Here is a 144,179-nt window from a genome sequence, read left to right as displayed (position 1 = left end):
AGCAAATGCCATTTTTGCTTCAGCAGCTCCTTGGTACTTTAATTGTGAAGTATCACATTCAGAAGGTCAGAACAGGCATGAAAACACGTTTGTAGAAACCATGTCTTTTCAGAGTGGGTACGCTCCCGAAGAAATAAGCATATGCATGGAGGCTTTCAGTTTCCCATTAAAATAAAACCAGACGTCAGATACCAGTCCCACTCGCTGGCATCAGCAACAGAGATGGACCTGAAATTCCAACTAATCAGTAGAAGGTCAATGAAAATAAACAAGTGGAATCTAGGTGAAGTTGAAGCCAAGCTACATGTAAATAAGTAGTATTGTCAATTGTTCTACTAAAGTGAGGGTCATGCTTTTTCACGTCTGTGGTATTTTTAGTCTTTGTCCACAAAACCTACAAACCATAAACTCATTTTAACGTCTGGAGCCAGAGACATTGCTCAGTGACTACTGAGAAACCAAGAAATAGGTATGCCCAAGAAGCCCATACTGAGGAACAGATTAAAAAAAAGGCAGCAAATGTAAAAAGGAGACCAAAAGGAGACCAACCAGGTCAATGCCAAATATGGAAACATATTCTGTCCTGAGTTGTTAAATTAACCTTAGCAGAAGACTGGACTAGGTGACCTGAGGTAATTTCCAACCTGAATTATGCTATGATAAGCAGTCATTACTCATTATAGTCAATGGGTTTGCATTGAGTTGAAGCTATCCAATGTATAGTTATGCAGAGAGCTAGAAATCCCTTAGCTGGAAGCTCCCTGATTAGACAAATTGGTAAAGAGTTAGGTGAGGAAAAAATTCTTCCCATGATGTGGTCTGGCAGGCAATATGGATGTTGGACAGAGTATCTGAAGACAAGAGCAAAACGTTATGCTATAAGGTAGCAAGAACTATCAACAAGTATGAGTTCATATCCTCAGCTGGCAGAAATGGGAGTTAATCCCTTGCCATGAGCTGGGTGCGCAGAAATTGGTGGCAAAACTTCAAGTTTGGACTTGAATTCCTGTGTGCAGCCTTAAGGCAGAAGCCGTTTTGATGCAGCCACCCTTCTAATTCTGGGCAGAACCTGTATATCTCAGTAAGAGAGTTCATGTGCAATTAACTTTTGTATCTTCCTCAATTACCTGGCAAGACATTATTGCTTCTTTCAAATGGACTTCTGCTTTCTTTTTTATTTTGTTACTTGCCACAGTACGACGAGAAGATGTTTCTCATGATTTGTTTGTATGCAATGTCATTTCTAGACTGGACATTAAGTCTATTAGAAACATAGAACAAGAGGACTCTCATTTTATTTTATATGCAGCTTGAAATTTGCTACTGTAGGTGAAACCAGAGCTGATACAACCATTGACACTGAGTAGTACAAAATACAGTAGCTCCTCTTCATCAGCTTAATTTATACCAAAACTGTGTTGTATTATTTGAGGGCTTAAATACTGCTTGAACTTTATAGTGTTTTTGTATTTAGGATCAATTTCATCCATTTAGCCTTGAGTAATTCTGCCTGTTTCCTGCACTTGTTGTAATTCCAACATTTAATTAACAAAGATGCACGTCAAGCTATCGTAAGAATACTCTGCTGAACATGAACACAGAAGATTATCTGATTTATGGTCTTAAGTATACAACTTTCCAAGCACCAATGTCTTAAATGAAAACACAATGGCCTTTAGAATTTGTACTTCCATTAACATGTCTTTGTTGCTAGTTCTAAGTGAAAACTTTTTGATAGAGAACTTACAGTATGTCAGAGGCCTGCCACTAGAGCTATGCATTTGCATTGTGCATCAGGTCCCAGTTCTTCCTGCAAAGGGTAGAAATATAAGCAGGGTCTGACTCTTTGTTTAACTGTAATTCATGTGGCCATTAGTATCCATGATCACAAGTAAATATGTAAAGCAAGCAGATCCAAATTTACAGCAGCAAAGACAGGCACAAACAAATATATCTTCCTCTAGTGATTAAGGGAAGTGTCAAGTTTGGAGTCTAGTACTGTTTATTGCTAACAGACTTTGGACTGGATAAACTAAAGGATTTAAACACTAAAAGCAACCAAACCGCACCCATACATCTAACTGCAAAAATGCAAATCCTCAAAATTCCCAGCCAGCTGCAGCCTATCCATCTACTTACATACCATCCTGAGGTAAATATTCTTCAACCTCTAAAATTCCCTAGATAGCTAAATAAACTTCGAAGTATACAGAGAAAAAAGTATATCTAAGTTCCAAAGGACTAAATATCTATGCCATGTGTAGGCCCTGTCTTTATTTACACACTAGGCATCCTGCTGGCACAAATAGCCGTAACAGGAAAGGTGCCTTTATCACCTTCGTTCTGTGTGGACATCAAGGTTTATGCAGCTGTGCACAAATGCTGCTAGTGTTTAAGAACTCCTCTAGCAACTCTTCCCTATTCCCTTTGAAGGTGAAGGCAAAGACACAAGGCTGCATGCAATTATGCCTGCATGGTTGAAAGAGACATTTTATTTGTTGCTTTGAGGCTTTAATGCGACCGAAGTGGGCGATGTCTCTTTGCTTCCAGCAGAGGGTAACAGAACAGGAATAGCTTACATGCATCTTATCCATTTGTGACTAACAAATAAGGTTCATATCTAAGAAGGATCAAGCATTTTTGTGTTCATTGTATACAGTGATGCTTTTGAGTATGCTCTTTATAAAGTTCTGCTACTGAGTTACAAAGGCAATGTTGGGGAAATACACAGGAGTTGTGCAAATCATGAGTTCATACAATTCTAAGACCTTACCCTGCTTTTTTTTCAAAAAAAAAGCTTTTTATAGTCCTGCCTCTTGTGACATGTTGTAAGAAGATAGTAAGGTTTTCAGAGCAAGAAAACAACTTATTGCTGTGATATAAGTGGCGCTATGGGGAGTCTAATAATAACAAATAAAATAATATTGCCTGTGTTACTTCACTTCTCTCTACCTGCTTCTGTAAAATGGCATAATACTATTCATAATATAAAGTACATAAGATTTAGTTCTCAACTAGTGTTTATCAAGAGAAAACAAGTTATACTGTATGATAAGAACCGTTGACATATGAAGGATTAATAGGTTGATGCAGTATTCCTAAGGACAGACAATGGTGTAGCACAGCCAACCGAGGAGGAGAGGACAGGCTACAGTATCAAAAATTCAACATGGGACATTGGAAAATTCCAATGTCAGGTCTCAGCTTATCTTCACAGACTTCCCAGATTGCACAGGAAACTGGGTCCTACACGGCATACTGTCCTGAACCCTGACCAGAACCCCAACCAGAAAGTAACAGAGACTGCTGAGATGAAAACCAATGTGGGACATTGATCAAAATTTTATTGAACCTCAGAATGCTTTAACTGGGTTAAAAGAATTGGTAAATTTCTCTGACCTGGGTTACCTGCCTCGACAGAAAGTAAACCAAGGTACTAGAGATGACCATAGGTTGTGCTATAACCAGGTTATGTTTGTTACATTTACACACAGAAGGAAAGAGTGCAATAGCAGTATCTGCTGCCTGCCTGGCACGTTATTGTGTGGCATAAATGTGATGTAATCATCATCAGCAGTTGGTAATGATGTTGGGATAGCAGTCAGGGTCTGCACTGGAGGTTTGCTATTTGCAAATGCAGTGCACACACACATATGAAGCATGACAGTCTAACAGAGCTTATTGTAAATTAAGACATCACATCTTAAGGACCTCATAAGGGATTCTTTTACTTTGATTTGTGGGTCTTCTTACAAGGTCACCTGATGTTTCATTACAGGCCATTCTCTACAAATTTCTAATTCATTAAATACTGGCCTGGTTTTCAGGCCAGTATTGATTTCAATGGAAATTGTTGCTTAGCGCCATGGGTAATCTGGGTTTATATTTTAAGAGCATCAACATCCACATAGTTTTTATGACCTTCCCTTACTTTCTTAGTTTGCTTTACAAAGGCACTTTGAACTCAGGAAGTCATAAGTAGAATAAGCTTGAGATTTATACTTTTGTACAATGCTTTTTCCTGCCAGACAGTGCTCATTAGGCCTCAGTCAGAATTGTTTTGTTGTCCTTCCAATAAATGTTTAGTAAACATGAAGCCCAGTAGCAGCGCAGAGATTATATGATGGAAATCTGGGATGAAATTAAATTCCAGAGATTTTTTTTTTTTTAGAACTTAAATTGATGAGAGTCTACCACCCATTTACTAAAAATGCTCAGTTAAATAGTGCTATAGTATTCATCCCATATGATAGAAAATACTTTGTTCAGTAGCAACTATAATACAGATTACCACCCATAATACTAAAAAAAAAAATGTAATCATGGTAGACAAAATATAGCACTGCACATTTTTTCTACCTCTTGGCAAAATATGATGGGTTATGTTAGACATGGTGACATAATAATAATAATATGAATAAGTATTTTTTGTAGAATATCACAAATGCAAATACAGCATCAAGATGCAACCTCTGGCAGTAGAAAGATAGGTTTTGTCAACCAAAAACTATGATGACATCCAGAATATGAAACTTGCACTTTAACTCTTAAAAATAGTGCAAAGTTCTGTCCTTAAAGTCCCAGGTAAAAACTTCTGTCCTTTGAATATAATAATTTTAGCTCATAAATTACTGTGTTCCTTATCCAGAATATAGGAATACAAAGCCTCCCTGTCGGCAGCTAGTGGGCAAATACTACTTTATCATTCACAAATATTTGTCTTGATTCCATTTTATTACAGGGTGACTGCATGTAGGATGCACTTATCCCATGCTACGCTTGTAGTAAGGTAATGAGCATTGATTCATCTACTTGATAGACTGACTTATTGACTAAAAGTAATTACAGGTATCAAGTATTTATTTCATTTCAAGACAGATGGTAGAAAAGTTCCTGGTGTCCTAAAGACAAATGTAACCACTTTCTGAAACAAACTGCATTCACAGCAGAGAGACAGCTGAAAAATACTGGAAAGTTCTGGTCTCCTCAGCATGTATGTCAAACTCACAGGAGTTAATACAGTCAAGCAGAGAGTTTTGTTTAAAGTAATGGCAAAGGCACAGACTGCTTCAAGAGCGTAATGTGCATATATCCCCTGGGCCTGTGTTTTGGGAAGGCTCACAGGATTCAAAGACAACAGAAGCTGGCTGGCACCTTGGTTAAGATTTTTAAAGCTGATGAAAGCATCTAACGACACCAGTTCCATTTAAAATTCGGTGTGTACCTAACTCCATCCATCAGAAATACAGCTACACTGTCACAAATTGTAGTGTCCTTTCATAATAACTCACATTTCCACAAGCCACCACAGAAGTCTTGCATGGCATATGACACAATACACACAGGCATGCACAAGCTCACACCAAGCAAGCTAATCTTCACTAGCAGACCAAATAGTCTGCTATTAAACCTATGAACTGCTAATATACTTCCTCTCCCTCAGAAATAGTCTATGAAACATGGCTCTTAATAGGATGAATATATTCCCCATGCATTGCAAGGGAAAGCTTCATGGCAGTGTAGTTGCATTCTGTGTCTGGGTGAGTTGCTGACAGACAGCTGGGCAGAGAAGTCCTAAATAAGGAATATCTTACTATTTGTGGAAAGGAAGCAGAGAATTATTTGGCTGAAACAAGAGGAAGTGTTCTACCCGTACTCAGAGCAACAAGCAATGTATCTGCAAACAAAACCCTTATCCAACACATGCTCAATTCTTTGCACTGCAAAATAAATACATCACATTCCAGATTTGCAAAGGTTAAACTTAAAGTGAGGACAATATGAGGCTTTATGCTTCAAAACATTTTCACTTATCAGTTTTCCACAAACCACAATCAGTTAGAACAACAATACACAAAGCATTCCACTATTAAAATATACATACAAATGAATCTTAAGCCCATCTGGTTTCTCAGGATCTGGGCCGTGGAACAAGTGTACACTATACATTTTAAAAACCATTCATGAAGTAAATCCACTTTTTTTATTTTGACAATTTCCAAGCAACTACTTACAAGGAGAAAAAACAGTCCCTCATTCTGCAAACAGGTTGAATGCAGTAAAAAATTTGTTTACTTGAAATTATGTCAGGAATAGAAGTAGCTTGGTTTTAGACCTCCTGCTATGCAGTACTTCCTAGGTTAACACATTAGCTTCACTAGAAAGAACATAAAGAAACAGTACAGTAATGATAAACACTAGAAAGCACACATGAATGCACTATTGTGACTGGACTGTAAGTAAATGGTATGATTTGGTGCAGGACCGAACAGCTAATAGCTTCTCTTAAGTATATTAAGAAGGAATGTGCCTTTATGTCAACCAGCTTAACTCTATCACTTTTTGCAAGTAGAATTCACATGAAAGAGGTAGTAGCAGACATCTGTGTGTACAGAAAGAGTATTTGAGCATAAGGAACAGATTTAAGACATTAACCTTAATCCTCTTGTATCTAGGGGATTACGTAAAATCTTTATTAGTTTTTTTTTAGATCTGGAAACAAATCAATTGATGCTGTTGCTATGATTCAGCCATCAGCTGGACTGGCTGCATTCATTTTTGTCTCCGTAGTCTGCTATTATAATTAGGGAATGAAAATAACCACTGTGATGCTTATTTTAAGCATGCTTATCAGTGGCAATCTCCTATTTTATACTAAGAGCGAATGATGTTTAATATTCCCTTTTATAACTAAATACAAATTAATAAGAGGTAGGGGGCCAATAAGTAGTACCAGCTTCCAGGAACATCCATTCTTGATCGATTTTTTTTTTTTTTTTTTATAAATAGCATTTATAATATCTATTCAGGAAAACACTGTCAAGTGTTTTAATAGAGGTTTACAAATCACTGCCCTGTTAGGAAAGAATATCTGTGTTGCATCCTCTGTTAACGTGCATTAATTGTGAATAACTACCAGCAGCATCTCCCACAATGAGTTCCAGGCCTCCCTGTGCCATCATAGTACACAGAAATTAAGTGTAGGCAGCCACAGAGAACTCGATTTCCAGCTGCAGGAGCACACTGACTAGGACACCACTGGGTGTTTTCCTACATGTCACAAGCACGTGCATGGGATATGCACACTCATTCAGGGCTGCAGACACACAGCCGTACAGCACCTGCTCTTTGCGACGTGAGACAGCAATGATGTGCCGATAATTAACTCCTGGTAACAGAATACACTAACAAATTAAATAGGTTTACACCATGCTTTTCTCTTTTCAGAGCCATGAAGACACAGGCAGATAATTTTGCTTGTCTACCCATGCTGCAAATACAGCTCTCTGCTACTGCAGAAGCTGTGCAGGGAAGAAGGGTCTCACTTACACTGCCTATACATCAGGAACTCAGCAGTCATATGAGAGTGTAGGGGAAGGGTATTGCCTTTTTCGAGCTGCTGATGCACATCTAATGGAGCAGGCCTTTGGGGAAGCACAGGTTAAGCAGCACCTGCTCTGCAGATAGCAGCAGGGACTGGGAAGGTGAACGGCTCATTGGTGGTGACAAGACCGAGGGGATTCTGGACATGGCCACAGCAGGATTTCAGGTGGATGAGGGAAGTGGCACAATGCAAAAGTCTAAGGTTAGGGAGAGTTCCGAGGATCCTGTTTTGGAGTATAGGTGCCTAAGCTCCATCTAAATCTAATAGTAAGTTCAGCTCCAAGGTGACATACCAAAGTCATGCAGGGAGTTTATAACTGAGCAGGTCTTGAATCCAGTCCTACACCAGCACACTAATCAATAAGCCACTTCCATCTTAACTGTACCTGAATCTCTGAAAACTGCAGCCCCAGCATCTTCAATCCAGAATAGGCTCTGGGAGTAAGAGCACTGAAAAGGAGATGGGGCTGTACAAGGTGACCTGAATAAGGATGGGCAGTCACACAATTAGAACAATTCCCCTTCTTGGGGAGTCACTTGGTTTTATAATTAACTTAGTTTGAATGAGTTCACTTCTTGCAGGCTCTGTAGTACTAATGAGCCATCCAGCCCCTGAGGAACACGTACCTGTGCAGAACTTGCTGGATATACTTTCATGCAATTTTAATTCTTATTAGGTTAACCATTAGACCTCCTCAACTGCACCTAAAGGAAGCATACCTGGTTTTGTATATTCTGCCTATCCGCATATGAAAAGCATGGGTACCGAGAGGTACAGTTGGCTGAAGACAGAGGCCTGATTTTTTTAATTACTTAACATCAGGTAACAGCTATTCCTGCTTTCAGTGAGAGACAGTGTAAGTCAGTGTGCAATTATACAATATGGTGGATCCAGGCATTATGCTGGTCTCTTCCGAGCTTTCTCCTCATCCACTTGTTCATCATCCCACGTGCTGTGACAGTACATCCCAGCAGAGATAGGAACTGGACAGCTGAACTGACATGCATTTAAAAATAACACTCAAAAAAATAAACATTCAAAAAAAAAATTAAAAAAAAAAGAAAACTTATTTTTAACCCTGTCTTATCATTGCTGCAGTTAATGCTGTGGTCCTATAAATAGTTATATGACCACAAGTAAGGAGACAGTGACTTTGCAGCATGGGAAAAAGCAGAGGGGGGAAATATTGGGGAATGGGATTCCTTAAGCCAGCTTCACCAACAAAGTCAACATTGTGCCTAACTAAACCCTCGGTCTCTGGACTTGTTCTTTACCCATACCGGGGGGGACTGTGGTCAGAACCTTCACAGAATCACAGAGCAGCTGAGGCTCGAAGGGGCCTTTTGAGGTCATCTTGTCCAGCCCCTGAGCTCAAGCAGGATCACCATAAGCAAGCTACTCAGGACCATGTCCAGATGGGTTTTGAATATCTCCATGGGTGAAGATTCCACAGCCTCTCTGGGCAACCTTGTTCCCATGCTTCCATGTCACACAAGCAAAGGTGTCACTGCTTCATCTCATTGTCTTAAGCTACAATCTTCATCACATGAAGACCAGTACGTCTGCACCAATTACAGTGGGATATCAACTGAAGTCTGTCTCCTACTTTGTTTTCTTTCACAAGTTTCTCAGCAGTATTTGAAATTGCAAATTCAGCCCTAGTTCAGCTGCAGGTTCATATTGTCCATCTGTGATCATGTTAAGACTCCATCTTGACCTGTGAGCTCAGTTTGATCGCAGAAGGTAGTGTCTTTGAACTTATTGAAATTTAGGCCTAACTTGCATCATTCTATGTTTTCTTACAACAGCAGCTTTTGTTTGGTGGTGGTATCTCATTGAGCAATGCTGAATGTATAACCACAATGACATTAACTTCAAAACCCAAGATAGGACAAACAGATTTATTTTTCTTCACTAAAATATGAACAAAAGCTCAATGACAAACAGTTTCACTGGGAATCTGTTTGAACAACTGTCCTTTTAAGACTTATTACTTGTTGCTTTATTTCATATCCTTGCAACTAGCTTCATGATTAAAATGTGGTGGTATTTTCCACTTTGCCATTTATATTTGCCTAAGCCTTTTTTCATGTTGGGTACAATATGAAGTTCACAGTTCTCATTTGCCAGGGTATTCTGGTGTAAGGACATGGCAGCCAACAGCAGGGGTGAAGGCCGTGTCTGGTACTTTCACAACAGAAGGATGGTGCTTGTCTTCTGTTACTTTAAGATCATCACTGCAGCTGCTTGAGCAGGGCCACAAGCCGAACCTTTAGGGAATGGACTGGATGCATCAGACCAGCAAAACATCAGCTTATCTTTTCCTCTGCTGGGGTCTTATTTTTTAAAAGCAAATTTTTTTCTAAGCTGCCCTGATTAGATAGTAGCAATAACATTAAGCTAAATTAGTTCCTTGGGAGATGTCCCAATTAAATGGCTATCCTAATTAAGCACATCCTGATTAAGCAGAAGATCCTATAATTATAATAATAGCATGTAATAAAAACTGGCCCATACTTTTGTTTAGACAGAAAGCATTTTGCAAGCCTTATTTACAGGAACCACTTTATCCAGAATTGAAACACAACCAGCTCTTGGGTGAAATGCCACATCTGTTTAACAATATTCAGTAGACCTAAACAGTCTTTCAGAGCAGGAAATGAAAAATTCTGCACCACACTGATAATGCAGACAATGTTATGATAAGGCAAAAGGTACTTAGCATGCAATTTGGATGAAATATTTTGACTACTCTTAGTATAATTGCTGCAGTATTTACAATTGCTGCAAATGATCACAAGTGCACCCAAAAGTGCATTTTATAGAAGCTTCTAACATAAAGGTTTAAGTTCCATACTACATGAAGGAAAAACACCACATGTTGAAGTCTTGCCTTACAAGTTCTGAAAAAATATCTCATTCCTATATTGACACCATGGACTTTTCTCAGCTTACAATACTGAGGGCAGTGTAGCACAAGAAGCCAGGTACAGTCTAGTATAAGTACTAATGAGAATAAACTAGCAAGTCCATTTTCTCCAATAAGCTGAAAGCTGAGATCCTGAGCTTCTGTAGTTATTGCAAATGTATGGCGTGTTTTTTTTGAGTGCTACTGTGCTGGGGGAATTTCTGCTGTGTGTTTTGGATGCTGTTCATGTTCCAGCCTGCATAATTGTATTCAGCTGGCTCAGTCCCTCTCTGGATCAGAGTGGAATATGACAGCCTCATTTTTTGGTTTGTCCTACACAACATTGTAGAGAAGATGTTAAGTAACTCTCAGTAAGTAATAAGAGTTGGATAAACAAATCTGAACAAACATATTTAGTTATTAGAATTACTTTTTTTTTTTTTTTTTTTTTTTGCTTCTTAGTGAACATGAAGCTCAAATGCTTGGAAGTGTCAGCTGATAAAAAAAACAGTGAATATATATGTAAGCAGCCATGAGCTGTTAAATTATCATTTAACAGAAATATTGGTAAAGTCCACCACAAATTATTATTCCAGGCAGTATGTATAACAACAACTCTCTACATCTCTTCTAATTGTCCTGCTATTGTCATGTCTGAGCACTTGAGTGCTATAGAGATATTGCAATATCTGTTTATTCAACATCAGTTCAATATTGGGTGGATGTGGAGTCTCAGCTATGTACCATAAACCTGAAGAGCAGAGTATGATCCGTGCATAGACTCAGAAATATTTATAATTCAGGTGCAAAAGGTGCATTGTGGTGCTGCTCTCTACAACACCAAGGCAGACGCCTGAGTCCATATTCTGAGGTACCATTATAAGATACTATAGTGTCTTTTGAAGAAATCAATGGTTGCTGGTGCTGCTGGATGATGCCATAACACTGCTCTTCCAGCATTACAGTGAGCTCATAACATGAGACAGCTATGAGAAGTGCAAATGTAATCTGAGGATGCGTAGAGCAGCACAGTTGCAGTACCTGACAAAAGTGTCATTGTGCAAGGACCACATGCAGAATATAGTTACCCACATTGAGGAAAGATCTACAGAAACCAGGACAAACTGCAAATTAAGATTACTAGGATCAGAGAAACAGCCAATCTATGTACCAAAAATGACTAAGAGCTTTGCTATTCAGGCTGCAATTGCCATTTGTACCTGCATCAGGCAGCTTACATCAGAGAGAAAGAAAAGGCAGTTCAGGTAAAGGGGCAGTGTTAACAAGAAGGCAAGCTAATGTAGGAGTTGAAACTGAAAAGCTTTCATTGAGGTATCTCCTAACCATTATCACCTTCAAGAATAAAGCCTGGTTAGCCAGTAAGAGTTAACCTGGTGCCGTAGCATATGATAGCTGTGGACCAGCTCTTACAGTCCTGTGTCCTGCTGCCAAGTAGTTGTGATATCAGACTGACCACTGCAATCTCAATGCCAGCCTTGCTTGAAGTCTCCTTCCTTTATGCCAGCTTGCCAAGTCACTAACCTCTCTGTGCCTTGATATGCCTTTCTGTGATGCACAATGAAAAAAAATTAACAATTTTGCAGACTGTGGGCAAGCTTCCCCAAAATGGCATTAGCTTAGGATACCCTCCTTTTTAAGGAACTAGCATAAACCTTTTAGCAGTTGACAGCAGCACAACAATCACTCCTTGTTCCCTTCAGATAAGGGCAGGAAATTTTTCTTTTTGGACAGAAACATACCTTGAAGCTTCCAGATCACCAGCTAAATATTTCTATAAGTAACAAGCACCTCAGAATAGGACATTTTAAAAAAAAAAAAAAAAGTAAAGAACTTTTAGTTGGATCTCCAACAATAATTACTCTATGTGGAAATGCACTAAGCTTCAGTAGTAAAGGCTATGCAAGTTTCCTGCCTCTTTTCAGGCTCACCTTCCCCAAAAACTCACCTGAGTACCCCATGTCCAGCCACTTAAACAGCACAAATGAAGGGCAAGTCTTCTGGGGCCCTCCCTAGCAATTAACCCTCAATTAATTATCTTAGATTGGAATTACATGAAGTTTGATTTTCTCACCCCTCCATGCCCTGCTGTCTCAGGTGGTGATCTTATACCCAGGTGTTCCCAATAAAACAACAGTCAATGTGCTTTCTGATTTTATGACTTTTTTTCAGCATTAAAGATAGTAAAAGTGCATTATACTTAAAAAGCTACTTTCTGTAAAGCATGGCACAATTTTTTGCAAGCATTAATAAAGCCTCACAACAATCTTGAAAGCAGGGCAAAGGTTATGATAGATGAAGTGGCAGCTACCCCAATAGAGGAGGCTGGAAGAGTGTTTTGTTTTAAAAAGCTTATTTCCAGGCAGTCAGGACTTGCCCAGCCTTTGGGAATTAACATCTGGTTGAATTAAAACCAGATTTTCAGCTGTTGTAAAACAGCAGAGCACCATCATGGTCAGTGAAACTGGCTTCACGTGTGCAAATGGAAATGGCTTCTGCAACTCTACGAGTCGTTATCACTGGGGAAGCTGGGCCAAAGCTCAGTCCCCATCCAGGCCTAGGCAATTTTGAACCATCCTGAAGTACACTTAGTTAGCAGGTTATTTCATTCTCTGTTTCACTGAAGCATCCTGAACTGCGAGCTCAGGCATGAACAAACAGGCTATTTTTTCTACATATACATCATCAAGTGCATCTGTGTTTCAAATCATTTTTGTTCTATCAAAATAGTGATCCTTCTCCACCAACTGTAAGTTGACATCTGCTCAGATTTCCATTCCTAAGTGATTCCATGACTGCTGAGAATTTTGTCCTTACACCAGGATTTTGTTTTCAAAGGAACCTCATAATTTGGAAGTAATCTTAATAGTGATGTCCACTATTCATGTGAACCTGCTGTTTTTTTCTCCAAACAAGATTTTGTCTCACAGTCTAAAGATCAAAAAGTTTGTTTGCTCCTAACAGTACCACTCCTGTAGGATGGACAAAGGCTAATGTTTCCATTATTATATTACAAAAGACATGGTGCAGGCCCTGTTTTCTTCAACAAGCTTTCTGTTGAATTGTAAAAGAGCTTCAAAATTTGAGGTGAATTTTCCTGCCTTCCTTACACACCTTTGGAAAATGGGGCCCCATTCCTCCATGTGCTGTGACAAAACTATTATTACAGCGGTTGTCTTGGGAAGAGGCATGAAAGACTAGAAGGAGTTTTTCTTCTGAGTTGAAACCTCAGCCAGCATGAACTGGGCTTTCTATTTGTTTTCCAGTGACCTGGGTTCAGGTTTTGGGAGGCCTGGTGCTAAGCACGCTACAGGTGCAAAGCTAGGTTTGCGCTCATGGTTCTGCTCTTCTACTCATGCAGACTAAGTGACTGGGTGCTGCTTTTGTTTAACTGTCTTCAACCCATGTTGTCTCTGTCTCTGCCAGGAGGAGTGACAGATATATAGAGTTTAGATATACAGAGTTTATGAACTAGTCACAGTATGTATGTTACCAGTATTACCAATCTCACAAATGAGGCTCTAAGACACCCTTAATTAATGTATCAGTTTTAAAAAAATCGTCTGCTGTATCCAGACAACACCAACATCTTCTGATCACAATGCCTGGACTGTGTCAGAGCAGAAGTAGAAGCAGACTTCGTATTGCATAACCGTCCAGCCTCTGCCCTAAATGATAAAACACGGGAACAACGAACAAGAGAAGCTGAGCTTTCAGAGTATGGTAAAGACTGCAGAGTGGGAAACCACTCTTAGGACTGTGTCCTGATATTCACATGCAAATCATTCAATCAAGGCCTTTAGAAGTAAAAATCTTGTGTTGCATATATTTATAGGGCAGACATATAACACAAAGTAAAAGCAGGACCCAGGTAGTGATCGGCCAGAGCTTGCACTGGCAGATCCTTCTGGGGGGTCCCTTCACATTGCTGTGGTTCAGCATCTACTTCTGTCTATTTAATACGACAAGCACTTTATACGCATACATTTATTTATTATTAGAGGTGTTGAGCCTCCACATCTTTTATTAAAGTCAATGGGAAAAGAAAGTTTTGTGCAGTTCTCTGCTCCAGCTGTAAGTCATGACCTTGCAAAGATGTTAACTGGACCCCACCAACCCAAGAGAACTTCAACAAAATCTGTGGTGCTCAGTCCTAGCATTGAATCTGTCCAGACAAATCAGCTACGAGGATTGGAGCCCAGATAAACTGGGATGTTAATAAATCCTTTTAAAGTGAGCTGTTTCTGGGGTAAGGTTTCAATTTCCTTTGCACGCAACATCAAGGTCTCATTGATAGCCACATGCTAAAATTAACAAAAAACATGAGTGTGTTTTTTCAACTGGCTTATTCTAGAGGAAAATGGGAAATATTTTAAGCGCTATGTTGCAAGTTCAGTCTGAAAGTCTTGACCCCTGGGATTATTTAGCCTCAAGCCTGGATGTAATAACTTCACCCTGCACTCAAGACAGAAATATTGTTGTGCTTGGTAGGATATCTGTCTCAGCACAAACTTCAGAATATAATATCTCCACTGATCATCAGGTGAGGGAAGTGTCATAACAAGTGTTAGAACAATGATTAGTGGGACAACCTCCCTCATTAAACCGACTCACAAACAAGTATTTTTAAAAAAAATTTTGGCTTCTCTTTAAAAGTCTGCTGGCTTTTGCAAAGTAGGACCTGTGGTGGTGGTAAACTCTCAGTTCCTTGGCTGGCAACTCACAAAACCTGCAGGCTATATGCAGACATACAGCTATTTAACTGGTGTGTGGGAGGGAGGTCTTCCAGGTTATTTGTTACATTGCCACCTCATCAGGTAGCTTCACATGTCAGGTCCTTACAGGTCACCTTTGCACAGGAGGAAAAAGGTAAGCATAACTATATTTATACATTACACACAAGTCCTTGAAAAGGGCTGGTTAGAAACACAGATGATTTGAGAGTTATGCAAGTCAGTCCAAACATCAAAACTCGGTTCCCAGGGAGCAACAAGCCTCAAGAGCTGGTTCCAAGTAGACAGAAAGGCACACAGTGCCACAGCTCTATCCAACGGGGTGACAGGTTCCTTTAGAGCTCAAACTCCATTGCCTGATTCAAGGAGCATCAAAAACCAAAGCTGTACCACATGGTGAATCCTGCCCTGTATGTTTTATAGAAATTACTTACCTTCCAGCAGACTTAGTGTCTACTAAAACCTCCAGTTCTAGGAAATGAGGATTTCAATTTACCCAGAATACAGAAAGCACCGGGACAGTGACAGCACAAACTTCCACTTTCCTGACATTGCTGCTGCTCTCACTCTGGGAATGGGACACAGACCTACCTTTTCTTGGTCCCTTTGACACTCATGTCACCATAGGACTGATTCTGATGAAAGTTGTTAGAGACTGCAAATATTTACCTGGATCCACAATAAAAGAGGGAGACGCAGTTGGCAGAGTACCAGCCTTGGACTCGGGAAGATGTGATTTTGTTCCTCGCAGCATCACAGGTTTCCTGTGTGACAACAGGCACAGCCAAGCCCTGCTGTAGGGAGTAGTAACAGTCCTCATATTCACTCAGTTCTATACTCTAAAATAGAGGTGAAATGTAACAGGACTTTACACACACAAGGAAGTATTCAGATACCACAATAAAGGTGTTGTGTAAATACCTCCAAGTAACAGCAAGAGATGTTTGTTCTGCATGATTGTCATCATGACATCCAAAAGTCACTGCACCAGATTTATTTATCAGCAAGACACAATCATAAATACATGATGCCTTTCCAGCACTGTGACATTCCCTTCCTGCAGATGGCTGGAAATGTTCTTAGATACAATATTTGCAATTAGCTTGCTGATGAAATTAGTGCTCTGAAATGGTTAGTTTTATAGATGACCACGTTGCTCCCTCTGTGGCTATTACTGCTTTAACCTCTTTGAGACCTAGACTGAGTGCACTTTCTCAGGACTGCAATATTGAGAGCGCAGGTCAGAAAGAAACATAGCCCAGCACAAGTGGAGAGAAGAGGTGGAGTCCCCAGATGGGTGATTTGCCTGGGACTCTGACAAACCGCATCCTAATCCCTGCTCCACTGCTGATCCTGAACCAGTCATTCACCTCTGTTTCTGCCTCAGCAAAATGAGGACAGTGATACTTACTGCCTTTCAGCCCTCTTGCCCCTGGCAGAGGACATGCCACGGGAGAGCTCAGAGTCATCAGCGTTCCCAGTGGCCAGTTCTGGCACCTCCTTTTTTGCATGAGTAATCATCATTCCTGACGTGTGCTGCCCTGCCCCTCTCATTTACCCAGCAGTAGGGTTTGGGGCATGTGTTCAAAACATTCAGGAAAAATCCCTCCAACTACTGCCCCTGGATTTTCGCAGGAGAACTGTCCTGGTGCACACACTGTTGAAGACACCTGCCTCTTGCCTGCAGACTGGCAGCACATCAGTGATGGAAAGGATCCATCAGGAATACAGGAACTTCATGGGTCACATCAAGGATCTTGGGAGGTCCCAAACATCCACGGCACACTTGCTTCAATCCATTTTGCCGCTGTTCACTGCTTTGTGACATTGGGATGTGCGAGAGCAGACTCTCTTCCATAGGAAGCAACCAGGAAACTCAGAATTTAATGAAGCTTGGATTCCTACTCTTTTTGCACCTAAGACCATCAATGTCTCAGGCTGCTTTTCACCTTTCACTGACAACAAAGTAATTTGCTCATAACAAACAGCTTCTGATCCGAAAGAGGACTGGCATGAATTATAGCGGAGGCATGAATCAAGGAGGACTGGCATGAAACGCTCATGCTCATTTTTGAGCACTGCATTATGCCCTGATTAATTGGCAGTGGCTTATGGCTCTATCAATCAGACATGCTCCCTGGAAGAATGACACATTTCCAAGAAATCCTCAACAGACCCAAGCATGTATTATTGATGAGCTAGGAGAAAATCATCTGGGTCTTGTTACAAAGCTAAGGTTTAAATTAGTTTTGCTGGAAGGTCTGCCAGTCTTTTTGATTATGGCTTCCCTCTGAAATAAAGTAAATTTCCCCTGAGGCAAAGGATTTAGTTATGGCACCAGCCTGCAGCTCGGGAGACCTATGCTCTCTCCTTGATTCTGCTTCAGACACCATGGGTGATCCTAGACAAGACATGTTGAAAAGGTTTCCTATGCCTGCTGAGCTGGAGTCCCGTTTTTAAAAGCACCTATATTGGTGCAATGTCAAAACCCAAGGAAGGCAATCCAGTGGGCTGACTGGCACGGCCCTCCCCTCCCCTCCATCCACCCCACTGATTCCCCTGTAGTGGTACCAGTAGTCTGATGGTCCGACCAGGGCAGGGGTCTGAGCTGGCAGGAAAAGCAGGAGGCAGGTTTGTTATTACTGAGCTGAAGTAAGGGCTCCCTGCCCACCAAAGGGGATTTCTCCCTTGCCTTGGCTGTGATCTCAGGCTAAGCTGATGCAATTCCCGTCCTAGGCAAAGAAGTGCTAAGCTAGTTGTTTGCTGTTAGGGCTGGCATGTGGTCAGACAAAGCCTGGGAGCAGCAACAGGCAAGAGTACGTGGTTGGGAGCAGGGAACGGGGAGTGGAACAGCTTGCTTTCACCATCAGTGAGCCGTTCAGTTGGTTCACGCAGCCCCTTGAAACAAATTTGCAGCCTCAGGCTACAAATATTGAGTTAAGTTCTCTGCTGATTTGTCCCCAGAACTGGCTCATCACTGAATCAGGTAGGTGCCAGAGTAAAGGAAGTACATCAGGTCTGCTAGGGCAGCAGGTAGCTAGCACAGCAGCTAACCTGTATCATTAAACCACATCCTAAATCACCTGTTTTCCCCTTGGCTAGATCTACCACCTGTCCCATACATTGTGTGATATTTCTAAGTAAACTCAGCCTCGGAGCAGGAGCTTCCCCTTAACGTGCACTTGTGCAATGCCTAGCATCGTGGGGATCTGATCTTAACTGCATGCCTGAAGATCATAACTACTCTTTAAGTAGTCTCACAAAAAATGAAAAGCATTCAACAGCTGCCAACAATCCTGGCTATCCAGTAGCACTCCCTCTTCACTGCAGTATTTGCAGACCTACTTTGGAGAACTTTTCCATCTTCTCCTGTTTCCTGCAGGGGTATTATCTGTGCTTGCGAGGATTCAATTAATGCCATTGATGTGGAATGTTGTTCCATTCATCACCAGCCACTGCATCTAATGAATAGGATAATCTAATTCTCCCCAAATAAATATGACACCAAATTAAAAGAGTTCATAAGCAGCCTCCAAAATGGAGTCAGTTTGTTTCAATTTATTGCCTTTTAAATTGCACTGGATCCCTCAAGTACCAACCTAGCTATAAACAAGTCAGTGACCGAGTTTGAAATTTATTATCACTAATGTTTGCCTTTATTTATACTAGAATTGAGTATTCGTATTAGCTGGAAGAACAGCAAAAGGAAGGTCATCCAAATGCCACAGTTTTTAACCACAATTTTCCTAAACTAGTGAGAGAGCTTTAAGGCACAATGTATTCTAGACAATTATTTTTGCTGTGTTTACTGTCACTGAAACATTTAACAAAGTGGTTATGACCTATCATTAGAACCATGTGAAAAGTTCACCAGGAAACCAGAAAAAAGTAGTAATGCCTACTGGGTACTTGGCTAGTTTAAGAAGAGAATTCTCTCCCTATCTTCCACCAAAAAACAAGCAAACAGTTCTTCCAGCTTTTTGCCTGGTATCATTTTGTTTGGGAATCAGCTGTTAGACAAATGATTATGTATGTGAAGGCAGATGATCTAGTCAAGCTCTTCTTTGAATTTAGCCTGGTTTTCAGTATCCTAGGTTGTCTGACCAGCCTTCCAGAATACTTGGCAGTAAAAGAGACAATTAGTGTGGCTGTGGATTTCTTACAGGATGATCTACATGAAAGAGAAAGGAACTATGGACTTAGTGCGGTGCTTACAAAGCATATCATATTGGATCACCTTCTTAACTGTGGACAATATCTGGTGCTTCAGAAGAAATGGATCTTGTGCTTAACTGCTTGAAACTCGTATTTATTTAAGAGCTTCTATTGTGGAATCTGAACACTTTCCTGAAATTAATCAATTTATCCTCATTACAGACAGTCCTGGGAAGTAAAGAGCTATCTCTACATGGCTTTGACAGTTAGCACATTACTCATGGTAACACAGCTTTGGCTTAGAAATCCAGAGCTATCATGTCTGCAGAGCAGAAAACTGCCTTGTGCAGGGATTTTCTTTCAGTCCCAGAAGTATGACAAGCAGTGAGGGATAAGTGGATTTATCATAGAATCGTAGAATCACAGAATAGTTTGGGTTGGAAGCGACCTTTAAAGGTAATCTAGTCCAATTCCCCCTTCAATGAGCAGGGACATCTTCAACTAGATCAGGTTGCTCAGAACCCCATCCAACCTGACCTTAAATGTTGCCAGGGATGGGGCATCTACCACCTCTCTGGGCAACCCCTTTCCAGTGTAAAAAATTTCTTCCTTATATCTAGTCTAAATCTGCCCTCTTTTAGTTTAAAACCATTACCCCTTGTCCTATCGCAACAGGCCCCATCTTTCTTATAAGCCCGCTTTAAGTATTGAAAGGCCGCGATAAGGTGTCCCAGAAGGCTTCTTTTTATATAATGATTTTCAAAGACTGCAGGACATTTTTCATTTCAGCCCTAGACTCAGCCTTTAATACTCCATGTGTATGGCATGGACTCTGAAACCTTTTTCTGCCTTGCCTGCAAGGAGAGAGCTAAGGCTGAGATGGTGACTGCATGGGGATAACCATGAGATATAATGAAGAAATTTTTTACTATGAGGGCAGTGAAACACTGGAACAGGATGCCCAGAGAGGTGGTAGATGTCCCATCCTTGGAAACATTCAAGGAAAGGCTAGATGGGGCTCTGAGCAACCTGATCTAGTTGTTGATGTCCCTGCCAGTTGCAAGGGGGATGGACTAGATGACCTTTAAAGGTCCCTTTCATCCCAAAGCATTCTATGATTCTATGATTCTATGATACTGTGGTATTTAAGCAGTAATTTCTTGAATTAATACAAATGATTGATATGATCTTAGGCAAAGCAGTAGCTCTGTTTATTTAGCAAGGCATCTGTTTTTGAGTCTAGGATACAAGAGTATTGAATGAATATTCTAGTATTTTAGGTTAGGGAAAAAGAATTCTAAATAGCTAATAAACTTCTGAACAATAAGCTGTGTTTGGAATTGTTCAGCACATAGTGTGAATAAGTTTCTTCACGTTCCTGTTGCTACTTTTCTGCTGTAAATTAGATAGTTGACCATGACTTAGCATTTCTAACAAAAATATTTCATATTCATGTGTCATAGCTGCTTCCTAGCAAAATAACGAAGTAAGGTTAAGGCGAAACCCTGGAAACTGGGGAAAGGGAAGGCTAAGTGACTAACACCAGAAGGTAGCAAAGCTGTTGGGTGATTCTGATGTGCTTCATAAGCTTTGAACAGGAAGTTCTGGCAAGGCTAGAAGTTGACATCAGCTGTACTCTTCCTATTTCTTCTTGTCTAGACCTTTTGGGATCTGTTTAAACTCAGAATTTATCCCCCACAACACTGATCTTTTCTGTTGGAGAAGATTGCTAGTGACATTTAAAGCAATGACTCTTCCCTCCCTTTTGAAGAACACCAGCCTTTACAATGGCTAAAATAACAACGGATCTTTCAACTCAGTGGCTAAACCAAGGAACTGAAGGGGAAACTGTGGTTCTTCTTTGGCTTAAAATAAAATAGAAATTTAGGAGATGATACTTCAGAAAGTAAAAAAGAAAATTGTGAGGAAAACTGAAATTCTCAACTTTCTCCCCTCCAAAATGTCATGTTTCAGCTTCAGATTAATGAAACCTTTTAATAACTGTTTTTCAGCTTGAAACAGTTTTTAAAATAAAGTTGCCATTTTAAAATCAATACATGGAAATGTTGACTTCCATTTTTTCCCCTTATTTTTCTGCCTGACATTCATTATAAGCTCAGTTAAATTTCATTTATGTCGACCAAATACCATTTTTCAGTGAATATACTACTGTCAATAACATTTTGCCCAGTGCTGACTGTGATTCTATGCTTCCCTAGAACATTGTTACACATGACTCAGTTCCTGCTTGGACTGTAACTCAATTTCAGAGCTCACCATCATCTATAACTCCAAAGAGCAATTTCAGCTGAAATCCTAAATTGAATTACAGATTTGTATTGCATTGCTCACTATTTATTAATAATATTGTGCCTACAACATATCCTGTTCTTCATTACCACAGAGAGAGCAGTACTGGTTCCTCTGTGTGATCCAGAGCTATTTATTTCTCCAAATGTTAGATCCCTGCATGTAGAGAGTCTGCAGACATCTGCATTTCTTTTGTAATAAGCACTTTTATCTAGCCAGTAATGCAGAAAAGGTTTCTCAGGACTATAAAACCACTTGGATGTATCAATATGATTTATATGTCATAGAAAAATATCACCATATGCATTCTTTTAGTTTCAAAGATATACTAAAAGTATTATGGGATAAAGTCTCTGGGAGCTTTGAACTCCCATACCAATGACACCCTTAAGTGTCGGGCATACACCTTTCGGTCAGAAATGCCAGTCCTAACCCTCCAACAGACACAAGCAGTCCAAGGCATGATGCTGACTCACCACGGTTAGTTGAGATTGGGAACAGGAAGGGATATTAGGAAAACAGAAGCACAGCTTGAAGAAATCATACTTTCCTCCAAACAGACAGCAGCCCAGGTCCCCAGGGCTGGCTGTTTCTATCATCTTCTGGGAAGACAGTTAGATACAAAACGTAAAGTACAAGTTTTTTCCTGCAGCCTAACATAAGGTTTTCCGTAAACAACAAATTCTCTACTGATAATTTATTGGAACCTCAGGGATGAGTCCTTTGGGTTCAAATGGATGACACCAGAAGACTGAATGACAACTACTTACAAGGCCAGTATTGTTTGCAGCAATGGGAGTGATGGAGAATTGGAGTGACCTTCTTGTTTACATGTGGTCTGAGGAGAAGAGGTCACTGCACTGCGTCAAACAAAACATCTCTGTGCTGCTGCGGTATCCCAGGCATGGGGATGTGCTGCACTTATCGACCCCAACCACTAAAGAATTGAAGAGTCTTTGGAGTCAGCTTGAGCATTCGGGTTCAGGGCAGAAGTTGAAGGAAAGCCTGTTATGTCTTTGGCACAGTCCCATCTTAGCATCTCACAGTTTGGTACTATCTTCCCTGCAAGAGAGATACCATCCAATAGATCCTGAGGAAGGTCTACGATTTCGTCATCAGATGGCTGCCTTGCAAGCAAAACAGGCTCCTTCAAGAAAGCCAGGCAATAAGCCACAACACTTGGAGACTCCATTATCCCATCTGGATGCCTGTGGCAGGCAGTATTTCCTCACTGAGCACGTTACATTAATAAATCAACACTAATTTACCGTTAATTTATTCATTTAAGAATAAAAAATAATCAGCAGTTTCCATTCAGAAAGGCTCCCATCTGCCCAGCAATGAGGATGCTCTCCCCTCGAGCTTCCCTTCAGCCTACCCCAGAGCAACTAATGGGGCCATCCATGCCAGCACGACCCACCTCCCCTTCCTCCCTGGGCCACACGCTGTCCTGTGTTTTGGCAAACCCACCCTCTGCTCTGAAGAGAAGAAGTGCTGTCTGGGCTGCCCCACAGATGCCCCAGTGCCAGCTCTGGTGCCCCAGGCAGGCTCTTCCCCTGCCCCAGCTCTGCAGCCTACACCTCCCAGCGGTGCCTCCGTGCGCTGCTGGGGAAACCATAGGGAACCAGAAAGATTGAACATCCTTCTCAGATTGTTTCCTCCCCCTCAAAAAACATTCCTAAGCATGGGGAGATGGGAAAGAGATCTCCCACTTTGCTCAACTAAGATATTTGCTGTTCTCTTCCACTTCTCAACAGGAACAATGTTTTTTTTTTAATATCAGTTTGAATGCTTAAATATATTTTATCCAAAAATTACTCCAAACTGTTGTAAAATAGAAATGCATGTGAAGCCAGACCCATCCAATCTTTTCTTCTTCTCCCCAGAAGTCACAGCGGTGATACCCCTTAAGCAGAGCCTTTGCTTTCCTGTGGCTGGCCACTGCCTGGGGATCCTGTGGTCAGCCATCTGGGTTTCAGACCACATCTGCACTGGGATGCTGGGAGAATTAAGCAAAACTATGTAAAGTCAGCTTTCTCCGGAATAGGAGCCTTCAGAGTTTAAACATGATTTATGTGCCTTGGCATCATATCTGGAATAGATTTTTGTTAGTTCTCCCAGGTGTCAGGAGCAGAGCTAGTAGTTGGAGTCAACTATTCCTATGTACACCTAGGTGTGAGTTGAGCAAAGAGCTGAAGTACTTACATCCCACCACTCCCTGGGTTAGCACAGCTCCTGCCATGTGTGCACTGCATCTGAAGACACAGAGCAGCCACCCAGGGAGGGACAGCAAGGTGGCATTAGTGCAGTCCCTGGAGACTCCCCACACACAGGTTTTCCTACAGGACAGGAGGTGGAAAAAAGCTGGCACACAGGCAGCAGAAGGCCTGCACCAGTCATGGACATTTCTTACATTGCCCCTGTTATCTCCTCCTTGCTAAGCGTTTATCTTGATTTTTGTGCAATAAAATCATGTTAATTAAACTGTGAAGGAATAGAAAGACCCTAAGTCAATATATGCATTTGGAAAAGACTGGTTAGAACAGCTTAGGAATTGATTCCACTTTATTAAAGCACCTGTTCACCCAGGGAACATTTTAGCAGCAATCAATATGTAATTAAATCTTTATTGATGTTTCACAATTGTTTTGTTTCCCAGCAATTATGGTGATAGAATCAGCTTCCCTTGGTTGTTCCTCCCTGCCAGCTTTACTACTGATCTCCTGTGAGCCTACTGGCAATTCACCTTACATCTCCCAAGCTGTTATTAATAAATTGGGACCACAATCACACTGAAACAGCTCTAATCCTAACTCACTGTGCTAAGCACAGGCAACAGGGAAAGCCAATCTCTGACCTGAACAACGTGACACTAGTAACGACAGGAGCTCCGAGACGATGTAAGCACAAAAGTTGCAGTGAAATCAACAGACAACTCTGAACTAAAATATCTTTGAAGAGCTGAGCTTTTATTAGGCTTTTCTAGTCACATTTTAAGTCCCTCAAATCTGGGATCATTTCTCACTTGCTGTCTGTCTAAACTCAGGAGACGCAGATGTCGTGGATACAGCTGTATAAATCAGTCATGCTCCTTGCTTAGGCAGTTACAAATTCCCATTTGCCTTTTCCTAAATAATACCAGAAAAAAATGAAGGGAATGGCTCATATTTTCACTAATGCCTCATTGCACAGATCCGGTCAGAGGAGAGCATTTCTGCAGAGCCTCTTAGCCATGCCAGAGCTAAGGGGCTTGCAGGGTGAGAGTCCCTAAACTGGAGTCACGAAGGGGACACCTGTCAGCAAGTGCACCCCTTCATTACAGATTTTAAAACAGCGGGGAGGGAAAGCATGTGTTGTTTAAAGGGGAGTAAATTGCTCCACCCCGTGCCTGTTCTGCATCTCTCCCGCTGGAGCCCTGGCCTGCGACCGAGGCGTCGGGGCACTGCGAGGGGAGGCGAGGGGCGCAGGGTGGCCGGGGCGCTCGCTCGCCCGCCCTCGTCGGCGCACAGGCCTGGGGGGCGGGCGGGGCCCCGGCGGGGCCGGGAGCTCCCGGCCGCGGTCCTGCCGGCCGGGCTGCACGCAGGCTGTCACCCACAAGATGGTGGTGTAAGCACGGTTTTCTCCGCAGCAGGCGTCCCATCCCCGCTCCTGCCCCGCCTCTCGCTGGAGATCAGCGCCCGAACCTGCAAAACCAGGGGAAGGCTGGTCATCGTTGTCAATGAGAACAAGTGGCTCTCCGAAAAACCCAGTGGGTCCTCTGGCCAGCAGAAGGCACGTGTGATTTCTGGTCCTGGAGCTGGCCCACATCCCCCAAAAAGTGAGTGAAGAACTTCCCCTTGATGGTCAGTCTAGAGACATGTCTCCAACTCATTTTAGTCCAGGTGAGAAACTGGGATATCGCCGAAAACACAAACACTTAAAAGGTCAGAGATTGAAACCTCCTCCTCTTCATGTTCACCTGAGGGAAGCAGATACTCTGACCCCAGCTCTGGGTCCTGGACTCCCTAAGATTTTTTTAATTCACCACTCTCCCTGCACCAGTTCCTGGTCATTTCAGCAATGCAAGGGAAGAACCACTCCTCTGCCAGAAACTTCAGAAAAGCTACTCCTCTAAACACAATGGCTTTTAGTAATTACAGATTTAAATGAGTTGCTTTAAGTGTGGAGAATCATTGGTCAAGGCAGACCTGAGCTTCTCAAAGCATTTCATCCTGTTCTCTCTGTATCATTGTCCAAATCTGGGGCCTTACTCAGCAAGCAGTTGGGGCAGTCATGGAGGTGGGGGGAATTTCCAAGGGAGTCCACTGACCTCTGTGAAGTTACTGTGAAACTAGGAGCAGAAACAGGTCTGCTCCCAAGAGCAGGATATCCTATATTCACCAAAACCAAATCATTCGCCCCGGTTTTGATTTCCCCACAGTCTGACATTGATGTCACTCCCTGAACTTGCTGGTCTGCCCCGGCAGACATTCACACAAGCAAGAAGGAAATCAAGCACACAGCTTTCAACTTTCACATGCTTATAGCCAGTTTGGCTCTGCCATTCCCTGCTCCTTGGGGAGCCCCCACTGAAGTTATGCAGATAAGGCTGCTAAACCAGCCCCCCTAGGACTGAATTCTCCATTCTGACCCATGCCCTAAAGACCCATTAATATCTGGGACTCCTTCCAGACCCATCCTCCTAGCATCAAATGGTCGGTGCTGTACCAGCTTGTCCTAGTGAACTTAGCAAGGCTTCAGGACAGCTAAAGCTTGGTAGGGTTGTTCAGACTTGTGAAACACTTACAGAGGGCTCAATGTCTCAAAAAAGCCTTTAATTTCATGTCTCAGTGCCACCTTTCACAGTGCATTAAAAGAGAAGGGAAATCACACAGAACAAAATGGAAACAAAAAAGAAACGTTCCCACTTGTGTTTGAAAAACTGTTAGGGAAGTGAATAGCTTTTAATGTGTAATGAGCAACCACGTCCTTCAGAGAGCTTTGGAAATCTCGACCATTAATTTGGTCATCTTTTTCTCCCCACTTGGAACAACAGAAAGATTTTCTACATGTACATTTTCAGACCCTTGTTCACTGTTAATTTTCCCTCTGTATCCATTTCAGCATCTTCCTCCTAGGTTTTGTCAGTCACTGCCACAGAGATTCAGCAAGGCTGTCTTGTAATCACCACTGGTGTCATCCTGACAGGAGAGAGAAAGAAAAAAAGAAAAAAAAAAGGTGAGTGTGGAAGTTCGTCTGCACGCTCCAAGTGCTGACTTTGTCAGTCTGTGGAATATGCCCACACAGGAAAAGCACTTTGGAAAGAGCAAGCCAGACTTCAGCAGAGTTACTGCCAGCTGACACACCATCAAAAGTGAACAGAGAAATGAGGCTTGTAGCTGCCACCTGAAATAACATGTATTAAGTCCAATTCTTTTCTTTGGAATGCAGGTGAGCAATTGATCACGGCTCCATCCCACAGAGCAGCACAGACAAAGTCTGCACGAACGAGAGCAACCAACCCTGTGGCGTTCAGATTTTATGTCCCTGGGTATTTATGTAGCATTCTCTCGCTTACAGGAAGGGAAAGGGCAGTATAGTTAGCTCTGATACATGACATTTTTTAAAAAAAGCCACAAATATGGTCATTTTGATCTAGGGAAGCACTACAGAGAATAATCACTAGATAAAAAAATTTGCTCCCTTTGAATGTTTTGTGACGACAGGTGTAGAGCCAGTTCCGCTTCTCAGAAGGAATGAATATTCTGTACAGAACCTTGAAGACTGATCATTAATCATCATGACAGACACTGACAGTGTCAATTAGAAGGGCCTTCATTACAGAACCAGACATCCCATGGGGACTGCTAAGGATAGGGCTTCTGTGCCATTTGCACTGGGGGAGAGGAATGTCCCAGAGTCCTTAGGACAAATGGTAAAACCCAGCATTTCAGCCCTAACAGGGGAGGGTCATTCACTCAGAGCTGAGACTCAAGCCTCAAAAGCTGCAATAAGATTTGACAAGGTTCAGTTTCTAAACCTATCTCACCACAGTATAGACCAGGCCTTCATCTGGGAGAAGTCAGTTAAAAAAACAAACAAACAAAAAAAACCCCCCCAAAAACAACAACAAAAAGAAAACAAACCAAAAAAACCCACCACTGTTTTGAGTTATATGGCACTGGCTTGAGGTAGTTAAGGACAGCAGAGAGAGAGGAGAAAATAGCACAGCAGTGTGGGAAAGGTGTAACGGGGAGGATTAAATGAGTCTAGGTTCATCTAGGAGATCATAAAGTGCAAGGATACAGAGTCTGGTCCGTGAAAAACCTGGAGCGGTCTCTCCTCAGGTTTGGCTTTGCCCAAGTCACTTACAGAGCATACAATCTAACTCACCGTTCAGGCATATATGTTTCTGAAGGAGCTGATTGTTAATAGGCCTAATGAAGGAGAGCTATGATCTTCGCAGAAACGACATTTTTACTGAAAACAACCATGGAAGCATCCCACAGTGCTGGACAGGTTAGGAATGTATGTGATGGCTAAGAACCATCATATCAAGATGCTGCTTACCAGAATCATACTGGAGAGAGACTTTCCTGCAATATGCTTGAATTCAGCCTTTATAAGATTTAAGTCAACTTCACTTCGAGAAACGATCACCCTTATAAGAGTCCCATCACGGGTGCCAGCCCCCTGAAATAACAGATATATCAGTCTGTGGTGTTAGTGGGTCTTCAAGGGATAAGCTATTGCAAACTGGTCCAGGACAGGAGAAGTCAGCTTTCAAACATTGCTTGGCACATGTTCTGCAGCATATCTGCTTCTCTTTCTGGAGGGCCACCCCCCACCTCCCTCCCAGGGACTACTGTCCATACCACAAGCCCGCCATGGAAATGTGCTCTAAGTCTTTGCACATGTCAAATGCAAAAGCAAACAGAGTTGGAAGTGTACACTGAATACATATTGTCCTTCTGCAGCACCACCCATACAACACTTGGCTTCAACCAATATTGTTTAATCACTCACAGGAAAATTAAGATCACATTGATAACAAAAATAATCACTCAGCTTTCCACAAAGTTGGGAGAGCTGACATCTTTTACATATCCCTTAAGAGTTACAGGGGCACAATCTGCAGATGCCTTATGTGCCCCCATTTGGAACTCTTTCATTTTATACTGCCATTGAGAGAATTGCTTCCTAAAAAGAAAATATTGTGGTTCAGTCCATTAAGTTACCATTATGGGCAAAACTCCACCATGATCAACCTCCTAGAAAAGGATCTTCCAGAAGTTTTGTCCATGTTCCAGAAGGTGGGACTGGGCTCCTTGCAGACTCCTAAGTCAGAAAAGCCAGACTCCCTTGGTATCTCAAGCTTGAAGGGTACTTTTCTGCCCAAGGTGTTTGAAGGGATTCTGCTACTACTTGCAACAATAGCACTAAACTTGCTGGATTTCACCAAAACCTTGGCTCTTCTAATTTGAGTTGGTGGAAACCAGGTTACAAGTTAAGTCCAGTATGAAAACAAGTATGTTACAATGAAGAGTCTTACCTTTAAAGCATGGTACAGCCTCTCTGCAAAGTAGCAATGGACGTTCCTGGTGCATTTCACTAGGCATACAAAAAGGCTCAGTAAGAAGCAATGGTAATTCCAGTCCAGGGCAGCAGGTAACAGAGACTGAACATGCTTTCCATGAATTCAGTGTACCCCTGGGATCTGAGTTTATCTTAACTAAGAAGTACCCTTTACATCCTACCAGATACCTTTATAAAAGTAGATCCATCCCATAACAGTCAACTGCTGCAGGAGAAAAGGCAGCAGACTCCGACAGAAGAAAGGGAAACGTAGCCACCCTTACCAATAGCCAGCATGGCATCCTCAAGTGAACCATGAGCTTCACTCTTGATAGAGTCTTCTATGCTCTTACCAGCCAGTTTCTGGTATTCTTCAAACACTGTTTGAAACACAGAGAACTTTAGATTTTTTTACCAAGCAACTGCTCAGGCATTTTGTGCCCAATATTTACAGGTATTGCTTGTGTGGCGATATGAAAACACAGATCCTGCTAAAGCAATGACCACATTTGCACCAACTTCAGGAGGCTTTAGTCAAGCCCAGAAATCAGAAATCAGCTACAAAAATGGATGGCAATATTCACAAAAACTCAAACCATCCATGGGTCTTAATTCCTTGCCTTCATTTAAAAATGCAAGTTCAGTCACCTCATATTCATTTGGAAATCTGACCCTTCATCACTGTCTTTAACCACAGAAATGAAGCAGACGACAGAAGGTTAGGCACAACTCTATCATTTGGTCTTGCGTTTGCTGATGTCACTAGCTTCAGGAGCCAAAATCAAATCAAATTAAATCCAGGACTATGCTGCTCATAGCCCTTGGACTTTTAAATTATGACAACAGTTTAGGAAAACTTAGTATTTCAAATACAATTTTAAAAAAAAACAACTTAGAAAATATCAGCAAAACACAGGTGCGGATTCCAAGATATTTGAACTCCCACATTAACAAAAGCTCAGCAACAGAGTTGTTCACCTTATACACTCTGGATACTCCAGGGTTCAGAATTACAGATCTCAGTTTTGATTCGTAGCTTTCAGACCAACAAAGAAGGAAAACTGCTATGTAATGCGATGGACAACTTAATACAGTTTTTTCCGCATTCAAGATCAGATACCTAAACGTTAACGCAGATACTTTGGGAAAAGGCAATACCACAGAATAGACAGATGGATACAACCTCCTCAACTCAGGCCTACTCTTCATATTAAAAAAGAAAAAAAAAAATAGCTGCAACAACTACACTCAAGTTTTAAAGATAAACAGTTACAGGCTGCTGTAGCACAGAGGAAATGACTTGCCTAGTGATACAGTAGGTCCCAAAGATTGGTTTCATCCTGACAACGACTAGTTGAAATTCAGTTCTTAAAGGCAGACATAGCCAAAGACTAGAGACCACTTTTTTTTTTTTGTTTTCTAAGTGATGCTGGGAGATTAAATCTGAAACACAAGGGGGAGCTGGCCTCCAGGGCCTAGAAAACAGCCTCAGAAGATGTCAGCTTGAAAAAACCTCAGGCATACCTAATTTATCACACGTAAATTTATCAGTTTAGGTCCAGCTGATTGACACAGTACTTGATATGCTTAGATTCAGCCAACATAACAAAATCTGTTAGTCAGAGCCTTGGACTACCTCAAAAGTCTTGAGATGACAAGGCCAGGTCTCTGCTGCACAGGGCAGTGAGGAGCCGAGGGCTCCCTTTGCTGCAGCTGGGTTAGTCTTTTCCTTTCCTGCAGCTTCTGATGCCCTCAGAAGAACCTGGGCAGAAATGCAGGGTGCACCCCATGATTCTCCAGCACTGAATAACCAGCTACTTTTTCAGTGATTTTTTTCCCCAGAGGAACCCATATCCAAGAAGTAATGGATCTGTCCACTGCATGCTCCTACCTGGTTAGAAAGGGACACTCTCTCTCACTCCCTCTCTCTCTCTCTCTGTGGTCACTGAGTGACCAAGCATTAGGAGACAGACTCAGGTACTTATTTCTGACCACCCACCTCTCCCATCTATAGCCCTTCCTCTTCTTTTTGGATAGAGTGATTTCTCATTTCAGAGGCTTGGGAGTATGGGCTCTGCTCCATACCTTTCAGCAAGTGTGTGGCACTCCTTGTGCACAAGATGGTGATGAACTGTATCTCATCAGTGCCCCGTATCTTCTCCCCAGCAGCATAGAGAGCCTGTAATTTAACACACAATTGTTAGAGACATGTTCTGTGTGTGCAGCTGGTAAAGGAACAGAGTTTAGCTTAAGGCACTGCTAGGGTAAAGGAGTATGAAGTAACTTAAAACACTGTGTGAACTAGACTCTCCTAGAATGGTTGGTTATGAAACCCCTTGACTGTGTATTTTAGTCAAATTGGAGCAGCCACTATCTCCACCTTTTCCAGCCCTCCTGCAGCAGCTGAAGCAGCCAACAATACTCTTGAGGTTTCTTCCCCATTCTTTGCTGTCCCACTCCACCATACCCATATACTTTCACATATCAAAAACAGCTGAGCCCAAGCCCAGCTCTCATCACTCCTCTTTGGAACAGCAAGGCTCAGCAGTGCAGGCAAAATTGAAGAATCCCAAGTTACTTCCCCTTGAAGGCCACCCCTCCCCAAACTTGTGGCTCCAGCCCTCCGCTGACCAGGACTCAGATGCCCACTGAAACACTCTGAATTTCAAGACTGGTGGGATGCAGTCATATCATTGATCACAGGCATTTGAGAGTACCTCTGCATCCTGGAGAGCCCGTGCTGTGTCCACGTAGAGAGTGGCATTGTCCCTCTCACCCTATGAGAAGAAAAAGAAACGTAACCGTTTTGTCTCATGAAGATTCTTCCATATATAAGGATCACAGCGTACATTCTGGGCAAAGATCAATTATCCTCCTCAGTTATCTATTTCTGCAGAGTACTCAAGCAGTAATGTTTCAGACAGCACAAGTGCCAAGACCTTCACCGAAAGGCAAAGAAGTTATTCTTCTGCTAGGCAGGAAAATTCATAAAATGTGATAGCATAAATGCATCCAAATGCACTCAGCATTGAGGGGACAGGCCCTGGAAGAGCAGTGAATCATAGTTGAGGGGCACTGTTTTCTAAGACCCTTGTAGAGTGCAATGGCTTTACACACATGTAAAACTGAGGTGTCTCCCTGTAGCAGAGCTGGCTGTAAGTTCCCACCTCTCTTACTGCTGCTAAGGGAGGGCGTTTCCCTGCTTCAGTCACGTCGAAGCTGAAACACAGATCCAGTCCAAGTGACATGTTTGTCTCTGCAGTTTATCTGGTGATCATGACTCTATTGCCTCTTCTACTGCATGTCTTCTCCAAAAAGGAAGAGAAAAACGTGAAGATCTTTATACCCTCATTTCTCTTCTCTAGCATTACCTGAAGAAGGCAAACCAGAATCTGTTCAAAGTAGCCGCTTGTTTCCGATTTTATATCTTCTTCCAGATCAGAACCATATTCTACCCAAGGGAAAGAGAAGGACAAGGGAAGGATTTGTTATTTGGGTGATATAGTCAGGATATTACCAGTCACCCAAGGACACACAATAGCCTGACACTAGTCAAGAAGGTCACTAGGGGGAAAAAAAAAAAACCCAAACAAAAACAGGGCTGAGATCAGCTCACACCCTCAGCGATACCCAGCTCAGCATTCGCATCTGAGTCACTAGCTCCACTGATGTCCAAGGGATAAACACAGAGCTAATGTTAGACATATAGTTTAAGGGACCAAAAAGATACCAAATATTTACAAATACGTATTTGATAAATTCCCATCTAGAGTGTATTTAAGGGGAAGGAAAATGCAAAGTGCATAGCTATAATTTTGTTTGCATTCTGAAAATAGCCTATGTGGCCAAGCTGAATCAAATTTGTGATTTGCTGACCTTTTTGTCTAGCTAGATGGAGAGTTAGAAACAGATTTTCAGATTCTCTCAACATAGCCGTGTTCCGTTTGCCAGGCTGAAAGCAGAGTTAGGTTGCACCTTCTTGCTTTTAAAAAAATCTCATTTTCCTGCTGACAATGCTAGTTGGCAACACCATTCCTGCTGTGCAATCAGGCAGTCACACATTGCTCTGACCACACAAATCAGAGCCCCAGGCACTTTACCTTCTTTGTACGCCTTGATTATCTCTTTGATCTGCGCTTTTGTCCGGGATGCCAGGATCTCTATGATAACATCTTCATTTGTTCCTACACCCTTTAATAGAAAACATAGTGGAGAAATGAAGGTGGAGAAAGGCATCTAGTCATGGATTGTAATTTATTGCCAGAGAAGTATGGTGAAGTGAGGAGTTGGATGGTAGCAAAGTGTTAGGCTGCATGCTGAGCTGTGAGAAACTGTCAGGATGAAAGCTGGAGACACAAAGCACATTTGGTTTGAACATGGTTTTTTACTGAGGTGCCTAATTTGTAAAGGATGATTTTATATAAACCTGCACTTCTGCAATGCACTTCTGGATCTGGAGCTTTGATGACAGACAGTGTTAGAGGGATGTGGGGAGACTAGTGCTTGCCTAGCCAGTCTATCTTTGTACCATTTTAATAGACCTCTCTGCATCTGAAACTTGAAAAGATACTGTATCAATAGGTAGGATCCCAGCCAACCCCAGCCTGGCCCCCACACCACCACTCCTTTATTTCTTAAAGGTTTTACATCTCAGGTGGGGCATCAGGGCAGTAGCTTTGTGTCATTGAGCTCCATTCATGAGAGGCACTGCAGAAGGCAGCAGAGAGATGTTTAACTGAAAACCGTCATCTGTCAGTGTTCATTCCTTGCCAAAGCTGAGTTTAGTTTTGCTCTCGCCATCCCTAGGCTCTGAGACATGTATGTACAGACACTCTCATACACCCCTAAATACTAAAGCAGTATTTTCCCTCAGATATGCATTAACTGCAAAATTAACTATTTCTCAGAGGCTGACGCTAATAACAAACTTAATCATGTAACAGTCCAGTTACTTCCACTTGCGTTAATAAGAACAGTTACAGGAAATTAACACTGGATCCATGCTGCTACTTAAATATCAGTGTGCAGTTTGCTTACCTTCATGGCATCATGGAGCTCCTTGGCATCATACTTGAATGGGGAGTACATGAGAGCTACAATGAGCCTCTCAAAGTTGCCACTCAGTTCAGACTTCAGGCTTTCAATCAAATCCTGTTAAACACGTACCACACAGTTACATAAAAAGCCTCAGAGACTCTCTTACTGTCTAGTGCTGTATCCATCCCCATGGTCTACAGCAATGAAGCTGAACGACGGTGTTGTGTTGATAGGTTATTAGAAAAGGTCCTGGGACTGAAAAAGGCACCTAGTTCCAAAATAGGATTTGTCTAGGTCCTTCTACATTCCTTGTTGTCCCATTACTCAAGCTTCTCCCAGGTACTAATTAATTCTGCAGCAGAATAGGGACGATAAAAATCTTCCTCCACCCTGCTTTATTCAGTGAGCAGAACCAGGCAGCTGAAGGCCTTCAACTGAGCAAGGGATGTAGCTTCAGACAGAGCCAGTTCCCAAAGCCTGCATATAAACATGCACCCAGGACAGAATCATTGCAGAATCAGGCATGCAGTCTGTCTGAAAATAAACTTCAAACTTTCCTTTCACTATAATGCAGGTTTTTTAGGGTATGACTCACCCTGTTTTAGTGGGATGCAAGCACTTTATTCATTGTCCCATACTTGCCACTCCCACCCCCCTTTGCTTCCCTTTTTTGGCCCTTGCATAACAGTCCCCCTTCCAGCAAGGGTCATTGGAGACTCCTGTTTCTATGCTGACCCAAGAGCCTATATTGCTCTTTCCCAATATGCTTCCTTCTTTCCCCTTCTTTAACTGTGACTCTCAGACAACTAGCTCCAGAGTACGGCTGGTAGAAGAGTTTTCCCAGTAAAAGAATTTATCAAAGACAGAAAGATAGCCACAGAAAAACATGGTTGTCAATAACCTCAGTTTGTTTCCATTTTCAGAATTTCCAAACAAATGTAATTAAATAAGTCTTTAAATTGAACTTTCTTTGGCATTTAAAATGGCCCCAAACCAAACCAACATTTTGCTCAAAATGTCACTTAGAAAGGTATCAATTTTCATTACAGCTTCAAAAGCAATAAGAAGTTAAAGTTTAAGTTAAAATAGATTTCTAAAAACTATTTCTGGTCAAAACGCATTTTACCAAAAAAATTACAATCTTTGGAGGGAAACCAGTTTTTCCAACCAAAAATTAACCTCACACATTCACCTCAGGCCTTATAAATAAATATTAATCTACTTATTTGCAGGAGACCTGCATATTGTTTACACCATGGTTGAAGGATGAACTGTACACCCATTTACTACATCCTGCATGCAGTGAAACAGTGACTGAATATGACTTTGTTTTGGACGAACATTTCCAAACTGTCCTTTGAATGATTTGGCAATCTGTTGACGCTGCATATTGCTCCTCTTGGTTAGGACATCAATTATAGCTTGTTCATCAGTCCCTGTGGAGAACAACAATAAGCCATAAACACAGTACACAGAATAAGTTGAGACTAGTCCAAAATCCCAATTCTAGTATTCAGACAACCTTCTGAAGTTCATTGCCTTCATGATGTCGAAGTTTAAGTATGTATTGGGGAAACTTTAATTTTTAATTTTCCACATTAAAAAAATGGTATATCTGGCTGCAATTTTCTTAAGGAATGACTTTCAACTCAGCAATTAGAAGCAGAACATAGAATTTACACATGTGGTTGGAGTCAACTCACCAAGCCCTTTCATGGCCTTGTACAGAGTCTGAGCATCAGGTGTGGGGTCAAAGTTTAAAGCGCCTGTCACTGACTTGCCCTCTGCTTCACTCTGAAAGAAGAAGAAAAACACGGGACTTTTCACCACTGCTTTTCATCAGCTGAAGAAAAAGTATTTTGGAAAGTAAACTAGTATTATTCATTGCCTACACATGGGGAAGGTACAGAAGAGTGGAGGGATTGGTTCAAAATGTCTCAGCAGAGCTCCAAGAAGAACACAAGTTTCCTGCCTCCAACTGCCTCTACCAGCCTTTGGCTCCTGGCAGAAACACGAAGTGCAAAGCATGACTGATGCTGCTGCAACAGTCATTAGGTGCAGGCAGTCTGGTAGAAAAAGCTGAGGAGGTTAGACTTTCTTATTCACCTGTTAAATACAATACTTCATAGCAGGTATGCTATCGTATTATACTGCTATTAGGAACTGCATTTCTCGGTGGTTTGGTACAGGGTAGTTTTTACCCATACTTTTTTGATTTCATGGAATAGTCATGCTCTCACAGACCATTTTCCTAGGTAGCAGCTTTATTCACCTGTTGCTGCTTCACTTGTGCACAGCTGATTTCAAGAAGGAAGTATCTCTGCCAGACGGATTTGGGCCAAGAGGCTACTTTGAAGGAACAGATCCACCTGGACAAGCACAGGTTTGATGTTCTCACCTGAACCAAGGGCCAACTACACAGGAATCCTCCAGGCAGATGCCCAAGGCACTGCAAGTGCTAGAGTCCCAGGGCAGAAAGACATGCTGAGACTTATTCCAGTCACCACAAGGTAGTGAGGCCATCAACCAGAACCCAGGCTTAAGAGCTTGAATTTAACAAAAGCCTCAGAGTCAGATGAAAAGCACCCTCAAACCAGAGCTTACAGACCAGAAGGAATCACTATGGTTGTCCCATCTGACTTGCATAACATGGACCACAAAGTGCCACCCAGCAGCCTCCTGCTATGCTGCAAATCCCCACTGCTCTTATCTCCTGTGCTAAAGAGGGCTCTACCCCTCTTCTCCTAGAGTCTCATCCAAGTCTTCCCGAGAGAAAAAGCCTTCAAGCAATCCTTGCCAGGTAGAAAAGCTTGTGGAAATTTCCTTCATTAATTAATTCCCTTAATGGAAATCCCATTAATGAGAGGCTGGAAGATTAATGGCTGTGTAGTCAGGAGTGCCTGTCAAGAAATGCAGGTCTAGCCTAGTGCCACAGCTGAAGCATGCCCACACTGTGCTGCGCAGATGCTCAGGTTGGCTCTGGGCAAACCAGCTCAAGTGTCCTTGCTGAGTGCTTTACTGGTGGATATAGATGGCACATGTTTGCATGCTGGCGTCTTTGCCAGCCAAGCTCTGGGAGCAGTGACAAGCAAGCAAGAGGCAATTATGAGTATCAAGAGAGTCAGTATGTTCATCATTCAGGAAGATCTGGAAGAGGGCTTCAGTTTGCAGAAGTTTTCTTTACCGCCAACACAGAGACAGGCTCTTGTGCTACCATACCCTGCTCCCAGCAGAGAGCAGCTTGGAAGTGGACAGCGTCAAAAGGACACTTCTCACTAGATGCAGGTTTGAGTCCCAATGACTACTGAGCAGCAAATTCAAAGCTGTGGTGAAGCTGTCACTGCAGAAAGAGCAATGACAGACTAAAGCATTGTCACCCCCAAAGGTTTGTCATCAGTCCGGAACAGGAGGTATGGATGGGCTGATAGGATCATTGCAAGCACTCCTTTTCTGCTCCCTTGTGAAGTCAGCCAGCACCATCACAACTGCCCTGGAAAGCAGGTTACACTCAATCACCTGATTTTGCTCTGAAAAAGATAGACAATCTTGTCTAGCTGCATACAAGGGCTCGTGTGAAAGAAACACTCTGGACCTGTGCCTGGTGACTCAGAGAAAGAGGGAGTGGAAAGCTGAGCTTTCATTTGGAGGCAGCAGAAACACCTTAAACAATAGTCTTTTTTTTGGTACTAATTCCAGTAAACATTTACAGCCTATCCTGGCTCAGTAGCACACTCGTGACTCACTCATACACCTAATTCTCCGTGTATTTAATTGTTCCAGCACAGGCACAATCACAACAGGTTTCCAGAGTAACCCTGTTCAGTTTGGTCTTGTTTCCCAGATGAATTGATCCTACAATTACCTAACTGAAACTACTCAAGGTATCTGTGTAATGCTCATGTGAAGATGAATAATTGGCCCAAAAGCAACGGAGTCAGTGTACCTTACAGCTGATGATCTGAAAAGTTTTACCTATAAATGAAGGGGAAGAGAATTAAAAGTTTTTCTACCAAAATATTTTCAAACCTAAACAGTAGTTTATTGAAAAGATGGAATTTGGGGATAGGTGGGGTTACTGTTTTTTTTTGTTTGGTTGGGTTTTTTTTTTTTTTTTTTTTTTTTTTTTTTCCAGTGGAACGTTTCTGAAAAAGTTTCACATTTTTTCATTCTGTTTGCTTTTGAACTCTATTTTTTATGAAGAGTTTGGAAAAATCAAAACAATTTTCTGCTATCCTTTCTTTGCCCTCTCATCTTCTCTTCATGCCTCCACCCCCTACAACACCAACAGGTAAAAGAGATCGCTGGAGCTTTCAAGGACTTTTCTCCATCTCCTTTTCTCACTCTAAGTTTTTTAAAAAGATTTCCAGCTTGGGAGGAGGGGTGGGTGGGGTGGAACAGATCAGCAGAAAGAGAAAAATTCAAGTCAGAGCTACTCCAAGCTTTGGAAAAAGTCCATTTTACTGTACTAAACTTCAAAAAGGAAATAGGGAGGCAGAGGGAGATGAACAGAAAGAAAGATTACAATTTTAATCTTTCTGGGGAAAAAAAAAATCATTATATGTTTTGAGATAAGGAATGTTGCCTATCTGAAGGAAAGTAGGAATTAGCTTGGTATTCCCCAACCCCCAAGGTGTTTTGTTTTGGTTTTGTTTGGTTTCTCCAGTTCCCACCCCTCTGTTGCAAAATTATAACTGAGAACCTGAAAAATGGTCATGTCCGTGCAAAGCGGTTTCTCACTTCTTGATGATGTGTTGCACCTGAGGTAATATAATACACTGCAAGACAGCTCTCCTGCGCTTCCTGGGCACCTTTGCTGGCACAGGGCAGCAGAGGCCTCTTTGAGGCCCGCTGCTCAGCTCACCCCTTGCACAGGCTGCTGCAACATGAAGCCTTCTTCACAACAAGGTGGAAGGGGGACACAAATCTTTACAAAGAAGACACAAAAGCAGTCAAGAGAAAGCCTGTGCACTGCTGGCAGTGGTGCTTGGCAGAGGACTGGGTTGGGAAAGATGACTTCTCTACCAGTATTCCTCCATCGTATGGCTCCAGCAGGTCTCCTATAGACCTTGGCTTATAGGTACCTGGAGATAAAGTCCAGGGGTAAACCTGGCCTTCCACATAGGCTAATGGGAGAGCTGCCATCGATGGCAACAGAGCTGTGCACATCACCAGAGCTGCCTCCCGCCTGGCCTGAGCCGTACCCTGGAGGCTGCCTCAGCACACCCCGCGGGTATCCCCCCATCCTGCCACATTCCTCCCAAAGCCACAAGAGTTTAAAAGAGAACGTACACAGCATTTCTGGCTCCTAGCAGACAGACAGAGTGTCCAAGTCCACATTGTCATTGCAATATTAAAAACCCACCAAGGAAAAAGACACTGCGGCTTGACCACATCTCCGTCCACGACCACAGCCTGCCAGCACAACTGGGGACCAAAACAGGGATAGGCCAATGCTCTGAACTCACTGGCACAAGAGAAGGGAGTGGATGAAGAGCCTGCAGCTTTCAGACCTAATGCAGACCTCAGCTGTGTTACTGTGCTGCTCCCCAGTGCTGTCTCCCCATATACAAAGGCACACAAACACCCCCTGCACCACTCTCAACTGAAGGACCAGGGAGAGTCTGCTCTTCTGCATAAAGCCTGTTAACACCTTTCTTAATCAAGTTTTTGGAAGTGCTGAAAGCTACTTTATAGTCAGAAAAATCAGTAAATAGGTCTGGCTGATTTTTAAAGGGAAACATTTCATTCCTACACAGTGCCTGATGCAACTTATAAGTCAAGGTGTCTTACTTCAGTATTTCCTGTACTTACCCAGGCCTTCCACCATGCCATTGCAGTCTCAGTAGTGATACCTGGGTCTGCTGGTGAAGAAAACAAGAAAACCACACATATCACACCTCATGGTTAGGGAAACTGAGATTTAAAGGGGGTGGAGGGAGAAGACAGAGAAAGAAAAGTTCTTTTCAATAAACTTACCGCAAGAAAATTGGAATAACTGTACTCCTCAGGAGGCTTATTCCTTCTGGAAGCTGCAGAATGCAACTGGCCTCTCTGTGCTGGGAACACACAGGTATAAACCATCCTTATCTACAAATTCCATGGGGCAACGCCCTCAGATGTGACTCAACCTGTTTCTTCACGTATAATCTCATCCAGAGAGATCAGGTTGCTTAGTAAACGAGGCTTCCCTTGTGAGGAGCCCTACATTCAACCCCGTTGACTAAAGCTCATTGTAATTTTTCCACTGCTTCTCCCCACACACACCCTTCCCCACTAACATTTCGGCCTCTGGCACTGACACAACATACAAATTACAACGAGGTAATTTCTCAGCATGAAACTCCACTGAGACTCAGTGAGTTCCGCTACGACAGAATAAGCCACTCACTCATTATTACCAACTCAGAATAAGCCACTCACTCATTATTACTAACTCTTTCTATCTCTACCAGTCTGGAACACAGCAAAACAGGACTTTAAAAACTTAGCAAACCCTCCTCTACCTCCCTCCCTTCAAAAAAAGCTTATTTTGAAAAAATAAACAAAAAGCAACGAACAAACACAGCCACACCCTACACCATACATGTCCTACATCTTACAGTAAAGCTCAATAAAGCAGCAGACTGTACAGAGACTTGGGATGTCCCCCCATCTCGTACCTAGACTTGCATGGCATGAGTCAAGAAGCATCCCTAGGCTAACATAGGACCAGCACATTTAAGGCTAACAACTTTCAGTAATGCCCACCCCAGCAAAGTTGTCATAGTGTTTGCACTAGCTGCTGTGACATGTTAAGGCTTAGGAGTGGAGTGTGAAATGTTATATTTTTATTTCCTTTTTGTGTTTGTTTTAAAAAGAGCTGAACAGCTCTTAATGCTTTAATTTGGAGAAATGTTTCTGTGAAATCAGCTGAAATATCTTATGGTTGTAGCAATATTTTCCTGTCTAGACTTTTGTCAGAACTCAACCGTGCCAGCATTTATTTATTTATTGTAAATGGAAAGCTGCCCTGATGGAAATGTTCCCACCAGCTATATCTTAACCCTTGCTATATAGGACCTTTGTCCCCTCTCACATTTACAAACCCACATGGGATGCTGGGTAAACACCCAGCTATGGACCTCTCATTTACTTCCCACACACTGCTATTTCATTTAACCCAGCAGGGTCCCCCGTGGCCTGGGAAGCTGCCCTGGCTGTTCCCAAGAGAACAAGCTGTGCCAGCTGCTCCTGCCTCAAACACATCCATCATATGGCGAGGGCAAGTTGTAAAGGAGGAGGCATTGCCCTTGGCATAACAAGCATGCCGCCAGGGTCTGCACTGGCTTGGTTTCTAGCCATGTTTGAGAGGCAGGTTCATCAACAGCACGCAGCAAGGAGAGCTCATGAGTGGTCCTTCATTCCTCCTCCACCTGGGGGTAAGGTGGATTCGCAAGCAGAGTGAATTTGCTTTTGCTGGATCCAAAGTCTGTGCCTGGCTGGCTACATATGCCTTTTCACTGTGTTGGGATGTAATTGGGTCAGCTTGCCATGGAGGTCAGCTTTCTTGAGGACTCCAAGGACAAAGAGGCCCTTCTAAACAGAAAATCATGGAGTCACAGCAAACAGCTGTAGGTCACAGAGGGGAGCAGAGACCAAACCAGACAGAAAATGGGAAAAAGCCCAAGTTGTCATTCTTGCCAGCATGAACTAAAAAAAGCTGCGAAGGGACACAACAGGGGACTTAAATGCAGAGAAACACTGGCTAGATTTTAAGAAATGAACATGGATGGGCTAGGAAATGTCTGGAGAACCTGAACCCTGCAGCAAGGCTCAGAGCAGTGCTGCACAGTTTTAATACAGACCAGAGCAGTCTGCACTCACAAGCCAGTGGAGCAGGAGGCAGACACTACAGTCCAATATCCCTTTTACTTGTGCAGATGCTGTTAAACTGAGCAGCTTTAGACATGAACAGACTCATCTTCACTACGCTTCTTGTCCCTCCCTTAACACACATGCTGTGCATGTGAGTGAGCTTATCCATGGTTCATGCACTTTACTACTGTGTACCAAAGAGACACACACAGCTTTTACAGTACTAGTAAGTTATTGTCCTGGTTTCAGCTGGGATAGAGTTAATTTTCTTCTTAGTAGCTGGTAGAGTGCTGTGTTTTGGATTTAGGATGAGAATAATGTTGATAAGACACTGATGTTTTGGTTCTTGCTGAGTAGAGTTTACACTAGTCAAGGACTTTTTAGCTTCTTGTGCTCTGCCAGGTGCATAAGAAGCTGGGAGGGAGCATAGCTAGGACAGCTGACCCAGACTGGCCAAAGGGCTATTCCATACCATATGACATCATGCTCAGTATATAGGCTGGGGGAAGAAGAAGGAAGGGGGGGACATTGGGTGTGATGGCGTTTGTCTTCCCAAGTAACCGTTACGCGTGATGGAGCCCTGCTTTCCTGGAGATGGCTGAACACCTGCCTGCCGCTGGGAAGTAGTGAATGAATTCCTTGCTTTGCTTTGCTTGTGCGTGTGGCTTTTGCTTTACCTATTAAACTGTCTTTATCTCAACCCATGAGTTTTCTCACTTTTACTCTTCCGATTCTCTCCCCCATCCCACCGGGGGGGAGTGAGCGAGCGGCTGTGTGGTGCTTAGTTGCTGGCTGGGGTTAAACCACGACAGTTATGTAAGGCACAACCTCACATATAGCTCAGTGATTACCTTCAGGAACATGCAAAACTTCAGAAAAGGGGGAGAAGATGATGCATGGGTTCTCCCAAGCCTCACTGTCTCACCCCCCCACCCCGCCCCAGAGGTCATTTTTGCATCTCAGGTAACACTCCTTTTTGGAAAGTGAACTCCAAATGCACTAACAAGATTGTCAATAGAAACTCTGCCCAACATCATATTAAGGTGGTTAGAATTTGACTCAGCCAGTGATCCTGTTTGCTTGTACTGTGGAGTGCTGTGGTACCCCACAAAATAGTCATCTCTCCGCTATCTGCAAGATGGTTACCTGGGCAGTGGGTCAGTCGTTCTGTGGGTACAGACACCCATAAAGTGTCTCCACAGTGAATCTTTTTCAAGCCTCATCCACAGGCCTCCTCTAGGCTTCCAGAGAGTCCCTGCTCCTGTCACCAGCCAGCAAGAGTGGGCAGAAACCTCAAGCAGAAGAAGGATGTGCACCATAATCAGGTTTAGTTTGTGGGTTTTTAAGCCATTTGGTCCAAATCAACTTTCAGCTAGACAAAATGAAGAAGCTACCAGGGTACTTTGCTTTTCTTGACTCCACCCTTGGGACTTTCCAAGCTTGAATCAGTGACATTGGAGCTGCCCCTGATACATACTCAACCGGTGTAAGGAAAGTTATAAAAGAAATCACAAGCAGGATTTTGCTCAACCTTTTTCAAACCCCAAAAATACTTAAGGCATGAAATAAAGGTGCTGATGGCTTTAGAACAGTGCATTACTGGCATTGTTTCAAGAAGCTTTTACCACCCATTAAGCTCTGACTGCTCTGTTTTAGGTCAAATGAGAGCAGTCTAAAGGATGCTCTAATTTAGACTGAGGGTAACTGAAGTCTTCTAGGTACAGAGGCAGCCCCCTTCTCCCCTTTCCCATCTTAGGTTTGTAAAGCCTGGCCCTGTGCCTGGAAAGTTTCAGGCCAGGAGCAAACTGCTTTGGAACATGAAAGCTTATGGAAACGAGGTTCTCAACTGCTCAGCAGTTTCACTTACTCCGTGGCTTTCACTTCTATTAGAACTTTTTCAAGCCTAACAAGAACAGCAAAGCCCATTGGGAATTTCATGCCAAAGTTTGTATTTGTTTGTTTTTTTCAGCCAGGAACTTGGAAATCAAGCTGAATCATTCTGGAAACAACAGACCAAACACAGATACTTTTATGCAAGGCAATAATCTGATGAATCATATAACATAACTACTTAAATTTGAGGAAATCAGAGCTCACCCCTCAGACCAAACAGGCAAGAGGTAGTCTGTGACAAGGCTAAAAGCTTAATAACTTTCTCTAATCCAGTCTATAAGTAATACCATGTAGAAATGTAGCTCTGATGAGGAGACAGTTCAGCAAACTGCAGAATTTTCTTTTATCCATAAAAGAAATCACCAGTCTCATTTCCAGGTCTGGACATAACCCCCTTACTTATAAGTCTTTTAGCTCTACATCCATTATTAACAACACTTCACCCTACCTTCCAGTGACTTACGCCAGTCTCTTGCCCCAACAGCTGCTGTGTTTGCAGACAGGCTTGCACGCTGTCACTGTGCAAACTGCACTAATTTCATCCTCTAGATTTTAAGCCAGTGTGCAAAAAGTCCAGAGACCAGGCACTACCTTCTACTGCTCCCCCCCCTTTTTTTTTTTCCTTTTCTTCCTGTTTATCACTACTTAAATAGAGACAAGCAGCTGAATGCCCTCACAATTCTTAAGAGTAAATGCCCTTGCACCTACCAATCAGCTCACCACCACCTGAAATCAGATCATTATATGGGAGAGCTGTGTAAATTTGCCAGCAAGCCAATCCAAACAATAAGTTACTGTCTGTTTATGAAAGAGGTGTGAGCTGGGGAAAATGAACAGATGGGGAAGGCAGCAGTTTTGAGTAAGGAGAGCATTTGTAATGCAAAAATATAGTCACTAAACCCTAAAAAAATTGTACTCGCATATCTGGCAGCTCAGTGCTCACCCTGCCCTTTCCTCTTGTGCCTTTGAACCATCTTTCACAGTGAAAATGACCCCAAAATGAGATTATTTCCATTTGAAAATCACTACCGCAGCTTAATTTTCCAAGTTTCCTTTATGACCACAAGCAGCTTTGTGCCAAGTATTATAAGAGAAAATTCATTTCTATATGTTGTTGTCTATATGTTCAATCACAGAAGCAGCAATAAAGTAAAAACTCAGGGCTTGATTTCCCTCAGCACCTTCATAGCTCAGGAGGATGAGCCCTGGGGTCAGTGGGGACAGCCAGTGCTGCAGGGGACCCTGCACAGAGGTTTGCACGCGTTAGTGAAGGGTGTGTTTGCCTTTCCAGAGCACCTTTGCTGCACAGGGCCCCTCTGCTGCTGCTGGGAGACCCAGGGCGAGGCACTACCATCAACACAGCAGAGCACGTCCCCTTGGCTTGCTCTGGCTCTGCTCTGCTTCTGGCTGACTCTGGCTGAGCATTTTTCTGCTCATTCCTTTCTTGCTCTAGTGCTGGTGCCAAGGAATTCCTCCCAGTCGCCCTAACAACCGTTTCCCACACAAAGCAGGCAATTGCTGCTCTTGTTTAACCCCAAAGGCCAAGAAAGAAAGCACCCTCTGATTCAAAAGGGGCAAAAGCAGCTCACTTGGGTCTGATGGGGACATGACAGATGCCAGAAGTTCACATGCCAGCAGTGGGTGGTAGGCAGCATTCGGAAGCCTTTGGATGCTTGCATGTGAAATATTTTGTGCATGTCCCCACCTACCTCTATGGGGGTTGTTTTTTGTGTAGTCCTTGATGGAATAAGTACAGGTGTCTGTACTTAGTTAAAGACAGTCCTGCTGCTTGAAATGACCCTGTGATGGAGACAGACTTATACAGAGCAGCCTAAGGGAGAAGTCGTCCCTGGATGTGTCTGAAGTCCAGCTGTTTGTAGCAAGGCAGCATACCCTTTACTGCTTGCATTGATTGGCATGTTAGACAGCCTTTCTTGGTAAGATACGCTTTTCTCCAGCTTTTACACACTCAGTAGTAGCGATGGAGACATAAATTGCTTTTACTAAGGGTAGAAAAATAGCATGTTTACTACGCTGCTAGCATGGCACAGAATCTAGGTATCCAGCCTTCCTGATCAGCCAAGGTATCTATCAACATCATTATACAGCCAATAGCCACAAATCACATGCTACCTAGCTCAGAGAGGAGATAGAAGCCTTTGGTTAGGGACAGAAGACAATAATAACTCTTCAGAAATCCTACTGTCCTGCTGAGGGCTGGGGTAGGCTGGACACAGCTGGGACAAGGGGCCACCACCTAATGCCATCCTTTGTAGCCCCTACTGACTTGCAGCCCTGACTACTCTGCAGCAGGAATTGAGCCAGCAAGCCCCTGTCACAGGCTCACCCTGATGCTGGTCATGCAGTACTGCCCCAAAAGTAGCAGCTGCATCTGGATGACTCAAGATCCACACCGAGTTTAAGCACTGGAGTGATCTGTGCTGAAGGAGGTTAAGGTTAAAAAACAGGAGAACATGGTGTCACTTCTGATTTCCTGGTAAAATTAGAGGTAATACTAGTGCTTCAGGGAACATCCCGCTTTGGCATTGACTCCTTGTCTGCTTGTATATCTCATTTTGATTGCATTTAGTGTTCTTTTTCACATTCTTCTCTACCGTTAGATTTGCCTTGAGCTTTGAAGTGGCCATATTCCAGCCCAGAGCTGGCTACACTGAAAACAGCATCCTGGAGCAGGCTCCTTGAGATGCTACTAGTTCAGCTAGGCTAGGAATGATGGCTTGTAATTGCTCAATGGCACAATCTGGGAACACTGCATAGTAGTACTGTCTGGCTGCTAGTACCAAGGGCCTAAAACACTTCAGACCATGGCCCTGAGAAATCACTGGTTTAAAGAGCTCACAGACTCTTAGGCCAAGATGTTATCATGACATTGTCGTCAAAAGAAACTTCCTGATAACTAGGAAGGACTTCTCCATCAGGTGCAGATGTTTCTCTGTGTTCCTCTGACACCTGTAAAACCGGTGGAAAGTCTCCCAATGATTTCAGTGAGTGCTGAGCCAGACCCATGGCCTTTTGGTTGACTGGTTCCCTTCCCACTGCTGCAGAATTGCAGTGATGCTACTGAAGTCAGTGTGGCCATGCCAGTTGCACCAGCAACACTGCAGTTGGTATCCAGACCTCTATTTGTGTGCATTCAGATGTCTTGGTGGACATAGCAAAGGCATTTGTGTCTCAAAATCTTGACAAAAGAAAACAGAGGCAGAGACATGTGTCGTGGTTTAACCCCAGCTGGCAACTAAGCACCACACAGCCGCTTGCTCACTCTCCCCTGGTGGGATGGGGGAGAGAATCAGAAGGGTAAAAGTGAGAAAACTTGTGGGTTGAGATAAAGACAGTTTAATAAGTAAAGCAAAAGCCATGCACGCAAGCAAAGCAAACCAAGGAATTCATTCACTACTTCCCATCAGCAGGCAGATGTTCAGCCATCTCCAGGAAAGCAGGGCTCCACCATATGTAATGGTTACTTGGGAAGACAAATGCCATAACTCCGAACGTCTCCCAGTTCCTTCTTCTTCCCCCAGCTTTATATGCTGAGCATGATGTTATATGGTATGGAATATCCCTTTGGTCAGCTGGGGCAGCTGTCCCAGCCGTGTCCCCTCCCAACTTCTTGTGCACCCCCAGCCTGCTCGCTGGCGGGGTGGGGTGAGAAGCAGAAAAGGCCTTGACTCTGTGTAAGCACTGCTCATCAATAACAAAAACATCCCTGTGTTATCAATCAACACTGTTTCCAGCACAAATCCAAAACATAGCCCCATACTAGCTACTCTGAAGAAAATTAACTCTACCCCAGCCAAAACCAGCACAACATGAAATATTGCTTTCCTCTCTTCAGACATGGTGTTCAGTCTCTACTCAAGTACCTATGATCTTCATCACCTAAGCAGACCATTGGGGACACTTTACATGAGCGCTCACTTGTGCTTATGGGCAGAAGCAAGGCTTTGATAGATGGGTCTGCCTGTGACAATTTGTCATTCAAGGTATAGACAGGTTGCTGAGCCAGATCTCACAACAATATGGACACTTACACATCCTCCCCCTGACTGGAATGCCAGCTTCTAGGACCCGTTGAAGAATACACAGCTACTCGGAATGTATGTTGGGGAATTGTTTGGGTTTGTATTTTATTGTGTGCCTACACAACAGCTGTTGCTTTCTAAGAGAAACCAACATATTTTGCAGATTGTTTTTGTAGTAACAAGAACAGAAAACAGGGTAAATAATCTTAGAGAAGATTTTTGCATTAAAGGCACTAAAAATAGCAATAGTGCTGCTAAAACAGCCAGCTCTCCTTAAGCTGAGGGCTGTGGTCTAGCTGTGTTAGTTGAAAAACTTCCAAGTGTTCAAGTTCTTTCTTGGAGACCTCTGCCAGATATGGGTGGGTGATCTAAGACCAGCCCCTCTGTGATACTGAGGTGATTAGAGTCCACTGGGTCAAACCAGAGAGGATGTTTAGGGTCATGGAGAGAGCAAGAAATCAAAACAAGCTCTCCCAAGAACCAGACTCACGATGCCACAGTGTCTCAATTGCAGAATGGCATGAAGTATTCATTCATGCCTCAACAGACTACCTTGTGTCCCAAACCGTGGGTTGTTTTCAGCACCAATTTTTGTCACATAGGTGATAAATGAGGGCTGAACATTTCAGACATGGAATCATTGTCATCAGCTCATAGATCAGCTCAGATAGGTGCAAGAACAGAAGAGGACTGATAGTCAGGGCTTGTTCGCCTGGAGTATTTTACTCAGCGCATGTTTCCGCGTTGACCTGTGTCTCTTTGATACTGACATAGCAACCAGGTCACAGCTCACCAGTGAGTGTGCCTGTATGAAGTACAGTGTAGAAAACACAGCACGGGCTCATGCATGCTGCTGCATTACCAGCTTGGCTCTGCGTGGAGGCTGCAAGAGGCAGGGGCATGGCCAAGGAAGGAGTGGCTCTGAGGAAGGTGAAGGAAAGAGCCTGGAGAGAGACTGATCATGGAAGGAGCTGAGGAGGGACTGGTTGTGGCAGAGGTCTATGAGTGCTGGAAGGAGGAAAGGTGGCAGTCCCAAGGCCTGCCCCAAGCTTCCTTCATCGGGCAGCCTGCAGTGGAAACAGAGAGCACTGAGCAGTGGGATTATCAGGCTACAGCTACCTAGTTGCAGTTCTGCTATTGAATGGCCCAGAAATGCTGAACCCTTCCTGATCCAAGAACTGAACCTCAGTGGAAGCCTTTAGCCATCAGACCATTTTTAAGTGCAGAGATCTAGTTTGGTGCAAAATGCATAACAATAGATGCTGTTGGCTTAGGAGACAGTTATCTCCAATGCTGGCATTATGGAAAGCATCACATTGCTGCAGAAACTGTGTGAAACTTTTGTTAGGTCAGCATGTCCAGTTCTGGTCCTACAAGCTTTTGGGAATCTCAGCAGAGATTTGCGCATTTCTTATATAAGCAGGAAAAGTACTGCATCACATCACAAGCTGATGGTAACTGCAAAACAAATGAAAACGCTTATCCCAGGGGACTTTTACAATTTCCGTTCCAATTTCCATTTCTAGCAAAAGGCAGTTCTCTCTCCTGATGTGAGTGTGTGTCTACATGAAGCAGGACAATCACATAGATACACATCTGCATTAACTCCCTTCTAAGATTACAAGCATGCAACACTATGGACAAAAGCAACCTGATCTACCAGGGTGAGCAGTATTTCCAGCAGCAAGCTGCTCCCTGCTTAGTAACTGTGCAAGCCCAGCTGAGCATGTGGACCTCGTGCTTGTGGTGGCTCAGACGGATGCCGGTCGGTGGTGAAGGTGAGGAGGACCAGAGAGAGAATGGCAGCGACATGGCCCACACATTGTACAGCCAGGGAGTTGCTCCTTGGCAGGACAGATGAACAGAGAGCACCTGGACAGCACATTCACTTTGTGGGTGGTAGAAGAGGCTGTTGCTGGAGCTGGAACTGCCAGTTTAAGCAGGGTTTCCATAGCAAAACCAGCTTGAAGCAGATTTTTTTTGTTTCAAAGCAATGCCAATTTCCCACTCTGCTCTGGAGAAGTCGGAGCGGGCTGCTCCGCTGTGGGAAATAGGCTGTCGAGTCCTGCCCTCCAGCGGCAGTCCGGCCAGGCCTGCCTCCCTGACCACCATGGCCACTGTCCCCCTCCTCAGCCCCGGAGAGCCCTGCACTGGTCTTACCAGAGCCCTGAGTGCTGCCAGCGGGCCGCAGCCCAAATGGCCACTCTGGGGTGGGGCCATGTGCCATAATGTCCCCATGCCTGTGTGTGGTGGCCTCCCCTCTGCAGGTGACAGCCCTGCCAAGGAGCATCTCCTGGCTGGCATTGATTTGGGTCTCACAGCATCCATGCTGGGAAATGCTCTGTCAGCCCTCACAGGACAAACACACATTACCGATTTCCTTGCTGTGTGCACCCGGAGGGTCAGGATTCCCACCAGCAAGGAGGAGGGGGAAATGCTGTGCTGCCAGGCCCATCTATGAGGCAGGAGGAAGTGCTGGGGGGGGACTCACCCCTCTGCAGAGGGGCAGGGGAGGTTGGGGCAGCCATGGACATCACTGGGACTCCAGTCCCTACCTCTTGAAGCAATGCCTGGCCAGGGTGACGGGGTACAGTGAAGCTGTGATTGCTTATGGCCACTTCTCCACGCTGAAGCATGGAAGAGCTCTGCTCAGAGTATGGCCTCGATGGCAGCTTCAATCACCTCCCTCTTTGTTGTGCTGAAAGACAGGCAGTGAAAGAGCATCTTGGGGCTCACAGGCAACCCTACAGTAACAAGCCAACAGGCTCTGCGAGGCTGACATTTGCCCACTGTCTGAGCAGCAGACTTTCAGGGGCAAGTGCTTCTCTACAGCTTGTCCTCTGCATGCAGCTCTCCAATAGCTGCTTAGGAAAGGAGCTGCTGGGGCCAGATCCTGGCAGAGAGACATCATGCACTTTGCTTGGCTGCAAACACACCGACGGGCTATTTTTACACTTATTTCCTGCTGTTGCGTTGAGTCTGCTCCTGAACTACCGAAAATACTGGAATGCCAGACATGAGTCATGCACATAGCCAGCACCAGGAGCCTCTCCCACCTCTTCCTTCTGCCCCAGGGGGAGCTGCAAAGGTACATGGAGAGGAAAGCTGGCAGCTGCTGAGTCTGAGAGGAGCCACCATAGCTACAGCTGCAGAAACTGCCTGGCCAGGAGTGCTGAGCTGTACAGTTCAAACAGCGAGAGCTGGACTCTGTCCTTACAGCAATGGAAACTGAGGCAAAAAATGGAGGGTAGAGAAACAGCCATAGCCTGATTTGCGTGCAGTAGCATCACAGGAGGGAAGGAAAGGCTTAATGCTGGCTGTGCCATCCCACAGAAATGACTCTGCAGAGTTGGTGAACCCAGGGGTGCTCTGTCAACTTCTAGGAGCCCCTCTTGGTACCAGCAGGCTGCAGCTCAGGCCCCCGGGGAGCAGACAACCACTGCCTATGCATTGCTCCGGAAAAGGAGAACAACAGAATTCATGGGGGGATGCAGAAAACTCACCCTCCAGGTACATCTTCGAGGAGACCATGGCAGAGCCACTGTCTGAGGCCACCCAGGGAGTATCCTGCCTGCTCTTCCCGGGGCAGGGTCCGGCTGGCCTGGGTTAGCGACAGACCTGCTCCTTCGCTCCTGCATGTGGCTGGGGGGGAAATGAGCTATTTCCTATTTTGACCTGTGAGTCACTTTAGCGATGCAGAAACCATATTGGCAAAAATAGAAAGAGCTGGGAAACTCCAGAGCCTGCAGAGAACTGCAGTTTCTCCCTGCCCACTTTTTCCCCTAGAGAAAGACAAGTGCTGCAAGGTACCAGCAGTACTTGGCCATACCTGCTAGCTTGGGAAGAGACAGCCCCCACCAGGGTCTCTGTGACTGTTCTGGTGGATGGGCTATCACTCATGGTGTCTCAGACACAGGCTGTGTGCATTCCTGGAGCAGGTGGCTCCTGGTGACCCATGGTAGACCCAAGTCTACCGTCATGACGACGATGGCTTGTAAGGGTTATTAACTACCTTCTGAAGGCACCTGTCTGCTGAGGACATTGCAGCATTTCCTGGCTGGCACCAGGCCCAACAGCATCACCACTGCACTGGCATCCCCTTAGTGCCGAAGATCCCAACACACCTTACACAGGTGGATCAGAAATCCAGAAAAGAATAGAAAAAAACACTAAAGCTGACCAGGACTAACCCCTACATCTAGGCATGTTTGCTTTTAACTAAGCTATTCCTGATGCATGAGGAAAGAGAGGCACAAAGCAGCCACAGTTGTGTTTTTGACAAGGATGAGCTGCCACATATGCTTGCCATATTTTCCCATTGATTTTAGTTGGCCAAATATGCCTTTGATGATGAAGGCGAATCTTGGGACTCCTGTTTTCAGCTCAGAACATCTTCCTACATACATACTTAAAAAATTGGAGACTAGAAAACATTTGAGGGCACTTAGTATTTTACCTTAACAGTGCATGAGGTATGATCAATAAGGAAAGAGTCACTTCATTTAGTAACCTGTGTCAAACACATGGGTGTTTATTGCATGTGGATATGTCTTGACTGCTGTGTTCCCCTATGCCCTCTGGGAAGACTCATGCTCTAAATCCATATCCCTCTGCCATCAGAGGGAAAAGTGTATACCTCCAGTGTGAGGTGTTCTGGGTCATAGGACCTAGGACATTTCTGCACAGCCCCTATTTCTATCATGAAGAAACAGACGGTCTGCACCAAAGAATCATGCCCCAGAGGCTCAGCAGGATGCAGGAGGACACCAGCATGGATGAAGGGCAACTCAGCTGCTACATGGCAGTGACAGGCTGGCACGAGGAGAGCGCACTTCAGTGAACTCTGTGGCAGAGACACAGATGGGGTTATCTAAGGACCTTCAGTGAAGTATTTATCCACGCGCAACAATCCTGCATCTCTGAAAGCTTAAAAGGAAACATTTCTCGATCTATCACAGGTAAAACCTTTCAACAGGATGTTCCCTCTCTTTTAGGGAACTCCTTCATCTCATCATCTCATCTCATCTCATCTCATCTCATCTCATCTCATCTCATCTCATCTCATCTCATCATCTCACAGTTCTCCTGAGTTGCAGTCAGAAGTAGTACCCGGCTAGGAAACTTCCAGTGTACCCTCCCTTGCAGTGAAAAGGGGGGTCCTCAATGCGCAGGGAGGGGGGAACTTTGCTGCAGAAACCGATAAAGCTTGAGATGAGTCCTAACCCAAAGGGCAAAGCACATTCACAGAGTAAAGATCAGACAACTTCCAGCATGGGCAACATGCTCTGCCTGTGGTTTCTTAAGGAATGGGAGGATGGGGGAAAGGGCATTTTTTCAGTTCCTGTCTCAGATTACAGAAGCCAGTAAAATTCTTGCTGCTGACTTCCATGCAGCCAAATAGGGTATGCTGGTGTATGTTCACATGTAAATGCCACTCCTGAGACTGGGAAGTATATTTGATGAAAGATGCTAAATCAGCATTAGAGACTATTTATAGACAAGTCCGTAACCAAAGCCCTGGATCGGCACATTCCCAGTCTCTGGGGAAGTTCAGATCAAATCTGAATTTTGTTGTCTCAGGCATGCATAAACCTAACCAGCCACAGCTGCAGCCAGTGTCGGGTTTTTGTTAATGCAGAACAAAAATGCCCAGAGCCTTGGCTCCGGGACCGCTTTTGTTTATCTGATCTCTTTCGAGAGCCCGAGCCTGCCTTTCACGTAAGAAGCAGATGGAGGAACAAAAAAGAGTGAAGGCCACAAAACCGTTCTGGGTGAGCATTGTCTTGCCAGCTCGGGGAGCAGAATGAGAGCAAGACGGGCTCTTTGTCAGAGCCCCTGACTCCAGGAGGGAGGAGCACAGCTCCAGGCAAAGGATTTCGGCTCCCATTAGCAGCACAACCAGTTGGAGCTGCCAGAGGGAGGGGGGTGCCCAGCTCAGTCACCACGCAGCTCCCACCTGCTTTGCCATGAGTTCACACGGCTACCAGACCCCCAAAATTCAGTGCCCACCATTTTTGCAGATAAGGCTCACATGGGCTCAGGGGGCTGCATGCGTGCAAGGACTCATTGCACACAGGGCTGTGGCTGCCATGTTGGGCAGACTGAGCGCGCAGCATAGCTCAGCAGCCTTGATTACCCATAATTGCAGCCTGCTGGGGTTGGAGATTTTTGTGGCCTACCCCTGTTGACCTTCTTGCCTGTCTTATGTTTCCACCAGCCCCGCCCCCCCTCCCCAATCCTCAGTGGGGCTCCAGGAGATACAGAGGAAGCATTAGCAGCAGGGAGGGAAGAAAAAACTAACTTCAGAGACAGAGAGGGAGAAGGGGTCTTATGATCCTTCAGGCAAGAGTCCTAAAAATCAATAGTTGTGTTTGAAGCCTGATGACTCCAGTGTTTTCAGAGGTGTAGGATTTGCCATAGAATTTCTGTTTGCTAAATTCTTGAGCTCTAGCATCTTACCTTGCATAGCTTTTACTTTGTTTCTATGCATTAGATGACTTCTCTTTGAGATGATAGCAACAATAAGTTCAGATCCTGCCCCACGTGTCAATCAATGTTTGAGCACTGACTCCAGTGGAATTTACTCAGCATTTCTACCCTGCTACCCGAGATCTAAAAGGGTTTCCAACAAACGATGGCTTACCTTTGAATTAGGCAAAGATTGAAATTCTCAAGCTAGAAACAGGAAACTGAGGCACAGAATACACCCTTGTCTCTAGTCAACTAATGAATCAGTAGCAACGTGGGGATGGGAATTCTGACAGCCCAATCCCATATTCTCCTGACCATTAGATGGCTGAGCTGATTAGAAACCAGGTATAGACAAGCTTAGCCCCTCTTAAAATGATCCTGCAATGAAATTCTCCATAGTGTTTAACCAGTAAGCACTTTTATTGTTGATTTTGAATCCATTAATACTACATTATGTTGGATTATAAAACTTTGGCTACATCTCCCACATTTGCATGCAGGCATTACATTTGCAAGGTTTTCTCAGAAAAATGGAGCAGGCGCATAAAATGCATAAAGGTTATATGATTATAACGTGGAAGCAGCATGTCGGTTACAGAAATTTGTACCACATGTACCAGTAACAAACCCACACCCCTATGTAAAACTTCTTTGTCCCTCAAAAATCCAACTGCTTCCTCTGTCCCTCATCTCCATGCCCCGGCTGTCTATCAGCCCACATCCCCACTGTTTCTGAAAACGCACATCTTTTTGTAGAAAAAGTTTAGTACAGTACATTTTTTCCCTTAAAAACTAAGACATTTCTCCTTCACTACCCCCTCCCCCCCCCCCAAACAAAAAAATCTATCATAATCTACACATCTGTTCAAGCACTGTTATATGTTAGGAATCTCTACTGCATTATTCAAAAGTATCATACCAGTAACAAACTTCTAAACAAACTAGGATGACTCAAAAATTCCCCTTCCCCCAAAACTACAGAGAACTGAAAATGCTATACTGCATATCACACTTGCATGCATGTATCCTGAGCCACCTGTATTTATTCACCTTAAGCCCCTTTTAATAAATAACTGTCCAGCAGTAACATCCAGAAGTGTGCTGTCTCCTCCAAATTAAACTCTATATTTACAGAAGTAGGGCTGTTTTTTCAGTGAAATGTGTTTTTTTCAAAAAACAAAACAAAATAACAACAATAAAAACAGCAAACGATTAAAGAGAGAAAGCATATTACTGATCATGTTGTCTAAAGACCAACAGGAGTAAAAAGCATCAGGAGCACCAGGTGCACATGCATTTGAACTGGTACAGTTCATGAAATAATGTCATTCATTGTTATGCTCGCTCATTCAGATGAGGAGCAGATTCTTTTCCTTTCTTTTTTTTCCCTTTTTACATTTAGGACCGTCTGCTCTGCAGGCTACTCCCACAGATGGCAATACATGCACTGAGGTTGAGAGATGACCATAAATATGCTTTGATCAATATGGTTCTGTATCAGCTTTAAACACACGGGGTTTCCCTCCCTGCTGCTTTGCACCTTGTGTCATTTCACATCTGTGCTAAGTGTGAGCCAAAGGTCCCCTGAATCCACATTTTTCTCTTGGATTTGCGGAAGCATTAGACACCCACTTTCTGCAAGTTTCAAATGATGCTATATGCTGGAAAATACAGGGGAATCATCCCACATGAGAACATTTCTTAGCAGTGTAACTACTGTAATCAGAACTGACATACAAGCATACCGAAACAAATGTTGAAATATCAAGCCAGTTAGAGGGATTTTGTCCCTTCATTTATTTTGAGCCAGCTTTCAGCTGACAGATGCCAGTATTACTGCCTTGATTTCAGTTGGCCTATGTTGATTTACACCAGGTAAGGATCTAGCTCAACAGACGGTAAAATAGCAACCAGTTTCTCCTACTGCATTGTTATAGTGCCTGAAATCACCGTAAATGGGTCCATTTCCACACAGCCAAAAGGTCTTTCTGTAGCCAGTGCAGCATATTTACTGCCCCACCTTTGCAAAGGCAATTCAATTCAGGTTCACTTTCTCTTCTTCCCATTTTACCGACAAATTAAACCTGCAGTGCTCCCACCACAGAAGCTGCAGCCAAAACTTGAGTTACACACCAAATGCTTAATTGTATATAGTGAAAATGCAGAGAACTCCATTTATGTTGAATCTAATTTTCAAATTCACGGTGCTTCCTGCTTTATCATATACAGATCTGATCACCTGGAAGCCCAAACCACTCCTATCCTCGCTGCACTTGCAAGTTATGCAGAAACTGTTAGTATCTGTTCTCTCCGCAAGACTGGCTATTCCAGCAAAGAATATTCCCCTCAACTGCAAACAACAGGCATGTTGGATATGTGATTGTGAGAAGCCCTCCCTAAGCCAACACCTCCATTCTCACTGGAAGTGAGACAAATCCTACCAACGTTAACATCAATGCCAATCTGCAACAACTCTACTGAACCCTCTCAAGATCTGTACAGGTGAAAGACAATACAAAATCTGTCTCCCAGGCTTCTTCATTAGCTGAAGTTTACTCCTGACCCATCAATTCAACTTTATTAGCAGATTCTAATTCTGTAAGCAAGTTTTCCCTTTTATTACTACATCATTTGTGGGCTCCACCATTGTTTCAATCTCATCACCACCTACTGATAAGAGACTTGGCATCTACAGAGCAGTGGTATTCCCTACTCCCACAAGCAGCTAAACCTCAAATGCCATGTTTCACTGGTGTCAAAAGCAGAGCTTCACCAGAACTGCAGTGGAAAATTGGACATGTTTTAGTTTCACCTTTAAGCTGAAAGAAATGGAGATAAGTAAGTGATGACTGTGTGTCGCACTGGCTGCAAAAGGCCTTCCCATTCATAGGAGTGCTACTCTCCGAGCAATTTTTGTAAAGGAAGGGAAACCAAACAAAAACCTACACAGTTCCCACACACAAACACAGACACACGCACACACATACACACACTCTTCTCTCTCCTCCAAACAGAAATCCATTCTTATGGACCAAATTATGCAGACCCTATTCAAGTGACTAAAAAGAATGAGGATAGGGTTGAGTGCATCCCAATTCTCCTTTCTGATCACAATGAAGTCACAGGTCAGCAAAGTACTTGGGCATAAGGATGTTCCTCTTGACCTGCAGGACATTTTAATGCATGCAGAAGTGCTCTGCTGGCTCAGGCCTAAATTAGGAACAGCTCCAAGGCCAGCTGGCACCCGCGAGTGTGATTCCACTACCTGCACCAATATACATGAGGTAAGAGCATAACTCAAGAGAGCAGAGCAGTGCAAGAGGAGAAAGAGGCTCTGTGGTTCTTCTGAGTTTATCTTTGACAGCCTCAGCTGCATACACACGGCATGTCACAGTGATCAGCATAGACCGATAAGAGCTTGGCACGGTGTTCTGCAAGTGGGACTTCCACCGGAGATAGTAAGCCCGATTTCTGTTTGTACCAGCGCAACTTTATATGTCTGTAACAACTGCATGAAGAGGCCTTAAATCCAGAGTAACTGCACAATACAGTTAGTGTTTTATCTTGGACTTATATGCCAATAACTACTGTGATGTGCTACACACCCACACCTACACACAGATGGAGAGATAAGTATATACTGTGTCATAATGCAACATAAACATTATTTCTACAGCTATCCTAATAACACAGCCAGTGCCAAAGCGAACCAGCATAGGGATTTGCAGCCACGCTCTCCAATATGATAGGTAGTGGTGGAGAAAAAGCAAGCTCAGGTGTTATTTTGATTCACTAGGGAATGATCTCGGCACAACCCACTCAGGTATTGCTTAGTGAACACTATTCATGGGCTGTCCCACAGTCCCGTGTCATTAATTCCCACCTCTGTGTGGGTGCTCACATCACTTTCTGATGACACACAGAACTGAGGTCATGGGCAAACAGTCACTATGTTTGGGAAATCCTCTAGCCAAACACTATACAAAACATGGATAAAAGCTCATACTGACACATCGCGCCATGCCTCTCAACCACAGGTAGACTGCAAGGTTACATATTAGTGGGATCTGGGCTGTCTAAAGAAAGAGCTACTCACAGAGGAATTCATGTTTGAATCACAAGAGGATCTAGTTCTGCTTGGCAGTAAGATCAAAAGGAAATTTATCTACTTAAATAGCAATGGAATCAGTCCCTCAATGCTGCTGATATAACACATGCTGTTTGCATATTACAGCATTCATACTCAAATTGCATGTATATTTGCTCCATTTTGGACCATGTTTTCTGTAAATGAAAACTAAACACCTAGCCAAAATGTTTTTTTTCAAAATTCCTCTGAACCTGAACCCAGGTCTTGTTCAAGGTTTGGATTTCTAGAACCAACATCTGGCCTTCAGTGGCTATCCTATGCAACCAAGTCTAAACATATGCAGAAATTGCAGGCTCAAAACTGATTTTCTCAGGAGAGAAAAATACTTCTCTTCTATGCTAGACTACTGTTGCTAGATTATTGGCACATAGTCTCATCTTACCTCGTTATTGTTATAGCCTTCTTATAAACTTTCATGGAAATTCCACCTGCAGAACCAAAGGCAGAAAGTTATCTTTGCAATTATTGTTCCATATTAACATCTGGATGCATTACCGTTGGGGAAAAGAAAGCAAATTCCTCAATGAACTATGTTTAACCAACTTGCAGATGGCAGCTATCAAAACAACTGATGCACATGTACCGGCTAAAGTTATTAGTGAATGATCTGACATACCAAGTCAGACAAATGTCATATGTAAATAGATCTTCAAATGTATACATACAAAAGCTGCTACTGTATCTAGATGATCATTTTGGTTTGTTTCTATACCCCATAGCTCTGAATCTATCCACTGAATGTTTACTCAGCTCGTGTGGTATAAATATATTCATACACTAAAATTGACACTTGGCAATTTTTCTTTTTTTTTTCTTTCTTCTTTTTTTGCTGACCAGCAACAAATTCTGATATCTTTAACTGTAAACCAATACTCAATAAATATGCCGTGTTCAGCAAAGAGACATGTTTTGTCAATCAGGGTTTTGCTGCACTCTAAGCCATGGGCTGCGGGGGTGGGCGCGAAGGAGGAGGTCCAGGAGGGGCTCGGGATGGGGGTGGTCCAGGAGGTGGCTGCCTGGAAGGGGGCTGCAGAGACACAGGAGGAGAAGGATTCCTTGGAGCATTGTTGAGAGGAACATCGTCACGCCGTGGCAGCTTCGGCGGTGGGCTGTAAGGGGCAGAGGTTCCATCCGATTTCACCCGAGTGAAGTTTATGCATCTTCCCTAGAGGTAAAGAAAAATTCATTATTCATAAAAAGCAGGCATTTTGACTCATCAGCAGCTAGCCAAAGAGACTATAAGCAGAGGAGCCATCCTGCACTTAGAGATCCTCATCCAGTATCATTCACTGTGTCCTAGACATGGCATTCAGGTCATGCTGTACTGAAGGTCAGCACTAGAAACCAATGCTTTCCTTGGGTTTCAGAGCTCCTGCCTACAGAGAATAGCTTAGGACTGGTTTAAACCAAAAGGGACCCCAGTGTGACTTTGCTCACATGTGCCCTCTGCTCTGCTACTAGATCTATGCAGAACACGCCTAAAGCCACAGCTCCACCAAAGTCATGGCTGCCTTGGTGAGATCCCTGACTGACAAAGCTGTGCTTGAAAAAAACTCATAGCAGAGACAGGATTATACCAGAGGAACAACCTTAGCAAAGACACCATCTGTAGCTTTCCTTTTCACCGTGATGCTAGCCTAGCTTGCGTCCATGCTTTGAACACTACACTGGGATAGTACATCTGTCTTCTGTGCTCCAAATGTAGATGTGGCTTCCCTCACAAACACCAACAAGGTGTAGGACTTGCACAAAGGGGTCTCCAATGAGTGTGCTTCCAGAATGGATGTGGAATACAGGCAGGCAGAACCTGATGGGAGAACTGTGGATGGTGTGGACCCTAAGTTTTTTTACAAATTGCCCCACTATTTCTGGGCAATTTCTTTCTATTACTCCCACTAAATCCTGCAGACACAACCTTGTGTGAGGAGATGCAACGCTTGGCATCACTGTCTCCACCTCCTCACCTAGGGAGGTGTGAGGAGAAGCTTATGCAAGAACGCAGCTGCCACAAGCTTGGCAAAAGCCTGCACCTGGAAGTCAAAAAGGCCTCTCAACATCATGTATAAAGGCTGGAGACAAAGACTGCCTGAAAAGGCAGGAGTGACACTGCCAACAGCCCATTTACAGGAGCCGGAATGTGGTTTCCAAATAAGTAACTGTGGGCTGGAAAGTACCCATCCCATCAGTGAACTCCATTTGCCAGCACCTTTTCCTTTGCACAGCAGGCCTGTTTTGTTCCATGTAGCAATCATCCTAATAAAAATGACCTCTACAGTTTAGCATGGAGGGGGATGTTACCTGTTTCTCTCTTTCCAAGGCAAACACTAGCTGAGGGAAAAGGAAAAAACCTATTTGGTTTGTTTGGAAAATATATGCCCCAGAAGGCATCTTCCCTCCATTGTTTTGAAAGACCCACAGAGCCACGATGCCCAGCCAGAGGTTTAGGCTGTGTGCTGGAATCAACAAACGAAATTCAGCTCAAGGTTATGCCAACATCCCCGAAGAAAAATTCAGGAGAAGGGCTCCAGATTTAGAAAAGCTTTTCTCAGAGCTAAGCAGCTGTAGATGACAATCCTCACAGCTACCAATGGCTGTGATAACAGGGGAATACAAGAACCCACAGCAGCGACAGATTGCTGCTCAGTGCTGCCTGGCATGAGGAAACTCTGAAGGTGTTTAGTGAATGGGCTGAGTTTCTGTGGCAAACCCACAAATCACAGTTTCCTCTGGAATTCAGGCAAGAGCCATCATAGCTGAACCACAACTATCTGTTTTGTTAAGTGACTCCCAATGCTTGCACCTTCATTTATGAAAACTATTCCTTTAAAAAGAAGAGAATCACTTAAGTCTATGGCTTCTCTGAAGAAAGTCAAGCAGAGTATCAAGAGAAGCTTGTGTAAGCTCCAGAGAGCTCAGAAAATGATTCAACAAATGTACTAACGCCCAAATGGTACCACCCTACCACTTGATTGAATGGCTGAGGGCTGCAAGAGCTCAGTTGCAGCCAAGAGCTGTTTGAACAGGCATGTTGTTGCCTGTATGTGAGACATACTCAGCAGTTCTCAGTCCCAGCTTTCACCATCACAAGTTTGTCACTACACTTAAACAACAGCCTCAATAAGTAGGATAAAATCCCCTTTCTTAAAAAGCAGGCTTGTTACAGCAGATTTTGGTTCTGAACCAGGGTCAAGGCAATACTATTTTAGGGCCAGAGCCTCTGCATGGAGGTATCAAAGGGCAAAAGCCAAGGCCTTGGTTACTTCTGCAACAAAGATAAACCATTGGATCAAGAAAACCCCCAAATCAGTGCTTTGCTCTACTCCATCAGGGAACTCAAGTCCTCACCAGCATTGCAGCGAGCAGCCATTCTTGTCCGTTTACAACAGCCATTTGTATTCTGCTGTGCTCTATGGTATTCAGAACACATTTGGAAATTCAGCAATATTTACTGCTATGCAGTGAACATACAGAAATATTTGATAGCTGTACTGCAAATACATTTAAGAAAACTCAGCCTTGATAAAGGTATAAATTTAGAACAGCTAAATAATCACCCAGGCCACAAAAAAAAAAAAAAAGATGAAAAAAGTCAGAGGTATTCAGTTGAGATGCAACATATGTGGAGGGAAAAATTAAGAACAGAACAATCTCCCTTATAGTAAATGCAAAGCTGCAAACCCAACACTAGTGCTTTTGCCTACAAGCCTTTCCTGCCTCTCTGTTGTGTCTCTCTCCCAAACATCAATTCCAAATATATTCATAGTCTATAATCAAAGGGGATCCCATAAATCTGTTTGCATTACTTTCACTTCAGTTAAAGTGATAGGCGACGTCAAACTGCTGCCAGTTTCTGCCACACTCACTGATTTGTCAGACAGATGGGTAATTTAAAGGCCATGCGCCGCATTGTGTCATGAAAAATACGGTTGGGTTGGGAGAGTCTGACAGATAGAGGCTTCGATGATCGATGTATGTATTGTGACACTTCCTCACAAAAGATTATTGGTGTTAGCCTACAATCTCATATATCAAAGACTGCTGGTGAATAGTGGAGCAAATCCTCCTGAGCATTTCAAGCAGCCATTGATAAAATGAGGCCAAACTCTTAGCCAGAAAGGCTAAGAAAGGGAAAGGGAGGAACAAATGATAATAAATCATAAGTCATAGTTTGGACTTATCAAGTGTGTTTCATCAAAGGATTTCTAGGTTGAAGAATTAAGCCCTCCACTCATCACACTTTGCTAATAACAAGAGTGCCCCAGCTATTCTACCTAACACGCACATGCCTCTTGGGTTAGTTTATAAAAAAATCCATGTTTCTCAAATAAACATGCTAACCACAGGTTTTCTAATATTCTGTGTTTGAAAGGATTAAGTTATTTCCTCTCCGAAGGCATATAAAGGCTTTTAAACTATAGAGAACATGGACAGAAATCGGGTACCCTGCACACTCACCTATGCTCTCCCTGCACAGGGGATTAACAAGGATTAAGAGCCACCACACTTTAGTAGTGGTAACAGTATTTTTTTTCTAGAAGCATGGTATACACCAAGTGTTTTAGGGAAGGTGTCAGAGTTGCAAGGTGCAGTAATACCACGATGATCTCAGGCACAACAGCTGTCGGTAGCTGCTTTATTGTTTTCTAGGAAGCAGATGATCTGCATAAATCCAGTTCTGTCTGGTTTCAGCCCCGCTCCCAGTACAGCATCCCTCAGATGGTGAGACCTGCACCGCGTACTGTCATTCAGGCACCAACTGAAGGTCAGCAATGCGCCATATGGAGTTACGCCCTTACTTCAGCTCACATCTGCACAGTCTTCCTAATGCACAATTATTTTGCCTCCCCATATGTCCATCCACTTGTTAGGCTCTTGTTATGCTGCTTGCCAAATTGGCTTTTCAAAAAGTACAAATACTGAAGCAGCGGGATCTGCCCTTGTCCTGACTCCAGCTTTTATCCCAGTGTAACAATCACATGTGCAATTCAAGCACTTTGTACTTCTAGGCAATGCCTCCTCGACCACCTAGGATGTGTTTTTGTGTGTGGTTTAAGGGGGGGAAGGAGGGGAGGAACCTCTTGAAAGCCACCGCATCTTGTTTCTGGGCTACTTTCATCATAGTGCTCAGTGCATCATTCCCCAGCGCTTGTTTCCCCAAAATCTTTAGCTACTACTTATCAAGTTTTCAATGGAAAGGAAGAACTTTTAAAAGGATCCAGGCAATTCAAAGAGTGCCATGGGCAAGTCTCTTCACCCATGATACTAAGAGCACTTCAGCAAACAGAATTTAAAAAATCTGCCCCATCTGCTAGTAGCCGTCCCTTTTCTCTGTCCATTTTAATACACACATTGGTGTTTATTTAAAAAAAATCACATCCAGTTTCATTTCTGTGCATGCCAGAGTGTTTATGTACACAAAAGTATGTCTGTGTCTTATTTTTAGCTGCACTAGTTGACCTAATAAAAGATATCCTTCCTGTTACAAATTTTGCTTGAGTTTTCATTCACTCTTGGTTTTGCTTATGGAGCCTCAGTGCTGCAATTCTGACTAGCAGAGGAGGGTATCTGACTGAGGAAGAGCTGGCTTCACTTAAATGTTAACTGAAATTTCTTGGTCTTTGACTTTGTAAGAATATGATACTTGGCTTTACATTTTAGAATGGATTAAAATAAAGTAATTCCTTTACAGTTTGAGCATAGCAATCCAAAACACTAGACCACCAAATTAAAAAAATGAAGTAGGTCCCAGTCAAAAGTATTACATTTAGGATGCTGAAATCTGAAATGAACATAATTTCCTTGGGCTCAAATGAGTAGTCACCTTTCTCCCAATTTTGTTTAGGGATGTCACTGGGATGACTCCGGCAGCTTGATATGGACGTGGTTCGTCAGCATGTAGCTTCACCTCCTAAATATCTACCGATAGTTCAGTGTAAAAGTGGAGCTCTAAAACTCAAAAGAACAGATTCAGGTTTTTATGTTACCTAAAAAACCACAAGAATAAGCATCTACAAAAAGTCAGAATCGCGTTAGCTACGTGAAGGTTTTGATCCACACGCCCAGAAACCAATGGGATATATACCTTTAAGAACAGTGACTTTTGCAAAAGTTGAATCTTGGAAAAATTAGGGATTACCCTGTCCTCTGATAAAGAACAAAAGTGTTCTAGCAGAAACACCTACACCGAGTATCCTAAACCAGCAGCAGTATGGGAAACTCGTTTAGCAAATGTATTTATGAATGAGGTAGATTATGGATACAGTGGTTTTATAGAGAAAGAGCTGAACTGAGGCGGTACAGAGTTCCCACTATTCGAGTTCCCTGGGCAAGTGTCAGGATTAGCAGCTGGCTCCTCAGGAGCCAGGACCTACGCGCATCAGCCTTTGCCAAAAGCTCCCTCACACTGCACTGCTTCATGCTGACTGTGCACTGAACATGTCACGGCTCATTAAAACCTTCATGGATTTCCTGGGAATTGTACTGATTACCCTGCAGCATACAGGCTAGAAATTAGTGAGCAGCTGAAACAGTTTGTCACGTAAAACCTAAGCCTGCCTGGTTTTCAGGCACATTCAAGGAACTTTTACTAACTCTTACTCTTACATTTGGGATGCAGATATTGTTTTTGTGTTGAAAAATAAAGTATTGGAAATGTCAGAGATTCCGATATCAGCAGTTTGGTGGCTGATGATGCTTTCAGGTCAATAAATATGTAATTTATAATTAATTTCTAATTATATTATTTAACAATTAAATTTTAATCATCATCATTAATTATACTGTGGTTATTGTATTAATCATTATTGTGGTTATTGTGTTAATCATTAACAATTAATCATTAACAATTAATTGTAATTAATTTTTAAATGTAGCCATTTTAAGTTATTGGGTCTCAAATCAAAACATTAAATATTATCAACACAAAAATATTTGTTTGCATGAGAATCTGAGTTTTTAAATATTTTCAAGTTTAATAAGTCCTCTCTTGTCAATAACAATTTTTTGGGGATCTATTTGGCAGCTCAGCACTGATGCCTAAAATGATGGTAATGTAAAACTATGAGAGATAAGAGAAAATGGGGTTGACCGAAGAGAGGAGGATTTGAAAAGTAAGGTTCAGTAAAGTGGCAGTGTCCAACAACGAAAACATAATTATTGTTTTCTTTAGTGCTGCTTTTAAAAAGGAGAATCAGTTCAGCCCATTCGTTATCCAGTGTATTATCTGGCCTCTTTATAAGGAAACTCCTATCACTTTTGCTCCCTCTCTCTGTGATGGAGATATTGGAGGGGAAGGAAATCACTGCATTGTGGACTGTGAATCACTCGTATTGTAACAGCGAGGACCCTATAATGGCCTTAGGTACATCAGATAAATTCAAATCAAAAATTACAAAATGATGGATGCAAATGCACAAGAATGATCCAAGCAGCAGCAGCAAACTGTTTACAGCACAGTGTGAGTGAGGTGGTGCTGCCAAGAGGTGTAACCTACTGGGCTCACTCAACGTGCTTCACACCACAAAAGGAATTCGACTGAGCTTTAAGATGTGGGAGGTAACACAACTTTAAACAGGACACATGTCCTGACCCAGGAAGGGGCAGCTGAGGCACGTGTGGATCCTTCACACAGTCCACAAAGACAGTCTTATAAGCAAATTTTGTGCCTTTTCTCTTACTTTTTAGCAACCAACCTAAACCACCCACAAGCCCCAGTCACTGACTCACTGGTGCAGCACCAGGGAGACACAGCACAGAAAGTTAATTCCCGCTTCAGAAACTCTGATGCCTGAGTCACGAACAAGAAGATAGCTGCACACGGGCCAGGAGCAGAGCACACGCCGACAGTGGGACAGAGGTAGGCACTGCCTTAGGCTACTGACACATTTAGAGTAAAACCTGTTGGCTTAGCTGAGGCATGGCCCACATTGCTGCCCAGAAAGCCCAGGCGAGAGCTGAGATGCCTGAGCGCCTCTCAGAGAGGCAAAGGGGGACCAGCCTTGCTTTGCAAAGGGGCTGGGAGAAGAAATCCTTCAGAAGCCCAGTATGTCCTCAGACACCCTGGCTATGGGAGCCAAATAGCTGAGAAAGTAGGATTTATGTGGTGGGGAAGGGAGAATAGAGCATGGGAGCTCTTCTTTTGACACCAAGTGTGCGATGACCCCATCCAGGGGAATGCCCCAGGGGTCGAGGGAGGTAGGTTGCCAGGGCAAACTGACAAATAAGCCCATGGCACGCATTGCATATAACAGCAGCAATAAAAGTCATTTTTCGGTTCACTTGCTGGCCAAGGGAAAAGTCAACAACAACCAAAAGTCTTCATTTTTCAGGTAAAAGAAATATGTCAAAATAAGTTTCACTCGGGCTTCAAACAGATATGTTGTTCAATTTAAAACATCTTTTCTTTGAGTTTTGGACAGAAAAGGTGTTTCAAAATAAAAATTGAAAATATTGAGACTTTTTCAAGGGTTTTATTTTTTCACTTCAGCTAATTCCACTAACGTGCAAAAATATTTACAGACCATCTAAAGAAGCAGTTTTTAGCCAAAACAAAGAGAGTCACGTGGAAAATGGTGTCCAGATCTACTAGGGAATTAAGATACAGATAGGAACTGTTTTGCAGTAAGATTAATAGCTGCAGTATCCCAGGATACTGTAGCTTCTTTAATCAGAATACTGAGAGTTGAATACAATCAAGTACTGATAGGTTCCCAAGACACACACGTCTGCAGACACTACTCCCCAGTTCACAGCCCCAACTGTGCATGGCACTGCTTGAAACCAGGGATGGGTCCTCTGGGAGCAGTCTGTTCAGTTAGTTTGAAGACCAGTGCAGGAATACACTGAAGAGGAGTGGGCTACTTCCAATTTATGGCTGGAGAAACTAGCCAATAATGAGGAATCTGAGGGAGGAATAGCTCAGCCAGGGAAACTGGCCTCTTCAGCTAGGACCAGGACCCTTCAGCAAAATAAACTTTGTGCTGAACACATCCCCACCATCCAGCTCTCACATGCCTGATACCACTTTTCCAGCTTCAGCACACAAGGAAAGTGACATGGAGACATGGAGCAGGTGACATGGAGAACCCATCCCAGTATTGAAGACAGGGCTATTCAAATAATTTGTATGACACTCCATTCATCAGAGAGCTGCATGTTGCTTCCAGCCCTGCCGTAGCAGGAAAATGCAGCAATGGGCTACAGATATCTCCTGAAAGAATGGCCAGAGTCACAAGATATCTTGCAGGAATGCACAAAACATCACATGTCTTGGACCTTGCTGAGGTTGTGGCTGAAGTAACGCACAGTGCAGATCCATAACAAAGCCTGTTGATTCTGAGCCCTAAAAAAGCTGAAGTGACAAAGGGAACAGAAAAGGATAACACTGGGCATAATCAAAGTTAAGGACTGTCAGGCATACTTTATATTTGGTACCAATCTCAAAGTACAGTCACACCAGACCAAATCCCACCCAAACCTGAGAGAAAACCTGCATTTAACCTAAACCTGCAGTCACAATGCAGGATTTACTGCCTTCCTCTTTTCTGACAGGTTTTATGGATGAAGCTCCCAGAGTGGAAGAAGTGAGGAGAGCCACTCTCAGGTCATGTCATCTACCCAAGGTTATCCAGCAGCTTTGGGGAAAAAAAATGGTATTTACAAGTTCAGGACTCGTGACTCACATCCCTTGTTTTAACCACAGCACCGCACATTTCCACACTTGAATGCTGACCAGACTAGAATGTGGTTCAAGAAAAAAACAACAGTGGTTGGTTTGCAAAAGATTTTTCTCTTTCCTTTGGCATTTTCAGGGAAAAGGAAATTGCATTTGTCCATCACCTAGAATGGGGAGGGCTTTGGAGCATAGCAACAAGAGCAACAAACATTTGCTGGGTGCAACAGGCTCAGCCTTGAGGCATCAGCGACTTGCTGGCAGAAGCAAATTAGGCCACAAAGGACCATAACTGGTCTTGCTCAAACTGTAATTAAGTGTCATTGTGCTTTCCAGGGTGAATTATTTGATTGTCTCTTCAGGAGCAAGCTGGGATTATGGTGTGCACAGAGGAAGAGCCCAATGTTCTTTACCCACCTAGGGTATAGGATAATGCTGCAGACTCAGAGAGATTTCTAGTGAAAATGGTTATTATTTTTCCTTGCCCCAGCCAAAAATGTAAGATTCTGGCCCACCACACAGACAAGCTGCCTCTTTGTTTAGAGTCTGGAAACAGATACAAGTATCCCCAACCCATCGCTGGGTAACTGGCCCTTAAACAGCTCTGCTGCTACCTAAAGCAAGTAGATGGTAAACCCACAGTTCCCAGGTGGCTCTGTGCTTATCTCACAAGGATTTTCTTCTCCTGGGATAAGGCTCATACAGTTCATTATCAGTGCTGGCATATTTACAAAGCACAGAAAACCTCTCCTCCCCCCAAACCTCCTATGTTAACTTAGATGGAAGTGCTCCTTGGGACATAACCACCTTATTATTTGTAGGAATGAACACACCAGGGAAGCAACTCAAGTACCAAAGTCCTGACATGGAACTCTACTTCCCATTTCAGGTATGCTAGAGAGACCTAACACTCTATGCAAACATATCCCTGCCATGTTTCCCCTATGCAGCTCGACCAGTCTCTCAAGTACCAGCTCTGCATTTTGAAGTTACTCTTTTCCATGAGCACCCCATTGCCACCTCTCTCATACAAACTGTTATACACCCTGGTCTCAACTTACCAGAGACAGTAGCCTGTCCCCCAGCAGTATTAAAAACCCAGGTACACCTCCTCTCATGTTTCAAAGCTCTGTTCCACTCAGAGTGCCTGGCCTTCAGCATTGCAAGAAGCGACACCGTTCTTGGTAGGCTTTGCTTTAAAGTTTCTGTATATCCCACTCCTTAAAGTTATCAGCCAGTGAAGACTGAGGTGTCTACTTGGGTAATTACGTTCCCTAGAAGAAACCCAAAAAGGAGGGGAAAAGAAGGGATATGTTTACATGCCAAAAAAAAAAAAAAAAAAAAAAAGGCAGAAAGATCTTAAAACGCTGCAGACACCTACCACCAGTGTTGCTGCAGAGAGCGCAGTGTTTGCAGTCCTGTTGTTCCAGGAACAGTTCCTATCTGAGGCTAAAACTAACATACAAAACTGGAGGATTTTATTATTAACCTGACGTTTACGTTCAAAGCAAGATTAAGCTAAGATTAAGACTTAACAGACATAGCTCATAAGCTCTTCAGGTTGTGTGGTATCTTTGTGTTACTTGTACAATGGCAGATGGTGATTTGGGTTTTCTTCTGGTACCACAATATGAACCACAGTAGTTCATACAAGAACAGAGGCATCCAGAACTACAGCTCCTCTGTAGAAAGTAATGATGCAATACCTTTTGATTTTTAGTTATCACTCTGTACAATAACTTTAGTATGAATAATACTATTAATACATTACCTTACACAGTGTTTTTTAGTTCTAGGGCTCAAATACCTTCAGAGGAAGGTCACAGCGTTACTCTTTTTGCATATGGAGAAATTCATTCCTGCATAGTTACTAGAAGTATGTAAGCAGAGAGCTAAGGAAGGCTGGGTAGGTTAATTTCTGGACTGTTACCCAACTCGGAAGACAATGAGGGATGCCCAGCTCCCCGCAATCCAACTGAAACAAGGTAACATGGGGTTCAGCATTCATCCAGGGGTGCTGCCAAGAAACAAATAAACATATTGGCCACAGCATATGCAAGTTGTGGAGCTGTACATGCAGTCCTACTAAGCAACTGCATGTACATTTGTGCACTTGTCTTCTCAAAGAAGATGTACCTTCAGTTGTAGGCTTCCTCCAAAGCCCCAAGATAGTCACCTGACTCCAAGCCAGGCCTGAATAGCTTAGACACACGGTACTCTAAGTATGATTGTGGAGCATCAGTGAAGTGCTGCCCAGAAAACTGTGATAACAACACACAAGAGCCTATTCCCCCAAGGCAGACATATCAGAGTTGCAGTTAACAAGGGACTAAGTCACCAGTTCTTATCCCAAAGTCATGTTCCCTATAAAAACCTGAGAATCAGACCTGATGAACCTGTTCCTTTACCATAAATATCAAAGCATGTGTACCACTTTGATATTTCTTTAAGAGTAGCAGAACAGCCCCCTGTCTACCTAACAGAGTCCATCTATGAAATGCTCAAAGTGCTGTTAGGAACATGGCCTCACCCTCCTAGAATTTACTGTTCATCTCATTTATCACTGTGGAACTACAGTACAACAAAAGTGAAGTAACTTACATCAACTACAGCCGGGGTCTCCAAAGTCACATCTCAGTGTCTTAACCACAAGGCCAATCCTTCTTCATCCTGTTGTGTGCAAAGCAGCACCAGCCCTGGGATCTGTACCCATCCTTCAGAAGAGCCTCTTGTGGTTGTTCCTGAGCATGCCTCTGGCTCCCAAAGACATGGACAGACTGCTAGTTCCACCCGGGGGCAGACAGGCAGCATCTATCCCCAAAGCCTATTTGTGAATTCTTCTTCCACATCAGAAATAACACGATCCTGGCACAAGTGAGAGACAATGCCATATGTGGGCTTCTTGCAGGACAGGAAATTCATTAGTCACTGACTACGTGTTTCCAGCTGCAGTGCTCAGCACATCCTGGGGACTGTGCATTAGGACATTGGTCCCGCACCAGGGAGCTTTTTCCTCCCATGCCATGCCTGCTACAGCAGGAATGAACCTTACAGATACTGGTGTCCTTTGCAAAAAGTAAAAAAAAAAAAAAAAAAAAAAAAAAAGTAAAACCAGGAGCTACATATGTCACATTTTCATTGAAAGTGACAAAGTGAGATCACCTACTGTGGCAGGCAATGTCCCCGTCTCTTTAATTTTTCAGCAGCTTACGGAGGTAATTGGCTCCAGAAAGGTTAAGCAAAGGGAGAAAAGCCCCAGAACCAGGCAGTAGTTGCTGATGAATACAGTCTGAAGGAGCTCAGTGCTGCTTTTCCAGCACCCCCTATAGCTCTGCCAATTACTACTTGGGCGATTACAACACATCTCCAAGCAAGTGGCAGGGAAGCCTATTAAAGGTCGTGACTTGGTCTTGAAAAGAAGTAATTAGAATGAGCTCCAAATAGCACTGGTATGTGGGCAGCTAGGGTGGAGTGACAGGCAGATGATGCCATCCCTGTGGGCTGCATTCAAACCGCTGACCACCTGTAGGTAGCAGCCAGAAAGTAATTATTAGTCATTAATAATCCATAGGTTTGGTGTCCCACCATTCATCTGAGGAGTCCCAAGTGCCTGGAAGGATGTAACTAAACCTCACAGCTGTAAGGAAGGTAAATACTGTGTTCTCATGATTATTTTGCAGCTGGGAAAACTAAGGCACATAGATGTCATGGTCAGCATTACAAGGAATCACTCAAAATTTGAGGGTAATCAGACCTTCTGAGCTTTACAAACCTATCAGCTTAAGAGTGATCACTTTGAAAGGGATGCACAGAATAAGGAACACAAATACTCCGGTTCTCATTTCAGAGGCTGGTGTTTAAAATTCCAGCTGCTGTGCCTTGTTCAAAGTCATGCAGTAACTCAATGGTGAAAACTTGAAAGACCCGGGAGTCCTGGCTTCCACTATGACCAGCGGCTCATAGTTTGTGAAATTTTTGGCTGCACAGCAGTCTTTTTACCTTCAGTTTTATGGAATGAAGAAGGAAAAAAGGCTTTCAGATTTTTGTACAACAGCCTGCTTCTACTCCCCTTCCCCAGGAAAGGGCTTTGCATGTGCAAACCACAGGGTAGTACTGCTAAAGCATTGCTTTTTTCGAAGTAAAGTCCCATGAGTATACAAGGGTGATGGTGACAGCAAAATACAGTCTACACTCTCACTATCTGTTGCAGGTAATTTTCAGTGACAAAAATGAGATCACTTTCTAAAGCTTTAAAGTAAACAAGAGCAATTCTGCCAGGGGGGAAAAACATCATCTTTTTTTCAGTTGAGGTTTTCGGTAAACCGAGCCTCTGAGAATTTCCGGTGACGGTATGTGCTGAAATGCAAAATGGAATGGATTTGCTGAAAGCAGCAACTAAGCAGACCATTTGAAAGAAGCATCTCACCTTCCTCTCTGCACATATTGGGGCTTTTAATGTTTACTTGCTGGTCTTGGTAACAGTCCCACTTTGGATCCATGAGGCCAAGGGGAAGAGCTTGAAAGTTGCCTTTTGCAGAGACTACTGACAACCTGCCCCACCAGCTACTGTGGTTTCCATGAGACACTTCAAGATAGCCAGACATTTAATATTTCCTAAACTCCAGTCTTCATAGCAGCCCCCTATAAGCTCAGAAGGACACCAACGCAATGATGGGGAACTTCTTGAGGCAGACTGAGTATCTTGAGCAACACATAGCTTACCAGGCCATGTGGCCACTCTGACATGCTCCCCGTTTCTGGATGAGCAGTGTCCCCACCTCAGAGCTGTCAATCCCTTTCTTGGGCCAAAAGAATGACTGCTGGTCCTCTAAGCCCCAAATTTCTGGGGGAGGAAGGGAAGAATGGCAGCCTAGCTTTAAGGGATCCATCACTGCAGCAGTAGCACAAATGCCTATGAAGGCTTCACCTTTGTACATTACTGCAAGGAAGAAAGCTCAGCAATCTGCAGCAGAGCCACTAACCCTTTTTCATCTCTTTGCTCCTCTGCTGATGCTGTCTGAGAGCTCAGCAAAAAGCCATCCCACAAATAGCAGCGTATCTGCTAATGATGGGGTAGAGCTAAGTGTGTTTATCCCTTGCTGCCCCATCCTGGTGCAACAGAAGCTCCGGCTAGGGGTGACCTGCAGAAGTTGAGTGAGCGAGGTCCTGTGACCCTTTACTGAGGTACTTGCCAAACTAATAACCAATTTCAGCAGTGGTGCCATGACATGATCTTGAATGGAGACCAAGAGGAGGAGTTGTCTGCAGAGCCAAGCCAAACACTGTGGGCACAGCTCCCAGAAGAAGGGGCATCAGAGCTTGTGCTTGGATGGTTTTCTTTAAATAGGCAGTTCCAACAAGCGCCTGTGATTTTCACTGCCAGTCCTATTAATACAATCCTGCTTAATACTGATGGGTCATCCATCCCAATAAGTCTGTGGAAGGCATGAGCAAGGGCAGAGGAGGTCTCAGGAGCCTCGGCCAGCTCTGCAGCGAGGCTGTAACCCAGGGCATGCTGCTACCAGCAGCTCAGTTCCTGCAGCGTGAGAGGAACAGGGGAAGGAGGCTGGTCACCAGCCCATTGCTCCCAGAGGGCAGGACTGCAGGGCACCAGTCTGTCTCATCAAGGGGAGGTGCAGGGAAACAAGAGACAGACAGCAAGGAGAGGAAGAAGGCACAGAAGGAAGTGGAAGGGAATGTCTAGGGCAGGAGTTCAAGGGGGGCACAAGTAAGGAAAAGAGCAGGTGGTTTGGGAAAGGCAACAGGATCAGGATGAAGGAAGAAATGTGGATGGATGGACAGCAGCCCTGGCCACCCAGAACAAAGGACGACAGAAAGTCCCTTGCAGCAGTCAGCCCTGTATTCCTGCACACATGCTTCAGCCTGAATTTCCACTGCAAGGCTCTCACACACACTCTGGAATGGGCTTCACCACATGAAGACTCAAAAAAAAAAAAAAATATAAACTGTGCCATTTTTAACTTCATGATGGGGGTGAGGGACAAGTCAGGATTTGAAAATCTAGGGCAGCAATATTGCCTTCACTGGATGGTTTGCAGGAAAAAAAAAATAAATAGAGAAGAGGGCTGTGTTGTGGGGGAAGATGCTGAACAGCTCTGAAAAATGTCTAACAGACTTTTGCTTGTCCATGACAAAACCAGATACATTGGTGAATATACCAAAAAACTTGAACATATTTTGTTGTCCACCAAAACTATCACAGAAAGTTTTTCTACAAGTATTTTTCAGACTTTTTGGAGAGAAAAGCTCCCAAACCACAGTACTCATTGTCAAATGATGAAAGAAATTACACTTTTCAAAGAGTTTCTAAAGATTGTTTTAATGTCAAAAAATTCTCCTTTGTCATCTTCCCCCTGTCCCAAAAGCCTTGTGAAAAATATTTTTCTCTCTGTACTGTGGATGTTCTTTTCTCTATAATTAGTATTTTCATTATGCAGAAAAAAGTGTTCTGCTATAATTTCTCCCAATGGATGCAAAAAGCAAATGTATGCCCAACTGAAGCAATAAAAATGGAAAACGAAAACTTTTCTTTTTTTCCAATGGAAGTAAACTGTGAAACAGAAATTTGGAAAACGTAACTTCAGTGAGTTACCTTGTTCCAGTGGGAAACAACCTGTATTTCTGGTAATCCCTGAAAATTTAAAGATAATAATTTGACTGATCCTGAGAAATTCAGAGATAGGAATTTTCTGAGTTATGAATCCAAATGCCACTCCCAAAACAGAGTTTAATTGTGTTTCTTTTGCTTTCTGAGCTCTAAGTTTTCCTGAACAACCAGGACAACTATGAAATTACCTTAAAATGAAACAAACAAAAAAAAAGGCAAACCAAAAAACCCAGAGAACTCTTCCCCCTGCCTCCCCAAATCCCTCAAAACCCCACAAAGCAAAGCAGTCCCTCTCTCCAAGATCACCAGTCACTGGCCACTGGATGGTGCGGTCTGGAAGAACACCATGCACGGAGGCAAGTCAGGCTGTACTTTCATGTCTACCCAACAGTAAACCAAAAATCCATTGACTGCTGTCAGCACACCTGTACAGGATTGACCTTGTCCCCACCTGGGCTGGGTCGAGCGGAGCTGTGGGCTTGCTCCTGGGGCTGCCAGGCTCCTTCAGCTCTGCACAGCCAGAGCTCCAGGCTCTCCACGCAGCCGGTCACTCATAGCACTGACTTGATGTCCCCATTCTTCAGCCACAAAGTAAGTGTGTGCATGCGTGTGCATACTCATATATACTTATGTGTACCTACATGTATATTTATACACTTCCCCCCCACGAAAAGCCTAACTCACAAGGAGCCAATTCTCCACTGAGGGATTGCTACTAGAAAAGTCAACCAAACAGTAAATAATAACCTTACTCTTTTCTGTGCTAGCCTTCTCATGAAATACAGGCCTGTGATGTCCTTTATTTTATTTTATTTTTTTTTTTAAACAGCAAATGATGTCTAGTCATTTTCTTATTTCGCTTTCAATATTCTTCAGCTTTAGTTAATTTCACAGGCCAGGGAACAGAGATGATCCTATTCTTCCACTGAATCTGGCTCAATAGGATTCTTTCCACCCTATTTCCCAGATGTACATTTGATTTTTCTAATGTTCTCCCTGATACAATAATCCTTCAGCTCTCTCTGTTTTACATTGCCTCTTTTGAGCCCCTCGTCTTCCCTGTAGCAGAGCTGGAAAGCAAGGAACTGAGGATCCCTGTTCGGAGCCAGCCCCCTGCATGTTTCTTGACCACGCAGGCTAACAGAGGCTCTGTTGTGCTCTGCACCGATAGAAATGTACCAACCGAGGGAGTGAAAGGCAGAGGATAGATTCATATTATACAATGTTAGTGCTATCAAAATACAGCTGGGCCTAAAGAGCCTATTCAGAAGCTCTAGGTCGTGCTTAAGAAGTAAATAAGGTGCCTCGAGCACAGCTGTCTTGAAAATGCAGCTTAGTGAAACAGTTAAGACCATTTTACAAAGTAGCATAGGAAGCTGAGTTTGTTCTTAGTTTCCTTACACACCAAAAGAAAAATGGAAGAGATTAAACTTTAAATACTGAAGCTGCATGTTTGGTTAATAACTAGACAAATGCCATAACGGTATTTTGCCAAAAGCCAGAGGGATGCAACTTATTTGCCCTAGATGATGCAAATTAGGGCTACTTTTAAAGTCTGTTATTAGGTGTGAAAGTCACCTAGGCAAACAAGCCCAGCACAAGGGCCTCTGTACCACTCCTACCCCAGAAAAGGACTTTATGGCCCCTACTGGTGTAACCCTATAACCCCTTCCCCTGAGAGCAAAGATGATGAAATGGACTCTGGCCAGAGAAGGGCCACAGGGAGGATGCTGTCATCTCTGCTCAGTCCTCATGTTTTAAAGTGCCACTGCAGAAAGTCAAATCTGAAGGTGCAACAGCCCAAAGCAGCAGCACTTGATTCTTATGGAGTTGTCCCCTCAGAATAACAACAGGGAGACAACCGTAACGGTGCCAGGCTCTCACGAGGAAATTGTGAGATCTCTGAACTAAGCTATCGCGAGTCACCCGGGACAGCACACAGACATCTCTGTGGCTCTGAAAGGCACAAACTCCCTGCTTCCTCCCAGGAGGAATCTACTCCTGACCTATGTTTGGCCAATGGACTTTATCAAGGCAGGAGATACTCTCTGCCTATGTACAGGATATGACCAAGAAATGTGTGCACAGAATTCTACAGAAACTTTATTCTCCATTAACTTTGCTATAATTTGTTTCTTCATCAACTGCACTGAACTGTGATTTCTCTCATTAATCACAACTCTTTTATTAAATCCGAGACACATTTTTATGAAGTTGGGTAGGAAGGATAATTACTGTTGTAGAATGACTACTGCATATTAAATTCAAAACGAGCTGTCCCCCAGAACCCACACACAAAGAACCTATGCTTTGAGTTCAACACGTGTACCCAGAAAAAAAAAAAGGCTAAGAACTTATATGGCTGAAAAAGGTCTCATATACTACTGTGGTTGGCCAGCTTCTTCCTCAGTCTGCTCAAATCATCACAGTGGAGACATTGCTGTTGACGTTTTGGGGCAGTACTTTTAAATAGATGCCACAGCAAACATTTTAGCTCATTTTGAAATCTTTGGTTCTTGTGACAAATTTTCAGCCTCAGGGTTATGTGAAAAGAGACAAGCTCACAGAAAAAAAAAAAAAAAAAAAAGAGGGAAAAAAAAAAAGGTGGGGTGGTTGGGAGGGAAGAGCACTGCTGCTGCTAACAGAGAAGTGACAGGCCACTGTGTTTGTGACACCTTACCTTATCCCCTGGCTGTGGTCTCATAAGAGAGACTTGATCATAGCCTCGTCGAACCAAAGCCCACAGTGCATCAAGTTTGCCCTGGAATTAGAAAAGAAAAAAAAAAAATAAAAATCACACGACCAAGAAATTTGGGGAAAACAACATGAGATTAAACTACAGGTTAGTTGATCCAGCCTTTCTGTATTAAACTGTTGGCACAAACATTGCTCCTGTGCCCTTGCCTTCTGTATACTGTTTATCTGGACAGCCAGAAAGGAGACCTTGATGGGGTAACATGTACCTGATATGCAACGGGCCAAGTTCAGCCTGCTCAAAACTCACTCAGGATGACTGTAGTTTAATGTGAACAACTCCCAAGAGGCACAATTAGACAGGTGTTACGGTAACAGAAGGCAGAACAACAAAAGCACTGTACTGATGGGAGGTGAGCTGGAGCATGGATAAACAGCCACAAGACTACCTCCCTAGGCAGGCTTTAAAATTCACAGGTACTCTCCAGACAATAAATTCAAGCACTGTTAAGCTGATCTGTGAGCATGGTGGGGAGGGGGGACCTCATCCCACAAAGCACTGGTTTGGGACATGGCCACAGGTTTCTGTGATGAGCATGGTATGCTGCTCCCTTGGCCTGCGCTAACCCTCCAGCTTCCTTCTCTGTAAGCAGAGATAACAGCTCTGCCCTGCCTCAAGGGTTGTGTGAGGATACATACATTAAAAGACAGGGAGACACCAGATACTATAATGACACAGGAGAAACGGGGATGAAAGTGTGGAGAGACTGAGCGACTTGCCCAAAATCAAACACTACATCTTGTGGCTGAACTAGAGGGGAACAGAGCTGAATCCCAACCCAAGGCCTTAGCCACAGTGCAATCAAAGCAAGGACGGTGCACTTTATCTGATCCTCTTTGTATGCTGCCTTGAGATGGCACAAAACAGCATCGGCCCTCCCTAAGAGCTGAGATATCTGCTGTTGCAATCCAGGCAGTGCAAAAGTACCTGAAAAGAAGGTGTGAGCGGAGGGAGGGAAGATCTCTACTCATGCCCTCCACACCCTCCACTCTTCCTCAAAAACCTACAGCAACACAGTACCAGGTGAAATGCACGTTCCAAGAAACAGGCAAAGTTAAGGGTTACTGGCCATTTTCTAAATAGGCTCTCCCAGCTCTGCCGTAAGAAAGGCTGCGCTAAGGAAGCAGCATGTAGTAACATGCATGACATAAGAGACTTGGTAAAATGGAGGGGCAGACACATTACCTTGATTGGAGTGTACCATTTCCGCTGGGAAGGTGGTTTTCTCACATGGGGCTTCTTTGGCTTGGGTTCCCATGGCTCATACTCCTGTTCTGGCAACTTAATAATAGCATTTTTGGGCTTCTCCAATTTTGCTCCTTCCTCTGTTGACCCCTTGTCTCCCCATCGCACCTGAAGTTAGGAGAGCACATTCTAAGTAGAGACACTTCAGCAGTCGCTACCAGCAGGTGGTTTTCACAGACATTAATCTAGTTCCCACCAGATGACCCAATGCCACCAGACATGAAGCCAAATTTATGAAGGCACCAAACTCCCACTGTTATCAGAAATACACATTTAAGAGTCAAATAGTCTCACTCAAAAGCTGCTTGAACTACCAGCCTTTGCACCTTCCAGTAACCTAAGGTGTTGTGGGAATTCACAGCATCCAGGACAGATGATTAACTCATTTCCAAGTGAAATCTGCAGCACTCTGCCCAGCTCTGCTAGGACACAAGTGTAATACACTTCCCATTGCCTCATGCAAAAAGCAGGCAGCAGCATCAGCTGAAGGTAGGCAGTCTTTACAGCTAACCCTAAGGAGCTCCTGTTGATCAGTTCAAAAGTGAAAAAAGGGTCAGTGGACAAGTATATGAATAGCTTAAGAGCATCAGCCCTCAAACTTGTGCAGCTACTACTAAAAACAGCTCTTCCAAAGATGACCTTGCACAGTCACAAGAGAGGTCAGTAACTTTATCTTCACATACTATACACTACTTATTTCAAGCTGAAATTATCATTTTGGTGTCTGACTTACCTCAAACAGAAATGTGACTCTGTGTTCAAGGACAATATACGATCCATAGGGTTACTCAGCATCAAGGATAAAATTCTCCCAAGGAAAATGGTTAAGGATATTAAGATGCAATACTTCAACCGCAGACTTGCAGGGACTTGCTGAGAAGCCATTGCTTTCATTCTGTTAGCCCTAGTTTGGTCCAGATCCTCAGCTAGCTTACATTAGCCCACCTCCCTCAGCTACCAATTAAATCTAGTGGGAGTTTCTGGTGTGCCATCCCTAAAAGTCATCATTAGGCCCTCAGCTGATACAGATGAGTGACAATTCCCTGCCTTATATTATCCATGGCTAGGAATATCGAATTGATTTCACAAACATGGGTATTTACAGGAGTTAGTAGCCCATCACAGCATTACCCACTGATTCCCTGGAATGTACATGCCATAGGACAGCACAAGGCAAATTTCTTTCACAGTAACACCTCACTTCATACAAGAAGACTGGCTTGTGCATGAATCCCAGGGCAGGATTTGATTCATTGGCCAATTTCAATACAGACATGTTTTTGTGCATTAGGAATTAATATTTAACCTGGGGGGGCACCACACCCAAACCCAAAAGAAGAAAAAAAAAAATAGAAAAAAAGAGGGAAAAAAAGAAAAATTGGTGGTTTAAATTCCCCAAACCAACTGCTGCCAGCCAGCCGTACCCAGTGTAGATGGCACCCTCAAATACTCAAAACCAGCTTAACTCTGCCTGAGACAAAAGAACTGGACCCAACTGCACTGAACAGTTTGATTCAGTAAATTAAAACTTCTTATGGTGCTTATCCCATTTCTTAACCCGCAAATTTTCTCTGGCTCATAATGCTAGATTCATTTAATTATTCATGCGAATGGTGGCAGCTTGATGTCTGTTACTTGGACAGCAGGTGCAATCAGGTGGACAAGCCCTAATTAAATTCCAGTCTCTAGTCCATCAAGGTAGCTTTTTAAAAATCACATAAACATATTTCTGCAATTTTTAATTAAATGTGCTGATTTTTACAACACTAAAGAACAAGCCGAATACCTCCATCCTCTTAATCCCACCAACACCTCGACCTCCATAATAAGATGCGTCCACGGTTGGCCACTTTTTCTTCGGCAATCCATCTTCATCATCTGATTCCTATGGGAAAGACAGGGAGATATTACTGCTGTTCGCACACAAACAGCATAAACTATGGAAAACAACTGAACATCCTATGGTCCAGTCATTGGATATCTGGCTTTGTGTGTTATACTCATTTGCTGACAAAAGACAAAAGTCTCTTGTCTCTGCAGCTGCAATTTTAACTAGGGAAGCCAGAGGATTGCCTATTCCTCTTTCCAGGCAGCTTTTATTTAGTCAAATATGCACTGAGCTTCAAAATCACAACTGACTTGTAAGGAAAAGCGAAGTGGAGATGAATTGTACATTATACTGGCTTGCCACTATGCTATGCTATGCAGAAAATGCAGCAATCAGCCCAAAGAAATCATTTATTAATTGTGCTTTTAGCACTTAATGTCACCTAACAGGGGAAAAAAGCTACCACTGTGAGTTTTCTAACATGTGCATCAGACCCTTTTCTCATGGCAGCTGTAACCAGTTATTCTACGCTGCTTGATTCTTTGTAGAGTCTGGCTCAAGCTGTACAGTTTGGAACCAGGACTCAGACTGGAGCATCTCCAAATTGTCAGGAAGCTCAGATCGAGAGTTTTTGACCTGCAATTACAAAGACTGCAGATTATTTTTCTGGAACGTGGGAGAGTCTGAATCAGGGTTTTACTTGAGGTTCATTGTTCTGTTCTTGCTTTACTAAAAGCTGGCAAATGTTTCTGGTTTGGCAAACCTGGGAACACATCTCCAGCTCTATCGTCTTGAGCTGATAGAAGTCACTGGGATTTCTCAGACTCCCTATCATTACCCTAAGTTGGGGCAACTGAAAGTCATATCATGACACTCTCGAAGTACACACATAATTGAGGAAAGGTCCCAATAAGGCTCCTACAAGAGCATCTTCATTCCTCACACTCTTTAATAAAGACAAATAACTGCACCTCATGCTGATATGCAGATGTGCATGCTGCTCTTGGACTGGCCAGGCACAGTGATTTCTGCTAATTTTCATCAGTAAAAGTATGTTTCTAGAAACACTGCCTGAACGTAGTTTTTACTAAAAAAAAAAACAAAAACAAAAACAAAAACCAAAAAAAACCACAAGTGAAATTCAAATACTAGAGAAGGACACAAATTATTGTCAGATTACTAGGTGACATTTTCTCAAAGTTGCCCTATGTGTGTTTTTATTGGAATGTAAAAGGAATTGAGAGTCCAAATGCCAATAACAGCTTTTAAAAAACCTGCCTTAGTTTTTGTTTGTTCATATTTAACTCTTAGGTGATGCCTTGGAGAAAGGTATTCCCATCAGTTATCTAGTGACATCTGATCTCTCAGCTATGGTTCATGGGTCAGTTCCTCCAACAAGTTCTTTAATATGGCCAGGCAAGACTAGAGCTGACATTTCCATTAACTAGTAAGGGTGTTTGAGTTTGATTTTTTTTTTTGTTTTGGTTTGGTTTTTTTTTTTTTTGGTTGGAGTTTTTTGTTGTTGTTTTGTTTTTATCCTAAGTCAGGGAAATAAATATACAAAGAAGGCACTGTGGTTTGGTGTTGGGTTTTGTTGTTGGTTTGGTGTTGTGTTTTTGTTTGTTTGTTTGTTTTGTTTGGTTTTTTTGGTTTTTGTTTTTGTTTTTTTTTAAGAGTATAAGAAACATACAAACAAATTTTATCCCATTTTGTGCCACATCTAAAACAGTACCCAGTGAACTACATCAAGAGTTTTAATTCATTTATATTTGATTTCATTGTGAACTTGAGTACTATATAAAATATCCTGCCTCTTCCATGGGATGTAACACAGATTTCAAGTCTTCATGTCTAACAACCCTTATCGCTGGCAAGCCTGACAGTAGCAGGACACAGCTAATAGTGATGGCTGATACTTTTCCAGCTGATAAAGTATTTATACTAAATATCTCCTACACTGAACGCATAGCAAAGCAACATCAACAGCTACTACATACATTTTGAAAAGTAATGGAAATCTAATGCTTGTGGTTTAGAACAAGTTTTAGATAACTATATTCAGTTTAATAGCAGCAATACCAGACTACATCAGCTAAAGGGCAGGTCACCATACCTAGGGAGGCTAGTGCTAAGTATAACGAAACAACAATCCATACTAGATAAAGACAAGGCCAAGTGAAGGGATGGATAACCTCTGTATTCTGTGCTATTCCTGGAGGCTTACGTCAGCTCACAGTCTCTTTGATTGCATTTAAAAATCTCTGCTGATCAGAATAATCACAAAGCATCTGGGAACTCTGCTGCAGGGGTGTGATGCTCTCTGAAACCTCCTTCAAACATAGCATGGCTGCAATTGCGTGCTTCATGACAACACTAATCACCCTAAAACCAGCATGATTTTTGGTGCATATTCTAAAGTTAAGTTGTCACAGTGCTGATGCCCAGGACAAGCAACAGGATCACATACACAGTAATGGTGGCCTCTGGCAACCTCAAAACAGCAGCTGTGGTTGCCTCCTGATATTCATGCCAAGTTACAGCAAGTTAGCAGTAAACTGTAAGCTTCTCTTGTGGGTTAGGCAAGTATTTTTCCACCATTTAACTTTCTATGCCTAGGAAAGAAATAAAGGCAGGGATGAGTTTTCTCTGGAGCTACTTCTATTTACTACTATTATTTTCATTAAATTAGTAGAGTGAAATTAAGCTGAGGTCAGGGTCAGTGTGTTACTGTCCCAAAAAGACCTAAAGACAACCCTGCCTCAAACAGCTCACAACCTAAATGGAGAAAGGCTAAATGTCCTTCCAAAGGTCACTGCAGCAGAGCCACAGCTGGGGCAGGCTCTTGTCTTCCTCTCCTGTAGCAAAGCCACAAGAATGTGGCCTTCACTGTCCTTTCTTCAGCTGCCAGACTTTGTTCCTTACTGCCAATCTGGGCTAAACTCCTGCTGAGACCAGCAGCAGCTTTACTGGAGGAGGAACAGCTTTCAGCACAGCTTAAGAAGCAAAGATTTGCTTACACACCTGTTTGATGTGCAGCAGAAGGAACAAAATACCATAGGAACTGTTGGTCTGTGGACTTCTGAGTTATGCAACTATTTTCTGTGGACAGAAATAATCTTACTGTATGTATATAAAGAGGCCAGAAGGCAGAAATAAACTATCCTGACCCAAGAGACTTCCTCTCACAGCCTTCAAGGTGTTATTAAGACACCTACAGGGCTGACGTTCCTGGGCAGCACAATACACTACAGTGGCTGCAGACAGTGCAACAGCTCAAAAATAGCCTACTTACAGGCTCTGGAGGTGGTGGTGGCGGCGGCTCCTTGATTACCTGGAATATATAAACAATGGGAGAAATCTGAGATAACGGTAGGGTTCATCCGTCTCAATGCTATGTCCTCTCTGCTTTCTTGCTCATATCACAGATGCGTTGCCCTGCTCCATTCCCCCACATTCAATCCTCTCACTAGCCCCACTGCTTTTCAGCAGGCATAAAATAAACGCAGATGAGAAGCTAAATCCATCACATTGAACACATTAGTCAAGAAGTGCCCTATTAAGTAACTTATAATACAGCTCCATGTTCTGGTAGTTCTGCCTTAGAAGTGTCACATAATTGCCAAGCTAGTGCAAAAATATTCACTCAGAATATGCAGCTCCTCAGAATAAAAAAAGAAAGCCTAACTCTTGTCTTTAAAAAGGACTGTAACAGCTTATGCACATATTAATAAAACAGTTCCATTACACTTTTTCTGCAGCAGGTTTCCCCACAGAAACTTGGGTCACGTCCACGAGCAAACTTCTCATTCAGTGTCAAAATCACGTAGGCCTTGCAACATTCAAAAACCCAGACTCGAGTGACTTCAACAAGCACTTTAAGCAATTTGTTGAATTGGGGCCTTACAAACCATTTTTCTTAAACAAAGGTAACCACCCACTCCAACACTTTAACTCTGTGCTTTCACAGAGAAGAGATGAAACCAAGCCAGAAGAATAAAAACCTGTACTTACCACTGTGCAGCAAAGGGGCCAGAACCACCACAGAAGAGCCAGAGCCAACAGTAGAAAGAGAATCAGGAGAGCAATGAAAAGGATGGTCCCAGTCAGCTGCAAACAAGATGATTACTTCTGAGTTACCTGCGTGTGTCACAAACAAGGCAGGAGCCCTGAAGTTACACAATTAGGCTGGGCAAAATGAGCCAGGTTTCCCTCACTATGAGGTCTCAGGTAAATTGTGCAGTCAATCACTATTATCATTAGGGTCACATCAGTATTTGGTGTGACAAATCTGTATTTGAATTCATGATTCAGGGAAGCACCTCCTGTTTGTGATGTTTATATGTATAATTTATGTATAAATTTATGGTATGTTATAGCCCACTAGAGCTGAGGGTGTTAAACTCGTATACAAACCATTCCTAAATCTGTGCTGAGAGATCCCTTAACATTGGCAGAGGGGCATTGCAAACTACATGACCACAGACTCTCAGGTGTGCAGAGTAACCTTTCATCACTAGAGATACAGAATATGCAAATGCTGATATTCAAATAATGGGAATATTGGAGCTAAGACCTTATGGGTAACTGTTCGCATGTCAACATCACAGACCAGAGCACAACTTACTCAGCCTCATCAGCTCCCAAGCCTTCCTTATATTGCCTCTTGACTCAAACTGCACACGCAACCCCCAGCCTGAGCGATTATGCAAACTAGTCCTTAATGCTGCTGGTTCTTTGTATGCTTCCTAGGGCTGGTTTGACTATTTTAAATGAGATGCTGTAATCATGATCTTAAGCACTTCTCATTCTTTTATTCCATCTATTTCTCTGCAGAGAATGGTGGGACTCCAGGGCTGGATAGCTAATGGTCTACATTCAAAATCAAAGTTAAATTTTCTTTACAATGAATAGAATCCAAAAAATTTCAACTGTTAACACTTGAAATTAGCTTTTCAGAACAGCCAGGCAGCCAAAAAGAATCACAGCTCTGATTATCCTGAGTAAATCTTGATGAATTCTTTGTACTCAGAGCATTTCATGTCAGTGTGCTCAGAAGAGGTATTAACTCTGTGTATTGCTCTGATGACTACAGGAAAGCAGGCCTTCATATGCTGCTTTGCCCCTGCAGAACATACAGAGCACATGGCTTTTTGGAAATTAAACATTTGCTGCAGATGGGCAGTGGCATGCTGGGACATGCCGTTTCCTTGGACTGTGCTGGGCTCTGGGATGAGGTTAAGATTAGCTCTGGTGCTCCAGCCATTTCTTTTATACTGGGAAAAGAAACCTCTTCAATGGTAGATTTTGTAAGTTTGAGAAGAGGTTCAATTCACCAGCAACAGGGGTACCAGAGAACAGGCAAAACCTGGCAGCAAACTAGAGAAGAGCCTGGGACTAGGAAGATGTGAAAAGAGCTTGAAGAAAGGTCTGTGAATCAGGCCGAGGGAATAGGAGCTGGCTAGAGAGGAAGCTGTAAGATATTTTCAAAGAAGGATTGGTGGGAGGAGAAATGGAAAGAAAGCAAATTCCAAAGAAGATTTATGAAGGATAAAGTCCATGAAATTCACCTTATTAAATCTGAAACTACTTGCTGAATTCCCATGACACCAGAAACTGATGCTTAGCCCACTCTTACAAGAGGAGTTCCTTTCACTGTTCCATGTGAGTTTGTTTTCCCCTCGGACAATGAAAAGGCTGAGGGTGGAAAAGAAAGTACCAGCTGATAAGAGCTTTGCAAAGTCTGGGTAAGATCCCGAGTGGCTGACTTGGGTGGTACCTAGTTCTTTCTCAGGCCAAATCCTCGAGCCGTCGGGACTGACATGTTTAAGATGAGACTAACACAACCATGGCTCCCACTCCATGCTTTTAGGCAGGTAGCTCAGTATCCCATATCTTTGTGTCACAGCATCACCATCTCTCCGCTGCTTTGTGGCTTCTTGTTATAGATGCAAACTGACCTGTTTTTGGATACACTATTTAGCTCACCTCATTCATTTGGTCAGGGAGCAGCTGAAAGCCAAGGTGGAGTGCTGCGGTATGTGCCAGACCCCCGGCTCAGAGGAGCCCTGTTAGAAGACACCCAGCTGCAATTCAGTGCTGCAGCCCCCCTCTCTGGCGCTCCTATGGCCCCATGTAGCACTAACACATCTGGAAAGCAGACACTTGGGTGGCATGAATTCCCAGTGAAGTCAGTTTGCTGAGGAAAGGATGAGTAGAAGTCAAGCATAACTTTAAGAGGTATTGCTGCACTCCTTAAAAGACAAATCCAAGCACAGCACCAATGCAGTGCATGAGCCACAGATGCACATACCACTGCTACTGTTACTCCAAACACACATTACCTCCTTGTCTTGTAGCCTTTGTTCCCAGGCGTTGCTTTTCCCATGCTAAGTGCTCATATAAATCGCTGAGACATTTGCCAGCAGCAGCTCGGGAGCTGCTGGCAGCAAGAACCTAAAGAGTTCTCTTTTAATGATTAAATATACAAAGCATCATAGTGAAGCTGGACTTTGAAAAGGAAATAGCAGACCATGCAGCTGAACAGAAATAAGCACAGGGATCACACAGAGGCTTTAGGAGTAAAGTGAAGATACTTACTGTACAGAAAGGACAGAAGGGCCAGCTGGGGAGGAGAGCTGAGCAGGCCAGCTAACTGCCACCCACAGAAAGGGAAACGGGAGAGGAAAGGAAATGGAGGGAGTCTCTAAAACGAGAAGAGTGAAATGCATGAAATTAAGACAAAGTTAGAAACTGAACTGCCAACCTCCCTGCTTATGGGATGTAACTGGAGCGAGAGTCTCTTTTTTTTTTTGTACCAGCTGAGAATCAGGCTCCCTGCCTCCTTCACATTCAATCTGCAAGAGGCTGGTCAAAAATTGTCAGATTGACAGGACTGGAGATTGGATTCCTCTCTTTATCCTAAGGCTACTGAGAGGAAAGCTTCTTCCATCCATGTTCTGGCCTGTAGGAAGCCCACCTAGGGCTAAGACTTCAGTCTTCATCAGAAATAAACTACATATGGATAACTAAACGCACCAGTTAACACTTGTGTTTCACTGCAGATTCAAAAGGTTTTATTGTACCTGAGGTAGAAGAGAGGAATAAAATGTGAAAATATCAGTCTTCAGTGTAACAAATTTGGAGGAAAGTTTTGGAAAAATAAGAATCAGGTGAAGCGGTAAACACATCTCTACTAAATTCCGAGTCCCTGCACCCCAGACTGTTGCAGCAATCTGGTGCGAAATTTCCCAGCTTCATTGCTGAAAACATCAGAAAATCATATTTGCAAGTTCCAGTCACTGCCTCTATCTTCATTCCTGCCCTTCTGTTCTGCAGCTGTCAAAAAGGCCAGCAATGATTACAAACCAATATGACAGCATTTGGCGTAGGCTATAAAAGTCCTTTTGACACTAATAACAATAAAGCTCAACTTTGATACAAAGTGTTTGCTATCAGGTACACTTCAGCAAACTTTGTTTAGTCCGCAAGCACAAGGCCAAGTCTTCAGCTACTGTACTTGCTTGCACCAGCTATGGGCGTTGCCTATTTTTACTCCACAGTAAGGAGTAAGACTGCTTATCTAGTAGTCAGCTTCTTCATTTTGATTGTTTCATTCTAAAATCAGGTTTTGATAAAGGATCACTTCTAGCTGTTGGCCCCTGACACTCCACCTGGAGATAGGTAGTCTCTTTGACCAGGAGATGCTCATATCACCACCATCACTGTTCCACAGCAGCACATTCTCCTTTGGCTGGGCTGAGCAGCAGCCTTTTATCAAGAAGCTCATCCCAGGATCTGAGGCTGCTATCTCTTTCTGGTCATCCCCCGTGACACCAAGAGAAAAGCAACCAGCTCCTGTCACTAAAACTGTAAAAACACCTTAGCGAATCCTGAACTAGTAAAGGCAAATTGTGGTGGTCTAAGAACAGATGCTATAAGCTCCAACCAAAAAATAACCATGTAAATTTGGATGACCTTCCATGCTGTGGCCCTTCCAGATCCAAGTCCTGGTGGTTGCACCTTTCACCCCAGATGCCATAAGGGATCCCAAAGCTCAACAGGGTGTTGCTTCCTGATGTTCCTTCCCTCATTTTCCCAGATTCCCTTCTAGTCAGATCCTAGCTTTGAGGATCTCTCTTTCCTGGGATAGGAATGGGCAGGGTGTTCTGTTCTAATTTTTTATTCAGTAAATCTATCATGAACTATGCATCATCAATAACGATTTAATCTTAACTAGCCCTGGTTATTTTTCAAAGAACTGCTGGGATCCAGTCAATAACTGTGATGCAGAAGCTGTAGAGAGCTCACGCACGCTCAAGAAGGCTTTGCCTGAAGAGCCACCATCTCTTTCCAGGATCTCATGGTTTCTCTGTCAAGCCCCATTGCAATTACTTACACATTGTGTGCTGGTGATGCTGACAGAGCTGGAGATAAACGTTAGCCCGTTGTTCATGCTGACTTGTAGGAAAACCACCCTAAAGCACAAAACAGATACACTTATTTTTAGTGTCATCTTTATACCCATTGTTCCCCTTATTCTGGCTGTGTTTTAGCCATTGGCTCATGAACACGCATGGATAAAACATCCTGCTGAGTCAAGGCACTTTCATGGCTTCAGGTGCTTACCTGCATTTGTCTCTCCACTTGCCCAGGAGCTACCCTTTTTATGTTGACTTAATTGAGTCGGGGCATATGCTCTTTATTAAAAAACCTCCATTCCACCAGGGGCAAAGGGTACTAGGACAGTGAGTCATAACATGAAGCCTCAGACATTTGCAATACTACCCTAGATAGCACAAGAAACTTCAAGGCTTTTTTTTTTTTTTCCCCCTTTTAAACCCCTTCTGTAGCTTAAGAGCCAGAATGTGTTTTCTTTTATATCCAAGTAATACATGCACTGAGGTCAAGGGGTAAAAACACTGAAATGATAGTGAAATTAAAGAAGAATTTGGCCCTAGCCATTCTCCAATATCAGAGAAAGGGTCCAAAGAAAAAAACAAAAACAAAAAACACACACCACAAACACAACCAAACAAAATAACCTACAAAAGACCCACCAAACAACTTTTCCTCACCCACAAATAGGGAAGGGGAGGGAGGCATTCCCCCTTATCCCCAGTACAGTATTTCAGCACCCACAAGATCATCCAGGGAGAAGGTAGGGCCTTGTGCCATGTCTCCCAGGAGTCTGCAGGATTACAACAGTTGAAAAATACCAACACTAGCCAGAGCAGGGCAAAACACAGGAAGCACCATCTACAACAGCAGCAAAAGAATTCAAATCAAGCAGCTCTTTTCAATCAAAATTAAAAGTTTTCCTGGAATTCAATTACCTTTTGGTCTGAAAAAACAGGATATAGGAACAGAGGGGAAATCACCATTTGATGAATCTATGATAAAGGACCATGGTCCAACAAGGCCTTTTGTTAAGCTGTGCTAAAGATCCAACATTGAATAGAGCCATGCTGGCTCCTACTAGGAGAGGATTTGGCACAAAAGGGATGGAGGTAATCCTGCTACACACGCACAAATTTATTAGCTTGGCACTTTGGGCAAAATTCTGAGCCCTTGGCTCAGTAATGACATCCTCATCCAGAAGTCCCCCTCTCTCAACACATGCTAGAAAGCAATACTTACTGTCCAGCATCTTCTATCACTGGGGCAGGACAAAGTAAGTAAGTATCATGAACAAGGGTTGGCTTTTCATCTGAAAAGAAATGAATATAACTGTCGGAAATGAAAAAAAGAAATTGTCCCAAGCAGGCCACCCCCTGGAGAAGTGTTGACACCAATGAGAGCCACAGACGAATTCAATATATAGGCAAGTGCCAATATTCCCCAATGGTACTGATTACAAAGCCAAGTACTAGGATGACTGTTCTTGTTGATGCCAATATGTTATCAGGCTAGAGATACCACAGCTAAGAAATAGAAGTGCATCTCTGTTCCTGACAGCAGTGATCAGCCATTTTGAAGCCAGCTTTGAGCAATATTCATCTTGTCTATCTGACAAGTGCATGCAAACTCTACTCATGCTGAATACTCTAACCCCACAAGTTACTCAAGAGGTCAAAAGTATAGGGTTCAATTTTTGCCTACCTACTTCCAAACACACACACAGAGGAGAAGCCAAGGCTGCACTGTTTGAGCCCAGGGAAAAGGAAGACCAGAAATGGGGTGGAGCTGAAGTGGACAGACACCAGAGGAAACAAAAAACCCATGGTTGGTCATATACAGGAAACAGGCAGAGAGGGGCCATGACTGATGCTACTGTGAGGACCTGTCCTGCTCTAGCTGCTGCTTTTCCTGTCCCCAGCCTCCCCTCTGTGGCAGCATCATCCGGAAACAGCCCACGTTTACAGAGGTCTGGTGCAGGCAGAGTCAAAAGCAAGGCCATGGGTGTTTTCCCACCTCCCTGCACTCTGCTGCTCCAAGAGTCAGCAGTCCTAATCCTGTTGCTTTCAAAAGCCACATCCAGAAAGCTAAGTCCCATGAACACACAGAGAAGGCCCAGCAGTAATCGTGCAATGCCACTCCACTAAAAGTACGCAAGCTGAGGCACAAGAGCAAGCAAGTCACTGCTGTGACCACACCTTAGCTCCAAATGGCCCAAAGCATCTAAGGTACTAGTCCAGAGAAACACTGGTTCACAAAAGTCCATCCCAAGTGAATTAGGGGCTGGTAAAAGCTGCCAGCTTATTTAAACTTTAGAGGCTTGATTACTCTTTCTACCTAGGAAAAAGAATTAACTTGAGCAACAACAGATATGAGAGTTGTTCTTTCATGCTTCACCCACCCCAAGCACACCTGAAGACAAAGCTCATTTCCCTGTTTTGGCAGAGATGAGACCATGGAAATTACAGTGATATGTTTTAGGGGCAGCCTGAAGGGGGAAAAAAGCCAGCCAGCATAGATCAGTGTCTCATCACATCTGTTGCAGACCTAACCCAAGGAGAACACAGCATGGAGATGTGGAATTAGGGTAGTTTTCCTCCTGTGTACTTTCAGGCCTGGGTCAGCACTCACTGTGTGAAGTCCAGTCAAGATGCCAGTGCATTAGGGACAAGGAAGAAAAAAACCATAAGTCTGTCTACCTGGTAAACCACAAGAAACAAATCCCTGGCAAAGGGCATCTGTAAGTGGAATGAGAGCAAGACCACCAGAGTTTATTTAATGCAGCCTCCACGTAGGCAACTAGGATGGAAAATGAAGGCGCAATTCATGTGCTCCCTCTTGTAAGTGAATTCACTGCTAGGGAAGGCACCAGTCTGACCGCGACAGGATATGAAAGCCTCTACTGTGCTCAGCCAACAAGGGTAGCATATACAGAAAAGGAGCAAAGTTCCCCTCCCCACACTGTGCTTCACCCTGCCAGACATACACTGCTTCTTGGGAATAAGAGAGGACTGCTGAGAAACTGGACACTCAATCTTTTTTGGCCATTCAGTCCTTTGCCTGGCTGCTGAGACAGCAAACAAAAGACCGTTTAGCGCAGCGATGACAGAGAGTTTCCGTGTTACATGCTCGCTGAGATGAGACCAGCAACTGGCGTCAGAGAGGAACGGAGGAGGCCTGGGAGGGCCCTGCTTTATGGTGAGTGTCTCCTGAATTGGTGAATAAAGAGTCTGAGGACACCACCAGAGGATCAAGGTAGCATTATATCTTTTGATGAACAAGGGAATAGGAAGCAATTTTATTTCTCCCTCTTAAAACCTGATACCCAGTCCTCAATGGCTGTATGCATCACCCACGTGCACCATTACAATGACGCTGAAATTCATTGTGCAGCAGCACACCCTGCGTAAGCCCTTGTGACACAATGCCCACAGGTCACAGGATTGACTAAAGATGCATTTCAAGCTTCTGTTAGGGGTAGATCCCTACTCAGCTCCCCCCATATCCACTGCAAGGACGCCCCCAACATGGATGAGAGGTCACTCGTGAGGTGACACAGCCACAGAGGGCACTGGAATCCACCAGCCTGCAAACTTACTGATAGTAAGGCTGTCGTTGAGCTTGAAGCTGCAGAGTACCTGGTCGATATTTCTTGCATGATAAAAGCCGTTGCCTCTTACCACAACTTGAAATGATTCTGTAAGTAAAAATACGGAAGAGTAATGAAAAACAGCTCAAATACAGCACTTCCTTCCAGAGTGATCTGAATTACAACATGACAATGGCTGGTCTCTGCCCTATGCCTGAAACAAAGCATTCACACTGACACTCATTCAGCAGCAATGGTCAAGAGTGCTATAGTGGCGCTGGTGCTTCACAGACCAACATTCATCTCAAGGTTGCTCCCACAAGCATCCCATTGACCCCCAATGCCTTAATTAAACGTGCCACAGTAGTACTGCAAGCCTGACATGGCTGATGTCATCTCATGGTTCTTCCATGGCTTTTGGGCCAGACACCTTTGCTAACCATAAGCACTAGTCCTTCCTCCTATCTCCACAGCAGAATTCACTTGGCTTTCAGCAGCAGCTCTGTTCAGACAGATGCAGACAAACAGGACTCCCCTCATAACCACCCTGTGAATCAGAGAGGAAGCTTTGCATCTGGTACAAGTCCTGGAAAAATATAATCTTTCAGTCCATACAAGAACTGAGCCTGTGCACAGCCCTGTTAGCATCTGCTGCTCACGGGGATAACTAAAGACCCAGGTGCTGCAATTTTCTTTGTGCTCTTCCCCCACACCACTGTCCCAGCAGCAGAAACCACCGGTGGCACAAGGAGAGACCTGCCACATCAGATACACTGCCTGCTGGCCAGAGCAAGCACTCCTAACCCTGCCCTTCGGCTGCTCTCAACTTCTGTGGCTTCAGTCCTGATGGGGGGGCACCTGTGATTTTTGTCATTACTGTGACAAGCACCTGTGATTTGTTCATTCAAGCAGGAAAAGCATCACCACTTTTTTCAGCCAACCTTTCACTGGTCTTTATACTGATAGAGCAGTTTCACATCTGAGTAAAGCCAGCCTAGGCGGGCTGCTGTCAGAAGTGAGATCCCAACTGCACGTGCCCTCCACTGTTGGCACTGCTGATCATGTTGAGGTGCACTGAGCTTGCTCACACACCTGAAAAATAACCCTCTGTTTGTTATCAGAGAGATCAATAAGGTGATCTGCCTGGCTGATCATCTGCTGGGAACAGAAGTGTGCAGGAAAAAGGAAGGGACAGAGACAAGTGGTAGTGACATCAGGTGAATTTATGCCTATCATGGAACCCCCTCGAGTCAGTGTACCCAGAACAGTTAGAAACAGAAAAGTAATTTGAGGAAGAAGGTATTAAGAAGCCTAGTTTGGTTTCTCAGTTGCTCCGCAACAAGCTTTTGAAATTACTTCTTAGTAACCTATATGGGTAACACTTCTCGGAGCGCAGGTGGAGCCCAACACCGAGCCACAGCCTCCTTCCTCTTGGGGTCAGCTTGAATGGCTAAGCTAGGCACAGATGCACCAGGAGGGGAAGTGGCAAGGGAAACTTCTCCCTAGGTCACAAAATGTATTGTAGCTGCTACACCGACAACAGAGATAACATCTTCAACACAGGCAGGTGGAGAGACACATTGCAAATTTGTTCTGTGCCAAATGTATTTTTGAAACTCCCTTCACACAAGAAGCCAGCTGTCAGCCAAGACCCAGGGCACACAGCAAGGGAAAGCCCAGAAGAAGTAGCACTTTCACACATAAACCTCCTGCTTTAGCTGAATCCTCGACAAAGCTCACTTATACCAGCCGCTGAGCGGTATTTGAGACCAGCCCAATACCAGGGGGACACCAGCACAACACAGGACCAAGTAATCTTCAAGCTACACATAGAAAAATAAGAATAAACTGCACAGAAGTTCTCCACTAGCAGCAAGTAAAACCATGAACAAGTCCACATGCATTATCAATTATACTTTGACCGACATACTGACAATGATAGGAAAACAATGTTGACAGGATTGAGGGAACAGTACCTAATTTTTAGTGATTGAGATCTGGCTTTAGGTAACATTCCACATGATGCACTGCCATGTTACTTGTATGCTTTGGAGGAAGGACTTGTTATTGGATAACACTACACAAGGCCCAAAGGTGGCTGAAATACATATTCCGCTTAGTCTGCCTGCTCTTCGCTATCAAGTTACTGCAAGGCAAGCTAGCGTGAGGATGTGGAGTGCTTTAACTTTTCCATACAAACAGCTTGTTCTTGCCAAAACCACATTCTCACTCCATTGAGGTCTAATGCAACTCTGGGTGAATTGGACAAGGGCATGGACAAGTTATGATTGAGCACTGGAAACCCACACTCTGGTTTTCCTCATGGTAACTTTCCCATAGAGCAGCGCTCTGAACTGACACAGGCTGCAAGGAACATGGGAATTGGAGAAGATATTTTGGGAGGGGAAAAAGAAAATATCTACCGGAGTGCATATTAAAATGAAACACATGCTTTGGCACTTTGCTGAAGAAAGATGATCAAATTTGAGACCTCACTGAGCACATCAAGAGCCAAACATACAAAGCCAGCATCAGAATTTGGCCTCTTAAGGGAAGGGTTATACCTCCTTGTTCCCACTGGGGGTGGAAGGCACTTCTTTAAACAAATAAAAATGGACTGTAGGGTAGATTCGGCTGCTTCTTACTCCAGTAAGAATCTGGAGTTACTCTAAGTCTGATTCATGCCTTGACCCACTCCACATTTAACCCAGTGATATGTTAAGAATTGTTTTGATGAGCATCCCTTTTTTTGTCAGCAGAGCTGAGAGTCATGGCCAGCCCTAAGGGAAACCAGGCCTCTGCCCACCCACCAGAATTACCTGGCTGGGACCACACATTACCCCAGATTTGCTTCTAGCCAGCCCACTCCACAGTGACATGAACACCCAGCTAAGATAACTTATTTTTGTCTGTCTATATTATAGAAGTAGCTTGCTGAAATAAAATTGCAGGCAGATTTCCCCCCCGTCCCCAACAGATGGTCTTAAAAGGCAGCAACCACAAAGGCTTAGTTGATAGCTATTGCAGTGGCAATGCCTTTAAAAAGAGGCAGCAAGTAAGAGACTTCCAACACAAAACATCGAAGGTAAAAGCTACATCCAGAAGTTTAGTCTTGTCAAGATAGTTTACCTCTCCTGCCCTTCTTTCCACCGTCACTGCCACTCTGCACAGTCAGTTGTGAATAACTGACTTGGTAGTAACCTGTCCACCAACACAAGCTGACAATATAGTCTCAATACCAGACTTGCATGGAAATGTAATCAGCTGGTATTGGATTTGGTTGTTGCTGTTAAGAAGTCTGCCCCTTTGGATGCTCCGGAGCATTAATGTGTTCTGGATGATAGTCTGTTGAAATGGCTAATTCCATTTAATTTTGCACCCTGGCTCTGTCTGCGTCCTTTTCTTCCTTAGTTACTGTCAGATAGTAGATTGTAGCTTTTGACAAGACAGCGAAGGGAAAAAGGTCAGCACTGAAATAACCAGGCGGTGCTGGCAGCGAGATGGTAGGTTGAAGCTGGTGTGCGCTGGCTGCGCTGTCGGCTTCACTTCTGTGACTCTGATGAAAAGCTGACGGCTTGCATCCACACCTGGTGGTTGATGTGGCCAGTAGGATGCCACATCCAACAAAACCTTTCAATCACATCTGCGTACCGTAAGCATAATCAAAGCAATGATGCTGTCAAACAGGATATGAGGCACCTCCAATTCCGCACTGATAGCCTGTTTACAGGCTGCATGTCTTGGTCACTTTAAATCAGAGGGAACAGGAAGGACCCAATTACATTTCTCCACATCGAGGACAATAAATTTGCAGGGTCAAAAAGCATTAAGCATCAGATAGCTGTCATAACAGGACAAGATCAATTTGTAAATGGACTTGCCAGATAGCTTCGTCAGAGTCCCACACGGAAATCGTTTCATCAGCAATTTACTAAACCTCTGGCAAGTCAAAAATGAAGCCAAGATCACCAGTAATCATCAACACAGGGGTAATTAGGAATTGCAAGAATGGTTACAAGGAGTGGGTCAGAGTCTGCTCTAAGCCCTGATCATGACTGGCTTCCACTGAGCAACACAAAGCTCTCATGATCTCATACCAGATTCTAAAAATTAGTAATAATGCTAAATAAAAGCCAAACTGATTATCACCTCCTCACTCAGATAAGCTTCATACAAAAAGCAAGGACAGAGCCCCATTTCAAGGCTGTAAACAAGCAAGCTTCTTTGCTGGGAGAATGTGATAACATCTTGCACTCTTTCAAGAGGTCTACCATTTTTCGATCAAAATTTTGAAATGCAAATTTCAATTATGTGTTTTTTTTAAAGAACAAAATTCCTAACTTAGAAAAAAGGAGGAGGAATGTTTCATTTCTAGAAAATGTCGTGGTCTAATTTTCAGCCAGTTCTAAATGCAGGTGTATATATATTTTTATATAGGATTCAATGGCTATATATCTTACCTATACATTATCAGTAAACTACATTAGTAATTACTTAAATTTAAAATGCATTAAAATTCTGAGATGACTACATAGGCTTCAGTATTTTTTGTGTTAAAGTTCAAATAAAGTACATTAAACAAATAAATCACATTACATATAGAGTAGAACTATATCTGACTGTCCAGTGAACTGGATTCATGATCTGGATTCACACTACCATGAAAAACATTGTTCAATCCCAGGAGATTCCCTCCAGGAGACAGTGGTACACGCAGCTATAAAGATGAACCTCTGGCTATGTTGAAGTAAGTGGGATAATAAAGGATAATAAAGCCAAGCACAAGTGTAAATATTTGCAGGCTCATGCTGTAAAACCTCTTGCAAGAGTTCATTTCAGCTAAGGCTTGCAGGACTAGACTCATAATAAAAGCTATTACAGACCTGATTCTTGGTGCTAAAGACCATTTATCATGACAGTATGCACCATCCGGAGCTGCAGTTTTGGCTTCCTCCTATTTTCAAGCTCCCTGCTGCTATAAGCAAACCTGCAAGCACACGAGATCCAAGTCTTCATGCCCTGGTGATTCAGCACCGCACTTCACCGTGTGCCAGCCTTTGCTGGACGGCTTTGTCAACAGGGACAGAACAAACCTCAGAATTCAACTGAACCAAGTGCCAGTATTTTGCTGAATTGGTAGCAATACACAGAAACTGGTTCTGTCTGATTTACATTGGTCTTATTTGAAAACCACAAACACAATGAAAAACTTTACAGATGCAAGTAATGCAGCAATTTTTATTTATTTTTTTATTAAGGAGGGCAAACTATTTAAGTGTACTTGTGTATTTTTAATCACGTTTGTGATGAACTAGTTACCTAGCAAAAAATGAAGTGGTTTGAACTCCTGAATCTGGAATCAAACTGATTACTTTTGAAAAATAGAAATTTTACTCTTTTTGCTGAAATATATCTATTTTTGAAAAGCAAATCTTTTCTTGAAAATTTATTTTCTCAAATACTTTAGAAGAATATTTTCAAATTTCGATTTGAGAAATATGGTTTCAAATTCAACTTTCCAATATTCTTAACATTGTTCCAAACAATTACAAGAATACGACTGAAATCCCTCTTATTGGAACACTCACATTTTCATGTAGCTAAATGCAATTTTTGTTGAACAGGAAAGCTTGCAATAAGCTTGCACAAAAAATTGCCTGGTATCCAATAAGCAAGCAAAAAAAAGAATTTATCACTATGAAATTAAAAAAAGCTTTGAGATGTCAAAGCTTTAAAATTGTTTTTGATCAACTCCACAAGGAGATTTTTAAAAGCAAAATAATTCCTTTTTGATTTTTCCGCAGACAAGACTTTATCACAAACATCTAGTCCACAATGATATACATAGGAATAGTTCAAAAGATACAAGGATATTTAATTTTAAATTGAAACACTCAGGGCAAGATCATATTGTGATGGACATGTGGAAATGAAGAGTGAACAATTTCTCTTCTCTGTGGTATTTATTACATTTTTCCCAAGTTTCCTATTTTTATCTGTTTTCAAGGTCAGCTTTCATGCATCATTGCTATTTTATTTTTACATGCTCATTTTTACAGTGTATAAGGAAATGAACACAAGACAGTAATATCAGATCTAAATAGCCATGCTGTAAACTGTACCTTCCAGCAAACTTATGGTGTCACTCTTACTCTACTGCAATAGCCTCTTAAGTAGACAAAAACACAGCAAGCGAATTGCTAACGTAAACCAGAACAAATCCAAATTAAATATACTAGACATGAAAGGCATGAAATTATCAACAGCTCCTCTGGGGATTCTTCATGTTTACCATATCCACTAACAGCTCTTTCATTGCAAATAAGTAAAATAGTAGTACTTTGGAAAACACATCAGGTATCTTGGCCTACGCAGTTAATTATATCTGGTTCAATAAACCTGAAATTTCTGTGAATGTTTTGCAAAATCTTGTTCTAACTGCAGACGAGTCCTAGCAGATCCCAGGAACGCAGTCTTTCCAGAAATTTGTGAGACATCGCCTTTAGACCCTAAAACACCTCTGGCAGTCTGACTTCATATCACTTGTCTCCTCCTTCTCTCAGGTATTTTAAAAAGCAATATTCCCAATTCCCCAAGTGCTACCTCAGCCAATTCTCCAAGCTGGCATTCAGCCACAGCAGCTACGTGTTTATCAGCACAATTTTTTTCTCAAGCTGAGAAGGAGGACACAGAGCTTTAGCCACAGCCCGAGGGGATGCTCGAACACATCCACGGGCTTCAGCTCCGATACCACATTAGGTAGTTACTGACATTTCGTCATTGTCATTCATTTGCCTTATCACACTGTTCTTGCAGAAACCTACCTCCTGCACAAACACTCGATGGTTCAGCTGCTAGGATCTCAATGCAAGATTTCTTGAGAATCTGAAAGATTTAGATAATGGCATTTTTGGTAATCAATCATTTTTATCTATGCTTTATTAATACAGGAAAGTGTGCCCTTTTCTGGGTTTCAGAATACCCAACTTACTGAATCAATGGTTCCTCTTAGGGCATAAAAGCCTCCCGTAACTGGAAAAACATGATCGATGCTGTCAGCAATTGTTGACAGCTGCAAAGAAAGACAATCATAAATCATGAGGAAAACAAAATTACAGTGAACAAAACTAGGCCCTTTCATACTTGCTAAAAGACATCACACTGACACAAAATTATTTACACCTCAAGTAATTAAATAAATTCCTTGATCTGATGCTGTTACTTGTGAAGTAGTATAACAGGAAAAACAAAACAAGAAGAAAGCAAGCAAAGTTACCTGAGTTTCATTGAAATCTTTCACTCCAACACAATACACAATAGCTCCAAGGCTTCTGGCTCTGTTGGCCTAAATAAAAAAAAAAAATTGCCATTAAATGCAAAGCCATATAATCAGTGGAGCCAACAGTAAATGCCTACACGTTTGACATAAGGTAGCTTGGGTAAACGTGAAGGTGACTTACTTCTTGTTCTGCATAATAAAACTGAACGTCTTGCAATTCTCCATCCGTCAGAGCAATAATCACACTAGCGGTCCGAACTCCTACATGGAGGATAGTTAACAGATTGCATACATGCGACAAGATGCAGCAATGAAAAAGTTTGAAGTGAGGCATTCCTTTTTGCTGACAAATAAACACCAAACTGTAAGGTCAGAATCTCAGCTCGATTTGTATGGACTTTATTGGAGATACATCAGCTGAAGGTGAGATGCATAATAGAATGCAATAAGCCAAAACCTGTGCACCTTCATACCACAAGCATCACTGAAGTGGGAGTACTGCTCTAACAAGGTCCATGCACAAACTTCTCTGTTCTGCGTAAAATATAGCACCTACTGAGATGATAACCTCTAGACCCTTCGTGTGGAGAAGTGGCAAAATGGATCCGCAGAGAGGGAGAGGTTTCCTCCCTTCTCTTGACCAACATCTCTCTACACAAACCTTGCTCAGAGATTGTCGTAAGAGATACCTCCGCAAAATGAGCTTTCCTGCCATCCCACCACCTTCCCCTCCAGACTTTCAAAGAGCAACCCCACTGAACATGGCATGAAATGTGCTTCCTATAGGGGATTCAGTCCTACACTTCTCGAGCAACAAGAGCTGTCACTAAAGTTCATAGGAATTCTGAGCATGTGAAAACTTGTGAAAAAAAGATCAGCTCCACTGGAGAAAATTCATGTCTTGTGATAAGACATTTCATATCCCACCTAAGCTTAAGTGAAAATGTTGCATAGACTTTGGATACCTATATATGTAATGCAGTATAGAATATAATACTATCTAGAAAAATGCAACATGTGAAGAAAATTAAACCAAATTAATGTACAAACTATGGTTCAATCAACCATTCTGCATCCACAGTTCTTAAGCAAACTAACTAATACACATACATGTTACTTGCAGGGAAGTATTTGTTATTTTTTCAAAATAATATGTTACAACTTCAAGTGTCTTTCCCCATACTGTCTGAAATTAAAGACTGATTAGTTCTGACAGGTTTCTTATGCCATGCAGTCCTTCCCATGACATGTCAGACACAGACATAAATCTTAAAAAAAATGACCTGCAACTTGGGGGGGGGGGAAATGGCTTGGATTCCCATATTCCTCATTTTTTTTTTCTGCCCAGCATGCTTGAAAAAGGCTGAAAAATTGAAGATCTTATTTTGTTTTCTTTTGAACACTTACTTTTTCCCCCTGCTATTTTAGCTTCTAAGTCCAGATCTTATCTACTCTTTTTTCCTTCCTCATCAACTTACAGAATAATTGATTAGTTCTTAGCTATATGTTATGAAGAGGTAAAGTAGTTTTCAGCTGGACTCTTCAGGACTCCTGATTTCGCTGGCAGAAGTGTCTGAGAAGCCATGCAGAGTTGCTGCTGAAGACTCTATGCTCACAGCTTATTTTATTAAAAGGGCACTGACTCATTTCTCCATCTTCTAAAGAGACCATCAGCCCACAAATGATAACAACCTCACACCAGGGTACAAACGAGCCAAGTAGTGTTCAGTTTAACTAATTAGGCCTTCTTTTGGCACAAACAAAACCCACACATTTCCCTCTTGAAATTTAGTGAAGATTTACATTTTAGGGAACTCGGAATCTGATCCCAAATCATTCACACTGATGCAGAAATCTTAGCTGATTACATTCATACCTACACTAATGAGAACAAGGACTTGGGCACACAAGGCAGACAGGGCTGAGTGCGTCAGGACAGAAGGGCTCAGGAAAATCTGGGTATTCCTGTCCCCTGGGTGCAGGACAGGCAGTTCTGGCTGTAATGCTTTGGTTTGTATTCTGCACTGGGTCAGATCTGTGATCATACTGGTCTTCTCTGGTCTTAATAAACCATGAATCATGCATTTAAAATTAGAGCTGTAGTCAAAATGGAATGTAGGGATTGTGTAACACCAATTTCTTCTCCAACACTTCTCTTGGCGGGTTTACTGCAGGTCATATAAAGAACTATCATCCCTGTCTTCTCAATGCAGATATATAACATGAGTGATATACAATGCCTACCTCCATAGGTTTCGTGGTAAATCTGCTCATTTGCCTGCAACGAAGTGTAGAACATTGTTAGCTCTTCAGTACAGCAGCAGCAAGCAAAGCAAAGTTTATACGTATAAATCAAAGAAAGGAGGGACTGTGATGTGTACCCTTTTAAATCCTTCATGCATGAACGTGTCTCCTCCAGGCACTTCATACTGAAGAATATCAAGCCCTCGTCTTATGGCTTCCCTTTGGATAAGAAAAAGCAGGAGAAAATAATTTTATTAAAAGTTCTGTTTTGTTGAGATATTCCCATACCACAGCTAGATTATGCACCCTGTCAGTACACTGCACAGAGTGCATACACACCAGCTAAAACATTGGTAAAACCAAGATTTTTCAAAAACCACAATTTTTCACCCATGGGAGCACAAAACTGGACATGTGATACAATGTTAGAGCTAACGCATTTTAAGGGTGCAATTCTGTCCCTGCTCCCTCATTCTGGTACACTGTTAGGCAGGATAAGATTGAACTAAAGCAAATGCCAGATATTAAACTCTGACAAACTGCAGACGGAATGAGAATTTAAAAACTTATGACCCTGTCATGAAAATGGGACAAATAAAAACTCCATATTCAATCAATCATCAGGACAGTTGGGATTGGGACCTTGCCATGATAAAGACAGAGGCCAAAAGATAAGAGAACAGGACAGGAATGATGAGAATTTCCTATCCTAGACCAGGGACTGATCAACCTTCCTGCAGCACAGACTGCTCCCTGGTAAGAGATGGACTTTGTACCATGACCCCTGTTGCATAGCTTCTTGCTCCACAAACACTTACCTGTTAACCAAAAGGATGGCTCAGGGAAATCAGTAATTTAATTTATCGCTGATCACTAAGAGACTCTGATTCTTAGCAAAGTTTTCATATATTAATGGAACACAAATAAGGCCAAATCACAAAGAAAATATTCAACAGACAAGATGCAGGAAGTCCAAACATCAGCCCCAGATGCTATGGGGCATCCTTTATTAAAAGGACAGTGAGAGCCTTTCTAAGCTCCATTTTGCAACTGGGCATTTTAGGCAGCACAACCCCAATTACAGAGGAAACAGGAGTCTATGAGGGATGAAGGTAAAATCAGGAGCTGGGATTGAGGATGTCCTTAGGGCAAAAACCCCACATTTTTACCCTTTCAAAGTATAAAATGAGCTGAAGGCTCCAAGAGTTTAGGAGAAGGAACATTCTAACACCATGTTCAACATATTGCCACAGGGTTCCTGCCTACTTTCCACCTTGCAAAGAGCAAATCCACCTGGGAGAAGTAAGCAAGTTTGAGCTCTGTCACCAAGGTACAAGATGGAGACTCGAGCCAAAACTCAGTGGAGCCAGCAGAAATGCAAGACCACTGGTGGGGTTTCTGGCTTTGGATGAGGCCCTGGAGTACAAAATGGAGACGGGGCTTGTTCTTTCAAGACAGCTCCAGAGCCCCCTTTATTTATAGGGTGCACTGTACTATTGAGGCCCTCTCACACAGGCAGAAGCAGTAGCAAAAGCAAGGGCTTTAAGCTGAAATGAAAGAAAATACTCAGAAACACCTCCATGACAGGGATTTCCATGTGTGAGGCGAATTAAACTCAAAATTATTTGGGTTTTTGTTTTGGTTTTTTTGGGGGGTTTTTTGTTTGTTTATTTGTTTGTTTTTTTTTGGGGGGAGGCATAGGTTTGGTGAGTTTTCTGCGTTAGGTTCTTTTTTGTTGTTGCTTTTGGGGGGGGTGGGGTTTTTTTTGTTTGTTTTGGGGTTTGGTTTTTTTTTTTTGAAAGAGGATTTGGTTGTGAATGTGGCAACACGAATTTTGCTGCAGCCTCAGACTTTCTTTTTCTTAAGAAGCCTAGTGCTTGGCTGTGCAAACCACCTCTGGCATGGGTGCTGTCTGAAGGCAGCCCAGGACAGGGGTGCGATAGCCTGGCAAGGCAGTGCTCCAGCACTGGGTACGACCAGCTGCTGGCATAAAGTTCAGGGCTTCAGGCCACTTCAAAGGGCGCTGTGGGACTTTCCTACAATCTTTTGCTCATCAACTCAGGGTCTGAGATCTCTTACGCAAAAACTGCCCTTATTTGGGTAGTTGAGGACAGCAAGGACATACATGAATCCTTGACTGGAGACACAGTTTCTCCCTGAAATACTGCAAGAAAGAACAGACAGTCCAGTGCTGCCTTTCTCTTAGAAGGCTGAAAAAATGGTAATGGGAGACCCAAAGGCCTTCTAAGCCCTCTTCCAGTTGGGAATGGTGCAGAAGATTTCAGTTGGTCCCATACCAAAGACCAAGACAGAGCTCCGAATTCTGGTTTTGGGGCCACTTGCTGCTTGAGAGGAGGGATGGAGGGTATTTCTGGAGGAAAGCTGTGGAGTACTTGCCTGTTTTCTGTTAGTTTCATGACTGTAGTGCCTCGTGAAGAGAAAACGATGAAAGACATCCGCAACATTGGACTGAAACAGAAGAACAAGCTAGATGCATGTCACAGACACACATTACTTCAGCAGATTTTTCATTTGCTAAGAAGCAGTGAATGAAAAAATAAATTACATATATAGCAAATTAAAATATCATCTTAAGAAAACTTTACCTTATGAACTTCTCAGCTAGGCTTTCCACAAAAGAGTAAATCTCTGTCCAATGATTTCTGACACTTCCAGACCTGCATACAAAACGTAATTGATTACATTAATCTTATTTCACAGCAAAATTCCTTGTTCCACTCTGAATTTTAAGCCTGGGCTACTCCAAAGGTGGTTAAGAACACAAATTCCATACAGGCCTATGGAGGCGAGGCAGCTAACTCTGCTGAGGCTTCTACAGCAGTTGTGTTGGGAGCTGTAACAGGAACCATCATGACAAAACCCACTGACTCAAAGAGAAGTAGAAATAGGTCTGAAATGGTTTACCACACAATTTCAAAACAAGTTCAGCAACTCTTCCATCTGCTTTTGTTCCTTTCATAACATGAAATATAAATATTTTCTTCTAGTTTAATTAATTTTATTTGACTTCACTAAATCATCTGCTAGCAGATTACTTACTTTCCTAGAGCACAGTTCTGCCTTTGCAGCCACACAGAAAGTCTTGACTGATCTCCTATTCTCCCAGAACGCGTGGGAGAATGTTTCCATGAATTACTGTTTGTTTCAAGAGAGAAAGCTTTTGAAGTAACTCCGAAGGGAAAGGCAGTGCTCTTAGCTAATTCGCTGGACTAGCATTCTGGACAATCAATCCCTGGCTCCGTCACAGATTTCATGTGAAAACTTGGGCAACTTAGTTACGTGCACAAACTTACACATTCATGCTGCCGTTTCCAATATATAAAACTGCATTACTGTCACTCCCTGGCTTTCTTCCGCTTAGTCTTACATTCTCAGGGACACCCCCCAGTCTGGTGGGACGCACACCTCAAACACAGCCTCGCATGCAGCAACTCTACAGTAAATGACAGGTGTTTTCAACCATGTGGATCTATGCCATACACTTTCAAGCCTTTTAAAAGGCTAGAAAGCATGAGAAGTCAATGATTTTAAAAGCCGTCCCTAGGACTGTGGTGTTTACGAGAGAACAGCTCATCTGCTTTCCTTGCCAGGCAAACTCATGTATCAGGTGTCTTAGGCAGAAAGATAAATAAAACAACAGCACATACAGAAGGATCACAGGGGCTTAAATGCAGAAGAACTAAAAAATTTCTGAAATTTAACTATTGTAAAGCAGTAGGTTTCCTCTAACTGCTGTTGGGCATTTTTCTGTGTAAATGGATTAAAAAAAGGGGAGAAAATGATCCCATGTTATAATTCTCAGTTCTACTATGGGCTTTTCAAGCGACTCTATGCCAGTCACTTCTGCCCCTGTACATGAGGTACAGATCAGCATACAGAAGCCTGCATAATATGGCACTGCCTGTTCTGCAACGGTGCTGGTGTAGTGGAGGAGAAGAACAAAGATAAAGGGACAAGGACCGAAAGGAGACCCCTGAAGTACATAAACGAGAGTAAGCTTCCTTGTGTAACCCTGTGCTTTCACGCTGCTCTTCTGGAGAACTGGTGATTCATTCACAGAACAAACTGGTTATCACAGAATGAAGAAATTGCCAGGCACTGAGGGAGGGCAACAAAGTACCAGAGACTGCTCGAACCAAGGATCTGGATCCTCTGTAGTCTCCAATTTATATGCACTAGGCAACAGATGAGACATGATTATTCATGAACAGCACCAATGAAAGGTGCTGGCACTATTAGCAAATGAGCACTTTTCACATCATTAAAAAATAATCCATGCAGATGTGAGGTATGTACTTTAAGCACTGCTTTTCCAGAAGGGATGTGAGGCAGTCCAATACCTATAATTCTGAAAGTCCCAGACTAAATCTCTAAGCATGCTAAACTCAAATGCATTTTCCTTTAATTTATGCAAGATGCATTTACCACTCCCAATTTTTTTTTTTTTTTTTTAATTCTTTCCCTCACTGGAGTTGACACTTCCAGTTTCATTCTGAGCTTGCCATCTCACTTAAATCCAATTCCTGCAATTTCCAATAGAGTCACTTCCCTACATAGAATAGCCACAGTTTCTTACTTGGAAAAGTCTGACCTATTTTAGATGAGGTATCAAATTTCTACTGCCAGCTGCAGAGGCACTGATGCAATCCAAAAAAGAAAGTAGCAACGAATTTTCTTTATAACAGCAACAAATCATCATTTCCAGTACCTTCTTAGGACTGTCATAATTACCACCCTCCCCTTTTTTTATCTACCCTTCAGGCAAAGAACAGCTTGGCAAAACAACCTAGACACTGAAAATTCAAGAAAATCATAAGCCACTTAGTGGTGGAAAAACATGAAGACTTTTAAAGTGAAAATGCACAGATAAACTTAATACTGTGCACTTCCATGTACTCTGACTATAATGAAACACCCCTTCTTGGAAAGGGTACAGCCAGTGAAACTAGAAGTAACTAGAATTGTCTGTAATAAATCTACAGATGCCCCCCTCTGAAAAGCTAGGGATGTCTCTGTCACAGGCTCGTCCTCACAGGAAGCATACTGTGTTCTCAGAGCAGCTGGCTCTACACCACTGAGCTGCAACCCTGTTGAGCAGAGGAACTTCAGCAGGGTGGCAGGTCTCCTTCTCCCCAGGAGGAATTCTGCACCCGTATGTTGCTTATCAGCTGGGAAGCATCAAGGCCAGACAAGCCATACTAGCAAGAAAATTGTACTGTTTCAAAATCTCATATAAAGAGTACCAGTGAAGTGGTCAGCACTTAATGACTTTCCCCACCACATCCCTCAAAAGACCAGGTGTGTCACCTCCCGCTGCAAACGCCAAGTGCCACTGATGGTGGTCACATCAAACCCCTCATGAACACCAGTGGGGGTGGCCTGGCTTATAGAAGAACCTGATTTCCCACCCTGCCCCCTCAAACTCGCCTCTGCATATCCCTGTTAATATCCCTGTTTGCAAAGTCTCTCTATTTGTGTTTCTCTTTTATATATATATATATATATATATATCTTTATATTTATAAAACAGATATGTATGTATGTTTGTTTTGGAGGCTTCTGGGGTTTGTCCTGATGTAGTTTCACCTGTTGCCCCAGGGACCTGAACCCAGAAAACCAGCAACGGCAGTTTTAATGGCAGATTAAACAAAATTTACAACAATAAAATGTTTGCTAAGCTATACACTAAGTTGCCAAATGCTATCAAATATTACTCCCAACACTGACAAACAGAAGCTGCCCAACACTATTGAAAATACTGAGGCATTTCACTGCCTTTGAGATCTTATGTTTCACATTGCAGAATCACTTTTGCTGGCAGCATAAACTAACTTGCTGCCCTTCATGGCTAGACCAGACTAGGAGGTTTTTGCATTGGTTTCCCATGGCAAGTGCAAGGCTCCAAGCATACTCTAAGCTCCTTTCTGACCATGGCCAATGCTTGAAAGCCATACTCATTTTTAAGTTGACAGTTACCAAGCCTAGAGAAATCACAAGGTCTTTCAGTGATGCTCTACGTAACAGGTTATTCTTGGACATGCACACAGCATGATTTTTACAGCAGTTTCAGTGCTTTTGTTGTTTCACTTAGAACCTTACAATAACTAAGAACAAAACTCCTAAATCAGCATACCTGCGCTAATAGGAGCCTCAGACAAAGCTGGCATGTTGTCTCGAATTGCCATCGGTAAATAACCACACACAGATTCCTTGCCTGGTGTGTTTGACCATCAAATGATACACTCCTGTAAGATTTCAGAGGAACTGTGAAGAGTTCTAAATAATGAGGAAAGATTTATAAACGAAGCACAAAAGAGCAGCACTGTGCAGAAAAATCACTGGGTGCAAGACACACACTTGTCCACCCTCACCAGTAACTGGGGGAGGCCATGCAGCCAGGGAACCCTACGTATCCTGCCGTGGAGGTTTGCACCAGTGGATCCACCAAGCCAGCGCTGTGGCTGTCCGCAAAGAAAGACGATGTTACAGCCAGATCTATCTTGTTGGCTCATGCCTTCGGGATTTCCTGCTTTTCGGGTCATCAGCTACCTGGTTCAACTCATCACATCAATCAAAATGGCCACTGTCACCGAGCCCACCCACAGGCTTCTTCCTTGCACTCTCCCTCCTGAAGAAGCCCAGTGAACCTGACGTTCTCTGCAAAGTACCAAGCCCCACCAGCCAAAGACCTTGGTGGATAGCGACCCACAGCATACAAGCAGTACGTGTGCCTTTCAGAGTCAAGCGGGACGGTGAGGTTTCAGCCCTGGGAGGTTACATAATCCTCATGGCGAAGGAAAACGCAATGCAATAAACAGCTGCTGTGGGTAGCCGGAGTGCTGCAGAAAATATTTCAGGGACTGTTTCTGCTGCCGGTTCCACTGGGGTGAACCTGGAGTGGGTCCAGAGAAATAGCAGAATTTCCCCAGGTTCATACCTATGCAATCGGGAACAGAATTAGGCCCAAGCAAAGTGAAAAAACTCACAGGAGTCATTTGTCGTGAGTGTGCTCCCCGCTCCACGAGCTCTGTTCCCATTACACACGAGACAAAGAGAAGAGTCAGCAAACCACAACATAGGAAGGAATGTGCTCCCGGCCTCCTCGGGACTCAGCCTGGGGGAGCAGCTGCTGCTGCAGCTCCTGCTTCGGCTGTTTTCCTGAATTTCACATTGCTACCGCTTGATGGGAGGGGAAAAGAAGAGGTCAGTGAGTATTTCTGGGGGTGGAAGGAAGTGATGTGATTGCGAGGCTTGATTCTGCTCCTGCTTACTTTGGAGTGACTCCTTCTAGCTTAGTAGAGCTCTCTGTCAGTATGAAAATGGTGAGCATGTTAGACTCATATCTGCCTCAGTCTGTGGGATTTCACTGCTGTTTGAGAAGACAACAAAGCATGAGACAGGCTGGAAATCTCCTCTTCATTCCTAACAGGCTCCCAGAGGCAGTGGAAGCTGGAGCCCAGAGAAATCAAGCAGCACAACCCTGGCATATGGGGTGCCACTTTCAGGCCAATTACTTCAGTAGGCAAAAACCAGGAGGGTCAGTTGTAAGGTGTCTGTCCTAGGACTTGTGTGATTCAGTTACAGTGAAAGTCACAGTCAGGAGCTATACCGATCAACCTGATGCAATACACATCAGACCTGCAGCTTAGCAGTGAAAGTTAATACCCCAGCACTACTCAAACAGTAAATATTTTTATTACTACATGTACACAGAGAGAAGGCAGCAGGACCCAAAGCCTCTCCTCCCTGCTGAAAGTGAGAAAAGTGAAACCTCTTGAAGATACAGAGCTGCCCCTTGTCCTATTCCCCTCCATGCATGTTTGCATCTGTTACAGATTAGCTGAAGGCAGCAATTCCAGAGATCCTGGAGCAAGAAACAGACTCATTATTAGTGATGCTGAGTTCAGTTTGAGTATGGTGTCAGGGGAGTACAACACCCATTGAGTTTGCAGGTCCCTGTAAGTCTCTATCCCCTCAAGCTAATGGTGGCCCTGTATACACGGCCCATTGCTCAGAAACGTGGCACTTTGTTGTTATTATTTGGAGAGCTCTTTGTGGCCACAACCACATTGTAGACAACAGAATTCTTGCACATGGCTAATAAGGGCTCTGCAATAAAAGCAAACCCTGGGGCATCTAGTTTGTTGTGGTTTCAGACATGGGTTCATCCACCCCTCTGCTCCCTTCTGAACCAGCAGAGCATTCAAAGCGACAAGAATCCTCCTCTCCCAAACAATGCTTCTTGCAAGCATGGAAGGGACCTTGACTGGGTGATTCATCCAGGCAAGGAAGGACTAGTTTACAATATCTGCTCCAAAGGCAATTAGAAACACTGGCGGAGACAGCAATTCTGAGACAGCCCTCACTTCAAAGTACTTGTAACATTAATGGATAAGACAAGGGCTGGAATGGGGAGGGGAAGATACAGAGAAGTGACTGGAGAATGGGTTTCTTAGTCCTAGGCCAGCACCCCAAGCACAGGACCCAAAGTACTTGAATCCAAAAGGTTTCATGACCAAACCCATTAATTTTATAGATAGATAGCTTTTCTCCTGTAACACTACAGAGAAAAATCTTAAGCAACATTACTGATTTCTGTAAGTCAGCCCTCAAAACATTGCCCATTGCTCCTACAGCAATCCACCTAATCCACAAGTCCTATCCACCTGGTGCTATAACTCTTGCTACATACCCAGCCACCAAAAGAGCACAAAGTGAAATTCAGAAGCCAGGCTCAGATTGAATCCAACCGCTTCAGATCTCCCTGTAAAGCTCCAGAACTGCTGAGCAGCACCAGGCCTGGAAGACCCACTCTCAGCATCCTGGTCCTCTTCAGCACAACACGGGGAGCCAAGCAGAGCGCTCAATCCCAGTCACGCTGCAACACTCCTAAGGTACAAAAGATAACCAGGAGCAGGGAAATACAGCTCTTGCACTGTTAATAACTCATAGGAGTCAATGCATCTCCTCCACATTTGAGACAAAAAGGTTCAGTCCTACTATGCCTCATACAAACTCAAATTGCAATTCACACCAGCATTTGGCCTGCAAGCTCAGACAAAAGTAATGAAATTCACAAACCAAAATCCTAGGTCAGTAGGAATCTTACTGTTTACTTCCTTGGCTCAAGCCCCAAATAAATCACATCTAGTTACATGCATAAATAGACTGCAAATGACAAGCTGCCATGGCTTTTTCTTCCTGTTAACTGTACACATTTTATGTCAAATAACTATTACCCATTAGCTTTGCCTTGTGTTTTATAAAGAATTTTTTTCTTGGGGCAGAGGGGAGGAGAATTGGTTTTCCTGAATATTTTTTTCCTGCCAAAAGGCAAATCTGGCAGAATAATATCAGACAAAATACAAACAAATAAAACCTGGTTCCAATAACATAGGTATGTCTGAAGCTGAATAAAAATTTTCTTTGGAACATTCCAAGCAATTATACCTGGTTGTAAGAAAATCACAGCACTGGCTGCAATATAACCACAACAAAGAAAGATACAAAGGCAAAATACCAACAGATTATGTTTTGAAAACAATAAAGATATTGCTTTTGGGCAGTTAGAGAGTACGAGAGGTGTCACGTAGATGCTGTGGTTACATTGGGGGGGGGGCGGGAAGACAGAAAAGGAGAACAGATAGACACAACCCTTTTTAAATATACGTGTACTGTAATCAGTGCCATCTAAGGAACAAAGCTGATACTTTTATTCAGACAGCAAGTCCTCTCCATGTCAATAGGCAGTTGACGCACATCAGGTCTTACATCTTACGATGAACTGAAATCTGGCTGCAGTAGGTAGATATTCTTGCTTACAGAAAAGGGAGTTCAGTAGTGTTTTAAGTCAGTCAATATGAGATTTTTCAAATGCAATTAAATTAGGTGTCAGAACATGTGCTCAGGCACTCTGCCAGCTGTCCAATTTGCAACCATAACAACATTGCTAGCCACACTCTTCTCACACACTGCGTGAGACTAGCACACAGAACAGCGTCGGACCAAGATAGCGTGGAGAGAGAAGCTGCAGAAGTTCCCACAGGTCCAACTCCATCCTAACACTCTTGGACTGGGACTACGTGGACATGGAAAGAAAGGCAAAAGGCTACAGTGAGAGCCTAGGGCCAAAAATACTTGCTATTACCAGTACTTATAATTCATGAGTGCTAAATTAATTCAAATCATTGGCAAGGAAATCATGTGGGAGGGGGAAGGCGGACACAAAATGTGTTTACCAAACTCTCCTCTGTGTTTGCTTAAAATATGGCATGTTATGAAAAAACAAGGTATATGGAGATCAGCAATTCATTATCGTTGTCTTAAAATGATAAAAGCTGGCACAGAAGAGCAGCTACTGAAACGCCTTTTGTTCTGTGATGGCCTTTTGGCTTGCCTGAAGTGAGTTAGGAAGTATCAACCTGTTTCCCATCCCACACCTCCCTCCCCCACAAAGCTGGCTTTTCAAGGGGAGGTGGGGGCAGGCACAGACCCAAAAGCCAAAACCATGACAGAGATGGGACAGGGTAGCTAATTTCCCATCTGATCAGAGGTTGTGCTCTTCCCCACCAGCTCCCTACCAGTGACATTCACCTGTGGAATGAGGCTTACCAAGTTTAAAGGGAGACAGCTGGAAAGCAGACTACAAGCAAGAAGGTTTGACTGGCCACATTGTACTGATGTCTTTACCAAAGCTGCTGTTGACAGGGATGTTCTCGGGAGCACAGGACACAAAGCAAAACTGATGTGAAAGGCAATATTGTTGTGGGCCCAAGAGACAGAAGTACCATGAAGAGGGACTACCCAGAAGTTCAGGGGGAAGATGAGGAGCGAAGAAGGGTAGTTAGGCGAGCCCCTCCCAAAAGAGCCAGAATCACTGCTCTAAAAGCAAATCGGCCAGGGCCTTACTCAAGACATTTGCACTGCCATGGTCTGTGCTGTGGAAAAAGAAAACATTTTCCCAAGGCTGTGCAGCTCATTTTTCCTCAAAATCCAAACAATTTCTTAGCAAACATCCCAGCAGGAAAAATGAGAAAATACTTTCAACTATCTCACATTCTTTTTCCTCCCCATTTCCCATCCTGTCCTACAGTCAAAAATAATAATAAAAAAAAAAGGTCTTCATACTTGGTAAATACAAAATACAGACAGCTCTGCAGCTCAGATCTGCCATGTCAAGCATTGCCAGGAGCAAATATTTATGGAAGTTATAAGTCCTTAATTTAAAAGGGTTTCTATTTTTTGCACTAATAAACAATCATAACGATGCTACCGGGCACTGTTATAATTAGAAAACACTAGAGGTCAGGAATCCTTTCTGCTGTGTGTTTTAGTATGATCACAAACAACAGCTGGATGTTAACAGCAAGGCAGGGATGAAAGAGAGTTATTTACATACTCAAGCATGAGGATGTAACTACAAGGCCTGAATAGTCAAGCAATCAAATCCCTAAGAGGACATGTCCTCAGCAGTTTGGGATGGGACTGAAACAAGTTCTTCATGCACCTGGACAACCAATGCAAATGAAGCAACCAAAGCAAGTGAGAAGTACTCAGCTACCTATTATGTTGGGCTTAAGAGCTATGCTTGTTTAAAGGTAAACATGAGATCTTTGATATCACATGTGACTTGACCTTACCACATGCCATAGGAGAGATGGGTATGCCAACTGCACACAGCTGCCTTACCTCATGCAGAGGGAGTCACTTAGCTGCAAACACAAAAACTTCTGCTGCTTCAGTATGATAAAGTCTTTCGTTATACCTCCAGATAAGCTCAAGCCTGCATAACTTGTAAAGTATGACATGAAGACAGCACAAGATTGCAGACTCTAGGCAGCTGCCTCGGCAGCCAGCAAGCGTCCAGTTCTTACAGCTTCAAGAGATTTGCTCATTTAAGCATCCTCAGAGATAAGGCAGTCCCAATGTGGCTCTGGCACAGTCAGACTATCCTAACGAGGATAGTGGCAGGTCTCCCTCCCACACACGCTGCTTTTCCCTTTCACCACACTCGCTTCTCGGACATCCAAGGCTTAGTTCCACTGCTCTGATCGTGCCTATCCCATGGAGTTAGCATAAAGGGCTGCAATCAACTACAGGCAAAGAAAAACTGAGTCTCTTTTTCTAATTGGCAGCATATATATTATACCAATAACTTCACCAGCAGATGATCTTTTCCATCTGATGGTTGTTGCCTGCAGGATTGAATCCCCACAGACTTTGCCTGGCAGAATGAAAAGGAAAAATCATGCCCCAATAAAGTCATCGCAGTAACACACAGTGCTTACACACAGAAGGAGAAAGGTTTGCTGTCTTCTTCCAATTTGCCTCCTACTGATGTGAGATTACATCTCTCTATGGGGAAGCAAAGCAGATTTAAAGTCATTTTGGTTCACCCTGGCTGACTTCAGAGCCATGGCCTGTCATTCAGCTAAAGAGCATGCTATAGGGTCACAGGATTAAAGCCTGAAGTTTTTGCAGAGCCAATGCTTCAATCCCATTGTTAGACAGCTAATTAAGACTGAATGCATCTCAGTCCACACTGGCAAGGCACCAATGAAGGGAGGCAATCCCCAGGCCATGTGGGGATACTCTGTGGTGTACAGGGCTGGGATTTTCTGGGGATTTTCCCCGTTAGAAGTTAGAGACAGAATTCTTCCCAGATATGTATTAGCACAGATCTATTTCTAAGAAAATGCGTCCACTGCATTTTCAGATTTGACCAGCTGCTTCTGACTGGCTGACTGGCTTCTCGCTACCAGGAATACCCTGACCTTTCTCAACACTAATGGATTATCTAGTTCCTTTCTGATGAACTGTCCCAAGATCCAGAGTCTATCCATTCAGCGAGTCCTCCCTGCCTCCATAAAGCTCCCTGTGCTGTGCCAGGTGTTACAGAATACAGCTGGGACTAAATACCCTCTCAGCCAGCCCCCACCCCGGAATACAACATGCATTTGGTTACAGCAGGAAGGCAGCATGGGACCTCTGGCACTCTGATATTACCCATATGGATTATAATGCAATCTCATTGAGGCAAAAAGCAGCTCTGCCGCCACATTGGCACTGACTTGGTAGGAGCAGGGATGGATCCTAAAACCACCCACAGGCCCAAGTAACTCTTACTGCAGCTTTTTACTGAAGAGTTCCTCTTTCAGCCTCTCAAAGGTTATAAAGACTCAGTTTGCAACTGACGCCAAAGAGAATTTTCCCACTGGAACTGAAGTGCATGGCTTACTTCAGCCATAATCGGATTCAGTCTCCAGTGGACCAATGTACCGAGTAGACAGCACCTGAGCCAAGATACAAGACCTGTAGCCTGCTAGAAGAAAACGTATGATTTCATGTTCACAATGCTGAAGATGAACTTGGTTACACAACCACCTTTCTATTGCTTGACATACCAGCAACTCGGAGCAAATCATTCTCTTCTCTGCCTTGATTTCCCCAAATACAACATAAGTGATAACAGCAATTGCACTAGGAAAGTGCCTTCTCAGCTACAGATGAAAAGTAGCATAGGAGCGCAGTGTGGCGATTGCTAGGGGTACACAATGCCATTTTAGAGAAGAAAATTGCACTGTGGAAGACAGATGCCATGTCACAGAGAGAACCCATACTGCAATCACCAACATTTATTGTTACACGGAATTCAATACGTGAAATAAGCATAACAACAGTACCAGCCACTTCTTGAAAGCCTGGCCAGAATGCATTTGAGAACTAACACCAGCCCCTCACAGAGCTCTTTCTAGACGTGCAGGTTATTTCAGGAACTTAGCGAAAGAAAACAAAACAATGACCACATAGAGTGTTAGTACATCTTTTAGAAAGGCAGAATGCCTTTGGTCTTCAGATCCTTTTGCTCCAAAACCAGAATCACTACTTAATGACACTTTTTTCCTTCTTCTTGAATATGGGAATATACTGGCTTCTGAGTGATGGTGGCTTTTTGCCTCATGTGGGCTGTGCAGAAGGCCTGATGGACTGAACAGTTCTCCCAGCTGGGAAACAGCACAACGCCACCTTCATACCTGGCTTATGGGCAACAATCACAAAGAAAAGGCTTCAGTCTTCCATAATACCATGCCACATACGTAACCCAGCATGTATTAGATAACACAACCATCACACTGAGTATATGTGGGAGACTAACAATTTATTCCTTGAGTTTAACCCTTGGCTGTCAAGCTGGAGCAGTGCACCAGAAGAAACAGAAATTTCTGCCTTCTGAGAAACACCTGTGAGCGCACCAGTTTACTGCTCACTTCGCTAGTGCTTGCTATAACATGCCTATGAATGTGAGCTTAACCATGTCCTCTGGCCATACTTAAATTGGGCTAACATAGTATTAAGGAAAAGTATTTGCCAACCTCTTTTAATAGATGTAACTCAAACACAGGTTTAGACAATTCCAAAGAAGGTGAGCAGAAACAAGTTTTATAAAACCTTACAGTGAGTCTGTAAAAAAGCAACCACTATATACAAGCAGTCTAGTCTTAACTTTAAGTAGATCTACACAGCCCTGGCGCTGCTAAATCCCACAGGTGACATCTCAGTGCTTAGCCCGAGTCTTGACACCAAACTCCAGGAGTGCTGGGGACACTGACTAAGATCCCCTCAAACCCAACGCTCACAGCCCACACACCACAGCCTGAAGGTGACCTCATTTCCCAGGTCTGCATGCGCAACTAACCCTGGATAAAGCACAGTGCTCCCCTAAATGCTCCACTTGGGAAACGTGCAAGTTTTGGGGAGCAAAAATAAGGATCCTGCCCCACACATCATGTTTGGCACCAGGCGAGGTGGGGGAAGGCACCCAGGGAGACGGGGGAAACAACGTCCCTGCTGCTGCAAGGAGGCACTGAAGGGTGAATAAACGTTTTTAAATGCGACTGTCACTTACTTATCCAGGACGAAGTAGAGATCAAAGGCACCGTGACAGGAGCGCTGCTTTTCTTGCTCTTCCTCCTCCTCCGGCCGGGCGCAGGAGGTTAGGCTCCCCATTGCCAGCAAGAAGCAGCACAAAAACGCTGCTTTCTCCACGCTGCTCCTGCAACTCGCCATCTTTTCCTTCCCTTAATTCTTCCTCCTCCCCCAGTCTCTCTCTCTGCAGACCTTATGGGCTCTTCGGAAGCACAGAGGGAAGGGAGGGGATAGGGGAAAAAAAAAGGGGGGGGGGGAGAAGAAAAATCACTAACTTCAGGATCTCGGCTCAACGCTGCGTGCTGAAGGCAGCTCTGCCCGCCGGGCACCGGACTGCTGGCTCAGGGCTGGGATGGTCCCCCGGCCGGATGGTCCCCAGAGCCCCGTCCCCATGCCCCGCCGCCGCGGCGGCTGCCCCGAGCGGCTCAGCCCGGTCCCGCACGGAGAGAAGCGGCTCCTCTCGCAAGGGCCAGAGGCAGGAAGGGGCAGAGGGAGGGGAGCGGGAGGGGGGAGACAGGATCTTATGGGGGAAAGCTGAACTGGGACTTTCCTGTTCCGGGATACCGAGGTGGGAAAGGCTGCTGCGAGAAGGGGAACTGAGGTGAGGGGCTGCTGCGCCCCAGCCCCGCCGCCTCTCCGCGCCCCCCGCGGGCACAGGGCGGGCCTCCCTCCCTCCTTCCCTCCGGGGCTGCCCGCGGGGCGCTTGGCAGCCGCAGCGGGGAAGGAGCGCAGCCGCCCCCGCCGCCCCTGCGCGCTGCCCCGCGGAGGCGGCCCCGCGCCGGCCGCCCTCGGCAGCGGGGAGAGGGGGCACGAGGGCTCCGCCGCCGCGGGAGGGGCGCCCGGCCGAGCGCAGGGGCAGCCTGGCCGTGCTCCGGGGCATCGCTGCGGATCCTCCTCTGCCTCTCGCCCGCGGACTCTGGGAGCGATGGGGATCCTGAGGCGACTGGGGCTGGGGAGCCTCAGCTGCCGGGGCGGAAAGAAGTTGCTGTAGGAATGATGGGCGTCATTGCAAAAACCTGTAACAAAACGGGGTTGGGGGGGAAGACGCGAGAGGGCACTTGTGAAAAATTGAGTTGCAGGAGATGAGTGCAGTTAAAAAGGTTATTGCCTGTGGGTGGGCGTAAGGACGGGTTTTTCGCGACTCTTTCATGCCACAGCAAATAGTTTCTTTTCCGTGGTACAAAAACTTAGTTTATTCGCACTGAAGTCTGCACACATCCCGCAGGCAATAAGTAACGATGAAACGAAATCTCTTAATGGAGGGTTTGCACGGTGGCATAATCGCTCCCCGCCTGATACACACAGGTTACAAAGCACCGCCCTGAAGAGCTGACCCAGCTCATCTGGATGCTGTCTCCAAAGTCTGAATAATTAGTGGCTTCCAGCCGCTTTTCCCCTCCCCCACACTCGTTGCAGCCCCTAATTAATGAAAAGAGCCACGGGGAGGGATACGAGCAGAGTCACTTTGCATGACAGAGTTGGGACTAGACGTTTCTCTCTTTCTTGGGGGGAGGCTTTTGAACGCGAGTCAAGGTCGCGGGAATCCATCCCCCGAGGGGTGCTGGCACGCTGCCCCATCGGTCCTGCCCCCCAAACACCCATCGCTTCGCTGGGGGCCTCTTCACCCGGGAAGCGAGCGATAACGCTCCGGCCAGGAGCCGCTTTTACGTGCCAACAGCAAAAAGTGCCACCTCCTCCTCCCTGCGACAGAGCTGGTACCCGAGGGGTCGCAGGGCCCACCCGGGCGGGGCTCAGCCCGCTGCCCCGCGGGGAGGCGCTGGCAGGGCTGCGGGCTCTGGGTGTCGGGCTGCGGGCTGCGGGTGTCGGGCTGCGGGGTGTTCCCCCGCAGCACACGGCAGCTCTGTCCCGGGCCCTGCCGGCTCCGCGGGAGGTGTGCGGCTCCGTCGGGAGGCGGCGGGCTGCCCCCACGCAGCCGGCGGGCCCTTTCCCTCTGCGCCCGACAAGGACACGCGTGAACGCGGCTCGCCTGCCCCCGCCGCGCAGAGGCCCTTCCCCGTCGGAGCCGGTGCCCCCTCCAGCAGCCCCTCGCGTGTTTTGTGCGGTGTAGGTCGCCGCCCGCAAGTCTGAAATAGTTTGCACTGCGGGAAAAGCCTCTCGGTTTCAGTTCCCTGTTTCTGGGCTGGACCGCGTTCAGACGCGTCCGACCGCGGCGGCGGTCGGGGACTTATCAAGAAAAGATTAGAGGATCCACCGGTTTTCAGCCGCTCGCCCAGCTTTAACTGCACAGCTAGAAGTTGAATGCACTGCTTGAGCTAACCACTTTAAAGCTTTTTGTGCAGTGGCCAGTTGAGACCCAGCGATTACTTAGATCATGGAGAAATACAAGAATCCCACATCCTCCCTGGTGACATTCGCAAAAAAATGAGCAAGCGGCTGCTAGGCAGCAGGAATCCCCCTCCCTCCCACTCCGCCGGGCTTCGGCCTCCACGGTGCCCGCTAGCGTCCGCAGCCTGCACGGTCCCCGGCAGCCCCGGCCCCGGCCCCGCGTCCCGGCCGCCCTCGCTACCCGCTGCCCGAAGCAGCCGACGCCCCCCGCAGCCACCGCGGCCTTCCAAAACGAAATAAAAATGCTAATCGCTTCAGATTCCCTCGGGAATAATTCCCTTCCGATTATCCTTCGTGAATATCTGATTGTTTCGTAAAATAACGTGGCAGACTTCAAGGCAGTCTCCAAAGCAGAATGATAAGGCACTACGAGGCAAAATTTGGCTGTAACTATTTTCTGATAATGCTCATTGCCCTTCTCTGGTCAGTAATAAATCATCTGACTCTGCAAAGAGAGCACGCTGCCTGACCTGCCTTCTCCAAAGGATACGCGGTCCCAGCGAGGGGGGCAGGTTTTAGCGACAGCGATGAGACCACCGCGGTTAGCGGGGGCTAGCGACTGCCACCCCTAGCGCTGAACCGAAAAAACCCGGGGGAACGCGGGGCTGCCGCCCCGCTAGCCCCCCTTCCCTGCCCGCCCAGCCCCTGCCAGGAGGGCCGGGCGCGGCGGGGGGCTGCGGGTCGCCTCTGCAGAGCCGCCTCCCGGCGCCGGAGCCTCCTGTTTTCAACAAAACAGGTTTTCCGACCTGCCTGAGACCCGCCACATCCTGAGCGGCCCGAAACCGGAGCGAGGTGTGTGTGGGGTGAGTGCTTTTGTCCAGGGGAGGGGAGCGGGGAGGCAGGCGGCCGGGCCGGGGGCTCAGCCCCGGGACTGCCCGGGCTCGTTTATCGCTCGAAGGAGAACCCAACCTGTCACCGGCTGAGCTGAGCGTAAGGTGCGGGTCTTACCCGGGGACAGAGGTTAGCTCAGCGCCCTGTCTCACAGTGATTCAAGCTCCGTAAGGCAGGTGACAACGTCTAATTCTCCCTCCCTACGCCTTCTGTAGCTATTTGCCTAAAGGCTGCAAAAATGTAAACTCTTGCGATGCGGCGTGCAGTGGGAATTGTTCGTCTCGAGTTCCTGACACCTGCACCCCAAATCAGAAAGCGTTCCCGAGGAAGCATTAAGAGCTGCCAGCGGCACATGAACCCGTCCCTGAGAGGGTGGCAGGGAGCAGCTCCGGGCCCGCGGTGGGCCGGCTGCCGGGCCCCCGCTGCGCTCTGGAGCCTTCGTCGGTCTGCCTGAGCTGCATTTTAAAAGGGAACACCAACTCTTGACTTCATCCTCTTTAATGGCTGCAGCACAGGACACGTAGAGCGTGATTCACTCTATTGGTGTAAGATTACTCTTTAATTGCAGCGAAAATCCATCCTTTCAAAAGCATTAACGGGTTGACGTTTCTTTTCCCAATACAAGCCAATATTCAGATTACATGGACACTAATCAAATAACGCTGGTTATTTCATTTGTCAACATGTTCATGAGGATTTTCTACCAGGCGTTAAAGGCATTTATATGGAACGACATCTTTCAAAAGCAATGTCGCTAGTCCAGATTTAGGGAATATTTGGTTATGACAAGACGTTTGATGGTTTTATTTTACATACCAGCTGTGCCACAAATCGTTTCATACCTCAAATAAATTCCTAGTTTTGTATAGGATAAATTCCTAATTTTGTATAGGATTCGCAGGACAGGTCCCGCGAGTACTTTCTACGAAGCAGTAATTTTCATTTTAAGCCAATTCTTGTCAATACCTGCAGCTCCCAGAATAGCCTTATATTCAAAAGTGTTGTCAGATGCTCTAAAGGACAACGGGCAAGACGGCTTTGGAGGTGGTTTTGTTTTGGTTGGTTGTTTTTTTCCCCAACTTTAGAAGGAACTCCTCTTTTTAAACTGCCGTTACAAGGGGGAACCCGTCCACCTTCTGAGCCCCCCTCGCTGCGGTTCACAGCCGCTCCCGGGATGGCTCCTGCCTCGGGAAGGGCTGCGGCCCCCGCGGGCGGGGGTGGCGGCGGGCCCCGGGGGAGGGGGCGGCTGGGCGCCGGCGGGGGGCCGGGGCAGGCGCTGCGGTAGGCGTTTCCCGGGGTCCGCTCGGGGCGGGGAGCCGGGGCGGGGGAGGGGGATGCCGCCGTGCCGGGGCGGTGCAGCGGCGGGGGGCTGCCGGCGCGGCTCTTGGGGGCCGGGCGGCCCCGGAGGTGGGGTGAGGGCTTTGCCGGGACGCGGCCGTAGCGGGGTCCTGGGAGAGGGCTGCGCCCTGCGCGCCGGGAAAAGGGGGCACGGCGGGGACCCCGGGGCCGGAGAGCCCCTGTCCGCGGAGGGGCCTCAGCGGGGCCCCCAGGTGAGCGGGGCGGGGGCGGAGGGGGCCGCGGTGGGTCGGTCCGGGGGGGTCGCCCTGCCGCCGGCAGAGCGCGGGCAGCGCGCGGGGAAGCGGGCAGCGCCGCGCCGTCCCTCCCGCCCGGGCTGCGCGGCCGCGGAGCGCTGCGCGCCCCTCCCGCAGCGGGTAAGGGCGGCGGCGAGGAGCCGCGGCGTTTCGGGCCGTGCCCCGGCGGCCGGTGCGCACCGAGGGGGCGGCGGGGGCGGAGAGGCGGCCCGAGGGGGTCCCCGACCGTCCGGGGAGCTGCCGCAGGGTCGGGATCTGCCTCTCCCGGGGCCGGGCTGCCCCGGGGGGGGTTTGCCGGGGAGCAGGTGAGGGCATGGGTGTGCCCCTTGGTGACTAGCGCTTAACTCCGACCTTGCCGCCGCCCGCTTCAGTGCGGCGGCGAGGGGTCCCGAGGAGAGCCCCCCGGGCGGCGGGTACCGTCCCTGCGCGGCCGGGGGGCGATGCGGAGGCAGGGACGGGGGAGGCGGCCCCCGCTCGGCAACCCCGAAGGCAGTAGCCCTTTTCCTCCCTCCGGGCTCTTCTCTCGCCGAGACTCTCGAGCATCAGTTGCCCTTTTTATTGGTTACAGCTCTCATCCTTCCAACTTCGACAGGTGATGCTCTCATCGTGGCGGATTTAGGTACTTACGTAGGGTCTCATTGCTTTTAAGAAATCGATGTTCTTCGGAATACCTCACATCGTTATTCTCTATTTGTATCTAATATAAGGATATCGATGTTCCTTAGCAGACATTTCCTACTGGTTAAGTAAGTTGGAAGCTGCTATTGTTGTCACTTTTAAATGTCACATTGATCTTTACATTTGCACATCCTTCCATGAAAAGGTTTCTGTAGGAATTCAGTCTACTGCAAATGTTTGAAGCATTTTAATGTCTTTATTCCGTGATCAGACAGGTACTAGTTGGAAGAAATGTCAATAAAAACTTGATGGAAAACATGATTTTTAAGTAGCTTTATATTTTTAGTATAGGTGCTCTTAAATAAAAAGCAGTTGCACTCATGCATGAAATTCTGAATTTAACGATAAATTATTGCTTAGGAGCTATCCCTTATATTTGGCTTTTAAAAATGCAAAATTTAGTGCTTGACAGCTCTTGTTACCATTTATTAAATATGATTGGTACTAGAGAAAGGGATTTTTTTAGGCAATAGAAAGACTGGGAGAATAGGATTTATTTCTTGTGTAAAACTACAACAAAGCATAAGACATTCTTTGAGAAAGTGAATTTATTTGGTATTTAAGCATCTTCCAGTATTTCAAAGCAAAGTAGAGCTGCCTTCTAGAACTCTATAGAGGTATCATCTTATAGAGAAAATAGCTTTATACCCATAGAAATATTAATGTAAAAACAAAATATTACTTTAGCTTCTATTATCTGAACATAATATAACCAGATGAGAAAGTACAAAAATAAATTCTCTGTAAAGAATTATAGATTGTACAGAAGATTTTGCAGAAGAAATTACTTGGCTAAATCCTAGTGTGTTATATGTGGATATTTCCATGTCTGTAATGCTGTGAATCAGTTGATATAATTTTCCTACAGCACAGTCATATGTTAGTTGCAAATGCTATTAATAAACACTAGGTCAAAGAACAAAGTATTTTGTGGGGAAACAAATTATTTCAGGTCAGACCTATTTTAATTTACAAAATTCACTTTCCATTAAAAGGTTTCTTTGCTTCATTGTAGTGTAAAATAAGCTGTTTTTGTTGTTCCCCACAATTTCACATTACATAGTGTTCTTCAGCTCAGTTACTTGCTGTTATTGGAGTTGACGTTATGTAGTAAGTAAGTTTAGCATTAATGTAAATAAGATTAATGTAAGTTAATGTTACTTAGTGCTGTTGAAGAAATCTCCAGTATTAAACATGTGAAAGTGACTGCTCTTAGTTTTAAAATATTTCTCTTCAAATACAGATGATGAACATGTAAAATTGCAAAAGATTATATAGCTGTAGGTATAGCTATACGTATAGTTGTGAATGCATGTATGTGTGTATATATATGTGTACATATATATATGTATATGCTTACACACCAATGTATTAGTTTCCTGTCAGAAAGAAACATTTGAACAGATATAACATTTTTTTAAATTGAGAGCTACCAAAAATAAGTAGCAGGACTGTTAAACAAGAACGTACCTTATATATCTTGAACATCAACCAGTTAACGTAATTTCTTTGAATTTGTGAAAAGGAGATGTGAATTTGAACTGTATGAAGAGAGAGAAAAAATGATTTGTGGCTGTTTTCACAAGTTACAAATTTTGGTTCAGTCTGGTTGTCTTTGGGTTGTGTTGGTTGGTTGGTTCTCTGTTTTCTGTGGCTACACATTGGGAATGGTGGTTTTGTCTGCATGGATGCCTGGCTGAAGGAACAAATGCACAAATCTATGTAAGAACAAATGCACAAATTGCCATGGTTGGGGCTCCTATTTATGTGAATCAAACAAGGATTTTGCTGGAAGTGGATACACCCATATGTATGACAAGTAACTTTCTTAGACTATGTTGACAGATGAGTAGTTGCCTTCTCTGTTCCCCCTCCCATGGAATAACTTTGTTGCTTTAAAATGCATTTTTGTTGTATGTTTTTTTGTGTGTGAGAAAAGCAGAGGTATTTTCACATCTGCTTTCTCTCCCTTCCTGGTTGTCCCCCATAAAATTCAAAACTCCTGTGACATTTTGGGGCATTATGTGTATTGTTGAACAGTGAACATGCCAGAGCAGCGGGACCAGAAACCAGACCAAGTCTCTGAGGTGACCACTACCACAATTCAGGTCCGGGATATGAAATACTGTGTGTTCTGAACTGAAATATATCCATACAGTGTAGTGCATGTACTGTGCAGCTGAAATGATGTTAATTCATAACATTTGCAGTCTGATAATCCTCAAATCTGGCTGAAGAGTTAAAACATGCTCCCTTTATCCTACAGAAGCCCTGGTTTTTAGGTCTTAGGCCTTGAAACCACAAGAGCAAAACGGTGGATAAAGGTAATGCTTCCATTAGACAGAACAGCAGTACTCTAGTGAAGAGTCAGCCCTTCAGTACAGTGCCCTGCACACAAAAATTAAGTCTTTGAAAGCCAGCAGACTACAGAGCTGTAGTGAACTCCTCTTTATCCACAGGTGGATTGTCTGACTTATGAATGACTTGTACAAGCCAGTACCATGCACCAGGGTCCATTAGATCAGATGCAGTGCCAGACAGACGCACTAATTCTGCCTCTGGGGCCAACCCAACTGGAAAGCAATATTGACATTTTGTGCATCATGGAGCCAAACCCCTAGACCCCATCTGTCTGAACCACTGGGATAGCAGCAAATAAAGATATTTCATCCTTTCTAATTAGAGCAGCATGGTATTACTATTGCTCATTGTCCAGCTTGAAACATCAAGAGCCCTCCCAGTGCCTGCACTGCATTTCTTGTATTCAAGCACTGGGAGGTGTGGAACAGAGACCTCAGTGACTCTGTCGCTCATGTTCCACCAGGTGATTGAAAACCTCCAGTTTGCTACAAGGTCTGCTAAATCAAAGAAGGCTTCACGTGGAGCTATGCAGTTACTGCTGCATTACACATCCCAGCAAATCAGTATTGACCAGGCTTTCCTGCTATGTGGGATAGTCCATTCCTCTCCTGGCTGCCTTGTTTCCTGCCATGGAAGATAGTGGCAGTAGAAATGGGGGTTCAGTGTGGAAATTTCCTAAGAACATATGGAAGTTTGGTGCTGAGCTGCCATTTGAAAGTCAGTGAGGGTAGTGTACATGACTCTCCTGGGACTTGTTCAATCTCAGTTATTTTCTCATCAGTGAAGATCTGATGCTCAATCTCAAGCATTTTGTTCCTGGGCTTCAGGTGAAGAGTGGAAATTGCATCCTTGTGGTGTTCTTGGAGAAGTGATTCAACTCGCATCTACTTTGGAGAGGCAGCTCTGTATGTCTGTGGGGCAGCTACCATGCATCAGGAGAGATCCTATTTCAGCTTTCCCTATCCTTAGAGAAAATAGGAAGCAACTTGGAAGCTTTTCTTTTAATCTGCACTTCCAAATGGCTCCTGTATTTCACAAGACTTGCTAAGGGAAATGTGGAGCTTGAGGTATTTACTTGTTTCCAAGCAGGGATTTTAGCTTTGTCTTCTTCATTATTCCCACTGAAGTTTGAGAGCTTGTGCATAATAAAAAGATTTGGCAGCTTCATGATTCCCTAGGCTGGGTATCCAGCCAAGATATAATGATGGTTCATCAAGAGTTGTCAGTTTACATTGCATGTACTGCGGATTTCAGGTGATGGAAGACAGTCTGAAGACCACAGTGCCTTGAATAATAAGAATTGGAGAACTGCTCCCTGAAGATATCATGATGATGCAACAGCAAAATTGTGAGCACCCCATAAGCTTGGGGGTCTCTGATTTACAATAAAACCTCCAGACTGAACTCACACTCCAGAAGGAGCCAGTTTCTGGAAGCTCAAAGTAGACACCAGGCTCTTCACTCCAAGCTGCCTCATGATGTTTTCTGGGGATGCTAGGCAGTGAGTTTCCCTGTTTCTCTGCACTATTTTTAGGGGCTTGTCAGGTCAGAGTTGTGCAGCTGCTGTACAGGAAGGTATGATAAAAGGAAGCTGGGGGTGCCTGAAATGCCAAGGGAAAACCATTTTCATGCATCAGGCTATTTCAGTCCCAATTTTATTCCACTCTCTTTAGATTCAGTTCATCTCTGCAGTCAGCAAATTCCTCCTTGGTGCATAGTTGTATTTCCTTCTGCTTCTTCCCAAATGCCTAGCTCAGGCAAGCTTCAGGGACTGAGTACTCCTAGGAGTACAGAGGTTATGTTCAGAGCAGCAGCATATCAAGAGCTATGAGGAACTGAGAAGAGAGGTACTCACAGTATGCCCCAGTCCTAGCCCTGGAGAACAAAAACATTCCAGTCTCCACAGGTTTTATTATCATTATCTCAGTTTCTTTATCAGTGCTAATTGGGCTGTTCTTAACACATAGATGGGAAGTGGCTCATTGGCAGGAAAGGGCCCTCTTTGGATCAGCTGCCCCCTTGCTTCTCTGCAGAATCATTGCTGGGATCCAAATTTGCCACCCGTGAAATTGGGAGGACAAAAGAACATACTCAGAGCTCAGGAATTCAAGGAATACTGTCTATGGGCTGGTACTCAAAGATGGGCAGGATGCAAAACTTGAGACTCAGAAATAAGTCACACATGACTTCAGAAAGTTTTCTATCTTAAAATCATCAGCCACTCTTTCCTTCCGAAGGTAATCCAAGACTCTTGTATGCTCTGCTTGGGATATAATGTCTGTCTGAGAGGTAGCATACCCACGGCTGGCTTTGTTCATCCCAAACAGGCTGGGAACAGCAGCACGTGGCTATATCTGCCTGTCCTCTCCATTTACACTTGTACAATTTTCTTCCATGTATGCGGGCTTTTCAGCAGTAAAGGTATGAAGGAACCACTTCATGCCCCAAAGGAAACATCTCCCAGACCTGCACCCAAGCTGAAGCACAGAAGCTCTGTCTTGCGGCAGCAGTGAGCTGAAAGACATGGCTTGTTTAGACTTTTCATGCTTTAAAAGGACCTTCTCAGCTTGTAAGTTAATAGATTTAGGAAACCGGTTGCAGTTTGTTTCAGGATTTATTTTGTGGGTTCTGGAATTACTTATTTTATCTTTTAAAACAAGAATTCTTCATTCCTTTCTTTGATTTCCCGACAGTTTCCTTCAGTTTTAGTTTTGATTCTTCTCCTTTGCAGTTCACAACTTGAATAAAAAGAGAAGAAAACCTTGCACAGAAGGAAAGCAAATGTATACAAACCCAAGAAGTGGGTTTTCTCACTTTTCCATCTCTGATTGCCTCAGAATTTCCTTCATGTGTTAAGAATCTTCAGTTCCTTGTAACAACAGAGAATAATAAATGCTGCAGACAGAAGCACTCTGTCTGCATCAGCTCAGTTCCTTTAATATTTGTAGTTTATTGTGCGTGACACTGCATGTCTGATCATGGATACCTCAGACCGACAGACCTCCTATTGAAATCAAAGGCAGTTTTGGCAGTGGCCACAGGAGTCCATTGGCACGAAGTCACAGGTTATGTGCTTCAGGGAAAATGCCATCACACTTTTGAGTAGAGAGGAGTAAGTTAAAAAGTGAAGGAAATGATGGTTCCAGTATTTAATATTTCTTTGTTTCTTTTTTTTCTTTCAGTTTTGTTGACATGGCAAATGCAGGGCTATCCTGTTTACATTAATCCCTACTCTGGAGAAAGTCTGGATTAGATGTAAAAATGGTTGGGGAGACTGTAGAGTGATACTTTCCAAGATCAAATACTTTCATTAGTTTTTATGAGTAACTTCTGTTTTTTTTTCCAACTAGGATAATTGCTATGAAAGTGATAGCACTATATGCAAATTAAACCACAGTTAAAATGGAATGCGAATGTGAAATAGTAGAAGCTATTGGATTTTTTTTGTCAATTTAAGAGAAACTATTTTTATTATCCCCTTCCATTTATGATTGTGAAGAGCTGAACTAGCTCATTAAGTTCTGGCTGAAAAGTTTCCCCTCTTGCAAAGGTGATTCATTTGTTTCTTTGACACTTGCGAAGTCGATCATAATATTAAGCAAGGCTACCAGTGCTTTTATGACCACCAAGAAACATCAAGTGATGCCACAGTTCAACATTGTCACTGTGGCAAGGGGAATATGGCAAAGCCCTATCGAAACAGGAGGCAGGGGAGTCCTTGCTCAGATTGGCCTTTCTACATCTGGGCATTTCCAGACATTCCTTAGAAGATCTTGCAGTGACATCTGAAGGCCATATAGTAGAAAATCAGGGATCTGAAATTCAGCTCAAAACTGTTCCTGTGCCCTTTTCTCACTTTCCCTTCTCTAGAAACATTTTTCTCATGAGGTGAGGGAGCTATGTAAAAATTTTTCAGGATGGCAGTTGTAACCCTAGTTAGTCAATGTTAGTCTCTTAGTCAGGTAGTCTCTTAGGAGAGAGGAGGAAAAGGCTATTTGCAGGGTTCCAGCTTGGAAGAGCGTTCAGGAAAACAAAAGATGACTAGCAATTTGTATGCTGCTTCTGGAAGCAAGCAGGCTGGGAGCAGTTGCTGTGAGCACCATCTATTTCATGTGCTTTTTGATGGAACATCCACAGTTGCGTAATCTATAGGGAGTTGCCTGCCCATAGATACTTGTTATTTGACAGATCTGTCACACTTCTCAGAAATCAAGATGCAAAATCCATCACTCAGGGACATGGTATATGTGTATCAGATACTCTCTGGGGGATGAAGAGTCCATTAAGCAGCAAGTCCCTAAACTCATCCATATGAAGAATTCGCATCTGTGACAGATAGAATATGGAGAGTACCCATCATCTAACAGGTGATCTGACTCTAATGTGTTACTAAAGCACTATAAATATTCATTTTATTTCACCCTTTCAGAGACATGTGTGGGGGTGAGCCCAGAGGGATAGGAACTGCATATGCAGAACATGAGCGAGAACAGCAGGATTATGTTGCATGAAGGGGATCATGTCTCTAGGAGGCAATGGCACTCCCAGCATTGGCAGTTTGAGGCAAGCATATCATTGCCTGCATGATACAGAGCTGAATATATGACCTTCACAAAGAGGCTTATGACAGAGTTCTGTAAACTTTGCTGTATAGTAGAAAAGGAGTGAATTAGTCAGATGTATGAGAGCTAGTGAATCTGTAAGAAATGAGAGTACAGCAGAATTATTGCTTCTTAAAGGAGGTAGCCAAAATATGGAAATCAGTAACATAAGAATAGAGTAATTGGTTAGGTGAAGTCTTGGAGAATGCTCTGTTATGATCATTTTCTCTGTCCTTCGCTCACTATGAAGAATGTGAGCAATTCACCTCCTTCAGCCCATTGAAGAAAAATGCCAGGCATTCTAGTATACCTTCTCCATTTCTCATTATGACTCCATTTGTAGATTCTTAATAAGTATGACTTTCCTTAGACTAAGACGACTGTTGGCAAAGATGTGAGATTTGCATTGAGACCGATTTAGAATTGAGCAAGAGCTCAAGTACTGGGTTCATGGGTTGGCATAGAATTCCCGTTCAGGTTCAAGTCTGAAGTTCCTGAAAACTAAGGAAAGTTTTGCAAAAAACAAGCATTCTTGGTTGTGGCTGAAGTTTTGGCTTTAGATTATAACCAAATGAAAAACATGTAGAGATTGTCTAGATCCAAATCAAACTTCCATCCAAATTGAGAGGTATTTCAGATTTATACTCTGGCCTACTTACATGTGATCTTTGTTCTAGCTCATGTCTGTCATCTGTTTTAAGCACTGCAGGCGGTGCTGCTGTATTTCAGCAATGCTAAGCTATCTGCTGGTGCTCTCAAGCTATGAGGTTGCATTGATTGTTATGCAATAACCCTTCTGCACTGCATGCTGCCACAGCGTAGTCCCACACCTGCTGACCCCCGCAGAGAATCCAGCAGATGTTCTTCTGGCAGCAGTCAGACCTGACCTTGCACAGAGTCATTCCTTGATTGTCTCTGGGTTTGCAATGAGTGGTGGCAGGACTGAAAAGAGCAGAGCTGATTAGGGCCCTGGGCAATCTCATGCCCATATGCTGTTGAGATTTGCTGATGTAAAGTGTCAATGAGTATTTTACTGGACTTACTCGGGGAAGAGCACAGAGCACATTTAGGCTTGGGATACTGCTAAACTTCCTGAGCTTTGCTGAAATGGTACCTCCAAGTGTGTTTTCCAGACACTACTATCCTCAAACTCATGGGACAAAGGTAAAATCTATGTCAGTAAACTTTCTTAAAAAGTGCCGTGTAGCCTGATAAGTTTCTTTAACAGCAACAACCATTAAAAAGTGATTTTTAGAAGTCTGCAATGTAGAAACACATTGCCTAGGTTGTCTGCATGTGTGTGTGGGTACCCTCTTTTATGCTGCAGTTGCTGAGTTGCACAATCCAGCCATAATATTGCAGTGATGCCTGTAAAGCTTTTATAGATACTTAGCTCCTCTTCACTTCTTAGTCCTCTTGTTCGTGATCCTTTTATCTCCCTTCAGCTCCTCTGTTGCATTTCCTTTGCTCCACCAGAGTGTTTAGAAAGTAAATCAGTTCAATTTCTCTCTCTCAAGTCTTGTTTCAAGACTCAGTCTTTAATTTTAATGAGGTCAGTATTTCAGTTCTCCAAGGTAAGGACTGTGGCTACCAGACAAGCCCCTACCACCCCTCACCTGTGCGGAGGCAGGACTTGTTCCAGTGCTGTCCTGTGGAGGAATCTGCACTTTGCAATGGAGACCTCTGAGCGAGTGCTGTCCCAGGTTGGAAGGCCCACAGGGTGCAGCACATCCCTTTGCAGAGGTAGCAGCTCATTTTTGAAAGCAGTACAGTTGTGCTTGCTTGCTGTTACCCCGCAGCTGATGAATTTGCCTCTGTAACACAAGCTGAAACTTGTCCATGCAGAGGGAGGAGCTTTCTCATGCTATTTGGAGACTGTAGAAAAATGATTCACGCTTTTTCTTCTAAAGATGTTGCATAGTATCACCACTCTCCACTCTGAGTACCAGGAGCACATCTTCAGCCTGCCTTCTCTGTTTCACAAAGACAACGCTGTAAATTTAAATTACACTCCCTACCTGACATAACCCTGACCAGACCCTATCAAACCTAGTACCTTTGGAGGCACCTAACCTCCTGTTTGAGCAGAGGGTGGCAGAGAGAATGACCCACTCATGAGAGAAGCGATTCATGCCTGACAGGGTGCTCAGAAGCTGCGATGATGCAACAGGTTAACAGCAGCCAGCAACTAAGCACCACACAGCCGCTTGCTCACCGCACCCCCCCCCCCCCCCCCCCGCCCCGGTGGGATGGGGGAGAGACTCTGAAGAGTAAAAGTGAGAAAACGCATGGGTTGAGATAAAAATAGTTTAACAGGTAAAGCAAAAGCTGTACATGCAAGCAAAACAAAACAAGGAATTCATTCAGTACTTCCTATCGGCAGGCAGGTCTTCAGCCATCTCCAGGAAAGCAGGGCTCCATCACATGTAATGGTTACTTGGGAAGACAAACGCCATCACTCTGAATGTCCCTCCCTTCCTTCTTCTTCCCCCAGCTTTATGTGCTGAGCATGATGTCATATGGTGTGGGATATCCCTTTGGTCAGTTGGGTTCAGCTGTCCCAGCCGTGTCCCCTCCCAACCTCTTGTGCACCCCAAGCCTACTCGCTAGTGGGGTGATTTGAGAAGCAGAAAAGGCCTTGACTGTGTATAAGCACTGCTCAGCAATAAGGAAAACATCCCTGTGTTATCAACATTGTTTCTAGCACAAATCCAAAACAGCCCTGTACTAGCTACTGAGAAGAAAATTAACTCTACCCCAACCAAAACCAGCACAGGCAGCGCTTCTAAAGAGGAGCGACGGCTTCCCTTCCCCTCCTCAGAAGGGAGCACTAGCCTTCTGGCAGGCCTGTAGGACAGTGCGTACAGGCAGAGACTCCTATGTCCAGGGGATTAGTTCCCGCCCTTCCCCTTGGGTGTGTGGAAACCCTTCTGTATTTAGGATTTGGGGCAGGGGAGGAGGCAGCACGGCAAGCAGCACACATGTTGCTGGCAACTGTTTACACTTTCAGCAAGGGGCTCAGAAGAGCTGTCCGGGTGGGAGGTGTGGGCAGCGGGTGTGCTCTGGGAGCTGATGATTGCTTGTCCATCTTGCAGGTAACAAAAAGAGTGCTAAAGCATGTCCTGCCCCTTTCTGAATCTTTCTGTGGGACGTATATTACGGCAGAAATCACTAGGTGGTGCTGTTACACGTAATTCTTACACTTGGTATCCACACATTTTCCCTCTGGAGAAATGGTTCCTCTTAGGGTTGGGTTTACGGTAGCTCTTTGAAAAGCTGCTGAAGCAGAGAAAAGTAGCAGGCAGCAGTAGCTAGCTGGAAGGGAGTGTAGCTTCTTCAGACCCTCGTATCTGTGCTTTGGGTGAGATTTCTGGAGGAAGAGACTGACAGCACACAGGTAGCACCCACCATCTTCCTCAAAGTGTGTGTGCTCAAATCCAGCATCCTTCCCCACTGAAAACTCAGCTTTGAGGGCCCTGGATTTCTGTTTCCTCAGAGTGACAGCAGTGCACCAAGGCACAGCACTATCCTAGTTTACATGCAGAAATTCAGATGAATTTCACAGAAAGGGAAATCTTAGCCTTCTAGGGTCATAAAGGGATAAGTAAAACAATGTCAGAAAAGATTAAGAATTTCCCAAATGTGAATTCTTTAGAAAAGGAATGGGCTTAGGTTGTAATTTATTTCTAATCTTATTTAGAGAGACTTTCAAGTACTTTAGATCTCAAATTTATATTCTGATGGTTTGGAACTTTTATTTTTAGTATTATTTAAAATAAATATGCCTTGACGGTTTCCATTTATTAAAAATCGGTATAGTTTAAATGGAAACACACACATACATAGGAATATGTTGTATGTAATTATGTAGATCCTATATATTGTACAAATGTACACATAGTTCCCATCATTTTGTTCTCACACCAGTAGTAACTTTAGGACACTATTGGGAAACTCATCATTAACAGAGGGTAGAGACCTATTCTATCCTCCTCTTAGCATCTAATCTCTGGCAAACCATCTGACCTTTTTTTTAACCCTTTACTTCCCACTCTTTGCCTTGGTTGTCTGGTTTAGGCGTTCATCCTTCAGATATTTACTACTTACTGCATATGTAACCATGTATTTTATTATTTTCAAGGTTGGGCCTTAGACCTTGCCTACCTAGAAGAAATTATGCTGAATTAACTATACTGATTTAGAAACTGATTTAGTTAAACCAGTGCAACTCTCCTGAGCACTTTATATCACTTCAGTTTAAGTCATGAGTCAGTGAGTAACAAATCAATTCTGTTGGCAGAGAGTGAGAAAGATTAGACTGGATCTTCAGCCCTTCCATCTCAGTATTTATTAGGCTAAGGCCTCTTCAGGGCTTGTTGCTGTTCTCTTTAATTTTCCCTGCCTAATGGACCTGATCCAGCTCTTGATGGCATAAATGAGGGTTTTTCCATGACCTCCAGCTGGGAACTGGAGATGGCAATATCTTTATTAAAAACCTAGAGAAGCTTAGAATGACAAATAACTCAAACCTGCCTCCTCACTGCATGCAGAGTTCTCAGATTGTGGCTCATATTGCAGAAATCGCCTCTGCTTTGAAAAATATAATATTCTACATTCAGGGCAGGAAAATTCATTCTCTAAAGACAGCAGTCTCTACTAACATTATGCTAAGAGCATCACCATACAAAGAGTCATAATCTGATTCGATATTCCCAACAGCAGCAGATAAGTAAGATCTCAGATATATTTTGAGATGGGATGAAAACAGTCTTTTTGTCGATCTCCACAGATTTTATACATTCAGGTTGGATAGACTTGGGACTCAGGTTATTCCTGGTTTTGTACCAGCTTAACCAGAAACTAGACTGATGTTACACTTCCAAATGAAAAAGCAGAGCTTTTTCAAAATGCTTTCAAAAAGTGTTTGCTTTTTTGGTTGTTGTTATCCTTCTCTACCTTTCTTCACACTTCTACAAACTACTAGTATTAAATAAGAAGGATATCTGAGAATATACTGAACCAGAATATGTTGAGTTCCACTCACTGAAAATGTTGCTTACTGTTCCCAAAGCTTCTTACTCCTGTCTGTAGAGAGTAGCAGTGTGGCAGGAGTTGAACTCTTGGAGTGTCTGCCTATTCCAGAAAAGAGTAACTGACTTGTTTACAAACCTAAGATTTTGGTTTAGTGCAAAGTCCTTTTTCTCTTTCTGGACTGGATATTAATAAAGCTGTAAACTCCGTAACCAACAATGTCCTGGCATGCTCTTACAATTCACCTACAGCTCCTGGAAGTCTTTATATTGTAAGTTGTGATGCCCCCTTCCATTTCCATCTCTATTCCAAATGCGATTTCTTGTTTATTTCACAGGTTTATGATGGAACTTACATCTTTGCCTAAATTCCTTTGGACAAGTGACAACAAACTTCTGCATCACCATTTTCCGGACATATTGGCTACTGTTCATACCACACAAGACATTCCTGAAGAAGTTGTTTTTGGACCGTGCATGCTCCAGAACACCCTGCTGGACACTGTAGCTTTTATTGCTCTCAAGTGTTCTGATAGACGGAACATCCATTATGTATTTAAGGTAGGAGAAATCAGCATTTAATGTTAGTCATATCAAAAAGGACTACACTACCCCTGAGAAGGTAACTTTGCCAAGGGGTAGGTTTTTGTTTTGTTCAGCACAACTAACAGCTCCTTCAAAGGGGAGAAGTAGCCAGTGCATTTCTGATTTATGAGCTGTGGACAGGAGGGACCTCGGTGAAAACTGTTTCCTTTGCAGGAAGAACAGAAAGTCCCACTTCTATGCTGATGATTGATGACCTGCCTCAGCACTGACCAGGAATAGGAGGAAAGAGGGACAAATAGTTTAGAAACTTTGCGCTCAGGTTTTGTCCTTACAAAGGACAACAGAGGCTTATCAGGAGGTGTGACAGCCCTGTGAGAGCAGAGAGGGAAGACTGTGGCATTGCATTGCACTAATTCACGCAGGTGGTACATTTACAGCATTTATTGATGGATCTGAGCAAGCATTAACCCAGTTTGCTCAGTTGTCCATAAAGTAAAATCACAATGGCAGTGATCTTGGCACAGGCTGTATGAACTGTAGAAGATATCAGTCCGGCAACTAGTCTACACAATCTTCAGGCAGCTACAACTTATTGCTATAGTACATGGACCTCCTAAAGTTACCTTAGGTATGTCTGTCTGTGTTACAGCTGCACTTTTCAATCACTGTAGAGAAGCCACAGAGATACGTCTGTGAAACAAAAGGAATTGTCATGTAGGGAAAGTCAGAAACCCCAGGACTGTGATGAAGTGTTAACTCTCCAGCTCTAGTTCCCAAATTTTTTTGTTCCCTAGTGACTGTTTATCATAACATCTTAATTTGGACAATGCATATTTCTCATGCTGGCCTCTTACCTTGGCTTTCTGGGTCTTGGAGTGCATTTCAGTCACCATTGGTCTAGATGAAGACAGGGAGGTAGTGTTTTACAATGTGAGGCAAGCAAATTTCCCACATGCTATGGCATGGGTGGATCTGGGAAAGATCCAGGTTCTCCTAAGATTTCTGTGCTCTGGAGGAGTGAAATCCCATGGAGTATGTGTAATATGGAAGCTGCAGCTGTTGCAAGATACCTGTTTGACACTTTTGCTTTAAACAAATTAAGAAAGAGAAGAAGAGGCTTCAGGGGTGTCCTGACTATTTGTTTGAGTCTCTGGCACAAGTTTGCTTGCTTGGACAGTGTTATCAGTACTCCAGGAGAACTGTAAGCTCTTGGGAGAAAGATCTCTCCTGAAACAAGGCTTTATTTGTGGAATATTTCTGTATTTCTCCTGGGAGTTTTGGAATGACTGTAGACTCAAGAAAGAGCCTCAAAGGGTTTCTAGACTGGAAGAGCCCTCCAGAGGGATGGCTTTAGTGTTTTGCTACATTTGAGCTAAGTAATTGTTAAGCAGCCATGAAAATGGACGCCTGAGTTGGCTCAGATCTCTGCCTTTTGGCAGTAAATACATCAAATTCTGTGCAAGTAGCTGTTTCAGATGCATTCAGTGGTCCCATATCCTGTTAGCTACTCATAATTAAAAGTAAGCCTTCCAGAAATCAGGAACTATTGTTAAGCTCCTAACTCTGTGTGTAGTCAATTAATTAACAATTCAATCCTGATACTATGTTGTTGTCATGGCACTAAAGTGCAAAACAAGAAATGGGTTTTGATATGCTTGTTATGGTACAAACAGAATACACACAGGAATGATTCCGCAAGGTGGATTCTTCGCAGCTGAGGTTCATGTTCATCATAGTTCGGCAGCACTCCTCCAAAACTTTGGGGAATATTATTTCTAACAAGGGTTTCTTCATCTTGGGATTTTATGTTTAGTTCAAAAGGAAGCGCTATGTTTTTTCTCTCATCCTCTCGGAGACCCTAATTTGAGCTCCTTGGGCCAATTTCTATGCTTGGGCAAAGAAAATGCCTTGGCAACCATTGGCACAGGTGATTCTTTCCAGCCAATCATTTACCCCAGGAAAGCAAACTGTCCCCTTACAAAGCTGTCTGTCCCACTGAGTTCCTCTGCCCCTTACAGCTTCCTGTGGGTTTCAAGGAAGAGTCTTATTCTCTCCCGTCTCCTCCAGCCTCTATCAAGGAAGCCACATTGCCCCCATAGCCCAGCTGTGATGGAGCCTGTTGGGCTGTGAAGCCTTTACCTCATATATGGGTGCAAAGGATTCATCTGAGGGATTGCTATCTCCAGAAGAGCGTGGACTTGCAGGATTTATAGTGTCTCTAAACACACAGAAAAACTAAAGCTGGTGCATGCTTCTGGTTGACAGCACCCAGATCTTATGTTCTGTACTTTGCTCCTCCCCTCTCTCAGCTCTTTCCCTGGAGGCCTGGTTCCTGGAGGAGCTGTCTTCCCTTTGACTTTGCTTAGAGCACTGGGTGGATGCTTGGTATTTCTGAAACACAGAAACTAATAAATGACAGCCTCTGTCATAGCTATTAGTTACAACCATCGTGTGTGGGTGGGTGTGCTTCTGTTGCTGTCAGACTTTTGTATTTCTCAATCATTGTTAATTCCCATGGTGTTTAGAGAGAACCAGTTATAAGACATGCTAATTTATTTTCTCCATTATACTAACTAACTCTTATCCTAATGGTCCCTTAATGTTTCATTCTTGTATTCTAGCTACTAATGTGTTCATGCTTTTCATGGGAGGTAATAGTCAGAGAGAGTTAAAAACGGAGAAAGAAATAGCCAAAATACTGTTTCTGATACCAAACACTAATGAATGGCTGCCCTGCAATTAGTGGAAAACAATGAGCTATACATTGCTTGGAGTGAAATTTAGATCATACTTGTCATTAGACATTTTTCATTTCCAAATTTCTTCCTTTCTAAGCAATGACTTAGTGCTTCAAAAATTAGTTGAGGCTTTTTATGCGTGTAAACGTTGCCCTTGATCGCCCTGTGTTTCAGCCTCCAAGCTATGAAAATCTTCCCCATCTTTCAAATACTGCATAGGACATAGATGTGCTGTGGTAAACACCAAGGAAAAACCTATAAAGAAATAAATAATTCCCTATTCAGAGCAAATGCCATAAAGTAACTAAGATGGGAGCCACACACTGAATGAGGAAGACAAAGCCAAATGTTTTATAGTTATATTATTTCCAGAGCATGGTCAACCTGTGACTAAATGACTCAGGAGTCCTGTGGAGAAAGGAGTGTATGTGACTGAGGACTATGCTGTAATATACACACAGAAGGGAAATTTAATTTGAGCAGTAGACTTAATATTATTTTTTTAACATCTGAGTGCCTGACCTTGCAACCTAATCAACATTTTTTAACTTAATCTGTTTGGTATTTCTGATTGCACACATACTGAAAGTAAATCAACTCCTCGCAACTCTCAGAAATAATTTAATGAAAAATATTCATCTGATGAGGTTTTTATCTGTTTAGATACCTTGAAATGAATTAATTGATTTATCAAAGGCAGGAATAGGAATATATCATTTTATTTCTGAAAAAGGAAAGAGATCATATAAGTGCTTCTTAGTTGTATTTATTAAAATCTAATTTTTATGTAATCTAGCCAAACAGTTATATATGCAGATGTTGTCTCCTTGGGGTATTGAATCAAAAAACCAAGATTATTCTTACACTTCCTGATCCATATCCTCTCATGTCAGTGAAAAACTCCACATGCAACTGCCCAGAGTCTGTGTTCATTTCTGGGCTCACATTGCAATGATCCAGGGGTCTGCACACCTCACAGCCCCCAGGCCACAGCACTCACGCCTCTCCTGACTCATATCCCATTTTCCCGTGGGATTGAGACCCCTACTTACAGAGGAGCACACCTTCTGTACTTCTGTGATCCACACCTGACACAGCCCCATGGGATAACCTACATCGAACAGAGGACATCATCCTTGCCATGAGTGGGCTAGAGACTGACCAACGTACTAGCTCTGGCATTGCCATGAGAGGTTACATGTGAACATCAGTGTCTCCTTCTCCCTCCCATGCAGCTGTATTCCCAGAGCTCTCAGCACTCACACTGGGGAAGCCTTCTCCCTGTGATGACTTTGGATTTGGTGACACTGAGGTATGAATTGAGCTCACAGCTTTGGCATACTGGCTCTGTGTGAGGCAGAAAACAGGCTTTGTTCTTGAATTTGATGGAAATCTATTTTGGGTCCCAGGACTTGAAACCTCCCTTTTTTGTGTCCTGACTCACAGGTAGATGTTACGTCTGTGCAGAGTCCCACAGGACTGCCTTGGATGAGACTTGTACAAGCAGCTGCCAATAGCAAGGAGCAGAACTTGGAAGCTTACTTAGAAAACAGTCAGTTATATTATCGTTCTACCAGGAAAATCAACAAAAATGAGGAGCTCCTTGTCTGGTATGATGAGGAGCTTTCCAGCCTCTTGGGTTTCAATGAGATAAAAGCTCAGAGTCCCCAGAATGGTAAGTACTACATTGTTGACTGCAGGGGTCACTGAGGACTGAAGTGAGTCTTCAACTATCTTGTAATACAGGAAATAAAACTTGTCTAAAATCCTTAGCTGGTCAGCTAAAAGAAAAGACTTTCTGCTTTGGGGATTGAGCTGGAGGCACAGAGCAAGAACAAATTTACAGTTCTCAATGTGATTTTCATTGCTACTTTCCAGCAGAGGATGGTGCACTAGGGATTAATGCTGAAATTTTTGAGCTGTATAATGGACATCTATGCACCTGACTACCTTGGAATCCTAAAAGCCTAAAATATCAATTGGAAACATGCCTTTTCTAGCTCATTGAGGAATCGGATATAGGCTAGTGTTCAGCTTTAATCTTGTAAATGAGCAGGGCTGTAAAAAATATGTAACAACCCAAACAGCGCTGCATACAGCACAGTCTGCCTATTTAGCTTGGGACACAGTGGGAGCAAGGTAAAGGGCATGATTTTCATTCTGAGATATTGCTAGGAATTTATTGCTCTAAAAGAAATTGAGTTGGCAATTGTTGAAAAAATAAAAATCTAGATTATGGAGAGACCAAGGAAATCACTGTCAGGTCCATACCAAGGTTGATTCCAGCTGTCATTTGCTCCAAACTTTGATCTAGTTAGACTGGAACAAAACCCTTTCTACATTCCCTTTGGTTGATTTAAACACAGCTGATACAGCTTGATTAGTAAAGGTGTAGGTTGGTAAAGCTATGAGTTGGTGAATTTATATGATAATGTACTTGCCTGTAAATTAATATTAAATTAATATAGACACAATCATAGCAGGAACCCACTAAATTGTTTTAACTGATTTCAGCGTATTGTGTTAGCTTCTGTGTAGACACACACAGTCAGCCCTATGAATTTACCAGGCCAAATTGTTATCTACACAAGAAGCACTATATCTAGACTCAAGACTTTAAACTAGCAGGAATAATGTTCCATTCAAATCAGCAGCCTTATTTTCTTTTAAAAAGTTCAGTTTCTGTAGTTTGGGAAGCAATCTAAGCTGTGCTCAGTCTACAAATTAGGGGTTTGTACTTCTACCCAACCAATGTATGAACTTTCCTATGTATCCCAGGCCTCAGGTGCTGTCTGGCATCATTTGCATTTAAAAACTGCTGTGTGTTGTGAAATAACATAGCATGGATACTGTTTCCAAAGGTTAAGATGTGCAATACATGTCTTGGTCACTGAACTATGTACTGTCTGTTCATGGGCAATCAATCATCCCAATGAACCAGAGATGCAGTACATCGGAAGGTCAGAAGGAAACAGTGTCATGCCAATGCATGTCCCCCATTCCTCCTGCCCATCACTGGCATTGTTTCACTTTGAACATTATTTTCTGTGCCACAGGCATCTGTGCTTTGAGGCATATAGCAGTTTGCCAAATGAGCACGAGTATGGGCTTCAGGCATTATTGTCAGATGATTTATGAAAGGTATTAAACTACCAGAGTATCCTATGCAGAAAATAGAGGCTCATGTCAAAATCTTTGAGTCCAGGTCTAAAACACATTATTACTTGGGTATACAGAATTTAACATTCAGCCTCTATTAAAGCCAGTGCCTTACTCAGGAAATGTAGACCCAAATCTGGGTTCAGACTTCCAATTGTCATAAAGTCCATATGGTTTTATCTAGACCATCGTGTACTGGACATTTTATGTAATATAAACTTGGCTTGAGAGTCTAAATGAAAACATTTCTGCAAGTAGTACATGGAGGCAAATATGAGTGAACCATTTTCCATAGCAGCAAGGGGCCTGATTCTGCACTGGCATTAGCTTTATTATGTGTAATCTTGTATGACACAAGAGATGTTTCTGGTTTTTTGTTTGTGTCAATGACAGGGTCAGGATCTGCATCCATCCATGATTCTAACTTTGCAAAACTCATCATCTGTTGTCTGTTTCTGCAGAGTTGAGATGCCAAGAATGTGACCGAGTCTTTAAATGTGAGCATTCCTATCTCTCCCATGTCCGCTTCCTATGTGTCCCAGAGAAGAGCGCCCTGCTATGGAGAAACTTCCAGAACCCTAAGACTGAAAAGAACAACTTAGCTGAGCAGGCCACGAATTTCCACAGCCTTGCAAGGGATCTAGAGGTCAAAATGGCAGCTTGTAAAGATGACGCCCATGGTCTCACAGGAGAAAAGAGAGCAAAATCTGACGAGGCTGAGAACAACAGGAGCAGGAAAACAGTGTTGCTGGAGAAAACGAATAATCTGAGTGAGGAACATAACTGTGGGGGCAATGAAGAGGTTGGGGGAGAGCATGCATTGGCTGGTTCTTTCTGGAAGCTTAGTTCAGGGAGGCAGTCAGCTAGGAATGATGCTTTAGAGCAGAAGCAGAGCGCTTTCACTGAGGTCAGGAGGATGAAGGAGAAGCTGAGGACTGAGAAACTGAAGGAGCCAGAACAGGAGGATGGCACAGTCCCACTTGGTAAAGAGCAGGTGTCAAAGGAAGTGTTGCTGAACTCTTCTGGTAGTGCATTCTCCTTTGTGTGTCCCACCAGAGCTCGAGGAGAACAGAAGAGTGCTTTCAGCAAACCCAGTAAGTGTCTAACAGAACGAGCTGCAATAAATTCTTCTCATCCCATGAGTGAGTCACCGAAGAGCCTGGGGGAGCTGTCTGGCTTCATTGCCACCACAGACATCATGTGCTGCAGCACTCTTCTCAATTCCAAGTTCTTTGTCAGTGATTTGTGTAATGCTCAGATGCTGCAGACAAGCATAACTCGGAGCAATGTTTTCCCATATACCTCAGAACTGTGGCCCAAACAAGCAGGAGGACAGTTACAAAACACAACCACCACTTCTTCCTCCTCCGCTTCCTTGACTCTTCTTCCCCCCACCTTCACGTCCTTTGGAGTGGCTGCCCAGAACTGGTGTGCCAAATGCAACCTGTCCTTTCGCATGACATCCGATTTAGTCTTCCACATGCGGTCACATCACAAAAAAGAATACTCCTCAACTGAGTCCCAGTGCAAGAGGAGACGAGAGGAGAAGCTAACATGTCCCATTTGTCATGAGTACTTCAGAGAACGCCATCATTTATCCCGACACATGACTTCTCATAATTAGAGCTGTGCAGACAGATCTCACCAAGGGACTGGGCAGGTTGGGCAAAGAAGGGGAACACGATTCACTTGTATCCATTTCTTTTTGAGTTTACATTAATTTCTTACAGGAAATCACTGTTTACAATAATTTATAATAGATGCTTTGCAAAAAAAAAAAATGTTTACAAGAGTCTGAGTGGGTTGTAAGTTTTGAAAACTCAACCTAGCCCTTGTGAATCTATTTTCAAGGAAATAAAATAGTGAAATGAATACACATGCAGTATTAATTTGCAAAGAGTTGGGAACAAAATTATTGTTTTGCAAACAGAGTTTTCTTTGCTTGTATTTGATTTGCTGGTGTCTGTGCAGTACAATGTAAATACAGAAGTAACAATGACCTCATTGAATGAGAAATCTTTAAGCACTAAAAAAATCAGAGCTTATGTGCCAAAAGAAAAGAAGTTACTGTTTCTAGCAGCTTTGGTGGAGTCTTACTCCTTTATGTTAGCTGAATCAGCTCTCTTATCAGATTTGTGAGTCTGAGTAAAAAACTTATATCTCAATGTCTCCTTGGCTTTGAAAGAGACTTGAAGTTAAGACTCTGTCTGAAATTTGTGATTGTCAACAACTGACCAATAGACTGCCAAAGAGGATGTGACTTGTAAATCAGTATATCTGAGTTCTCTTCTAGGCTCTGCCAGTTTTGAAATATCTTTTACAAAGTCAAATCAACCTGGATCTGTATCAAAATGTGACCTGTTGTCAATGTTGTTATGTAGACAGGGAGCACAAATTCCACCCTGATATGTGCTTGCAAAATCTGTGTGACTTTAGTAGGCGTACAGATCTGATGGGGGTAGAGTTTGGCTTGTGGGTTTCAGGTTTTGGATATACTAAACAAAGCAACTAGGGTATTTGAGTTACTATTAGCTACTGATAGATAGAACCTGCACACTTTAATTGTGGATGATAGGCTTTGTTCTGCTAACAGCTAGAAGAGGAATGTCCTTCACAAAACGACACAGGCATACATGAATTGCATTGCATTAGACCAGCTTGTCTATCCTCTGGTTTCTACATGGGCCAATTCCAGCTTTTTTTAAAAAAAGGTGCCAAATTCTCACTATAGCCTGTCCATATGAGACATTTTTCTCTTGCCTGCTTTGGTTTGAGCTCTGCTTAGTCTCAGAAGCAGATGAGTTTATACTGCTCTGGGTGTGTATGTAGGGAGCAAGAATCCTGTCTATTGTTACTACAGCTCATCTAATTAGCCTTTCATTACTTTTTAAATCCATTTAGGGGCTTGCTCTTGATAGTTTATGACGTGTTCTTCAAGCGAGCATTTATCTCCCTCTTGTATAGTATTGTTTCAGGTTGTCTGATGTTCTTGTGGCCCGTCTCAGCCTCATCTGCTATTATTCCCTTTCAGATAGAGAATGATCAGAAACCACTCATTTCCCAGCTAAGAGTAAAGGACATTGCAATATGCTCCTTATTATTTTCCACCATACTGATGATATAGTCCAGTGTTTGTCTGCTGCACACTGGATGAAAGTTTTCTTTGAGTTCCCATGATGATGCCTAGGTTGATAATGCAAGTATCAGCA

At 43.7% G+C, this 144,179-nt stretch overlaps 3 protein-coding genes across 3 annotated transcripts; 1 reads left to right on the top strand and 2 right to left on the bottom strand.

The window, feature by feature from the left end:
• Positions 1-26,529: 26,529 nt before the first annotated feature.
• On the bottom strand, positions 26,530-40,122 carry ANXA8L1 (annexin A8 like 1). The gene is made up of 13 exons (XM_082308106.1): positions 40,076-40,122; positions 39,911-39,957; positions 35,803-35,893; positions 35,441-35,535; positions 34,100-34,213; positions 33,163-33,253; positions 32,434-32,513; positions 31,780-31,839; positions 31,148-31,241; positions 29,347-29,442; positions 29,040-29,098; positions 28,058-28,180; positions 26,530-26,688 (listed from the first exon to the last, which is right to left on the bottom strand). Exons 2-13 carry the CDS (start codon positions 39,929-39,931, stop codon positions 26,632-26,634), a joined length of 981 nt encoding a protein of 326 aa, XP_082164232.1. The 5' UTR covers positions 39,932-39,957; positions 40,076-40,122; the 3' UTR covers positions 26,530-26,631.
• Positions 40,123-58,589: 18,467 nt separating this feature from the next.
• ANTXRL (ANTXR like) lies at positions 58,590-117,284 on the bottom strand. Its single transcript, XM_082308076.1, has 18 exons — positions 117,069-117,284; positions 104,749-104,820; positions 104,540-104,611; positions 102,280-102,361; positions 102,143-102,176; positions 100,080-100,159; positions 99,896-99,964; positions 99,611-99,691; positions 99,444-99,504; positions 92,629-92,727; positions 90,273-90,342; positions 89,032-89,110; positions 84,648-84,743; positions 83,929-83,967; positions 80,595-80,693; positions 78,749-78,916; positions 77,489-77,569; positions 58,590-59,675 (listed from the first exon to the last, which is right to left on the bottom strand). The coding sequence occupies exons 1-18, from the start codon at positions 117,227-117,229 to the stop codon at positions 59,445-59,447; spliced, it is 1,674 nt and encodes a 557-aa protein (XP_082164202.1). The 5' UTR covers positions 117,230-117,284; the 3' UTR covers positions 58,590-59,444.
• A 5,013-nt stretch (positions 117,285-122,297) lies between these two features.
• ZNF488 (zinc finger protein 488) lies at positions 122,298-142,594 on the top strand (the record flags this gene model as incomplete). The annotated part of the gene is made up of 4 exons (XM_082308756.1): positions 122,298-122,449; positions 134,866-135,088; positions 139,258-139,486; positions 141,432-142,594. 4 exons carry the CDS (start codon positions 122,298-122,300, stop codon positions 142,592-142,594), a joined length of 1,767 nt encoding a protein of 588 aa, XP_082164882.1.
• Positions 142,595-144,179: the final 1,585 nt, after the last annotated feature.

Source organism: Platalea leucorodia (assembly GCF_965183815.1).
Source record: "Platalea leucorodia genome assembly, chromosome: 4".
Classification (NCBI taxonomy): Eukaryota; Metazoa; Chordata; class Aves; order Pelecaniformes; family Threskiornithidae; genus Platalea; species Platalea leucorodia.
This window is presented reverse-complemented; position numbering and strand designations above follow the sequence as displayed.

Coding starts and splice junctions, on each gene's coding strand:
- ANTXRL (XM_082308076.1), bottom strand. CDS start 117,229: ATGGCGAGTTGCAGGAGCAGCGTGGAGAAAGCAGCGTTTTTGTGCTGC. Junction 99,505..99,610: donor TAAGAGGAACCATTGATTCA/GTAAGTTGGGTA, acceptor TAAATCTTTCAG/ATTCTCAAGAAATCTTGCAT. Junction 89,111..90,272: donor GTGATAGAAGATGCTGGACA/GTAAGTATTGCT, acceptor TTTGTGCTTTAG/GGTGGTTTTCCTACAAGTCA.
- ANXA8L1 (XM_082308106.1), bottom strand. CDS start 39,931: ATGGCATGGTGGAAGGCCTGG. Junction 31,242..31,779: donor GGGCTCTCCAGGATGCAGAG/GTACTCTCAAAT, acceptor GTTAAATTACAG/GCTCTCTATGCTGCTGGGGA. Junction 28,181..29,039: donor GGCTGTACCATGCTTTAAAG/GTAAGACTCTTC, acceptor CTGTTATTTCAG/GGGGCTGGCACCCGTGATGG.